At 32.4% G+C, this 144179-nt stretch overlaps 1 protein-coding gene across 1 annotated transcript; it reads right to left on the minus strand.

Moving 5' to 3' along the window:
- Window positions 1-31155: 31155 nt before the first annotated feature.
- Window positions 31156-85611, minus strand: LOC126892869 (uncharacterized). Its single transcript, XM_050662687.1, has 4 exons — window positions 85604-85611; window positions 82654-82741; window positions 76038-76049; window positions 31156-31437 (listed from the first exon to the last, which is right to left on the minus strand). The coding sequence occupies exons 1-4, from the start codon at window positions 85609-85611 to the stop codon at window positions 31156-31158; spliced, it is 390 nt and encodes a 129-aa protein (XP_050518644.1).
- Window positions 85612-144179: the final 58568 nt, after the last annotated feature.

Raw genomic sequence — 144179 nt, forward strand, 5'->3', positions numbered from 1 at the left:
AAATAAAATATATAAATCGTAAAATCAAAACCAAACTCTTAAATATAAATAGGAAACAATAGTTGAAATACTAGGTATTTCAATTAAAATATAATTAGCAGGTAATATACTTATCTCAGCAAAAAGTAAAAATACCAGCACACGAATTTATGTCCGCACTATTAGACTGATGAATTCGAACTGCCATTGCAACTGACCTAATAAAAATATTTGTAAAATAAAATATTTTTAAAAGATTTTTAATTGAAAAACTTATTAGTCCATTTTCCTGGTGACACCTCTAAGGCTTCTACAATATGCAAGCCAAATGGATGCTGCAGTGAAGACAAAAGGGAAGGAATTCTACACTATGCAACTCACAACCCCCGTCTGCAGCTTGGTAAAGTTCCAACGGAAAATGGACCTAGTTACTCTGTAGCAGTAATACTAATATAAAAATAAAAATGTATACCATTTTTATTCAGTTGCAATGCGAAGCCAAAACCGTCTTAATTTTTACTCAGATTAGAGAGTGCAACCAGCACTCTTATCGACGATTTCACCTATTGTTAGAGGCTCTTCAGAGAATGCATAGGCTGCTTTCTCTAATCCTGGTAAAAATTTTGGTACCCCATTGCATGGGGGAATAATATGTCGAAAAATTTTTACCAGGATTAGAGAAAGCAGCCTATGCATTCTCTGAAGAGCCTCTAACAAGAGGTGAAATCGTCGATAAGAGTGCTGGTTGCACTCTCTAATCTGATTAAAAATTAAGACGGTTTTGGCTTCGCATTGCAACTGAATAAAAATGGTATAAATTTTTATTTTTATATTAGTATTACTCCTATAGAGTAACTAGGTCCATTTTCCGCTGGAACTTTACCACGCTGCAGACGGGGGTTGTGAGTTGCATAGTGTAGAATTCCTTCCCTTTTGTCTTCACTGCAGCATCCATTTGGCTTGCATATTGTAGAAGCCTTGGAGGTGTCATCAAGAAAATGGACTAATAAGTTTTTCAATTAAAAATCTTTTAAAAATATTTTATTTTACAAATATTTTTATTAGGTTGAAAAACTTAGTCTTTACTTATAATTTCTTAATTTATAAGAAGTGGAGCAGTAGGCGGTAATGTACCTGATGTCCCAATAAGAATGGCTCTCGGCCATATCTCAGGAAACGTTTATAGTACAATTTTGAGGAAAACATATCTACAACAAAAGTTGCCTCGGGAAAAGCCTGGAAATTATTTTCATAATTGTGGGTCCACCGCTAGAGACCGTAATTGAATATCATAAATTAAATAATCAAAATTTTTTAAATTTACCTAATAAAAGGGCACTGGAAATCCAATCATCGTATTTTTCATAAAATTCTGCGCATATTTGATTTCACAAGTTTAAGTCTACCTTTGCAAATAAGAGGTGGGAGTGAGTGGGAACCTTCTTATGAAACAATGGCTGTAAGTCCGGTTCTGTGTAATCGAATTTTGCATACTTTTTCTTGTTAAAAACAGCTCTTTTTCGTTAATGTAAGAGATATAATTTAGAAACAGCTTATTAATTAATGTGCCAGCTAGTAGGCGTTATTTAATTATTTTCAGAAATCTAATTTTCTTTGAAAAATATCAAATGGAAGTATGCATTTTTAATCCTGCATTACAAAATTAGATCAAATTAGCAACAGACTAGCGAATACCGCATGTCGATATCTTTTTTCTATCTAACACCATAGTGCTGAAACAACATGGACCTACGAACTGCTAGCGGTACATCTTCCAGAATAAGAGACAATTCATTCCTTAAAAAAATTAGATAGCGTTCACCAATAATAGCATTATTGGAAAGAAAGGTTCCAATTATCTGACTATCACCAGATTTAACTGTTTGGTTTGGGGACGGTTTGGTATTTCACTTTTATTTAGGTATGGGGACGGATTAAAGACCTTGTTTTTGCAGCTAGGCCTACTCGAGAAAAAATGATCCAGAAAATACGAAACACCATTCAAAGCATTTCGAGAGCAGAAATTATAGTCTAAGAGCTAGTGAACCCTCCGACTAACGGTCGTCCTGTAAGGCTAGAAATTTGTATAGTGATAATTCATAGCACACCAAGGCTAAAAACCATGACCTGGCAGGCATCAGACGTGCACGTGTATCTACCAGGTGAATCTAAAACTGCATAGTTTAGGGGAAAAATAAACTTTCTCCTGTAAGGTTTAAATTTAAGTATGTGTTTGAGTAAGTCATTTAGAAGAAATGTGTACAATGACAGGCGATTCTGAAGAACAAAAGACCTTACCAGGCGAGGGGAAAGATTAGGGGTTTTTCTTTGCGTCGAAAAAAGTTTTTTTAGGTTTTTTGAATCATTCCAAACAGAAAAGGTCTCTAGTGATTTTTCTCTTAGGTTAATAGTTTTTGTTATACATGTATAAGCGATTAAAAATTTTGAAAATTGCGAAATCGGATATTTTTAACCCTAAATCGGACATTTAACTAAAAATTTCAATGTTGCTAAGGTAGGTAGATATTCTTTAAACAATGATTAACTCTTAAACGCCCAACCTTTTATAGGTTCCATGTACGCCCAAGGGTGGATAAAAAATGTCCACCTCGAAAATAGCTAATATATTTATTGAGAGTTGTTAGAAATGGATTAAACTTAAGAATCTTGTGCTTAATAAACACAGCATCTTCTAAAATATTAATATAAACAATTTACAAACCTTACAACAAAATTACAATGTACATCAAAATTAACATACCAGTAAAAGCCAGCAATTCAGATTTGTCGATTTTCACCACATTCTTCCTTTCAACCTCCTCATTGGCGGATAATTATGTAGATTATGTAATTATACGTCAAAATTATATGAATTATCTTCCTGCCAACGATAAATTATAGAGAAACCTTTAGTAACAAGTTTTACCAAGGGTGTATTTTTATGCCCACCCATATTTAACTCAAGATGCTACTTTTATTTTCAAAAATATCGGTAGAACCAAATTAACATTCGATAAAGGGCTGTCTTTTTAACAATAAATAATTTTTTAAAAATTTTTAAACACGTAATAAATATGTTACAAGGAAATACGCATTAGGTGGACATTTTTTACCCACCCTTGGGCGTATAAGGGTTAATGAAATCCCGAACAGTTTTTTGCAATATAATATCGAAAACCCGTTTGTTTTTAATTGCTAATTAAGCTGGCGCGACACTGTAGTATAAGTGAGGACGTTTGAGTTTGCATAAATTCATTATCTCGAGAAAGGGCAAATTTGAAGAGAAATCCTCAGACAGGTCGATTTTTATTTTTGAATTAGAACTGTTTGACATATATATAATACTAGTGACTTCATCCATCTGGACGTGATGACGTAATCGATGATTTTTTTAAATAAGAGTAGGGGTTGCGTGATAGCTCATTTGAAAGTTTATTTAATTCTCTATTCAGTAATATAAACATTAACATAATTATTTATACAGGGTGTACAAAAAATGTTTTCTTCTTTTTGTCTAAATTAACTTAATATAAAAAAAAATTTTGTACACCCTGTATAAATAATTATGTTAGTGTTTATATTACTGAATAGAGAATTAAATAGCCTTTTAAATGAGCTATCACACAACCCCTACTCTTATCTAAAAAAATCATCGATTACGCCATCACGCCCAGATGGATGACGTCACTAGTATTATATATATGCCAAAAAGTCCTAATTTAAGAATAAAAATCGACCTGTCTGAGGATTTCTTTTCAAATTTGCCCTTTCTCGAGATAATGAATTTATGCAAACTCAAACGTCCTCACTTATACTACAGTGTTGCGCCCGCTTGATTAGCAATTATAAAACAAACGGGTTTTCGATATTGTACAGCAAAAAACTATTCGGGATTTTATCAATCATTGTTTAAAGAATATCTACCTACCTTAGCAACATTGAAATTTTAAGATAAATGTCCGATTTAGGGTTAAAAAAGGCCGATTTCTCAATTTTCAAAATTTTTAATTGCTTATATTACACAAACTATTAACCTAAGAGAAAAACCACTAGACCTTTTCTGTTTGGAATGATTCAAGAAACCTAAAAAACTGTTTTCGATGGAAAAAAAATAATTTTAGGAAAAACCCCTAATCTTTCCCCTCACCTGGCAAGGTCTTGTGCTCTTCAGAATCGCCTGTCATTGTACACATTTCTGGGATTCTGGGCTGTACACTGTTAGATACACGTGCAGGGCTGATGCCTGCCAGGTCATGGTTTTTAGCCTTGGTGTGCTATGAATTATCACTATACAAATTTCTAGCCTTACATTACGACCGTTAGTCGGAGGGTTCACTAGCTCTTAGACTATTAAGACTGCTGCTCAATTTACTTTTGAAAGAGTAAATAAATGCTTAAATCAAAAATGATGGGCAATAATTGAAGTATTTAAGTCGTCACTAAATAATTGTTTTTATTTATTTGTTATATTATAGTGTTGTTTATCTTATTGTTGTTTTAAATAATTATATACGTTGAGATCTTGAAAATGATTCTTTGTTTTTTCCATAGCACACTAACTTTCCTTGACTTCGCGTACCGGTGACAGTAACGGTTAGGTTTAAAATTTACACGTTTCTTAAGATATCTCGAGACGGAAAAAAGGTGTCGACATGCGGTTTTCGCTATTCTGTTGCTAATTTGAACTTATTCTGTAATACAGGATAAAAATGCATACACTTAACGAAAGAGGTACGTAATATTAATAAAAATGTTAATTCAGACAACAAAAGCAATACTTACTTAAAATTTGTCAAATTCTTGGTTTTATTGGAAAAACAAAACGATGTTCATCAATTCATTATGTTCGTTAGTTGATCCAAAGTATTACGTTTATTGAATGGATGAACATCCATTTATTAATATTACGAACACTGTTCACTGAGACAACGAACAATATTCATTGAAACAACAACGTCGTTAATTTACCGACGAAGACTATTCGTTGTGTCAATAACAGTGTTATTTCTCCTAACGTATTTCGTTTATTTCTACATTTATTTCCGTTTATTCTTAAAATTAATTCCGTTCATTCCCACAATAAATACAGTTATCCTTACAAGCAATTCCATTCTTCCCTACAATCAGTTTAGTTCATTCCTACTAGTAGTCCAGAAAGCCACTGCGCATTCGCTAGGAAAAATATTCCGATTCGGATTTTTTGCACAATCTTACTCAAAAAGGACCCCTTTTAACAAATTTGGATGTTGCCAGGACCAAAAGTGGGTCAAAAATTTTTTAAACGTTTTTTTTTTGTTTTTTGCCTAAAATTATTTTTCTTGGATGGAACAAAGTTTTTTTAGGTTTTTTGGATCATTCCAAACAGAAAAGGTCTTTAGTGATTTTCTCTAAAGTTAATAGTTTTTGACATATATAAGCGATTAAAAATTGAAAAATTGCGAAATCGGCTATTTTTAACCTTCAAAAACTATGTGAAAAACTGAAAATTTGAATGTTGACAAGGTAGGTAGATATTCTTTAAACATCGATGGATGAAATCCCGAAGAGTTTTTTGATATACGATATTCAAAATTCCTTTGTTTTTTAATTGCTAATCAAGAGTGCGCGACACTATTTTCCACCGTTACATGACATGTATATGTATGACATGTAGGGTAGGTGGGGGCAAAGGTACGCATTTTCTAAATTTTCATCTCTAGTGAATCTCCTAATGCTTGAATTGGCACGGAGTATAGATGAAAGTGAAATTGATACATTTTGTAATCATATTAGGCAAGTGGAAATTCTTCAATATCATTTTTGTAGTGTTGATAACTTTTTGAAAAAAAAATGTAAATGCGTACCTTTGCCCCACTCAATGGGGCAAAAGTACGCATGTGCGTACTTTTGCGGATTTGGGACATTTTGCAATTAAGATAAAAGTAGCTGATAGATTATCAAGCTCAACTTGATATTCACTTTGAAGATTGACTTGAAACATGCATTTGGCAAGTCTACCTCACTGGGGGCAAAGGTACGCACTGCGGACGTTTGCCTCGTTTGTGTGCATTTTGAGGGAGTACTTTTGCCCCATCCGGCAACCAATAATATATCTAACCTCAATATCAAACTATGCACATGTGAACTTCAAACTGTCATGTGGAAGAAGTCTTCTAACAATAAACTTTCAACATGCCTAACCAATAATAATCCGAGTTTGAAAGATTAAGAATTGGACTCAATTTTTAAGAAAAATTAGATCAAAAGGTACAAAAATCATTTTTACCTCATTTTTGTTGTTATATTCGCCCTGATTGCGCCAAAGTTTCTCATCCAATGCTACTGAGTAGTACACACATATGCAACAAGATGCTGTCGCCAACATATAAGAAGTTACTGAAAAATGTAAGTGCGTACCTTTGCCCCGTGCGTACCTTTGCCCCCACCTACCCTATGTGTATACATACAGTATGGTGCAAATGAAAGGAATAAATTCGTTATTTCGTAAACCGGCGACTATAAGGAAAAATCCCGAAACAGGTCCATTTTTATTTTTAAGTTATGATATTATGGCATATATGGTATACTAGCGACGTCATCCATCTGGGCGTGATGACGTGATCGATGATTTTTTTACATGCGAATAGGGGCGGGTGCTAGCTCATTTGAAAGGTTCTTCAATTATGTATTCAGTAATATAAACATGTACATAATTATTTATACAGGGTGTCCAAAAAATTTTTATTAAATTAAATTATTTGACAAAAAAAGAAGTAGAAGGACACCCTGTATAAATAATAATGTAAATGCTTATATTACTGAATAGAGAATTGAAGAAACTTTCAAATGAGCTAGCACACGACCCCTATTCTCATTTAAAAAAATCATCGATTACGTCATCACGCTCAGATGGATGACGTCACTAGTATCCCATATATGCCACAATATCATAACTTAAAAATAAAAATCGACCTATTTCGGGATTTTTTCTTAAATTTGCCGGTTTACGAAATAACGAATTTATTCCTTTCATTTGCACCATACTGTCGGTATAAAATAGTGTCGCGCACGCTTGATTAGCAATTAAAAAACAAAGGAGTTTTGAATACTGAATTGCAAAAAACTCTTCAGTATTTCATCAATCGATGTTTAAAGAATATCTACCTACCTTGGCAACATTCAAATTTTCAGTTTTTCACATAGTTTTTGAGGGTTAAATATGGCCGATTTGGCAATTTTTCAATTTTTAAACGCTTATATGTCAAAAACTATCAACTTTAGAGAAATGTCACTAAAGACCTTTTCTGTTTGGAATAATCCAAAAAACCTAAAAAAACTTTGTTCCATGCAAAAAAAATAATTTTAGGAAAAAAAACAAAAAAAAAACGTTTAAAAAAATTTTGACCCACTTTTGGTCCTGGCAACATGCGAATTTGTTAAAAAGAGTCCTTTTTGAGTAAGATTGAGCAAAAAATCCAAATCAGAATATTTTTACTAGCGGATGCGCAGTGGCTTTCTGGACTATAGGAACGTATTTTATATTGATAATTACTGAATGCATTAGCTCAATGTAGGATATTAATTGATTAATAATAATTTTGCAAATCCCCCTTTTTTTCTCCTAAGCCTAATGGACTTTACACTGTGTGATTTCTCATATCACTTCACTTATACAGTGCGCTGGAAACAGGGTAGCCCCCTTATTAACTTATTTATTTTTAGCACATAAGCAAAACGCTTGGACAGGTCCAATTTTAAAATAATCGAAGTATATTATAACATCAATGTTTCGAAATTTACGCGATCCTTCTTCAGGTGACAGCCACAACTTTGGTTTTTTAAATGGGAATGTACATCATGTGACAACTCATTTAAAAGCGTTTGAAATAGTGATTCCAAAAATGTATAACACTTTAATCCTTTTGGAGAGCGCAGGTGCAAAATTTCGATCGATTTCTTTCCAAACGCATTCATTTTTTTTTGGAATCTTGAGAAAACTAATAAGTATTTTTGAAAAGTTTAAACGCAGAATAAAAGGCTATATTATTACCGAGGGCTGAAAGTCCCTTAGAATAAACAAAAAGTTTCTTTTGAAGGGTATATTTGAAATTAAAAATCATACTCAATTTTCCTTTTTCATCCCTGTGACTTATTAAAATAATTATTGTAGAAGTTCTCAGGGACTCAGACTCTCGATAATACTGTAATATTTTATTCTGCGTTTAAATTTTTCAAAAATATTAATTAGTTTTCCCAGGATTCGAAAAAAATGAATACGATAATAGACACACGAAAACTTCCTTTCAGTACGGACTACACTTGGAAACGAAATGAAATTATTCGGCACTTCGGCAGAGGTAACAGCATTGTTTAACAAAGAACGATAAGGAAAAGCCGTTACATTTCAAATGGTCAAGCAAAACATTTATTGTTTTAACAACTTTTTTTATTGTTACCATGAACGCATTGATTGTGGTTATTAAACGCAGTAGTAGATTGATTAGTACATTCGTTGTCACAACAATCAGTTTACATCTATGGAATAATCAAATATTACTCTATATTAACAACATTAGTACATTGTTTTAATGAAATTTTTACGTTGTCACGATAAACCAATGTAATTACTTATCATCTACGAAATCAAGAAAAGTGCTTTGCTGTCAAAATTACCATTATTTATTAAATATACGAAACTAACTTATCGTCTTAATAAATTGAGTGTTATTAATTAATGTACTCTAGTTATTTTCACAATTATTATTCAATAATTGTGACAGTAACCAAATACATTGATCAATGTCTAAAAGTTTATTGAAACAAAAAATTAAATTGTTGTTACAACGAAATACTATTCAATAATCACTGTTAATCAATATTACGAACTAAATTTTTTGAGTGTACTTTTATTTAATATTTTCCAAAGAAAACCAGATTTCTGAAAATAACTAAATAACGCCTTCTAGGTGGCATATTACTTAATAGGCTGTTTCAAAATTATAACTCTTACATCGACGAAAAAGAGCTGTTTTCAACAAGAACAAGTTTGCAAAATTGTATATTAGCCCAAGGCTTGCAAGTTCTGTTAGACTTTTTTAAATAAATATTTGCTTTTAGTTACTTACCATGTTGTAATAAATAGCCCAATAAATGACCGTTTTGGAGTGTAATTTTCAAGGGCAACTTCGAATTGCATTTAAATTTGGATTTTGGTTCTACTTACCCCCCACTTCAAAGTTGAATTTGTACCGTTGGTTGCTTTTACTTGGGGGTGACAGTCACCCCTTCTCGGGGGGTGAAAAACGCGTGTTTAAAATAAGCCCGGAAATGGATAAATTGACAGATTATAAGCAATTTTCGTTCTATAAAGTTTTTTACGTAAGTCAATACAATTCGAGTTATTCGCGTTGATTTTTACGTTATTTTTCGAGTTATTCGCGTTGAAATGTTGATTTTTCGACAAAAAAAACTACGTTTTCAGACCGCTTTTCGCAGATAACTCAAAAATGAAATATTTTATCAAAAAAATATTCTTAGCAAAAGTGTAGCTTATAAAATAAAACGAAAAAAATGGTTATCAGTAAAGTCTACATATTGAGTAAAAACAAAGTTGTAGCTCATAAAAAATACCTTCCTGTTCGTCTAATTCCAAATCGAATAATACAACGCGAAATCACTGAAAAATTAAGCACTTTTCGGGAAAAGCTTATTAACATTTTTAAAATATCTAGAAAAATCTTTATATTTGTTTTTGACAAAATTTTCTAGCATCAAAAGTAAACGAGTTACATTGAGAAAAAAGTTATCCCATTTTTTTGGTAAAAAAAGATCGTGAAAACCTCCCTCTATTTAGCGCCCTAAGTAAAACTAATCGCTACCGCTTTACCATTTATTGTAACTGTATGTGTATTGTTTATATTATGATCTGTAAGTTTGATTGGTTTGAAGTGCTTATTTTTGAAAAAATTTGGTTTTATAGTAAAAACAATGTTTCTAGAAATTGTTGGAAAATTTCCTTTTTTCAAAATAACTTATAAAGTATTAGTGATAAGAAAAATCTTAAAGAGTAAAAAAATGTAGGTTTTGCTATTATAAATATGCTAGCTTCATTTTGTTTTCCGTAAGAAAAAAATTAGTTAAGATATAGCCATAAGACAAAATTTGCATACACTCGTGATTAGTGACCCGTTCAAGCTTTTTCAACTATAACCCTTTTAAAAATAAGCACTTTATAAATGTGAGACTGACAGATCATATAAAAAATAGATACGTAAGTAATTGTTTGTGAAGCGGATTAATTTCATTTAGGGAGATAAACACGAGGAGATTTTCATGATATTTTTCCCAAAAAAAGAGGGCCAACTTTATTTTGAGCGCACCTCGCTTATTTTTAATGCTAGAAACTTTTATAAACAATTAAAATAAAGATTTTTATAAACACTTTAAAAAAGCTTGAATGGGGTTTTCCCGAAAAGTGCTTAATTTTTCGGTGATTTCACCTTGAAATATTCGATTTGGAAATAGACCAATAAGAACGTATTTTTCATGAGCTACAACTTTGTTTTTACTCGACTGATAGGCTTTACTGATACACCATTTTTTTGGTTTTTTATAAGCTACGCTTCTGCGAAGGATACTTTTTTCGATCAAATATTTACTTTTTGAGTTATTTGCGAAAAAACGTCTGAAAACGTAGTTTTTTTGACAAAAAATAAGCATTATCAATCGCAAATAATTCAAAAAGTATTGACTTACATAAAAAACTCTATAGAACAAAAGTTGCTTAAAATTAGTCGATTTATCCATTTCCGGTCTTATCTTAAACGTATGTTTTTTCACCCCCGAGAAGGGGTGACTATCACCCTCCAAGTAAATGGCACAATTTCAGCTTTGAAGTCGAGGGTAAGTAGAACCTAAATTCGAATTTTCATGCAATTCGGAGTTGCCCCTGAAAATTACACGGTATCGCCGTATTTCCCGGTAATTTACTGGGCTAAAAGTAGTAAGATGTTTCTTAGAACTACAGTTGTATCTTTTTTCCTTTTGATTAACTTAAAAACAAGTACAATCATGGCAAAAAAATTCGTCAGTTTACAGAAACAAATTGAAGGTCCAAGAAAACAATATTGTCAGCAAAACGACCTGATCTTTTTACAAAATCTGTTAAAGAAGTGTAAACGTTACGTGTCATTTTTTCTTTAACTCTTCAAATGTTTTTTAAAATATGTTCCTCTTTTCTGTAGTATATGGATTGTTGTTAAATACATAATAATTATTCCGACACAGAATATATTAAATAAAACGAAAAAAATAAAAAAATATGAAAAAATATTTTTAAGAAATTCTTTTCTTTAGTTACCAGTGACTAAAATTAAAAATATTATAAAAAAATCCACTAAAAAGCAAAAAATAAAAAAAAGAATGTGTGTGTAGGTGTGTACTTTGTACGCACGTAAGAAGTTATACTTCTACTATGGGCCATTCCACGAACATACGCCTGTTTTGGATTACTTCGACAACGAATATTTTACTGTGCAACATAAGAAGTACGAAAGTAAATGGCGCTAATAATTATTCCAATAAACAACAATGTAATTTGCAATTTACTTTCGTTCTTCTTATTTTGCACAGTAAAATATTCGTTGTCGAAATAATCCAAAACAGGCGTATGTTCGTGGAATAGGGTATACATATTATGTGATTTTTAAGACAATACCAAAAATTAAAAAAAAAATAAAAGAATAAAACGCACACAAACACATTGAAAAATGCCTCAAAGAAAAAATGATTTCTGAACGTTAATAATTGTTGGCAAAAATTTTAAATACGCATTTTCGGAAAAACAATCATAAAATGCATAAAAAAATAAAAAAATAAAAACTTGCATCGGGAATCGAACCCGTGATTTTCGGGGCGCTTTGATTCGTAATCGAAGCCTAGACTCACTCGTACAATTCCACATTATTTGTCATGTGGAAAAATAGGGTAACTGAACGTTTTACTGTTTGACAGTTGTTTTGAATATAATTAAATTATGTAGTTTAAATTTTGTTGAAGAAAATATTAAAATATAGCAAAACAGTAAGAAAACAATATATTAGATGAAGATTGGTAGAACTTTTGTTGGTAATCAAATTAAGTATGTAAATCAAAGCATTACATACCTACTAGATAAATAAATCTACGCCAAAAAATCATAATGTAAAAATAAAAATCGGACCTAATTTGGGATTTCTCTCTAAAATCCCCATTCTTCAGAAAATAAATGTACATTAGAGCGTCGATTATCCGAACGTCGATCAACCGAACGACCGCTTATTAGAACTATCGACTCCCACGTCCCGCACTCGAATACCGAGCAAGCGTTAGTAATATGACGCTTAAAATATCTTCAGTTTTCTTCAATATTGTATCCAAAAATAATTATGTTGTTGCAAAAACTGCACTTTTTTGTTTAGTTGCTAGTTGTCATTATCAAGACATAAATAAATATGTAGGTATATAAATATGGCTTTGATTCACTTGTGGATAAATATGTATGAATATAAATATGTATCAATATATTGTAGTGCGATTATCCGAACAAATCGGTTTTCCGAACACCTATGTCCCCCAATTAGTTCGGATAATCGACGCTCTACTGTATTTCAACCTAATGCAAATGAATAATTACAATATGATTATAATAAAAACTACTTACCAAATTAGAATGAGTTTTCCTTGTCCAAAATAGTCCAAAATCCAAAAATATAGTATACGAAAACTATTTAAAAAGGCAGTATAACTATTAACTAACTTTTATTTGTTGTTTCTTTTCACACAAATTTTAAAACGCAACAACCATAAATAATCTAACTACATCTGTGCCACAGCCGTCATATTGAATAATTTTTGACATGTCATTTGAACATCCAATCAGAACAAAGTTATAATGCGCATGCGCCGGGATCATAGGTTTTAACATATAAAAATTCACCCTCATATCGCCGGTAAAGAAGTATAACTTCAAAAATTGAAACAATCTAACACATTCGTCAAAGAAAAGCGTGTCGCGTCTTCATAGAATAAACGGTTTTCGCCAAACGCGGTTCTTCAACGAATTTGTTAGAATTTTTCAATTTTTTTTTTGCTTTTTAGTTGATTTTTTTACAATATTTTTAATTTTAGTCACTCGTAATTAAAAACAGGGTTTCTTAAAAAAAATTTCATTTTTTTTTATTTTTGACTTTTTAGTCTTACACTTTTAAAACATTAAAATATATAATCGTCATGTTTATTAATATTTAAACAATTAATAAACATAAAAATTTTTATTGACTATTAGTGTATTGTTTCCGCGAATGCATATGTCTGCAAATTTTTAGTCATTTGCATTGAAGAAAAGGCAGTCAAATTAACCTCCAAAAATTTGACCCAAACGATTGAACTAAAGAAAAGCGTTTAATTAATCAACACGCCAATACGAATTGTAATGTTAATTGTAGCACAAAACGTCTCTACCTACTACCGTCTTAGACTACGCTAAAAACAGCATTTTTAGCGTAAAAGCTCAAGCTTTTTTTGTTTAGCACAAAAAAGTTAAGCATTTTAAACAAATTTGAGAGTAAGAAACTCATAAATCGTATAAAAAACTTCAATATGGCGTTCGCTGAATATAATATTATCTATCCTTATTGGTTGTTTGAAAAATTGAAAAATAAATCATAAATTTTGAGTTTTTATAAATCTTCATAACTTATGTAAAAATTAATTTAGAACCTTCTTATTACACGGAATTCTAAGACTTCTGGTGCTTTAATCATACCCTAAATTTCAAAGCAATTCGTCAAATAGTTTAAAAGTTATTTAATTTGTATATCCCAAAATAATTTTTTTTTCAACACTAAAGTCAGAAAATGGTGCAGTTACAGTAATACTTTGGATAGTTTATGGAAGAAGAAGATTTACACTATTAATTTATTTTATAATTTTAATTTAAAAATAATTCTAAATATTGCAAAATTATTTTGCAAGAAAAATGAAGGGGCTAATTGCCCTAATTCGTCCCTAATTGCCCTAGGACAATTGTTTTTCTTTTTAATGTGTATAAAACTTCAGTCTTTTTTAATATGAAAAAATAATTTTTTTACGGGTAACGGTTAAACAGTTATTCTAATTGTTTATAAGAAAGCAAAAAATCGACATGTTTGTGCAAAATAATTTTACACTGTTTAAAATTACTTTTTGTCATTTTTATTAATTAAGTTAATAGTATAAATGTTCTTCTTTCATAGGCTGTCCGAAATATTACTAAGAAAAGGCAGTCAAATTAACGTCTAATCAACAATAACATTTGACCCAAACTACTGAACTAAAAAAAAGCGTTTAGTAATAACAATAACATTATTTGATGGAACAAATACGTCGACAGTGGTAGATAGCGCAAGTCCAATACTCATCAAGCTGGAAGAGCCAATAAGAGCTATCTCACAGCATATTCTAAACGGAAACTTAGAGATGTCCAAAACGTTTGGCTATTAAGTCAAACTGCTTCATACTGTATAAATAGTTGAACCAATGTTGTCTGCAAAAGACATTGTACACAAAATTAAAACCATCTTGTAAACTACTAGATTTAACCTCAATAGCGACAACACAAAGAGCATATAGCTAGAACAGTTAACCTCTGAAATTGCATTTGCCATAAACCATATTGCCAATGTTGCTACAACTATAGCCTCGAAGACATTTAGTATCTTTCTTTTAAAAGTATGATTCCCAATAATGGTAGACACTTCCTTTGGTCAAAAAAGCTTTTTTGTAGCTCTCATAGTTTTCAACAAGAATCATTTTATATAGTACTAATAAAAAATATGAAAAAATAAAACGGGATAATACCCGAAGGTTGGCTGTATACCATCTAGTTAAATAAAATTAACATGAAGTAAAACTCCCTAGTGTAGTTGGTATATTTAATAAAAATTATAAAAATTTTTAAAAATCCAAACGGATTACGTTCAAAACGTTTTCGGACTTATCAGTCCATCATCAGTGAACCTAAAAGTAAGTAATCTCACTTAGTAAAATTGAAAAGGGTGAAATTTTGAATGTTAAAAATTGAAAAGTGTGGTTACGATTACTTACTCTCTGTCCTTGCCATAGATATATTATACTCTAGATTGCGCCTTACGATCTTAAAATGGGTGACGGTTGCGACAGAGATAAATGAGCCTATTTGGTCGGTAGTCTCTTTCTAATTCAAGGGGAGTATCGACGACGTCACTATCCTACTCTATCGACGAGTATTTTAGATGATTTGACAGTTCGAGCGGATGGCGACGAGAACTGGTCGTTTGTCTTCGGAAGTGGATAATCCTGGTTCGAATCCCATACCAATCTTTACTTTTTTTATTTTTTATTTAATCAATATTGCGTTTATTAGATATTATTATATCTCTAAAATAAATCTAAGCAAAGAAATATATAACAAATAAGAAAAACTGTGTAGGTACCTATAGATTTTTAAAAATATAAAAGCCAATGTTATTTTTTTAATAAGTTAATGGTACAATAGTATAAAGTAATTGTTAAAAATATTCGTACAAATTACCAATAATTAATATCAACATAATGTACCATCATCGATTTATTAATGGAATCGGTCATTTCAAAAACAACACGAGACACGAGTCACATATTCCTAATTTTACAGAAGAGCAAAGAAAACTACCTATATAGTCGAAAGATGGATGAAATGGATGACATCAAAATTCAGAGTTATATTGTAGTTTTGTTCCTAATGTTTTTACTGGACTGGTGTCGTTTTTGCACACAACGTTTATCTTAAAGGAGTCTATTCCTCTCAAAAAGTTAGTTTCTGAAAATTGTGGACTTTGCTGTTTTTGAAATGACCGATTCAATTATAAGTAATTAGACATTATTTTTATTTATGAAACTATTATTACAATTTTTTAAAAAGCTAGAAGCAATACAAACATTATTCACGTCATTCGAATAAGGCCGAATTTATATTAATAACGAATGACTTATTTTACAAATAATTATGTATTCCAATATTAACTTACTATACATACATTTATTATCTGCTACATTTACTTAGGTCCATTTTTCAGATGTAAAAATATCTAATAAACGCAATATTGATTAAATTAAAAATAAAAAAGGTAAAGTTGGTATGGGATTCGAACCACGATTATCCATGTCCGAAGACCAAAGACCATTTCTCGTCACCACCCGCTCGAATTGTCAATACATAATACTCGATAAAGTGGGATAGTCACGTCGTCGATATTCCCCTTAAATTAAAAAGAGACTACCGACCAAATAGGCTCATTTATCTCTGTCGCAACCGTCACCCATTTTAAGATCGTAAGGCGCAATCTAGAGTATTATAAATCTATGGTCCTTGCTAATTTAACAATCAAATAATTCCATTTTCTTTTATATGCATAATGTTATAATACTTCCTATATTTTTGACTATAACTAACACATTTTCACATCCCGTCAATTATTTATATTTTTCACTTAACAATCTTATATCAGTTACCTCAATTCTCACCAAATTTTTTAATTGGTTAATTTCATACAGAATCAATATCTTACTAGACTTATACAACCAACATTACAGTTAACAAATTTATATTTCTATACACACTAAACAACGGTTGTATCACTTCAACGTTTTAACTTTCACCCACAAGGCTATTTTAGGCCAAAAAAATTATTAACTTTCATTAACCAATAATTCTATCCTACATTTTTTTCATTACAATATTATGACAATAAGTTCGATCAAATTTAATTTTATAGTCAAGTTTATGGTAATGGTTGTAATATTTTTATAAAAATAGTAAATTTTAAATTCTAATATTAAAAATTAAAATTCCAACACAGTCTTAAACTTAAAGTTCCGTAACCACATTGGATCTTGACCTTGGTTAATACCTTAAAAATTCCCTTTCCTGGATGTCAATGTTACTGACATTTGAAGTATTTCAACTTCCTTCTAAATCATTGACAGACTAAACGTAGTTCAATGTAGACCTAATTATAAATAAAAAAAAAATCTCTTAATTAATGGAGTAGAGCATCATGTTCCTAGTACTAATCCGTTGGCATCCAATGTAAGCCAAATTGTAGATCAGATTTCACCATGTAGTTAGAACATACATCTTGACCAGTGTTTGGCATTGTGGCTATTTAGCAAGGACAGAGAGTAAGTAATCGTAACCACACTTTTCAATTTTTAACATTCAAAATTTCACCCTTTTCAATTTTACTAAGTGAGATTACTTACTTTTAGGTTCACTGATGATGGACTGATAAGTCCGAAAACGTTTTGAACGTAATCCGTTTGGATTTTTAAAAATTTTTATAATTTTTATTAAATATACCAACTACACTAGGGAGTTTTACTTCATGTTAATTTTAAAAAATATGAACTGTTTTCTATTTAAGATTCTCATAAATTTTAAATCAATTTAACTGTGTTACCTTTAACATTTATAGTTCAGAGAAATAAGGAAAAAAAAATATCCTGTTGGTGACACAACCCTCTCCAGGCCAAAACCAAATTTTTTGAGTAGTATGGGCATCTATATTAATAACCTATATGTTTCTGCAGGCGATTTTGATGATATACATAGTTATAAACAAATGAAAATCAAAAAACGGCAAATTTTCGACTTTTTCGTCTATAACCAAAAAGTTAAGTAGTTTAAACAAATTTGAGAGTGAGAAACTAATAAATCGTATAAAAAACTTCAATATGGCGTTAGCTGAATATGTCTATCCTTATTGGTTGTTAGAAATTTGCAAAATAAATAATAAATTTTCAGTTTTTGTAAATATTCATAACTTATGTAAAAATTAACTTAGAACGTTCTTGTTTCAAGGAATGCTGGGACTTCTGGTGCTTAAATCATACCCTAAATTTCAAAGCAATCAGTCAAATAATTTAAAAGGTATTTAATTTCTTTATCCAAAATTAATTTTTTCTGCAACGCTGTAAGTCAGAAAATAATTAAGTTGCACTAGTACTTTGAAAAACTCAAAATTTATGATTTATTTTGCAATTTTCTAAGCAACCAATAAGGATAGATATATTCAGCGAAAGGCATATTGAAATTTTTTAGACGATTTATGAGATTCTTACTCTCAAATTTCTTTAAAATGCTTAACTTTTTGCTTATAGACGAAAAAAGCTAAAATTTACCATTTTTTGACCTTCATTTGTTTATAACTATGTATATCATCAAAATCAGCTGCAGGAAACATAAAGGTAATATAAGTGAATAATGAGTGTTATGTATAATCCGAGAGTAGTTAGTAATACCATTGTTTATTTACACAGGTCTAGTTATACAATGGTAATACGTCTGATTTTTGACAAAAAAAGTTAGTGATTTTTTCCAAATAATAAACAGAGCTCATATGCTAGTAATGATTTATTAAAAATAAAGACAATATTATTATTATATTTATTATAACATAGTTATAACAAGTTAAAATGAGTTGTTATTCTGAGAAGGTTTCTTCATCAACGGCTGGTTCCTGTGTTAAATCCGGTACATTCGCTGTTGGTAAGGAAGCATATTAGGCATGAAGTTTCTGAGGTATTACTTCTTTCTTGCAAAGATGTAACAAATCCTTTTTTTAATGAACTGATCGGAATAGTGTGCTGATATGCTTTCTAAATTTCGGTAACATAGGGTTGACGACCTTTTCCCACTTACATTGAGTTTGACGTAATGTCCAGTGTACCCATATTTAAACTTTATAACTGTATAAATTGTAAATACACAGTTTACAGCTGTAATATAATAAAGATACATTTCCTGAGGGTATCTGAAGAACAGCTTGCATATTAAATGTTGCCGTCATAAATGTAGCATCTTCTTGCGACCTAATTTTGTCATTGGTTTTTGCCTCATAGGCTGCTTCTTTTCGTTGAATATGCTCACTAAAGCGCTGTTCCAGCTCTTCTGTTACTTCTCCTGCTAATTTAGCCTCAGAAACTTTATTACACAAAGGGCACTGGTCTTTCTTTGGTACAAAAAATTGCAAGTTGTACGATTCACAAAAAAACTTTTCGGTATACTGAATGACCTACTGGAACTTTATTTTTTTCTTCACATAATGTAGTATAGAGTGAGTACATTTTGCGAATAGATAACTTGGAGTCCAAGTAGTGTCTCTTTGTACTTTTCCTACAGTAGTGCGACTCCATTGAAGGAAACATATTAATATGTTCTTTGACAAAGTCAATATCAGCGAGTTTGGTTTTATCGTTTTGTAGAGAACACTATTGTGGAAAAAGTCACTAACTGCCATTAGTGATTTTTTAACATACAATATTCCCTATAATATATTATATTCTATAACACATTGATCTTATTGGAAAAAGTCGTTAACTCCGTTAGTGAATTTTACCAGTTTTATATTTTTGTTACATGTCATATAATGATTAATACCAATTTTAAATTATTATGTTCCGTTCAGTTTTGCAGTTAGTGACCTCTACAGATGAACAAACTGCCCGCAGTAGACCACTAGATGTAGTTAACTAAATTTCACACAAAATGTCAGTTAGTGACTATTCGCAGGGATACGGATTAAAAATTTAAAAATTGCGAAATCGGCCATTTTTAACCCTCAAAATCTATGTGAAAAATTGAAAATTTCAATGTTTCCAAGGTAAGTAAATATTCTTTAAACATGGATTGATGAAATTCTGAAGAGTTTTTTGCAATACAATATCGAATACCACTTTGTTTTTTAATTGCTAATCAAGCGGCCGCTACACTTTCAACCGTTGAATGTTTAAACATTGTGTAATATGCGTAGATTATACGGAAAAATATTCTGATTCAATTTTTTTTTTTCACCATATTGCTTGAAAAGTTTCCCTATTAACAAATTTACATGTTGCCAGGGTCAAAAATAGGTCAAAAAATTGTTTAAACAATTTTTTTAACCTAAAATATTTTCCAATTACGTATACAGTGGAACCTCGATAACTCTGATTAATTGGGACTGCGGCCGATCCGAGTTATCGAAAATCCGGGTTAGCCGGAGAATATCGTAAAAATTAATAAAATGCGGTATACTTATAGATAAACTCCGTTATAATTGAAATAACATGAAATATACGCACAATACCTACACATCTAAATTACTAAAAACAAAAAAACACAAACCTAAGCAAACGGAAGCGAACAATACAAGACTGTACTACACATAATGGAAAAGTGAAAACTAAGACCATTGTTTAAAAAAGAATTTTTTAAATAGTCTTTAATTCCTTTTTAAACAATGCTAAGACAGTTTGAAATAAATACATAAAGGAATACTACAACAGGTGCCTGTTTGTTGTTTACGATAATCCGAGAATGAACGCTTTACAGCCGGCGCCGTGTGCCATGAGTCATTTTTACTGTCGTATAGATCAAATTCCACAAATAAACCTTATCTCTTAAATATTGTATTACATACATTTTTATTGTTGAAATGTTTGTCTGATGAAAATGGGTCCGGATTAGCCGGACTTTCGAGTTATCGGGAGCCGACTTATCGGGGTTCCACTGTACATGCAACGGTTGAAAATAGTGTCGCGCCCGCTTGATTAGCAATTAAAAAACAAAGGGGTTCTTGATATTGTATTGCAAAAAGCTCTTCAGTATTTCCTCAATCGATGTTTATAGAATGTCTACGTACCTTGGTAGTATTGAAATTTTTGGTTTTTCACATAGTTTTTGAGGTTTAAAAATGGCCGATTTTACGATTTTTTAAATTTTCAATCGCTTATATCTCGAAAATGATCACATTGAGAGAAAAGTCACTTAAGATTTTTTCTATTTGGAATGATCCGAAAAGCCTAAAAAAAATTAGTCCAGCGCAAAAAAATTAGTTCAAAACAAAAAAAAAACGTTTAGAAAAATTTTTGACTGCTTTTTTATCCCGGAAATATGCAAAGGGCCTAGCCGGGTAAGATGATAAAAAGTGCCCCAACTCGATTCGAATTCCATATAGGTCGCCGTTTAAAATATATAGCGAAAGTCACTTTCTAAAATTTTTAGCCCCCTAAGTTGTCATGTGACCCACCTAGAGCCTAATTCGGGATTTTATGTTTTTATTTTTTATCTCAGCCGCATCGAGAACTAACGAAAAACTTTAAATAAAAAAATTGTAAGCTTTAAAAAGATCTGTCCGAAAATTTTTTTTTTAATTTTTGGCGGGAAATTTAAATTTTAGAACGATTTTAAAATTTTAAATGAGTATAAAAAAATAACTAAGACATTCGTTTTTACGAAAAAAAAAATATCTAACGTGTATTTTTGCATAGTGTTTCACCCTGAATTTTTTCAAATTTTTAAAATTGGTGAAACGCAGCTTTAAAAATAAAAAAAAGAATGTGTGTACTTTGTACGCACGTAAGAAGTTATACTTCTATTATATGATTTAAACGAAATTAATATACTTTTTATTTATATTTTGTTTAAATATTAAACTAATTTATACTTACTACTTCTCAAACATTTTTATTCGAACAGTGCCAAAAATTAAAATAATAAAAGAATAAAACACACACAAACACATTAAACAAGCCACAAATGATGTCTGAACATTAATTGTCGAAATTTTTTTTAACTACATACGTATTTTCTGAAAATACAATTATATAATAAATATACTTACAATCATAAAATGTATTAAAAAAAAACAAAAAAGAAAGTTTCTATTGGGACTCGAACCAGCGCTGATAAGAGCGGTTGGTATTGGAATTCATTGGCCTTCTCCGCTTAGCCACGGACACTATGTGTCATTATTTACGAAGATCGACTAACTAAACGGATTAAACTTGTGATATTTTGATATTTTGAAAATTGATCAAATTATTTTAATTTTGAATTGAAATGATTTAGAATTGAAAAAATACAACAAAACAAGGAGTAAAAAAACAATATATTAGGTGAATATTGATAGAAATTTTGATGGTAATCAAATTATATAAAATAAAAGTATTACATACTATGTATTTTGGCAGATCAAATAGGTAGGTTTATACCCATGATACATTAACAATTATTACGTACCGGTTGCTTTTAAAACCTATTTAAAAGTCACTACAATATTATAAACTTTTTTGTTTCTGTCCTCACAACAATAAAACTAATATATTATACATTTGTTTACCTTTACCTTTACCTCCAAACCACAGCTGCCATATCGGATAATTTTTGACATGTCATTTGAACATCCAATCAGAACAAAGTTATAATGCGAATGCGCCGGGCTGATAGGTTTTAACATATAAAAAAATCACCCTCTATCGCCGGTAAAGAAGTATAACTTCAAAAACCGCATTTTCTCGGTTTTTTTTTGGTTTTTTGATACAATTTTATACATGTTTTTCAAAAAAGGTAACACCGTCACTAGAATAGGTAAGACACTGAAAAATAATTGGGGTTTGCTTAATAAAAATTTTCTGTAACGCCATGCGTTTTCAAGATACAGGGCGTTGAAGAAAACAAAATTTTACACATTTTTTACGATTTTGCCGAAACTACTGGCAACATTGTAATAAAACTTAGCGGTTTTAAGGTGGTATTATAGGTTTTTGGGTCGGTAAATCCAATGAAAGCGGTCTGGAAGCCCAAATGTGGTGCGTTTAAGTGGATAAACTGATTAATTCTAAGCAACTTTTTTTCTATACAGTTTTTTCACTAAGTCAATACTTTTGGAGTTATTTGGTTTTTTTGTTGAAAAATAATCATATTCACTCGCAAATAACTGTAAAAGTATTGACTTAGTGAAAAAACTGTATAGAACAAACGTTGCTTAGAATTAATCAGTTTATCCAATTCCGGATTTATTTTAAAGGTTTCTTCTTTCACTCCCGAAACGGGGTGAAACTCATCCCCAGGGTAAAAGCACACATCGGCACAATATCACTTGTTTTGTTTGACATGTTAGTTACGTACATACCAAATTTCATGTCATTCCAAGTGGTTTTTTAAAATTTAGAGCAAAAACCGTGAGTAAACGTACTCTAAACCGTTATTTTTGCAATAATTTATTAATAACAAAGTCGGAACGTAGTTTAAGTTATCACGACTAGTGACAATCGATTTAGCGTATAAAAATACTACGAAAAAGACTACAAGCCTTCTGTAGATAACGCATTAGAGCTTTTCGGCGAATAAACAATTATTTTGTTGTAGCAATGAAACACAGACTTACTCACAATCATTTAATTATACTTTGACGACCGGTTTCGATCATCTTGTTTTGACATTATACAGATCATCTTCTTATACAGATCAAAGAATTAATATGATAACAACTAAATGGCAACGCATTCCTTGTAACGGCATGTAAGTAGGTTTGAACAATATTACTATCTATTTGTTATTACTATTTTAAATTTGGATGCATATTTAAGTTTGCTTAATGGTTTATTTTATTTTGTTTTAATGGTTTAATTTGTTTTTTAATGGTTAATAATTTAAATTTCAACACATACTCACAAACTACTTGCACCGATTTGCTCATACATGCTAATGAGCATTTTAACTCATAGGTGTGCATTTGTAGGTGTCAATAATCTGAAATGTCAACAGTTGAAAACCTTTATTTCAAAAATTGTTTCGAATTTGGCTTTCTGTTAACACTTGTGCAACCAGATAATGTTCTAACTCTGGTTTTCTTTATTGTAGCATTTAACTACTTGCAACGCCGATCTGAAGATGATCTGTATAATGTAGAGATCGAAACCGGTCGTCAAAGTATAATTAAACGATTGTGAGTAAGTCTGTGTTTCATTGCTACATTTAATATGGACTCACATATGCAACCCATTCAATATTTGAATTATTTTGTTATTAACAAAATAAGAACACATTTTGAGTAATCGTGACTAGTCGCATTCGATTCAGCGCCCAAAAATACAGCAGAGAAGACCTAACACTATCAATTTATTTACAGGGCTTCGAATAATTCCTGAAAAATATCTAATTTTACAATAATTTGTTAATAATTAAACGCACCACATTTGGGCTTCCAGACCACTTCCGTTGGATTCAGCGACCCAAAAAACCTATAACACCACCATCAAATCGCGGCGAACTAAAAGTGTCCACGTGACCCCCTATGTTGCGACTAGACTAATCTATACTTTAAGAATTCATTATCTGTTGTATGTATATCTTTTTTTCACTTTTCTTATGACTTCATTTGATATTGTGCTAATGGTCATTATTTTTTGTATGAGAAGTTGAAATTGTTGTACAAGTTAACTACATCTATACTTTAAGAATAAATTTTCTGTTTGATTTTTATTATTTTATTATCAATATCTTGTTTTAGGTCTTTTTGAGATATTTCTGTGTTTTCGTCAGCTATTATATTGGGCGTTTCTGGCATGGATTCTGTATTTCGTTTTTAAACAGTTGTGGAAGGAAGGTCGGCCATGGTTCCTCTTTTAAATGTGTTATTTTCACCAGACATTTGATTTAATTTCTTTGATGTCTTATGAAGCGCCATCGTTGTTTCTGTTTTGGAAGATGGCATATCAACTATTTTTCTCTTATCCTGCCCAGAAGTAAAAAAAGGTTGAATGAAAGTAATTTGTTAATGCTTAAATATTAGTTTATTTAACAACAATAATTTTTAATCACACATTTTTTAAATTTAACTTAAGTGTTAAGTTACTTACTAATTACGTAATAAAGTAGGTACTTGGTTCAATAAGTAAATTTTTAACCCGTGTAATATATAAAATCGTGGAAATGGAATTTGATTACCTGAATTTTAAATTCATCTTTGTTGCAAAAGAGAATTGAAATTCAAGCTGTCGCATTAAAATGTATAAATTTCAATGCTTTATTATATTACCAACACGTGCCATATTTATAATAAATTAAATGGTCTTTTTCTACAACCACTATTCAAAGTGCACTTTTCTGCACGGTTTTATGTTAGCAAACTTGATATTTTCTCACAGTATAAGATATATTTGACATTAGTGTGCAGAAAAGTGTCGTTTCTGTGCCGCAAAGTGACGTTTCTGTGCCGCAAAGTTCTTTTCATAGAGGTATATATTAACATAGAGGGAGCGTACCTTCCGCGCTTCCTGACGACAAGATCTCATGGACTGGTTTGCGGCATCTCTTTCTAACACATTGTATCGAAAATCTATGATTACATTCAGTGTGAATATAGGCACGGAAGAGGAGGACAACTGTAGCAGATTTACTATGCGTAAGAGTGAAACAGCACTAATCCAAATAAAAAAGATGGTGTCGTCACTTCGCTCTGAATAACACTCTCTCTATGCTAATATATAACTCTATGGTTCTTTTCTGCACAGTTGACTACCTCATTCTGAGTAACGTTATATTCTGTTTACATCCGTGGTTAAACTTTAGACAAATATATAACCTATAAGACAATTATTATATTTAACTATAGCATAGAAACTAAATTATGGATGTTACAACTGTTTTATTTTACAATTTTATTCTTATTAAACATTTTATAATTATCAAATAACCAATAAGGATTTAGCAACCTGTGCAAGAGACGTCGAATGAAGTAGGTTTTGTGTAAATCCGTGACTGCATAAATATAACGTCAATAATGTGTAATAATTGTTTAAATTTAAACAAATTAAGGCAGTGTATTAATTTTTTAACTGATTTCTGTGCAATTTATTTAGGTATAAGGAATTTAAATTGATTAGTAGGTATTAATTAAATACAGTTTAAAATTTATCACATAGGTACCTATTATACAGGGTGTAACAAAAATACAGGTCATAAATTAAATCACATATTCTGGGATCAAAAATAGTTCGAATGAACCTAACTTATCTTAGTACAAATATGCACATAAAAAAAGTTATAGCCCTTTGAAGTAACAAAATGAAAATCGATTTTTTCGAATATATCGAAAACTATTAAAGATTTTTTATTGAAAATGGATATGTGGCATTCTTATGGCAGGTAAATCTTAAAAAAAATTTATAGTGAAATTTGTGCACCCCATAAATATTTTATGGGGGTTTTGTTCCCTTAACCCCCCCCCCCAAACTTTTGTGTACGTCTCAATTAAATTATTATTGTGGTAAGGTTAGTTAAACTTAATATTCATAAAACTTTTTCGCCTCTTAGTATTTTTTCGATAAGGCAGTTTTTATCGAGTTGAGGCTTATTTTTTAATATGTTTACATACAAATTTTATGGGGGTTTTGTTCTTTAAACCCCCCAAATCTTTGTGTACGTTCCAATTAAAATATTGCTGCGGTACCATTAGTTAAACACAATGTTTTTAAAACTTTTTTGCCTCTTTGTATTTTTTCGAGAAGGCACCTTTTATCGAGATATGTCTTCTTTTTTAATAAAGTTCAAAATATACCTAAAAATGTAAATCATACATAAATTTTCATATTATATTACCAAGTCTCCATAATCGTACTTAACCACATATACAAATATGTGGTGGATTTGTCAAATATTCAAAATATCTCGATAAAAACTGACTTTTTGAAAAAGTAATAAGAGCCAAAAAAGTTTTTAAAATATTGTGTTTAAGTAATGGTACTACACTAATAATTTAATTGGAACGTACACAAAAGTTTGGGGGGGTTTAAAAGAACTAAACCCCCATAAAAATTTTATAGGGCGTCCAAATTTCACTATAATTTTTTCTTAAGATGCTACTGTTATTAGAATGCCATATGTCTATTTTCAATAAAAAATCTTTAATAGTTTTCGATATATTGGAAAAAATCGATTTTCATTTTGTAAGTTCAAAGGGTTGTAACTTTTTTTATATGCACATTTGTACTAAGGTAAGTTAGGTTCAATCAAACTATTTTTGGTCCCAGAATATGTGATTAAATTTATGATCTGTATTTTCGTTACACCCTGTAATTAATCGTCGTTTGGAAATTGTGATTTTTATTTTTAGGAAAAACTGTGCTTGTAGAAAAAGTATAGTGTGAAACACGTGCAGAAAGGTAATTTCTCACTCGTTTGAATTGCGGCACTCGCTTGCGCTCGTACCGCAACTTTTCAAACTCGTAAGAAATTAGTACCTTTCTGCACTTGTTGCACAATATACTATTATAGTCCGTCAGATTCGTGCAAATATTATAAGAATTGCACATTTAATGATACAAGCATATAATTTGGTCCACATATACTGCACATATAAAGGTACAAATTTAGATACGAGGCCATCTCAGATTTTGCCTTTTACAAAAATGGCGGTAACTCAAAATGGGCGACTATACATATGTGACTAACAGCACGATATCTTTTAAATCAGGGGTGGGCAAAAGGCGGCCCGCGGGCCGGATCCGGCTCTTTTGCTTAGTTTATCCGGCCCGTTGAAAAATCCTCCAAGATTTTTTCTAAGAGAATACATAGGCGCATTGCTTTTTAAATGCATTAATTTTTTTCGAATCCTGAGAAAATTATACTGCCGAGGACCGAAAGTCCCTGAAAACTTCTACAATGCTGATTTTAGTAAGTCGCAGGGGTGAACAAAAAAGAAACAAACTTAGTGTGATTTTTAATTTCAAATATCTCATTCCAAAGAAACTTTTTGTTTATTCTAAGGGATTTTTGGCCCTCGGTAACAATGTAATCCTTCATTCTGCGTTTAAATTTTTCAAAAATATTTATTAGTTTTCTCACGATTCGAAAAAAAAGGAATGCATTTAGAAAGTACTGGTCCAAAATTTTACGCTTACGCTCTTAATCTCTTTTATGAGATTTTGTTGAAATCAACAGTATTAGTGTTTGTAGTGTTCATATTATAAATAATGAATCTCTATCTTCTGCTTTTCTTAAAAGCGTCTCTATGTTTAACCCGGTCCAGGCGCGAATATTTTTCGGCCAGGGTATTTTTCGTCTACCAAGATCCTTCTCCTTCCCATTTTACCTTTCATAATCAGCTGCTGCAACAACTTACAACAACGTACTTATCATTTATTAGTATGTGCCGTTTCTAGTTGCTGTCCTTCTCCCTTTAATGATGGTCAAAGTTCTCTGTTCCTTTTCCATTCTGTGCAACACCATTTCGTTCGTAATATGATCGGTCCATGGTTTTTTCAAAATTCTCCTAAAAAGCCACATTTCAAAAGCTTCCAGCTTTCTCACTAAGTCAGCATTAACAATCCAATAAATAAGAATAGAGTGGACATAACATTTTTATTATCATCCCGGTTTTTTATAGGGTTTTCCTCCTTCCTGTTCCCAGTTTCCAGCTTCGTCCGTCGTTGCATTCGCCAGTGTGAACGTTCCTTTCCGACATTGTCTTCTGAGTGCCAACCAGCCAGGATTGTTTCGGCTTTCCTCTCTTCCTTCTTTCCTTGGCGTTCATTTTAAAATTTGTTTTGGCATCCTGTCGTCGTCCATTTTTTCTACATGATCATACTAGATCAGTTGACACCTTTGAATTTCGACTATGATGGTTGACTTGACCTAACATTTTACCATCCGATATCAGATTTGCATATTGAATTTTTGGTTGCTCAGAAATTTCCTCATCTTCAAAAAGGCTGCTCTTAAATTTCTTAATTTCATTTTTTATCTGGATCCCTGTTTTGGCTTAATATAATGAACCATATCAAAAATTTCTTAATTTAACTGAGAACAAATTGTTCGCATGTACACACAAGTAGGACAATTAATTATTACTATTATTTATTATTAACAGTCAAATGTATTTATCCAAATGCTTTAAAATGATACTTGTAGTATTTATTTCAAAAAACTTTCTTAGATGAGGAAAAACCTCCACCAAAAACATTAGCGTGTGCGCAGCGTACATACTGGGTATAGGTCTCCGGCCCGGGAGACATTTTGAAAATTTCATTTTGGCCCGCTCTTAAAAGTAATTGCCCACCCCTGTTTTAAATGAAAAGTCCGATCTCAACCAAATTTGCTACATAGGTTCCTTTTGTGATTTACATGATCGATATCGTGAACTGGAAGAATCGGTTTACCAGAAGCTATGTTTGATCTGGTTATTTATATAAAAATATTTTATATTATGTAAATAATTTATTTATATAAATAAATTTATTTTCAATTTTTTTACCCTGTATATATTAATTTTTCAAAATGGTAATACCACCATTAAAAATAGCGTAAGAATATGTTTTAGGAAATATTTTGAACTTTTTAGTTATGTTAATTACCATTTAATAAATGCATAACGTATCTTCACATGTACCTATGTGTGGTAGATTCGTGCAAATATTATAAGAATTATTGTGAATTTAACGTTAGAAGCATATAATTTGGACCACATATACTATGTACACATACAAAAGTTCAAATTTAGATATGAGGCCATCTCAGATTTTGCGTTTTACAAAAATGGTGAGCATTCAAACGGGCGGCTCTTGATATGTGACTAATAGCACGATAACTTTTGAACGAAAAGTCGGATTTCAGCCAAATTTGGCACCAAGGTTCTTTTTTTGATGTGTAAGACCAAGGTCTTGGAACAGAAAGAATTGATTGAGTAAGATCTAGGTTTTGAACCGAAGAATCAGTTTACCAGAAGTTGTGTTTTTACTGTTTGTTATGTAAAAATATGTTGTTTTTTTTTTCAATTCTTCCACTCTGTATATATTAAATTTCAAAAAGGTAATGCCGCCTTTGAAAAGAGTGTAAAAATATTTTTTAGGAGAGATTTTGAACTTTTTAGTTATGTTAATTAGCTTTTAATAAATGCATAACGAATCTTCACATGTGGCTATCTATGTGCGGCAGATTCATTTTGAATGCCCGCCATTTTTGTTAAAGACAAAAACTGAGATGGCCTCATATCTAAATTTGAATCTTTTTATGTGTAGTGTATGTGGTCCAAATTATATGCTTTTAGCGTTAAGTGCACAATAATTCTTATATTATTTGCACTAATCTGCCTCAAAGAGGTTCATAGGTACATGTGAAGGTACGTTATGCATTTATTAATTGGTAATTAACATAACTAAAGAGTTCAAAATATTTGCTAAAAAATATTTTTACGCTCTTCTCAACGCCGGTATTACCTTTTTGAGAAATTAATATATACAGGGAGAAAGAATTGGTAAAAGGACAACATGTTTTTACATACAAATTAGGAAAAACACAACTTCTGGTCAATCAATTTTTTCTGTTCATGACCTTGGTTTTACATATCAAAAAGAGAACCTTGGTGCCAAATTTGGCTGAAATCGGACTTTTCGTTCAAAAGTTATCGTGCTATTATTCACATATGTATAGTCGCCATTTTGAATGCCCGGCATTTTTGTAAAAGGTGAAATCTGAGATGCCCTTATATCTAAATTTGAACCTTGATCTGTGTAGTATATGTGGTCCAAATTATATGATTCTACCATTAAACTAACAATAATTCTTATAATATTTGCACGAATCTGCCACACATAGGTACATGTGAAGATACGTTATGCATTTATTAAATGGTAATTAACATAACTAAAAAGTTTAAAATATTTTACACAAAATATTTTTACGCTCTTTTCAATTACGGTATTACCTTTTTGAAAAATTAATATATACAGAGGGAAAAAATTGAAAAAAAAACATATTTTTACATAAACAACCAGTAAAACTGTGTAAAAGCACAACTTTTGGTAAACCGATTCTTCTGGTTCACAACATCCATCTTGTAAATCAAAAAAAGAACCTATATACCAAATTGGTTGAAATGGGACTTTTCGTTCAAGAGTTATGGTAATATTAAACACATATTTATAGTCGCCATTTTGAATGCGCGCCATTTTTGTAAAAGGCAAAATCGGAGATGGCCTCATATCTAAATTTGTACCTTTGTATGTGTAGTGTATGTGGTCCACATTATATGCTTGTATCATTAAATGTGCAATTGTTTCACATATCGACCGCACTATATAAATTGTATTCTCTAATCTATATTAATATTTATGAATCCCTACTTCCTTGGTCAGGGCAGAACCTATGAACGATTTTGCTGGCGATTTAATTCGCCTTTGTTAGGTTTCCCAATAATCTGTAGATGTTATTTAGTACATACTTACGCAGGAAAAGAACTTGCGAAGAAAACTGAAAAATTTAGAAAACTTATTTAAAATGTTCTCAAAGTGAATATACTACCATTTAGTTTTTTTTTACCATTGCTATATATATTTAGTACTTCAATGAGCATTTTGTTTTATCGTTATATCAAACTGCAAAATAATAACCAAATAATTGATAAGTGAGGAAAAAATAACATTAAGACATCTTTGGTTGAAGTCAAAAAACCCTGCAGCAGAAAAGGTGGGTTTCCATTGTTCCGTATAAATAGCTAGATCCAACAATTGCTGCTTCATTTCAACATCCTGTTCTTTTTCTCGCAGTTGGTAACATGTGTTTACTATTTCCTTGCCAATTCGTTCTACAGATTCGCAGGACATTGCCAAGAAGATAAGTATCGTCTAAAAAGAAAACATTGATAATTAGAAAACTGAAAAAATTAATAATGTCCGACTGGTCTATTATTTGACAAATAATGACATTATTTCGAAGTCTATTAAGTACGATATAACGCCCAAGGGCGTGTTATTGAAAAATAACGCCCTAGGGCCTATTAAATTTAAATAAGGATTCAAATACTGTCAATTTGACAAATAAAACTCTAAGTAAAACTATGGTTACCACAATTACGTTACGACTATTTCTGGTAAATGTATTTATTTGAAAACTAATTAATTCAAAATTCATTCAAATTATTTGCATATATGTAAAGAAAAATTTAGTCAGACATTAAACATTGAAGGTAGCATGGGTATTATAATAATAACGCTTTCGGTCAACGTATATACCTCGGGCCAAAGGCCCTCGGTCTATACACAATTGACATTAAGCGTTATTATTCTTATAATACCCTTGGTACCTTAATAATTATAATTTGATATACAAATCAGTAAAGTTAGCGAAGATATTACAAGATAATTAAAAGTAAAATCATTAAAGGAAAAAATTAATGAAAAGAAATTAAAATGAACTGGGCACTTATTTAGAATGAACGACGGCAAACAGGTTAAAATGACATGGGAAGAGAGGCCGATAGGAAAAAACAGGAGAGGCCGACCAAGGAAAACGTGGAATACCAGTGTGATGGAAATATTGCAGAATAGAAGAAAATCGTGGTAGGAACCCAAAGAATTGGCTAGGGACCGAAAAAAGTGGCGTAAGTTCCCAGAGAATAACGAGTAAAGAAGACACCTCGACACCTTGCGGTATAAGAGGATCGTCGATTATGTTATGTATGATGAATCAGTAAACTAAATATTGGTCTAATTAGAGAAGCCACTTTACAGTAAACATTATTGTTCTTGCTCGGAGTGATATAGTAGCATGATTGGACTTTTAGAGCCAGCAGCTGTAACCATTAATAATGGCGTATTATTTAAAGTCCGTCCGCTATAACTTTTCCCATGGGGTACGATTCATTTTCAATCAAATTAAGTCAAAACATAAATTGAAACGAACGTCGATGTGTATATACATTTTGTATACTGTATACGATATAATGGTCTGAATCCCGACAAAGACAAATACTATGCCAGCTAAACTTTTGAATATTAAAGATTGTAAAGAAATATTAAGGAAAGGTACCATAAATCGGCGTTATCTAACTGCCCCACGAGATACCTGGGCCCATTAATCCCAAGTACCTGTAAAGTTGGGGATTAAGTCTCAATGACCGGAAATTCCAAATTTGATTATAGTTGAAAGTAAGAATATAAATATTTTCAGTTATTCACTTCAGTTGAAAGTATTACGGTATAGTGTCCGGTTTTGTCCGTTAGTGTAACTTTTAAATGGCGAATCCGACGACTATGTAGTCAAAGGGGAGAACTTCGAAAATCGTGTTTTTTTCAATTTTTGCTCTATAACTCCAAAGATTTTAACTTTAGACCAAAAACAACCAAATAAAAATTCACCGCAATTAAATTCTGCATAGAGACGTGTTTTTTTTGTTTACTTAGACGAAAAGTTTCCGCGGAAAAAGCGGGTTTTCCAACAAAATCTTTAATTTCCAACTAAACTTTTAGATAAAAGTAGTTGTTAATCAATAATTAAATAACTTAGTAACGTAAAAGCCCTTTCCGTATATATTATAATTCCAGAAGCCGATGGACATTGAATGAACAGTTTAGCAACAATTGAAATGTTAATTAAAAATTTACGGTCGCTATAATAACGACAATAATTACGATGGATAAGAATAACTATGATTTTTTAATAAAAAGACACTATACCTATCTAATGTACTTTACATAATTGAAATTGGACTATTTAAGCGGCCTCAGAAATATCTTAAAATTATAAACAATTTTTTGGCTTATAAGCAAATAGAATATCTCGGGAAATATTAAACTAAATTAAATAGTGAAAACGGTATTCGAAAGACAGCGGCAGGACGCTTCTTTTAAAAGAAAAAAGTTTTAATTATGACGAGTAGTTCCTGAGATACAACCGGTCAAAATTGACCAAAATTTACGGCAAAGATATAAATAATAGGATCATAATTTTCAAACCATCGCCTTTTTATTTTTATCCTATTTCTTCAAACCAATTTTCATATCTTTAAAATCCTCATAACATACATTATTATAATAAAAACTATCGATAATACGTGTGAAAATGGCCAAAAATAGCGAAATTCCAATAAAAAATTAGGTTGGAGAAAATGTAACCCTCAAAGTTCAAAATCGGTATACGTTAAAAAAATGCATTTTCTCGGCTTCCCATGGAGCAATTTCCTTTATTCTTTTTTTGTTCCCAACTAACTCTATTATTAAATGTCAAACTTGCTTTTCTTTTGTTATAATAAATTAATTTATTTATTATAACACAATATTTTAATTTGTTTAAATAAAAATTGTTTAAATAATTATACAGCTTTCAAATGAGAATATTTATGTTTTTAACTTTAAAAGGTACACTTGTAGTAAGTTTATCTAAAAAAAGCCTACAACTGGAAAAAATATGTAATTTTCTGTTCTTATAAATAAATTAATCTATTATAACAAAACAAAAGCAAGTTTGACATTTAATAATGCGTTAGTTCGATGGCTCCACTCGAATTATTAGGGAACAAAAAAGGAATGAAGGAAATTGCTCCATGGGAAGCCGAGAAAATGTATTTTGTTAACGTATACCGATTTTGAACTTTGAGGGTTACATTTTCTTCAACCTAATTTTTGAGTTGAATTTTGCTATTTTTGGCAATTTTCACACGTATTATCGATAGTTTTTATTATAATAATATATGTTATGATGATTTTAAAGATATGAAAATTGGTGTGGAGAAAGAGGACAAAAATAAAAAGGTCTTTTAAAAAAAAGCGTCCTTCCACTGTCTTTTGAATGCCGTTTTCACAATTTAATTTAGTTTAATATTTCCCGAGTTATTCTATTTCTTTATAAACCAAAAAATTGTTTATAATTTTAAAATATTCCTGAGGCCGCTTAAATAGTCCAATTTCAATTCTGTAAAGTGCATTAGATAGGTGTAGTGCCTTTTTATAAAAAAATCATAGTTATTCTTATGCATCATAATTATTGTCGTTATTATAGCCACCGTAAATTTTTAATTTACATTTTAATTGTTGCTAAACTGTTCATTCAATTTCCATATACTTCTGGAATTATAATATATACGGAAAGGGCTTTTACGTTACCAAGTTATTTAATTATTGATTAACAACTACTTATCTAAAAGTTTAGTTAAAAATTAAAGATTTTGTTGGAAAAACCCGCTTTTTCCGGGGAAAGTTTTCGTCGAAGTAAATCGGAAAAAACACGTCTCTATGCAGAATTTAATTGCGGTGAATTTTTATTTGGGTGTTTTTGGTCTAAAGTTAAAATCTTTGGAGTTATAGAGCAAAAATTGAAAAAAACACGATTTCCGGGCGCCATTTTGTTTATAAAAAAAGTAGCACACTATCTGCGGACTTTGCATATCTATATTATTAATACATACAATAATAAGATTCGATTCCAGCAATAAAATTGCTGGTAAATAACTTTTCCTTGTATTGTGCTAATTAGCCCAGAGTAAAAGCTAAATAGTCGGAGAGATAGAAGCGGATTTTGTGCGTGATAAGTAATATGGAAAAACTATACGTGGATATGTTGAATTAGTTGTGTACATGACTTTCACCAACGGCCGGAAACCAGAGTTGGGGCCGAGGGTAGTTATAAGGGGTCAAAGTCGCAGATTTTATTATTTTTTTTATGACGCTCATGATCGAGATAGTGCACCAAAATTTGGGAATAAGTAGGTCATGAGGTAACTAAGTACAATATCCACGGGTGGAACGCTGCGTGGTCGATAAAGGGGTGGGGGTAGGTGTGAATATAAAAAATATAAGGGGTTTTTTGCGACGTGCTAGATTGAGATAGTGCACCAAAATTTGGGAATAAGTAGACCATGACTTAGCTAAGTAAAATCCCCAGAGCCGGAAACCAGAGTTGGGGATGAGGGTAGTTTTAAGGGGTCAAAGTCGCAGTGTGTATTATTTTTTTTGTGACCCGGCACAACATTTGTCCTCCACGCAGCGTTCCGCCCCTGAAGATTTTACTTAGTAATGTCATGATCTACTTATTCCCAAATTTTGGTGCACTATCTCGATCACGAACGGCAAAAAAACCCCCATATATTTTTATACTCACCCCTGCCTACCACCCCTTTGTACCCCAAGCAGCGTTCCGCCACTAAAGATTTTACTTAGCTACGTCATCACCTACTTACTCCCAAATTTTTTTGCACTATCTCCATCATGAGCGCCACAAAAAAAATAATAAAAACCGCGACTTTTACCCCTTATAACTACCCTCGTCCGCCACTCTGGTTTCCGCCTCTGGGGATATTACTTAGTTATGTCATGGTCTACTTATTCCCAAATTTTGGTGCACTATCTCAATCACAAACGTCGCAAAAAATCCCTTACATTTTTTTATATTCACCCCTGTCCCACCCCTTTGTCGATCACGCAGCGTTCCACTCCTGGAGATTTTACTTAGTTACGTTATGACCTACTTATTCCCAAATTTTGGCGCGCTATCTCGATCATGAGCGTCACAAAAAAAATAATAAAAAACGGAACTTTGACCCCTTATATCTACCTTTCTTCCCCACTCTGGTTTCCGGCTCTGGGGATTTTAATTATTTATGTCATGGTCTACTTATACTCAAATTTTGGTGCATTATCTCAATCACAAACGTCGCAAAAAACCCGTTATATTTTTTATATTCACCCCTACCCCCTCCCCTTTCATTCCTTTCATTTCCTTTCATTCATTATCCCATGCGTGTTGACATATTTGAGATCTATCAAATTCTCTATTTTATCTGAACATAGAGTTCAGTGGAGAGATTCAAGTATAGTCCTAAAAGAAGCAGATAGTAAAAAGAGAAAAATCAAAGAAGCGGCTCTAATTATGCTAAATGAAACCAATTGTGTCGCAAATTCCTCGGTAGAATGCAGTAGGATGTGGTTACCCATATTAAAGGAGGAAGTCAATAGAAAGAAAATACCACAATTAGTAAATCAGTAACATATCGAGTTAGTACATATTTAGTATTTTAGTATTATTTAAAATTTAAAATATCAAGTCAGAATTTGGTATTAGTTTTGAGAGTAAACTAAATGTAAACCCAAATACTTACGATGTCGGGATAGTATCACGAGGTTTTTTCCTGGTTTTCCCTCGTGATTTACTATGGAATCTCTAACGCGAGAATTTCAGTGCCACCGTTGCATTTGGTTGTCTTTTTAAAGACAGAGCACATGCTATGATTTTTTGTGGCGGATATTCTTGAGTTGGGATTGATTTCATGTAATCGAATGAACTATCTTTTAGTAAAGTCGTCCCAGGAACGCAACTCATCAATATTGGCAATATCATTTTAAAGTCGTCTATACCTCGTCCAATTTACTTACCGTTGCACGTCATCCGCGCCATAGCCTGTAACACGATACCAACACGAAATATTTAGGCGGTGGGTGTGTTCTTTTTTGGAATCAAAGTGATTCTAAAGGGGAACGCACCTACCGCCTAGATATTTCGTGTTGGTATCGTGTCACAGGCTATGGCGCTGATGACGTGCAACGGTAAGTAAATTGGACGAGGTATACTTTAAAATGTATAATACGTGTCTGAATTGCCGATATAAATGAGTCAGATTAAATAAATTATTAGAAGAATTTTTTACTAAGCAACAAAATTTTCGTTTATTTAGTATTATTTTGTATTTTGACAACGACACCCGACTTGGGCGTCGAAACGTTAATAAAATCATTTTTAGGTAAAATTGTGGCTTATTTCCCATTTGAATATACTTGATTATAAAAATGCCACAAGAAAATAACTTCAGAACAACACATAGAATTATTGTAAAATGTTGTTACCCCAGACCGATTTTCAAAGTTGACAAGTTTTCTATTGATAAAAACTCCAAACCAGAGATTTTAGCATGTAATTGGTTAAAATCATGTTTAAATTTTATATTGGTGAATCACCTCATATTGTTAAGAAAGATCTATCATTAAGAGAACCCCCACTCAAAAAAAATTAGTTCGTAATATTGATTAACAATGATTATTGAATAGTATTTCGTTGTAACAACAATTTAATTTTTTGTTTCAACGAAATTTTAGACATTGATGAATGTATTTGGTTTTTGTCACAATGATTGAATAATACTTGTGAAAATAACTAGGGTACATTAATCAATAACACTTAATTTATGCAGCCAAAAACTTAGTTTCGTATATTTAATAAATAATGTTAATTCTGGCAGCAACTCACATTCTTGATTTCGTAGATGACAAGCAATTACCTTGTACAAATGTTGTTAATATAGAGTAATATAAAATATGAGTATTGTATAGATGTAAACTGACCGTTGTGACAACGAATGCATTAATCAATCTACTGCTGCGTTTAATAACCACAATCAATGCGTTCATGGTGACAATAAACGTAGTTGTTGAGACAATAAATGTTTTGCTTGACCATTTGAAATGTAACGTCTTTTCCTTATCGTGATCCCCCTAACTTCTCTGTGTTACCATTGTTTAAAAAATAATTCTTTGTTAAACAATGCTGTTACCTCTGCCGATGTGCCGAATAATAATTTCATTTCGTTTCCAAGTGTAGTCCGTAGTAAAAGGAAGTTTTCGTGTGTCTATTATAGTGAAATTTCCGTCGAATTCTGTTTAAATTTTTTTCGAATCCGTAGAAAACTAATTAGTATTTTTGAGAATAAAATATTACAGTATAAAATATTACGCAGAATAAAATATTACAGTATTATCGAGGGTCTGAAGTTCCTGAGAACTTCTATAATGATTATTTTAATAAGTCGCAGGGGAGAAAAAAGAAAATATAGTATGATTTTTAATTTTAAATATGCCATTCAAAAGAAACTTTTTCTTTATTCTAAGGGACTCTCAGCCCTCGCTAATAATGAATCTTTTATTCTGCGTTTAAATTTTTTAAAAATACCTATTAGTTTTCTCAGGATTCCAAAAAAAATGAATGCGTTTAAAAAGAATTCGATCGAAATTTTGCACCTGCGCTGTCAAAAAGGATTAAAGTGTTATACATTTTTGGAGTCACTATTTCAAACGCTTTTAAATGAGCTGTCACATGATGTACTTTCCTATTTAAAAAAATCAAAGTTATGCCTGTCACCTGAAGAGGGATCGTGTAAAGTTCGAAACATTGATGTTATAATATACTTTGATTATTTTAAAAATCGACCTTTCCGAGCGTTTTGCTTATGTGCTAAAAATAAATAAGTTAATAAGGGGGGGGGGGTGTAAAACTTATTCCAGCGCACTGTATAAGTGAAATCATAATATGATTTCTCATATTTATTAGAAATAGATTCCTTATTCGCTGGCTCTCAAAAATTTTGTAGGTGTTACTCAAAAATAGTAAATAGTACAAAAATAGTGAACTTTTTTATTTATATATTAATTACTGCTCCTGTAATATCGTTGATCTCGATAAAAAAATTAAAGTAAAAAACTTTCTTCCCAACATCGTAAAAACCATCAAAATTAATCATTGAATTAAAAAAATGAAAGCAATGCGAGCAAGGTTAAAAAATATCAAAAGTCCTAGCAATTAAAAAATACTGTTCAGAAAATTTGAAAGCGAATAATTTTAACTTAAATGAATTAACAAACCCGTTAACTATATTTAGGTGGTATTTATTTGATTTAAAACACTATCTAAATATTAATTGACGTGCAATTTAAACGGAGAAGAACCACTAATTGGAGGAAGCAAAAATTATGGCATGAATAAAATTTCATTTATTACTCTTAACTAAAACAAACACACACTAAAGGGAAACCCAATCGTTAACTTTTAATTATAGCTCCACATAATTTTTAAAAAAGCACACCCACATTCGAGTCTTTTTAAGCCTAATGTATAATATGTAGATTTATATTTAAATAGCTGTGCGCTTACTAAAAACAAGGAGATACAAAATAATTTTATAACTCACATTGAAAAATTGGAATTTTAGACTATTTAAAGGACTGTAAAATATCATAGATACAAGGCCTTATAGAATGTTTGCCTCTCTTAGATATATAGATACATAGTTAGATTTAAAGAGGTGCCCATTTGGCATTTTCCACTGAGACCTTTTCACATAATATATTGTGGTCCTTTAGTCCTAGATTTGATTCTCTAGCCTGACCCTGTTTAAACTTCTAGTGACTAAGGGGGGGGGTAAATTTTGACCCCAGCGTAGGTTTTTCTTTAATAAATTCAAAAGTATTTTCAATTTTTAACTCATTATTTTTTTATTTGACTTTAATATGATTCTAGATATCCTCATATTTTGAAATAAAAAAAATTCCCTATATTTTACGAATAAAAAATATACTCTGAAGTTGATGTTTAGTAAAATACCGTCTATTATGTAGAATTCCAAGTAGTTTTACACTGCGCGTTATCAAAATCTATTTTTAGACGGTGGTGCCTGTTATGTACGAATCATGACATTCCTGTCTGCTACAGTTAGTCATTATTATTATTATTTCCTGGCGTATATTATTATAGTTTCTTAGTCGTTTGTGTACAAATAAGATATGGTCCGCAAATATCTTACTGAGGCCGAGTTACAGGAAATTGTTACTGCTAGCGATTTGTATGATGATATAGAAGATGAAATAGAATCAGAAAACGAGGATGTATTGTTAGATGAAGATTTAAATGCTGAAAACATTCATTCCAGATCATTTTTGACCTGGGGTCATTTTTTACCACCGTTGGTCATCCGTGCAACAAAAAAACGTTGGTCATCGAAAGGTTAAAAGATCTAGTAGCTTCGAGACTGGACCTTCCCTGTAAAGAACCGCACATTTGCTAGACTGTCACAATGACATAAAATGTGCTCTGCTGTTTCTTCTTCCAGGTGACAGAATTTGCGTAGGCCATCATCTGAAAAGCCCATCAGCTTCAAGTGCTTATTTAGCTTACAGCGCCCTTTTAGCAGAACCACTATGGCTTTGAATCTTTTTCTATATTTGCTTATTAGGTATGCCGTAAATTTTGGCAATTGTTCTGTAATGAACTGTTTCGCCTGTTCTGGTGAATTCCTCCACCATTCCAAATATTTGTGAGCTACTTACATTCTTGTAGCCATTCTTTTTACTGCTTTTGCAACGCACATAAGGGTTCCGGTCCAACGAATCGAATTGGTGAGCCTTGTTTGGCTATTTTATCTGCTTTTTCATTGCCCTTACGAGCCTAGAGCTCCGGTACCCAGGCTACCGTAACCTTGCCACAGTCTCACAGCTTATTTAGGACACACAGACAATCCCATACTAGCTTAGAATTGACTTCTACAGAATTGAAAGCTTTAAGCGCTGCCTGAATATCTGTGAAGATAGCAATCAATTGAACGGAACGTTATTTCCTACCTTTCTATTTCTTCTACACAGTGATTTATTGCTATTGTTTCCACCTGGAAAACTGTGACATCCTTAGATAGACTTACCGGGAAATTTGTCCCTTCATTTGTACCTACTATGCCGGGTCCCACATGTTCCGATGTTTTTGAGCCATCCGTGTACTAGGTAGTAACAACTTGTATGGTTCATCTTCCTTTCAGTCTTCCCTGCGCGGTATATTAATAATTGTGAACTTATTGTCAAAGCTATATCTCGTAACTGTTGTATCGATAGGCTGCTCCATCACAATATTTGCTCTTAGCTTCTAAATTAGCTTTCTATTTTTTTTTTGTTTATATTGGCATGGACGTTATGTCATTCGGCCAGTCACAACATGAGTATTAGTGTCATGTGTAGTGTGTATGTTGAGTAAGCGTCTTGTTACTTTGCAAAGTCGACGTCATTGTCTTTGCAAAGAGACGCTAATTGTATCCGAACGTCTGCGGTCCCTCCGGTGAGTACCGGAGATAAAAATTTCGGACCCTGGTGAGATTCGAACCCACAACCTTTCGGATTTTTTTGATTCAAAGGCAGGCGCTCTTACCACTGAGCCACGGAGGGGTCAGCTTTCTATTGTAAGCACAATTCATCTGGCTTATAGCGGCTTCCCACGATCGGCAATATCGCGGACGGACACGGACCAGCTCGCCCCACGCACCGTGGGAAGAGTATCGTCCGTGGTAGCACAGACAGACACGTCTGTGCTGGTCCGTAGTGACAACGGCTTCCCAGGATCGGCAATTTAGCGGACGGACGCAGACCAGCCCGCACCACGCACCGTGGGAAGTGGCCGTCCGTGGTAGCACAGAGACATCTGGGGTGATCCGTCGAAAATCGGTAAAGATGAAAGGTGCGTTATGGGACCGCGCGAACACTGTCATGATTTTTTAACACGTTAAACGCCAGTTGTATCATTTACATCCACAGATACAAATAACTTTAATCATTTAGGCCACCTGCGTCCAAAGGGATGCAAAGGAACACTTTCACTTTGGGCTAGCTGAATTCAAAAGAATTCAGCGTTTGTATTTAATTGAATGTGGGACTTATAGCACCGGAGGTACTGTCAAATTTCAACGGAGCATTTTAGCATGACTGTTTTTCTTTATTTAGTTAGGTGTTCCAAAGCTTATTAACAAATGATGTGTCAGCTGGTCCAAAACCGGAGAGTTTAGGCAAAAAAAGATAAAATATAAAACTAGATGGAAAAATCATACAACTAATATGTCAAATATTTATCTCCGCGACTTACGTCCATCATGGACTAAAATACCTAGGTCCTGGCTTTCACCCAGGCGAGTCGGGTTCGACTGCCCGCGTTGGAGTTTTCTTTGTTTTTAAAATTGACATTTTGATTTGAAAAATAATTATTTTTATAATATCACGTTCTTATTATTTATACGACACAAATCGTAAACTATGCATTTGATCATATATTAGGATGACCTTAAGCAAAGTTGTGCATGAACCCCTGAAGGCTGCTGAGTTGGTACGACCAATCTGGGGGTTGCCCCCCACCCTCCCCGACATTCTTTTTTATTTTGTTGAATAAACTGTTTTTTCTTAATTTTATATGATATAGAACCAAAAGATACATACAACTCAAACAACCCTTCTCCTAATAAACAATAGTTTTTTGTGGTGTCTGCGTAAATAATGATTACTTAGGTTGGTCGTATTAACTTAGAAACCTTCCCGTTCCTGTACAAAAACTTTGCTTGAAGTCATCATATTATCATCAAATGCATAGTTTACGATTCTATAAAGGACATACAGATTTTTTATATTGGGTCGTATACCTAAATAATAAAAACGTGAAATCGTGGATCGCCTGGGTGAAAGCCAAGAGCCTAGGTATTTTAGGCCATGATGGATGTAAGCCACGGAGATAAATATTTGACATATTTTTCATCTAGTTTCATCCAGGGTTTTTCCATCTAGTTTCATAATTTATCCGGTTTTGGGCCAGCTGACACCTCACTTGTTAATGGAACACATAACTAAATAAAGAAAAAAACACCCATGCTAAAATGCTCCGGTCAACTTTGATACTACCTCCCGGGCTATTATAAAGCATATCCAAAGCTGGTCCAAAAATTTTTTTTTGGCCAACGATTTTTTTTATAAGTTGATAATTTAACATATTTTGTTAAAAATAAAACGCATAATATTACGTGTATAATTATTGATTTACATGGAATGTGCATACTACACATTATGCTATTAACGAAAACATTGTTAGAGATAATATTATAAGAAACATGAGAAACGCAATGTAATCAATACCCAAATTAAATTACAAATTAAATTAGTCACATGAGTGACACCGTCAGTCGTTTCGCTAGCGAGGAATAAAGTTAAATAGTTCAATCTCAATCAAAAACACAGACTCTCGCGGACCGCGGACCATGAGAAGAGCTCTGTCCGCGATGCGTTCCTGTCCGTAGTCGTCGGTTGTGCGTGATGATCCGTAGAATCGCAGATCGTGGGAAGGAGCTATATATGTCGCTACTATGTATTAATCTGTGCATCATTGATCTAGCTTCGCCATGTATAAAGATGTCAAGTTATGGTGGATTCAGCAGAACTTCCAACGTTGCTATAGGCGTTGTTTTTATGGCCTTCATAATACACAGGGACGCTGTTTCTTGGCTCTCTTACTTGAAACTCTTTGATCCACTTATTGTGGTCATTCCCTCCGCATTATTCTTGTGTATTGTAAAATTTGTTGTATGAATTGGCTAGTTTTTATTCACAATTTTCTTCCATTAATTTCGTTCTGTGCATAGGTTCCTCCAATTTCTCACTTTCATGATTTTTAAGTTTTTCATCATCCGATCCTCCCATCTCTTTCTAGGACTTCCCCTTAGTCTTTCAGTTTCTGGCTTCCATCTGCTGACCTTCTTAATAAGTACGTCGTTTTGTAACGGTTCGATACGTTACGAAATTATTTTTGAACTTTTTAATTATTTTTATAATTATTTCTCTTGATCTCTTAATTAATTTCTCTAAATTTCTCGTAATTATCTATTTACGTGACGTCATACTTCTGTGTACGGAACGCACTATACGCCACCTAGTGGTATTGACAGTTCGTTGGTTCTGAGTCTTAATTTTGAGGAAGAGAGAAATTTCTGGTCACTTTTGGTTGGAACTTCAAAGTGGCATGTGACAAATTTGGGTCAAAATTTACAGGTGAAGACCTAGTTTTGTAATTAAAAGTAATTGAATTCCGCAATGTGGATCAATAAAATGTATTAAGGACTGTTTAGAAGAACTCAAGAAGTAGATCTATCGAGTTTTTGCATAGAATTATCGCAGTCACATGATAACTACATATTTCTTTTTATATTATTTTTTTTTAACAACCTGTTGTCACTCTGTTTCATGGTGACATATATAATCTTTCCAAATTAAATCTTATGTAAATTTATTCAGTGAATTTAGTATCTTTAAATCATTCCAATATAAATAATTAATATTCATTTAGAGAAAATCCTAACCATTTTTTTTATCATACAAAAGTCAAAATTTCTTTTGAATTATTCCAACATCATTATTAAGTCAGTATCCTATAAGTATTTTAAAGAAATCATATTTATTCTCTATTTAAATCCCAAATCCACATGTCTGTAATTAGAAATTATCACATAAATTTTTGTCAAGGTTAAATTTTGTCAAGACTTCAATAATTCAGTTATTTTTTTTGTGTGTAGTTAATGGTTTTTTTACATTATGATTTATCTTAAAAAACTCTTTCCTCGTTTTTCTTCTTCTTTCCTTTGACTACACTTAAGAAATTGAAGTAAACTGAAATTCTGTTTTTTAGCCACTCCCGTGAAAACTTAGACCTCTCAATACCATCTGAGAGGTAGGAAAATTTCCAACCATTAGTCACTTGGGGGACCAAGCAAGCTGGAGCGCTCCAGCTCCATTTTTCGTCGTCTTCACACCTGCACCTACGGATAGGACAGGTTAGCACTCTCCTTGTGCTCATTTTATGGATTCTAAAACTGTTCTGTGTTTATTTTTTGAAAACTCAATACTTTTTGAGTTATTCGTGGTTGAAAATTGGCCATTTTCATTGAAAAATGACACCTTTACGGACGGATTTTTGCGAATACCTTAAAAACTATGCCTCTAACAAAAAAACTATATCAAATATTTCTGTAGGTTATAAAAAAACAAAGAGATTCGTTCCTTCATAAATCTTCTAGTTAAAATACAAAGAGGGATATGGTAGATAAGAAGAGTTTGTTTCTTTGCTGCATGCTCAAATCGGTGTATTCAACTTGAAATAACAGAGAAACTGTTGATTTTAGGTGTATAATGATACTAATAACTTTTGTAGTGCGATATATTCTAAAAACTAAGCGAGATATTCTGCAAAAAAGTTAATGACTAATGTATTTTAAGAAAAAATGAGAAGTATATTTAACCCCTCATTGATCAGAATTTAAATAAATACATCGTTTTCCTTCTACAACACTTTTTATTATAATAAATTACATAATATATTCTTTTTTTTTGTCAAATAATTAAATTAAAAAAAATTGTACACCCTGTATAAATAATTATGTAAATGTTTACATCACTAAATAGAGAATTGAATAAACTTTCAAATGAGCTAGCACGCGACCCCTACTACCCTTAAAAAAATCATCGATTACGTCATCACGCCCCGATGGAAACATCACTAGTATGACATACTCGTATATGCCAAAATATCATAATTTAAAAACGAAAAATCAACCTCTTTTAAGATTTTTCCTTATTATCGCCGGTTTACGAAACAACTAATTTACTCCTTTCATTTGCACCATACTGTATATTAATATATTAATACAAATTTCGTGTAAAAACTTAGTCGTTAAAAACAACAGCCCACTTTCTGCGCATTATCTTGTCTCTGTCTTACATAGAACAGTAGCTCATAACTTTTTTTGGAGTCGTTCGATGAAGGGATTTGTTTGGGAACATTTAAGTTTGGTGACAGTTAGTAACTTTCTTTATACAGGGTGATTGATTAGTAGGGTAAAGCTCAATGGCTCCGCTATAGTAATAGCAATGAAACAGCAATATAATAGCAATAAAAGTCAATAACAATAAGCCACCTTTGAGCTTAACATTACAAAATTAGTTAGAATGTTACAGGGTGTTTGATAACACAGTGGCAGACCTAACTTTTGTTTTTTTAAATGGAGCACTATATTTTATTTTATATTCGAAATCCTGTTAACTTCTCCATCACAAAAATTTAAAGGTTTGTAATGTTATACAGGGTATTTACAAAGTTATAACCAATTTTGTATGAAAATCGTAACAAGTTCAACTCCCTGTATAAATAAAAACAAGCACAATAGCAATGGTTTATTAATAATAATAATAATAATAATAATAAAAAAATTGGTCACATCCTGTGTAACCCGGCGTATCTACCAACACTGTGCTCTAAACAATATCATAGAGCCTCAACAGAAAGGATGCGCTAAGGGTTCCATGGGTTGCAAAGAACAGCTTATCATCGACTCAGTCATTTCTAACCAGGCATTCACTAAAAAAAGGAACCTTTTTACTGCTTTTATTAACTATAAAAAGGCCTTTGATTCAGTACCGCATGAATGGCTAATAGATATATTGAAAATATACAAAGTAGATGATAACATAGTGACCTTTTTAAGGCATATAATGAGAGATTGGAAGACTAAAATTCACCTCCAAATACCTGGTGAAAACAATATCGAAACCGAAAATATCGCAATCAACCGGGGCCTATTTCAAGGAGACTCGTTGAGTCCATTGTGGTTCTGTTTAGCTTTGAACCCCCTTTCCCAACTATTAAACTCCACTGACTCAGGTTTTAGCATTAAAAGCAATAATACTGTGGTAGCGAAGCTCAATCATCTGTTGTATATGGATGATTTGAAATTAATGGCTTCCACTCGAGAACACCTAGAAGAGATGCTAAAAACTGTAGAAACATTTTCTAATGATATTAGTATGCAGTTTGGTCTAGACAAGTGCCGTGTTTTGAATATAGTCAGAGGAAAGGTACAGCCCGGTGGATTCGATATGCAAAATGGCCAGAACATCGAGGCCATGGGCGACAACGATATGTACAAATATCTTGGAGTAAAGCAGGCGCGGAAAATTGACCATAAGCAAATGAAAACTGAGATAATTACTGAGTTTATAAGAAGGGTAAAACAGCTGCTTCGTTCACAGCTTAACAGTAAAAATTTGTTTAAGGCACTAAACACCTACGCTTGTTCCGCGCTTAGCTATTCATTTGGTATTGTTAAGTGGACAAAAACGGATATAGAAAATCTTCAGCGAAAAGTACGAACACACCTCACAAAGGCACAAAAACACCACCCTAAAAGTGCAGTAGAACGAACGACATTACCCCGGTATTTAGGAGGAAGAGGACTTATGGATATAGGTGAGCAATTAGATAAACAAATTGCTAATTTAAGAACTTATTTTCAGATGCAGGCTGAGACATCTACTCTACATCGCGCTATCTGCGCAGTAGATGACACAACACCGATCAAACTGAGGGAAGCAGAACTGCGCATAAACCACCTTACTAAGGACGAAAAAGTGCGCGCCTGGATGGGTAAACCTTTGCACGGGCGACATCCCAATGAGGTCAGCCAAGATTATGTCGACAATATAGCGTCGAACTACTGGTTGACATCAGGAAAGATGTTCCCTGAAACGGAGGGTTCATTACTGGCCATTCAGGATCAGGTTATACCAACCAGAAACTACCTGAAATATATCATCAAAGACCCTCAAGTTCAAAACGACAGATGCCGATATGGATGTCAAGCCCAAGAAACCATCCAACATCTTACAGGGGGCTGCCAGGCATTTGCTGCAACTGAATACAAGGAACGGCATGACGCAGTGGGAAAAATCCTTCATCAAGAGATAGCTATCAAGCTGGGACTTCTCCAAACGGACCATCTCCCGTATTATCAATACGTCCCTGAGAGTATGCTTGAGGATGGCAACTACAAGCTATACTGGGACCGCACTGTGCTCACAGACCAAACAGTGGCACACAATAGACCAGATCTCGTACTAGTTAATAAATTAACAAGACAAACAACACTAATTGATGTGGCGATACCTAACAACAATAATCTACGTAGTAAATTCACTGAAAAGATCGCCAAGTACAGAGATCTAGAAATTCAAATACGAAGGCAATGGAGAATGCAAAGTACCCAGACGATACCTATTGTTATATCTACTACTGGAGTCATTCCGAAGAACCTCCTCGAAAGCATAAAAAGGCTGGGTCTAAATGAACATCTTTACAAGACCATGCAGAAAGCTGTACTACTCGCAACGGCCAGATGTGTACGAAAATTTTTGGGAGATACACCTGCATACCAAGTCACCTAGGGCTCGATAACACGGAAAGAGTCCCACCAGAGCTCAATCCTTTTGATACCGTAGGTATCTGGGATGAGTCAATTTTCCCCTTAGAGGGAGTGTGAGCCGTATGGCTAAATCTGGATAATAATAATAAATGTCTTTATTAGTATTCCAAAAATTATACAACAAAACAAAAATATTAATTGGTCTGTAGGGCGAGGTTCAGCTTGTACATCATTGAAGGACAGCAATGTACAGCTGCTCTTCCACCTAACCCCCATTTCCTAATAGAAGGGCGAAAAACTATATTTTGTATATAAATATACCTACATATACTGATACTACTAGATAGTATGCAAATTAGGTACTCTAAAAATCGTAGGCTTGGTATTACTGCTCAGATAACAAATATTTAAACATTTTTTCCTTAAAACTATGTCCGGATAATGTACGAATATCATAATCAAAATTATTCAAATGACTCGCAATTGAAAAAGAATTAATGCCATATTTTTTTATTTATTGTCAAAATTTTTAAGAATTATTGATATTGCTAATTTTCTTTATATCAAATACAGGGTGAGTCAAAACGCAAGTGTAATGTTAAATGGAACACCCTCTATTTTATATCATTATTGAAAAGAAACATTAACGTACTTTAATTTTTATATAACATTCCCTATGCACAAATTTATTAGTTTTCGAGAAATTTTCATTTTTCAGGGCAAATTATTTTAGGTGTGTAAATTTATCTAAATTTTAAGTAAGCCATGACTGAATTGACAATTGAAGATTACCGATTATCAATCCGGTAATCAAGGTAACACTGTAGCAAATAAAGAAATAAAAATAATTTATTAGTAATACATTTTACAAACAAAAACACAACCACTATATGCAACATTTTTTAAACAATTAAAAACTATCTTTTTATGTAAATGCAACAAATAAACAAAGAAAATTAGTAATAAATTTTACAAAAAAACACACAAACACAAAATACAATATTTTGGGAAGACAATTAAACACTACTTTTGTATGTAAATGTAACAATGTAACAAATAAAGAAAGAAACATAATTTATCAGTAATACATTTTGCAAAAAACATGTTTGAAAAAATTAGAAGCTACTTTTAATAAAATATTTTTAATATTTAATTACATAAGCTGTTCAAAATTATCTCATAACACATTTATGTACGCCTAAAAACGATCATTGAATGATCTACTTACTCTACGGAGCATTTGTAAATTAACATATCGAAATACACTTTGTATTTTATTTTTAATCTCATCCCTTGTTGTTGGAGGTATTTTATAAACTTCATTATTAACGTAACCCCAAAAAAATCAGTCCAGTTTATTAAATTCTGGTGATTTGGGTGGCCCCGCTACTGGTCCATTGAAAAATGAAAATATCTCGAAAACTAATAAATTTAGACATAGGAAATGTTATCTAAAAATTAAAGTAAGGTAATATCACTTTTCAACAGTGATATAAAATACAGGGTGTTCCATTTAAAATTACTGAGAAAATAATGTACTTGCGTTTTGACTCACCCTGTATTTGATATAAAGAAAATTAGCAATATCGAGCATTCTTGAAATTTTTGACAATAGTCTAAAAAATATGGCATTAATAAACCATTGTTGTTTTGCTTACTTTTATTTATACAGGGAGTTGAATTGTTACGATTTTCATATAAAATTGGTTATAACTTTGTAAATACCCTGTATAACATAACAAACCTTTATATTTTTGTGATGGAGAAGTTAACAGGATTTCGAATTTAAAATAAAATATAGGGTGTTCCATTAAAAAAAATAAGTTTGGTCTGCCACTGTGTTATGGAACACCCTGTAACATTCTAACTAATTTTGTAATGTGAAACTCAAAGGTGGCTAAAATTTTTGTTATTAACTTTTATTACTATCTATTACAATAGCGGAGCTATTGAGCTTTACCCTACTAATCAATCACCCTGTATGATGTCCCACATCACAGACAATTATGTATTTACTATGTTATTAATTACTTTTCAGATTTAGCTTACCTTATTTTTATAGAATAGATTTGTATATTAATGTATTAGGTTCCCAAACTTATTTACGATCTAGGGTACGTTACTTTTGCACAAGGAATAAGCCCAGAAAATTAGGTTTTATACTTTATTATTAACTTAATTGGTTTGTAAATTTAGGTTGTAATATTAATTGCTTGTTTTCCAGATATTTTTGTCGTTCATTAGCTTTTTACTTCATTTGTTCGGTCAATTCAAGTCGTTTGTATAAGTATTTATCTTAACTTCATTTCTTTAATTTGTTCATTATTTTGCTTAATTCATTATTGCATTTTGCTTAGTCAGGCTTGTGCCTATTTATTTATATTATTTTATATATTTGTTTTTTATTTAGTTGTACGTGGCAAGCGTACTATAACCATTTGGTAATAGTCTCATGTGAGTTGTACCCTATATACATATATGTAAGAGGTATTAAATTTTTAACAGATAACATTACTGTTGTTATATTGTAGAATATGTTTAACTATAACTCTTGTCATGTTAGAGCAACTGTATATGCATTGGTTAACTCAGAGATTGTTAGAAATCTAGTAGTTATCTTTAATAAATGTTTATTTATTTTGCATATCATTTCTTATTATTCCTTCATATTTAAATATATTTATTTATTTAATATATTTAATATTTGACAGCAGTGTAAGATACCTGGAAGATTGGTTGATTTCACCTTCTGGCACCAGTAATTTAGTCTATTTTATTTATCTCTTATATTCTTCTATTGTTACTGTATTGTTATATTTATTCTATCTATTTTCTGAACAGCTATTTTTCTTATTATTTCCATTTCTTAGTTATCATCACTATCTACTTTGAGCTACAGTCTTCGACAGGCATGCACATTGGCCGTATCCATCCTTGAGTGTCAAGTTGCCGTTTAAGTGCATCTCTTGCTAGCCTACTTTATTCAGTTTGCCTCTGTATCTCACTTTCTTTGACTTTCTTCATCTTATACTTTTCCTTCATACAAGTACTACTGCAAAAAGTAGTATTTTCATTACATCGGCTTCTCAAAGTAGAAGCTCCCCTTACTTTTTATCATTTTTGTTCCATTAGCTTACATTTAGATTTTTTATGTTTTCTACTTCTGTTGGAGTATATTATCTTTCACTTTACTTTCACTCCAACAGAAGTTTCTCTATTTTGTTACAGTTTTTCCTTGTCTCTATATCCCAGCCATCTCAGTGTCTTTATTGAATATGCATCTTCTTCCTTCATTATGTCTTTAACTTCAAGGTTTATTTTTGTTTATATTTATTTCTCCGTTTTCCATTGTTATCGGGCCCATAACTCTTTTGAGGATTTTCCTTTCCATTATATTTAATCTTTCTTTATTTGTATCTGTGAGGCACATTGGCAAGTTATATTCATGGATAAGAAACACAAGAGATAGAAGTTTGCGACTCTTCTTCTTCTTCTTTAAGTACCGTGCCCAAATTTTTAGGCGTGGGTAGCTTCCGTAACAATTTGCCGATATCGTTCTCGATCTTGTGCGGCATGTAACAATTATTAACCTGCTGATAAGCCAGTCCAGTGACGAAGGTTTCGGAGCCATGAATATTTCTTTCGACCAATTCCCCTTTTTGCGTAGATCTTTACATTGAGTATTAACTGCAGCATCCTGTATCTGCTACCTCTCATTATATGCCCCAGATATTCAAGTTTTCTCTTTTTTATCATCTTCATTAAGTCACCTTCGCCTTGACCTACTCTGTTTAAGACTGCTCTGTTTGAAATGCGTTGAACCCAAGATATTCTGAGCATTCTACGATAAGACCACATCTCAAAGGCTTCTAATTTGTTCATCATGTTAACCTTCATGATCCAGGTTTCACATCCATATAGTAATAGAGGATACACATAACATTTTAGGAACTTGATTCTTAGTTGTAAATTCAGCTGAGAGTTGCTCAGAATAGATCTAAGTTTCATAAATGCTCCTCTTGCAATTTCTATACGAGTTTTAATTTATTCATCCGGATTTAGTGTCTCGTTTATCCAGCATCCTAGGTATTTAAAATGGTTAAATTTTGTTATTGATTCATCATTGACAATTAGTTGCATAGGGCCGACATCTTGTTTACTAACCACAAGTAACTTTGTCTTTGTTGCATTTATGTTAAGTCCGTTATTGGAGCATTCTCTAGTGACTCGATCTATAAGGAATTGAAGATCTTCGATATTTTCAGCCATGATCGCGGTGTCGTCTGCAAATCTGATGTTGTTAATTGTTTCTCCCCCGATTCGAACTCCACATTGCCCTTCCAAGGCTTCATCAAAATTTATTTCAGAGTGTACGTTAAACAAAGTTGGGGATAACAAACAACCCTATCTGACACCTCTTTGAATGCAAATTTTGTCTGTTTCTTTGACGTCTACCAGAATAGAAGCTTCTTGATTCCAATATAGATGTTGTAAAAGTCTCAGATCTTTATCATATATTCCAATCATTTCTAGATATTCAAACAACCTATCATGTTGACCTCTATCAAACGCCTTCCCAAAATCTATAAAGCAGACGTAAATTGATTTCTGTACTTCCCATGATCGTTGAAGTAATGTTAACATTAAGAACAAAGCTTCCCTTGTTCCAAATCCTTCTTTGAAACCGAATTGTTTGTTTTCCATTGTCTCTTCACATTTCTCCTTGATTGTATTAAGAATTATCTTAAGAAGTAGCTTGAGTGAGTGGCTCATGAGACTAATTAGTCTAAAGTCTTTACATGATGATGTATTAGGTTTTTTTGGGAGTGGAATAAATGTAGACTCTAACCATATCTGTGGCATCATTCCAGTCTCGTATATATGGTTATAAATGTTTGTTAGTTGTGAGAAATTCTCGTCATCCAGAAGTTTGAGCCAGTCTGATGGTATTTGGTCAGGGCCTGGAGATTTCCCATTTTTGCTCTGTTTGATGGCTTTCTCTTCTTCCGCTTTTAAAGTACTAGGACCAGTATTCGTACACTTTGTGGTGTTAAGTGGTGGCCTCGTATCCAGGAAGAGCTCTTTTATCTAGTTAGTCCATTCTTCCTCTTTTTCATCCAAGTCGAGAATTATTTTACCTTTGGAGTTTCTCAAAAAGTGAGGAGTTCTTTTTCTCTGAGTGTAGGTAATTTCTTTAAGCTTTTTATGTACACTAAACTCGTCATGTTTTCTTTGTAGTTCTTTCATTTCACGACATCTTTTTTTCATCCAGTCCTCTTTTGCTCGCTTAACCTCGTATCTTATTTGTCGATATATCTCTCTATACCGAATATCGTCTTTGTTTTTCCAATTTCTTCTTTGTTGAATAAGGTCTAGTATTTTATCGGTCATCCAATCCTTTTTCTTTGTTGGGTCTTTTTCTGGTTTCAAGACTTCGTTTGCTATGGTGACCATGGCGGAATTCATGATATCTAGATTTTGACCGATATTTTCTTGTTCAGATCTTTCTAACTATTTTTTAATCTCACAATTTTTCTTATTTCCGAACTCATCTGCTATTACGGCATTTCTTAGGAGTCGAGTATTAGGTTTCTTCTTCGTTGTGGGGGCTTTTACTCTTTTTAGTTTTAGTTTGAATCCAGCACAGAGCAGATTATGGTTAGTTGCTGCGTCGGCACTTGGGTATGTTTTTGCAGATGTAATACTGTTTCTAAACCTTCTATTAATGATAATGTAGTCAATTTCATTTCTAACCATCTTTTCCTCTTGGTCAGCTGGAGATTTCCAGGTATATAGTCGTCTTTTAGGTTGCTGAAACAAGGTATTTGCTATAATGCATTTCTCTTCTTGGCAGAACTGTATTAGACTTTGCCCTCTTTCGTTCCGTTCTCCAAGTCCATACTTTCCGGTTATATCTTGTGTGATTTCGACACCAACTTTTGAGTTGAAGTCTCCCATAATAATTGTAGCTTCATGTTTCTTTGTGTTCCGGAAAATTTGTTTAATTTGGCTGTAGAATTGCTCAATTTCTTCATCTGGTTTGTTAGCTGTTGGTGCATAGACTTGTATTATATTAATATTCAGTAGGTTATTTTGCAGCATATTTTAGAATCATCATGATACGGTCATTGAAGGGGACGAAATTTCGGATACAGTTACGAATTTCTTGTTTGACAATGATTGCGACTCCATTACGTCTGGGTCCTTCTGCATTCTTCGTGGTATACAATGTATCCACTACTCTCAAATATGTTTAACCCTAGCCATTTCGTCTCGCATATACCTAGGATAGGAATGTCTAGTCTTGGCATTTCTAGCTGAATATTTTGTAATTTCGCACCTTCAAACATAGTTGTTACGTTCCACGTAGCTATCTTGTGGATTTCTACGACACGGGGTTTTCGTGTGTTGACGACCTGAGACGCCCCGTGGTCTGGTTGTGATCTTCCTCCCCTGCCGGATCTTGGATTTCGAAGTACATGATCATTAAATGTATGTATAGTTTCCTTATATGTCATGGGAAGCTGTACTAGAGATATCCACAAGGATCTTTAATGTAGTGGTTTCTCCTGGCCTTCTACATCCTGATGCCGTTGACCATTTCCTGGTTCCTCCGCCTTTGCGACTCTATGTTACTTAATTCATAAATAGAATAAATACAAATTCGGATAAGATTGGCAAAGCAAATTTTGTATTTGCTAAAACGTGTCGTGTGTCCATCTGTTGTTAGAGCTGACTCACTGTATAGGACCGCATCTTACCCTTTAAAATTTAGGAAAGCTATCAAAATATTGTAGGTACAATGATAATGTTATTGTAATTTTGTTATTAGTAAGTATATAGTTGATTTGCAACTGGTTCAGTTAGTACATCATGTTACATTTTTGAGTTACCCTCTCCGTCATTTTGTCATATGATAAATATTAATCAAAAACAAAATATTGAACCACCTACCGTATTAAATATTGAAGATGCACTATCTAGTAAATTTTCACTCCAGGTATTATTAGATTTATACAATATTAAAATGGAACAGATATCATAGAGTATTGATACCCAGATATGCATAAAAATTTGACATCCAAATGTAGTATTAAATTCATTGATAGCTTTTCCAATTAGTTGTATACAAACATGAACTTGTCTTACGCTAAAAAATATTTAGGAAGATACAATGCATGAAAAGAATTGTTTTGATACGGCCCTACTTTTTATATAGGACTAATTACTTTATAATTTCATCAATCTGGCAATAAACCAATACGAACCAATATTCCGGCATCCCCATCACTCCCTCATATCCTCCCCCCAAAAGAAGAAAACTTTGGATATCAGGAATAAAATGATGATGCCAGTAACTGGGCTAGGAATGATAAAGACAACTCTGATATATTTGGCAAGAACATTCAAATTCATATCCTTAGAAAGAAACAGACTAATATAAATTCCGAACAGCACCGTTTCAAATGGATTTACCCCACACAAAATTTACTACCAACCAAGCAAAACAAAGAATAATAAAAAAATCAACATCAAAAAGGCTCCAGGTTTTGACTTAATCTCTGCTAAGTTTCGAAATAAGGTCTGGGATAAGTGCATAAAACCAGCTTTTATAAACAATGCAATTCGTTTAAAACACTCCCTGGTACCTGTAAAGTGGTGAAAATCCTAATGATTCTTAAACCCGGAAATGATCTACTTGATAATGTACTAGATCTATTATATGGCTATAAAAGAGCCATAAAACCGGCTACGATTTACGGAACTAAAGGCTAGGCAGTTAAAAAAAAGAGGAACAGCGATTGGCGGAAATTCTTGGATGGATGAGTGGAGTAACAAGAAAGGATAAAATGAGGAATGAGGAATCGTTTAGCTGGATATAGGGAATATACATTAAGAGAATTGTGGCAACAGCGCTAACCTGTATTAGTTGAAGTTTCTGTTCGAGTACGAGTTTTTGGTGCGATAGAGCTGTTGGAACGAATAGAATGAGTTGGATTAGAAGCAAGGCTGTCCATAAATAAATCAAAAACAAAGTTTACTTTAGCTAATTTTTAAAAAAAATTTTATTTAAAAACTAATTTCAAAACTATACAGTTTTCCTTAGGCCAAAAATATTTAGCTACTAAATTGTCATATTTTGACGTTTATCAGTCGCAATGAGTTGCCAATTTTGAGGTTAATTCCCCTTAATGCTAACAACTAATATTGTCATCGAGAGAGCTCAGTTGCCACAATGATCTCAATATAATACAATGTATGTATTTATGTATCTAAATATACAGGGTATCCAGAAACTCTACCGACAAACGAAGACAGGAGATTACTCAGATAATTTAAAGACAATTTAACCCAATTCACCTAGTCCGAAAATGCTTCCTAAGGGAGCTAGAGCTCTTTGAAGATGGCGTCATGTAATTAGTTTTTCTTAAATACCTCCAGAACTCTTCTATTTAGAAAAACGAAAATTGGTATACGTATTTACTTTCCAGAAATGAATCGATTCCATCCATTGCGAATTTCTAGTACAGGCCATAGGCGTCCGTTTTGGGTAGGGCAACGGTTATTTTATCGCCTAACTTTTTTGTTTTTAATTTTTAAACGTTTTTGACTCTGAATTATTTAATAGTGAGTTATTCTAGTACTAAAAAGTACTCTTAATTTAAGTCGATAGGATGCACCGTTTTCTAGAAAAATCGATTTGAAAATTTTTCGTTCATTGAATTTAAAAAAAAAAGATTAAAAAAAAACTATTTAGAAAGATGAAAACTGGTACATTTATTTATATTCCAGAGATTAATCGATTTCATTAATGGCGAATTTCTAGTACCGGTCACAGGCTTCCGTTTTGGGTAGGTCAACAGTTATTTTTTAGCATACCATTATTGTCTTTAATGTTTAAGTATTTTTGACACTAGATTATTCAATTATGAGATATTCGAGTACTAAAAGTTACTCTTGCTTTAAGTTAGTAAAATACATCGTTTTTTTTTAATTTTTTTAACTATTTTTTTAAATTCCCAAAACTAAAAACTTTCAAATCGATTTTTCTAGAAAACGGTGTATCCTATCGACTTAAAGTAAGAGTACCTTTTAGTGCTAGAATACCTCACAATTTAATAATCCAGTATCAGAAATGCTTAGTAGTTGAAGACAAAAAAGTTATGCGATAAAATAACCGTTGCCCTACCCAAAACGTACGCCTATGACCGGTACTAGAAATTCGCAATGGATGGAATCGATTCATTTGAGGAAAGTAAATATGTATACCAATTTTCGTTTTTCTAAATAGAAGCGTTCTGAAGGTATTTAAGAAAAACTAATTACATGGCGCCATTTTCAAAGAGCTCTAGCTCCCTTAGGAAGCATTTTCGGACTAGGTGAATTGGGTTAAATTGTCATAAAATTATCTGAGGAATCTCCTGTCTTCGTTTGTCGGTAGAGTTTCTGGACACCCTGTATACAATGTATGTTCCCTATGTCCAGCAGAATCATTTACGTACAGTATGAATCAGAAAATTACAGACCTATACGCCTTCTTAGTCACTTATACAAACTCCTTACAAGAACAGTAACGAATCGCCTTGAGAAAAAACTTGATTTCTACCATCCAATGTTGCAAGCGGGTTTCGCACCGGATTTGGAACGAATGATCACCTGCAGAGCACTAAAACGGTAACAGAAAAGACTATCGAATACAATCGACCGCTTGTCTTGGATTTTGTAGATTTCCATAAAGCTTTCGACACGGTAGAATTTGACAAAATCCTGGAAGCACTACAAGCATGCACAAAAACTAAGAGTAGCACAGAGAAGAATGGAGCGATCAATGATAGGGGCCACTCTGCGAGACAGGATTAGAAACGAAGATCTAAGAGCTAAGAACAAAGTTATAGACGTCATTGAAAGGAGCTGTAACATAAAATGGAAATGGGCTGAACGCCAGAATATGGGCCAGAATAAATAACGGAAGATTATCTCACAAACTAGTTGCATGGAGATAAGAGCCGATAAACGTAGCAGAGGAAAACCACCAACACGATCGCAAGACGACTTACGAAAGACAACAGAAAACTGGATATAAGAAGAACAAGAACACTTTGGAGACAAACAGGGGTGGCCTATGTCTAGCAGTGGATTGATGGAGGCTGATGATGATGTTTACGATAAAATGGACAGAAATAAATTAATAGAAACGATAAAAGAGTTCCAAGTAAGTACCAACAAAAATAATCAGATTAGTAAAAATGACACTTCGAAAAACCTTTTGTGCTGTGAAATGCAATGATACAGTTTCAGAAGAATTTGAAGTGAAAGGGGGATTCGTCTAGGAGACCCATTTTCCACTTTGTTATTTAATACAGCTCTTGGAAAATTTGCTAGTGATAGTGGGATAAATAGGTCTGGAACCCTCTTAATATTCGTCCACCCTCTTAAATTCTATCTCTAATCTATCCTCCACCTCTAACTGAAAGTGTCGCATGCTGTTTTGTTCTTTTCCCCCCAATTTCCATGTACTTCAGTGTTAAAACATATCAGTGTTAAAACAGGTTGGATTCCAGCTGAGCCACCAAAGAAATATTAGGGTAAAAACCCTTTAAATGTTATATAGTTGCATTAAAGGTGCATACTTAATTAAAACTCCATAGGATGGAACAACTTCCCAGCTTCCCAACACGTGGAACACGTGTTGAGAAGGTCCATACCTTAACTAAGGGCATTATTCTGTTTCATCAATATTCATCCTATGGAGTTTTAATTAAGTATGCACCTTTAGTATAACTAAATAATATTTAAATGGTTTTTACCCTAATATTTCTTTGGTAGCTCAGCTGGCATCCAACCTGTTTTAACACTGATATGTTTTAACACTAAAGTACATGGAAATTGCGAGGAAAAAAGAAGGAAACAGCATGGGAGACTTTAAGTTAGAGGTGGAGGATAGATTAGAGATAGAATTTAAGAGGGTGGACGAATATATATGTATTTGGATACACTTATTGATCAGACAAATAAGGGGAAAACAGATATTCAGTTAAGGCTGACGAAGAGTAATAGATGTGATGAAACAAAATAATTAAGGCTAAGGAAATATCACGTAATACAAAACGATAATAATTAGACCCACAAATGCTACACGTAGTCCAATCAACAGCCATTTTCTGGTGGAATTTTGAGAACCAAAGTCGATTTCCTTGAAAATTTGGATTTATTGGTGCAACTTGTTGGGACAACTTAAGGGCCGGTTGTTCGAACGCTAATCAGCAATGATCATTATCAAATATTTAATTACTGTCACCAACTGTCAATGTCAACTTTGATTGGGTTGTTAAAAACATAATTGATTATAATTATGAGATTAGTTAATCAATTAACATAACAATTATTAACATAATTGATTAACTAATTTCATAATTGTAATCCATAATTATGTTTTCAGCAACCCAAACAAAGTTGACATTGACAGATGGTGACAGTACTTAAGTATTTAATAATGATCATTTTTGATTAGCGTTCGAACAACCGGCCCTAAGGGATATATTTTAAAGTTCAGTAAAAAACCTTTCAAAGAAGCTCTGAAAAAAGTTTATTGCATAAGAACTGACTCACTTATCACGAAAATAAAGTCGCTCTCTACTTTATTGTTTTTGAAATATAAAAACTAAACCTTCGTCGTTACAATCCTAATAGAAATGAATAGCTTCTCACTTGAAATTAACTTTAATTAGATATAATTGATACGATCCATGTGATTTGAGCGGTTTGAAATGCTCAGTTTAGACAAAATAGTTGATTAAATCAAAAATGACATTTTTAAAAGTTAAAATAAGTGCATTTTTCTTAAATAAATCTAAAAGTTAAAAATTATGAAAAAATGTTTCAAATATTAATTGTAGAATATCTATTACTGAAAATTTTGATTGATTTTGTTTTTGTATCATGAATACTTTTAGTTTTGTTAAAAAAAATGCACTTTTCTTAAATTATAATATTGTCATTTTCGATGTAATCAACTATTTTTCCTAAACTTAGCACTCCAAACCGGTCATCTCACATGGATCGTATCAATTATATCTGAATAAAGTTAATTTCAAGTGGGAAGCTATTAATTTCTATTAGAATTGTAACGACGAGGGTTTAATTTTTACATTCCAAAAAGAAAAAAGCAGAGAGCGACTTGATTTTCGTCATAACTCAGTCAGTTCTTATGCAAAAAACTTCTGTCAAAGCTTATTTGAAATATTTTTTAATGAACTTTACAAGACGTTTGTTAATTTTTCCCAAAAAATTGCACCACATTCGAATTATTTGAGATTGAAAGTTATCCATTTCGAGGTTCTTCGAAAATAACCATCCTTTAAAGAGCAATAATTCAGTCGTTATTGGGTTTAACTGGGTCTTTCTGAGGCGAATCTCTTTGTTTTTTTATTAGCCACAATTTTGTTTTTAATAATTTTTTCTATAAAATTAAATTTTTATAAGTTATTCATGCAAAACCGTTATAAAACTTGGGTTTTTCAATAAAAAATACATAGGTTTAATCGCAAATAACTTGGAAAGTGTCAATTTTGCAAAAAAATTTTATAAAACAAAATTTACTTAGAATTGGTCACTCTATCGATGTCCATAGTTGTTTTAATTAAAAAAATTAATCCACTAGATGGGATTTTTTTCACCCCGAGGTCAAAAGCGCAGTTCGGCATAGGGTAGATTTTGAGGAGGAGTGTCAACAGAGCTTAAACCCAAATTTTCATTAAAGTCGGTGTTGATTCTTAAAATTCCACGGTTTTACAGTTTTTTTACCGCTGATGAGTAGTCTAACAGGGCCGAGATGTGGATTATAAATAAAACTATAGAAAATAGACTGGAAGCCTAGGAAAGAAAGATATTTGGGATATCCTTCGCAGGATGTTTGGCGAAAAAGTAGTTGAGGGAGAACGGAGAAGACGAACGAACGAACAAGTATACCAACTGTATGCTACAGTCCCTGGCCATATTATTATGACCACCCATTAGTGCAGTCACTGAAGGTTTTCACCTCCGATTTCGTTGAATCTCCATCGATTATCATGAAAATTGGTAAGTAATTAGAGGATATCTCAAGAAACAAAGGTGACATGATGCCAACTTGCGCTTTTACCCTGGGGGTGGATGCCATCCCTTCTCGTGGGTGAAAATTATTTTATTAAAAATAATACCATAAGTCGATGGAGGGACAAATTATAAGCAAAATTTGTTATATAAAGTTAATAAAATAAATCAACACTTTTTGAGTTATTAAAGACTAAAGATTTTATTTTTTCGTAAAAAATGCATGTTTTAAATCGGTTTTTCACTTATAAATCAAAAACTATAAGCTTTTACAAAAAAGGTAATATTACTGAAATTAAAGATAATAAAAAATTGAATACATTGCCTACATAAATAACTAAAATAATGTTAGTTCAAAGTGAGTTATTGGCAATTGAATGTGTATTTTTTTCGACGAGTACTCAAATCTCGTACTCGAAGCTCGAATACTCAAAGTATTCAAGCTTAAATAACGGGAAAACGATGCAATGTATAAAATATTCCTGCTAAAAATTTGCCAAAGTACTTCGGAATACCTATCAAATGAGCTTCAGAACAAGGTAATAGCGTCAAAATTAAGCAAGTTATAATGAAAATAAAAGAACCGTTTCGAATTTTTTAGGAAAAAGTGAAAAATAAAACATACGCCATTTCCACAAAAATTAAAATTTATGGTAATCCTTACAAGAACTTCTTTACAATAGCATAAGTAATGTTTTCGATAATTTTTACCGGTTTAGAATGCATATTTTTGAAAAAAAGATATAATTTAAAAAATCATAATTTTTAAAATTATTGTAATTCTCATATTATTTTGATAATTACTCCAAAAATACTCAATATACGTAAAAAATTATATATAACCAAATTTGAGTTTTTTTGTGCCAAATATTTTACCTGTGTTACTATTTCTATAGGGTAAAAAATAACCGAGATAGAAACGTTTAAATCTTAAATTTTGCTGTGAAAACCATGCAACCGGAGTCATTTAACCTTTTATTTTTAAAAAAGTAAGGGGTTTAAAAGATTAGGTTCAAAGTGCTTAAATAGCACTTAGAATTAACTTTCAAACAGTTTTTAGATAAACGTGATATCTTAAACACGAACGGAGTTATTAAAAAAAAAATAACATTTTTTGGAAAAATTTTTAAAAGCTAAATTTTGAAAATATTTTGGAGCATAAATTTTAACGCTATCAACATGTTCGGGCTCATTTAATAGATATTTTTAAGTACTTTGACAAATGTTTAATAAGTTTATGTTATAAAATGCATCAGTCTCCCGTTATTTCAGCTTGAATACTTAGAGTTTTTTACTCGCTGAAAAAAATATATATTCAATTACCTATAACGCACTTTTAGTTAACATTAAAAGGTTTTTGTAGTAAGGGGTTTATTTCATCTTCATCTTATTAGCTTCAATTTTGATAATTTTAACTTTTTTGTAAAAACTTACACTTTTTGAGTTATTGATGAAAAATTGGTTAAAAACATGCATTTTTCTCAAGAAAAATTAAAATCTTTGATCTTTAATAACTCAAAAAGTTTTGATTTATTTTAATAACTTTATATAACAAATTTTCCTTGAAATTTGTCCTTCTATCGAATTATGGGGTTATTTTTAATAAAATAATTTTCACCCCCGAAAAGGGGTGGCATCCACCCCCAGGGTAAAAGCGCAAGTTGGCACCATGTCACCTTTGTTCCTTGAGATATCCTCTAACCACTCACCAATTTTCATGCAAATCGATGGAGGTTCAACGAAATTGGAGGTAATAGCTCATATCCACCTTCAGTGACTCCACTACATGAATTTTTGCAAAAACCAACTATTCCACTAGTAGTCCAGGAACCGAAGCTTTTCACCTCGCAATTTTTACAGAATGGATCGATTTGCTTGAAAATTTGAGAATAAGTAGTGGATAGTCCAAGGATCAAAATCTATATGATGCCGAAAGGCGCTTTTACCATGGGGGTGGTTTCCACCCTATCTCGGGGTTGGAAATTTTTTATTATATTTTGACTGCAAAAGTTGATAAAAACATTCATACTAAGCAAAAAATGTTCTATACATTTTTTTGATGAAAATAATAGTTTTCGATTTATTCGCTATCGAAAGTGTTAGTTTTATACCGAAAAATCAATGTTTTTCGGTATTATACTCATTTACTATTCCCTCAATTTTTGCCGTAGAAAAAAGTTTTCCAATCCAAGTTCTTGGGAATTAAATAAGCTACAATTTTATGTTTAAATATTTTTTCGTATCTCTGATGCTAATCTTTCTATTCTGAAGGAAAGGGCATTTTTTACCAAACTACAAAAATTCGTTATTCGTTTTTAACTCCATTTTTTTTTAAATAATCATTTTAAGCCAGTCAAACTTCTGGAATATATTATTAATACATAAATAAAGAAGAATGAATAAGGCCGTTCACTAAGAACACCGCTAACTTACATTATTATGCTTCCAATTGAATATCTCCTTTTTTTTCAAAAAAATATATTAATTTTTTAACAGTAACTTTTTTATTTTTTATCCTAGAAGGTTTGTTAAAAAAGAATTTTGTAGGTTTTTACAGGACCTATAATGCTATCCATATTAAATCCTTTTAAAATCCTCATTCGCAAAAAGAGGTGACTTTGAAGGGGTTGGTAAAGGTGGTTTTTGCATGTTATTACAAGTTTTAATTTTCAATAGCTCACTCAATTTTTGCCGTAGAAAAAATTTTTGCAGTCCAAGTTCTTGGGAATTAAATAAGCTACAATTTTTTATTTAAATATTTTTCGTAACTCTGATGCTAATCTATCTATTCTGAAGAAAAGGGTATTTTTTACCAAATTACAAAAATTCGTTATTCGCTTTTAACTTAATTCTTTTTAAAAACTAATCATTCTAAGCCGGTCAAACCTCTAGAACCTATTAATAAGACATAAATTAAGAAGACCAAATAAGGTTAATGACCAATTTTAATTAGGGTGGAGAGTAGGGGGAAGTTTCCGATCATTTTTTCGCTGAAAAAAATAGGGACTGACAATCTTTTTACTATAAGTCACTTAATTTTTGAGCTAGGGACTATTTTTTTCTGGAGATAGATATTTTTAAATACTTTAAATTAGCTTGAACAAGTTATCCTCGAAAAATGCATAGTTTTCTCGTCTTTTGACTTTGAAAAAACAATATTTAGCATTTTACGAAGAAGAGCTAACATATAATAAAGTATAGCTCGATTACTATTGGTCTTAAAGCAAATTATAAAAAACGGTTTTGTTTATTTTTTCAAAAGGTACATTTTTGTTAAGCAAACTTGTTTTGATAGAACGAAAACTTTTTGAGTTATTAGCAGAAAACTGATTAAAAACAATGATGCTTTCGATTTAAACCAACACTTTCGATAGCGAATAAATCGAAAACTATTACCTTTATCAAAAAAATGTATAGAACGTTTTTTGCTTAGAATGAATGTGTTTACCAACTTTTGTGGTCAAATTAAAATAAAAAATTTCCACCCCCGAGATGGGGTGGCAACCACCCCCATGGTAAAAGCGCCTTTCGGCCTCATATAGATTTTGATCCTTGGACTATCCACTACTTATTCTCAAATTTTCAAGCAAATCGATCCATTCTGTAAAAATTGCGAGGTTTTGTCGTATTTTAAGCTTCATTATTTGGACTATAGGTAGGTTTTATTTAAAATATGATTTTTACATTTAATTTTCTTATGTAATGTTAATGTTATACATTAATTATATTATATTTAATAATAAACATCAATAAAACATTTGAAAATATTACATATTTATATACTTTTTATTATGGTATAGTTAGACCCAAACCCAGACATCCAAAGTGAAAGTTATCCTCCAACACCAAATTGTTCTATATGGTCCACATAATATTCAGAAAAAAGTCACACCATTTTGAGCGTCGGGTTCGGGGGGGGGGAGAGGGGGGGAGAAATCTGCAAATTCTTAGTTTTTTAGGTTTTTCGTCAATATTTCTAAAACTAAGCGGTTTAACATGAACAACCCTCTACATAAAATTGTTCTACATTAAATTTGAAATAAAAAAGGCCCTATGCATAACCCTTCTAAAATGAACGGTTCCAAAGTTACGGAGGTAGTATAGTATAATTGGTCCAAAAAAAAGGCCTAACCCAGACATCCAAAGTAAAGTTTTCCTTCAATACCAAATTGTTCTATATGGTCCACATATTGTTCAGTAAAAAGTTACACCATTTTGAGCGTCCGGTTTGGGGGGAGATGGGGGAGAAGTCGGTAAATTAGTAGTTTTAAGTTTTTCGTTAATATTTCTAAAACTATGCTTTAGCGTAAGGAATGTTCTGTAGAAAAATATTCTACATAAAATTTAAAACAAAAAAGGTTCTATACAAAATTGTTATAAAATCAACGGTTCCACAGTTACGGAGGGTGAAAAGTGTAGGTTTTCGATACTTTTTATATTTACCGAATTCTCCCCCCTCTCCCCCCCCCAAACCCGACGCTTAAAATGGTGTGACTTTTTTCTGAACATTATGTGGACCATATAGAACAATTTGGTGTTGGAGGATAACTTTCACTTTGGATGTCTGGGTTTTCGGTATAGTTGTATCATAAATATTGCCCAAAAAATATAAAAAGTATCGAAAACCACGACTTTTACCCTCCGTAACTCTGGAACTGTTGATTTTATAACAATTACGTATCGAAGATTTTTTGTTTTAAATTTCATGTAGAACATTTTTGTATATAACATTGTTTACGCTAAAGCATAGTTTTAGAAATATTGACGAAAAACGTAAAAAAACTACTAATTTTCCGGCTTCTCTCGCATCTCCCTCCCAAACCGGACGCTCAAAATGGTGTAACTTTTTACTGAACAATATGTGGACCATACTGAACATTTTGGTGTTGGAGGAAAACTTTTACTTTGGATGTTTAGGTTAAGCCTTTTTTTGGACCAGTTATACTATACTACCTCCGTAACTTTGGAATCATTCATTTTAGAAAGATTATGCATTGGGCCTGTTTTATTTCAAATTTAATGTAGAACAATTTTGTATAGAAGGTTGTTCATGCTAAACCGCATAGTTTTAGAAATATTGGCGAAAAACTTAAAATACTACGAATTTACCGATTTCTCCCCCCTCTCCCCCCAAACCCGACGCTCAAAATGATGTGACTTTTTTCTGGACATTGTGTGGACCATATAGAACAATTTGATGTTGAAGGATAACTTTCACTTTGGATGTCTGGCTTATGCCATCTTTTGGATCAACTGACTATACTATTTAATAATTTGTTGAACTTAATCAGATGGAAATTATTTAGGAGCTTTTAAAACGAGAAATTTCCGAAGAAAAGGTCACTAACGAAATTGCTTTGATTAAAGGACTAACATATCATTGAAACCACCATGACAAATTGAAGCAAAAAAAATTAACTGCATTCAAAATATGCCAAGACATATACAAGCGCTATTTAAAGTTAAACGTGGCTCAACAAATATTGAAAAAATAAAAATATGTGATATTTTAAATGTTTTATTGGTGTTTATTATTAAATATAATATATTTAATAATAAACAGCAATAAACAATTTGAAAATATTACATATTTGTATTTTTTAATGTTTTGCTGAGCCCCCTCTAACTTTGATTGCCGCTAGTACCCGTCTTGGCATACTTTGAATGCAGTTAAATTTTTTTTTGCTTTAATTTGTCATGGTGGTTTCAACGAGATATTAGTTCTTTAATCAAAACAATTTCGTTAGTGACCTTTTCATCGGGAATTTCTCGTTTTAAAGGCTCCCAAATATTTTCCATCTGATTAAGGTCAGAAGTTCAACAAAATATTAAAAAAATATAAATATGTAATATTTTCAAATATTTTATTGCTGTTTATTATTAAATATATTATAGTTAATGTTTAATGTACCTAGTAGAATAGTTGATTTTTGTAAAATTTCATAGGTGGTCATAATAATATGGCCAGGGACAGAGCCTATTTTACTTCAAATCAGGCTCGAGGCACTACACACATTTCGGGCCCCTAAATATAATTTAATAATAATAATAATAACTTTTTTAAATGTATAAATTATTTAATAGAAATATAGTTGCACAAGAAAATAAAAGTTTTATTAACAATAAATAAAATTTATATTTAAACAATAAAACATTCTTTAAGGGGATAGGCGCAAACTTTCGGCTTCAATGCTATGTAAATGCATTCGTTTTTTTCGAAGCTTGAGAAAACTAATAAGTATTTTTGAAAAATTTAAACGCAGAATGAAAGATTACGTTACTGCCGAGGGCCGAAAGTCCCTGAAATCTTCGATAATGTTTATTTTAATAAGTTACAGGGGTGAAAAAAAAAAAGAGAAAATTAAGTGTGATTTTTAATTTTAAATACTTATCGTATTCAAAAGAAACTTTTTATTTATTCTAAGGGATATTCGGCCCTCGGTAATAATGTAATCTTTCATTGTGCGTCTAAATTTTTTAAAAATATTTATTAGTTTTATGAGGATTCCAAAAAAATGAATGCATTTAAAGAGCTTTCAAGCTGAAAGTTTGCGCCTATCCTCTTAATTATAACTCTTATGGTTATCATTTATCATTGCCTGTTCGTAAACTGAAAGAATTTTGAAAAGTTGTTTCGTTATTGTAATAAACATGTTTTGTTTGGTGATCTTTCCGGACCCCATTCAAATACGGGCCCGAGGCAGGTGTCTCACGTGCCTAGTGGTAGAATAGGCCCTGGCCAGGGACTGTACTTGCTCATATCAAAATAGTGATAAAAAGGCAGACTACATAGAATGGCTCGATCGTCTATAAAGAATCCACGAAGGCAGGCAAGTCAAGAATATTAGTTGGAGAGCACCGGAGGGCAAAAAAGAGGAAGTTTAGGAAGAATTTGTAGAGAGGCAGTAATGTAAAAAGTCAGGTAGTTCGGAATCAGATATTGCAAGCAGAATACTCTGGACTAATTAGCAAAATACAAGGAAAAGTTATTTACCAGTAATTTTATTGATGGAATCGAATCTTATTATTGTATGTATTAATAATATGGGTATGCAAAGTCCGCGGATAGTGTGCTACTTTTTTTTTAAACAAAATGGCGCCTGAAAATCGTGTTTTTTTCAATTTTTGCTCTATAACTCCAAAGATTGTAACTTAACACCAAAAACACCCAAATAAAAATTCACCGCAATTAAATTCTGCATAGAGATGTGTTTTTGCCGATTTATTTTGACAAAACCTTTCCCTGGAAAATGCGGGTTTTTCCAACAAAATCTTTAATTTTCTACTAAAATTTTAGATAAGTAATTGGTAATCAATAATTAAATAACTTGGTAATGTAAAAGCTCTTTTCATATAGAATACAATTCCAGAAGCCGATGGAAATTAAATGGACAGTTTAGCAACAATTGAATTGTTAATTAAAAATTTACGGTCGCTATAATAACCACAATAATTACGATGCATAAGAATAGCTATGATATTTTTATAAAAAGATACTATACTTAGATATAATGTACTTTGCAGAATTGAAATTCGACTATTTAAGCGGCCTCAAGAATATTTTAAAATTATAAACAATTTTTTGGCTTATAAACAAATAAAATATCTCCGGAAATATTAAACTAAATTAAATCGTGAAAACAATGTTGGAAAAGCAGCGGCATGACGCTTCTTATAAAAGAAAAAAAAACGATTCATAACTATGAGTGTTTCCTGAGATACAGCCGGTCAAATTTGACCTAAATTTACGGCAAAGATATAAACAATTGGATCATACTTTTTAAACCGTCACCTTTTTATTTTTGTTCTCTTTCTCCACACCAATTTTGATATCTTTAGAATACTCATAACATATATTATTACAATAAAAACTATCGATAATACGTGTGAAAATTGCCAAAAATACTAAAATTCCAATCAAAAATTAGGTTAGAGAAAATGTAATCTCAAAATTTAAAATCGGTATACGTTAAAAAAATGCTTTTTCTCGGCTTCCCCTGGAGCGATTTCCTTCATTCTTTTTTTGTTTCCAAGTAGAGCCATCTAACTATCGTATTATTAAATGTCAAACATGCTTTTGTTTTGTTATAATAGATTAATTTATTTATACGGAAAGAAAACTACATATTTTTTCAGTTGTCGACTTTTTTTATATAAACTTACTTCAAGTGTACCTTTTAATGTTAAAAATACAAATATTTTCATTTTAAAGCCGTATAATTATTTAAACAATCTTTATTTAAACAAATTAAAAAATTTTGTTATAATAAATAAATTAATTAATTATAACAAAACAAAAGCAAGTTTGACATTTAATAATGCGTTAGTTCGATGGCTCTACTCGAGTTACTTGGGAACAAAAAAATAATGAAGAAAATTGCTCCATGGGAAGCCGAGAAAATGCATTTTTTTACCGTGTATCGATTTTGAACTTTGAGGGTTACATTTTCTCCAATCTAATTTTTGATTGGAATTTTGCTATTGTTGGCAATTTTTACTCGTAATATCGATAGTTTTTATTATAATAATATATGTTATGATTATTTTAGAGATATGAAAATTGGTGTGGAGAAAGAGAACGAAAACGAAAAGGTGATGGTTTAAAAATTATGATCGTACTTTTTATATCTTTGCCGTAAATGCCGGTCAACTTTGACCAGTTGTATGTCAAAAACCACTCATCACAATTAAACGATTTTTCTTTTAAGAGGATCGGTACGTATTTTCGGCTGCAATTCTATTCAAATGGGGATTCATTTTTTTCGAATCCTAAGAAAACTAATAAGTATTTTTGAAAAATTTAAACGCAGAATGAAAGATTACGTTATTAGCAAGGGCCGAAAGTCCCTGAGAACTTTTATAATGTTTATTTTAATAAGTTACAGGGGTGAAAAACTAAGAGAAAATTTAGTGTGATTTTTAATTTCAAATATCTCATTCAAAATAAACTTTTTATTTATTCTAAGGGACTTTCGGCCCTCGGTAATAATTTAGTCTTTCATTCTGCGTTTAAATTTTTCAAAAATATTTATTGGTTTTTTCAGGATTCGAAAAAAATGAACACAATGCCGTGGTAATATTTTCCAAATCTATCTTTGTCTTACAACGCACTCAGCCGAATATAATATTATCAGCATAATATATTATCAGTCAGACACTGACAATCAGTGACAATTTTAAATATTTGACATTGCATCGGGAATATTTTGAGTTATTGATTAAATATTATTGATATATAGTGTATTTGAGAAATAATTGATTTAAGACGTGAACTTAATAAAAAGTTATTTATTGTGTATTATTTGTGGAAGATCCAAGCAGAGAATACATCAGGATAATATATTCTGCGATCCAAGTATTTTGTTGTTAAAGATGTTCAAAATTGTAAGCGTTCCATAAGAACAATATATTATTAAAAAATCACTTTATCACTTTTCCTCTTTTCTCGATTGAGTATTAGTTTTTGTTGTACAAATAAATTATTACAATCAGTGAATACATAGTTAGTGAAAAAATTATCACATTTATTAACTAAATTAATAATTTGCAATTATAAAAATAACAGTTATCCAAGAACATTCAAAAGCCATCTCTTTAAATTATACCAGTGTGAATTTTACTACACGTAATTTGCCGTGTAAAGACAGAAAAAGTAGGGATACACTTAAAATATTTGCGAATTATGTACCCATAGCCTTAAAGGAAGCGTCCTGCCGCTTTTTTTCCAGTACCGTTTGCATAATATAATTTAGTTTAATATTTCCCGAGATTATCTATTTGCTTATAAGCCAAAAAATTTTTTATAATTTTAAAATATTCCTGAGGCCGCATAAATAGTCCAATTTCAATTATGTAAAGTACATTATATAGATACAGTGTCTTTTGATATAAAAATCATAGTTATTCTTATGTATCATAATTATTGTGGTTACTATAGCGACCGTAAATTTTTAATTAACAATTCAATTGTTGCTAAACTGTCTATTCAATATCCATCGGCTTCTGGAATTGTAATCTATACGAAAAGAGCTTTTATGTTACCAAGTTATTTAATTATTGATTAACAATTACTTATCTAAAACTTTAGTAGAAAATTAAAGATTTTGTTGGAAAAACCCGCATTTTCCGGGGAAAGTTTTTGTCGAAGTTAATCGTGAGAAACATGTCTCTATTCAGAATTTAGTTGCGGTGAATTTTTATTGGGGTGTTTTTGTGTAAAGTTAAAATCTTTGGAGTTATAGAGCAAAAATTGAAAAAAACACGATTTTCAGGCGCCATTTTATTTATAAAAAAAGTATCACACTATCTGCGGACTGCATACCTATATTATTAATACATACAATAATAAGATTCGATCCCAGCAATCAAATTGCTGGTAAATAACTTTTCCCAAAAATGGCCTATTCTCCGATAATCAGCCCAGACTACAAAGCTAAGAACAATAAACGATGGATACTATCCATCCAGCAATGGGCTTAAAAGGCCTGTTAACGCTATACACATACATACATACAGTATATGTACTTATAAATTATAAAATTTTCAAACTTACTCTAATTTATGAATACCATTTTTTTGCTTATCTTGCAAAATCAACTTAATGTTCAACAATCTGTTTCGAATGTATTTGACTGTATGTAAGTATATCAAAAACGTTCCTATACATAAATAGAAAGATAATGACCATAGAACTCCCATTGTAACATTTTGTCCCAAATGGTACTTAACATACATAAATATCGAAAAAACTTCGTGTGCTAAGGAGATTGTTACAACCACACAAACATTTAAAATCATATTTGTCCAATTTGTAGGTTTTGGTAATTTCAAGCTTCTTAAATGCTCCTCAAGTTGACTCAAGTACTTATTAAATCTTATCCAGTGTTTGCGAAAAATTAAATTTGGACATAGTATACAGGAAACTCTGAAGAGTAGTTGAAATGCCTTTATAATACTGAACAAAACGTCAACAGTGTCATCTTTCCCATTGAAGGAAGGGATGAAATATCCATGAAGAATTATCAAAGCAGAAAACAATATTAAGCACATTGATGAAATGACTCCAGGTTTATTTTCATAATTAGGGAGTAATCCTACATATTTTAGAGATTTGTAAATGTGGAGGAGAAACCTGTAGTCTCTTGGCATGATGAATTACTTATAACCAATAAGTAATAATTACTTTTAAGTTAGTTGTTAAACACAAACATATAATACAGGATATTAAAAAAAGGGATTTAAATGCAATGTTGGTTGTGTTAAATTAATTTTTGGCTTCTATTGTTGATATTTATGTAATTAATTTTTTCGAGCCATATGGGTGGTTCTCAAATTTATAATCTGATCACAATTTTTGGTTAATTAATAATACCATGATTAATTAATTTCTAGTGTCCGTCAACTTAATTATTGATTGATTAATATATCTCTATATATAAGTTTAGGGTGTGTGCCTTTGTGCAAGTCCCAGATAAGTTTGATTTTCGAACATCTAATCTTTGTGTAAGTCCAAATAGATTCTTTGGCATCATTGAATTTTATTTTCGAGAATTTTTTTGTAAGTCCTAGATGAAAGACTTCATGGCACCATTATACATAGATGATCTCATTAGAATCGGAGTTATTTTATTTACTTTGTTAGTTTAATATTTTATTTGGGAATAAATTATAAATTTAAGTTTGAAATTAATTTATTTGACGTTCCGACTTCGGAAAATTCGGAAATTGTTATAAAAATACAAGACATTAATAAATTAAACAAATGTTGTTTTTGTTACTAAGTGAAAAAATTTTTCTAATAATTTAATTTTAGCTGACTCATTCATATTGAAAATTTAGATATACTATAATGTATATATTTTCAAAAAACCTTTTTACCACATAGTGGAATAAGGCGACAATACATTACATTATGTTACATTATAATACAATAAAAAAACAACTTAATCTTAAATTTAACTAATAACTGCTTCTTCTTCTTCTTAACGTGCCCTATCAAGTCCCCTTGACGTTGGCGATTAACATGGCGAAACTGTCTCTGTCTCGAGCTATTCTAAATAGGTGTTCTGCTTTCTTTATTCCTGTCCACTCCCGGATATTCTTCAACCACGAGGCCTACTTTCTACCAATTCCTCTGCGTCCTTCGATTTTACCCATCATAATAAGTTGAAGAATATTATACCGGTCTCCCCTTACTACGTGTCCAAAATAGGCCATCTTTCTATATTTGATGTTATCAAGCAGCTCGCGGGTAGCATTTGCTCTCTTAAGGACTGCCACATTTGTCAGCATAGCCGTCCATGGTATTTTTAGAATACGTCTGTGCAGCCACATTTCAAAGGCCTCCAAACGGTTAATGGTGGATATTTTTAATGTCCATGCTTCGTCACCATACAAGAGGACTGACCAAATGTAGCATTTAATCATGCGCTTTCGAAGTTGAAGTTGCAAGGTATCATTACAGAAGAATGACCTCATTTTTAAAAATGTCGTGCGGGCTACCTCGATTCTACATTTTATCTCTTTATCTGGATCTAGTTGTTCAGTAATATGGCAACCAAGATATTTAAAACTGGGTACTCTTTGAATCATATGACCATCAACATATAACCGTGAATCTTGATGGGCCAAACGGCTAAATACCATGTACTTTGTTTTTGAACAGTTTATATTTAGGCCAAAATCTCTTCCCACTCTGTCAATGGCATTTAAAAGGTGTTGTAATCCATTCATATCATCACTTAAAATAACTGTATCGTCTGCATATCTGATTGTATTTATCAGAATTCCATTAACCTTCACACCCCATTCCAAATTATGCAGCGCTTCCTTAAATATTCTATCTGAATACAAATTGAACAACAGTGGGGACAGTATACAACCCTGTCTGACGCCTCTTTGTATTTTGCATATTTCTGTTGATTTTCCATTTATGCAAGCTGTCGCTGTTTGACGCCAGTATAATTTTTCTATGATTCGTACATCTTGACTATCAACTCCTTTATCCTTTAGTATTTTAATTAATTTGTGATGTTGTACTCGATCAAAGGCCTTCTCATAGTTAATAAATACAGCAAAGACGTCTTTCCTTTGATCTCGGCATTTCTGCAATAACACATTTAGTGCAAAGAGTGCGTCCCGGGTTCCCAGTCCATTTCTGAAGCCAAATTGTGTTTCATCCTGGTCTTCTTCACATTTATCTCTGATTCTACTGTGGATGATACGTAGAAAGATTTTCAAGGTGTGGCTCATAAGGCTTATCATTCTATAGTCGCTACAGTTTTTCGGACGTTTTTTTTTTTGGTAGGGTTATGAATTCGGACTTTAACCAATCTTCAGGGATATCACCAGTCGAATAAACATCATTGAAAAGTTTGACTAGTATTCCAATGTTTTCCTCATTTATGAGCTTTAACATTTCTGTAGGTATGTTGTCGGGACCAACGGCTTTCTTGTTTTTTGCCAATTTTATAGCATGTTGTATTTCTGATTTTAGTATTTCTGGTCCTTCACCTTCATCTAAAGTGTCCAGTTGTTCGGGTCTATCATCATTATACAGTTCATTTATATAATTATACCAGGTAGTTCGGATTTCGTGTTCGTCTATTATCATTTTTCCCGACGAATCGGTTATAGTATGTGGAGTTTTCTTATAATAAAGACCAGCTACTTCTCTAACTTTTTTAAACATATTAAACGTATCATGTTTTTCATGCTATAACTGCTATACATTTATATTATGTACAAATTTGACCCATTACTTCTTATTTTTAGCCATCGTCCTTGCTTCTATCTACGTTGTTCCCCTTTTCTCAATTATTTTACCTAGTGTTCTATCCCATGTTTGTCGTGGTCTACCTTTCTTTTTTCTCCTTTGCGTTTTTACCTGCCAAATCTCTTTCACCGGTTTTGTCTGATCCATCCTCTGAAGATGACCCCACCAACTGAGTTGCCTTCTCTGTATAAATTCTAACGTTGACGCGATTTCCAAATCTTCTCTTATTTGAGTGTTCCGTAGTGTATCTCTTTTGGTAACTCCTCGAACTCGTCTAAGGTATTTCATTTCTACTGCCTGTATTTTACTCTTTTGTCGTTCTGTTACTACCCATGACTCGCAACCAAAGATTAATACAGGTCTATATATCGACTTGAACACATTAATTTTTTTTATTTAAATTTAAGGCGCATCAACCTATATGGTTATTAGCGCCGCTCGGTATTACAAAGTTTTTGATACATTGATAGATACATAAATTAACATTAGGTAATACATATACATAGATTTTCATATACATACATTGATTTTCACAGTGTTGATGTTTATATTTGGTTGTAGATCCCTATTGATTTCAAAAAGCTTAAAACTGACGAAAAGTCACAGTCCTCTTCTAAACACTTACGCAGCGTTATCGATAGTTTACACTTTTTCCGGTTATTTGCATATGCCGGGCATTCAACGAATATATGTTTTACACTTAAGCTGTTACCGCACTTACCACACATTGGATTAACACTTAGTGAATATTACAAGCGCAAGCGCCGTAAAACACAGAAAACTAAGTGCACAATCTCGTGAAATGATGCACAATGCTTTAAATTTTACGCAAGACGAAGTAGAAAAAAAATTTTACTGCGTACCAGGTTGCAAATAAAATTCGAAAAACTTGTAAAATCCAATTAAGCAGGAAACCCATTATGAACGACCGGCACGGCACGGCACCGGAAAATGATAATTTGCCATGGAGACCTCGACAGAAGAAGAGGTTATAACAGTAAGTGAATCTTTTGCTAAGATTGAAACAGACGAAAATGCAAAATTACTACAGAAACATCGGTTTTGGGTTCACGAAATATTAAAAAAAGAAGAGAATATGGCGATTCTCATCATCTTTTCCCGCATAAAGATGATCCAAAATTTCCCAAATATTTTCGAATGTCTCAAACTAAATTTTATATTTCCATAGTTCAAAACAAACAACGCGCTTTCAATTAAAAAATCAACAATATATCTGCTTACTACCAACAATTATGACGCACTGGCGCCGACTGGCCGTTCAGGCCGTTCGACTTCAACGGATTTTATTTTCCTCAGAGAATTTTGGCCGTTCCGTTTGCGTGCTGGACTGTGCTGGGCCGAGCTGGCCGCTCACAATGGGTTACGTTGCATTTAAAACTATTCAAATGAATTTGGACTGTCCTGTGCCGTGCCGGGCTGTGCCGTGTTGGGTATTCATAATGGGTTTCCTAGTTAAGGTTCACACGCACCGAATCGGCATAAAGCGATCGGCTCGGCTAAGAGTAATCGGCAGATTTTGCTATGCATGTAAATAAATGACCCACCGCGCACCGCTCGACAGTCGAACGTTCTTAAGCGGTGCGCGGTGGGTCATTTATTTACATGCATAGCAAAATCTGCCAATTACTCTTAGCCGAGCCGATCGCTCTATGCCGATTCGGTGCGTGGCCTGCATTAACCAAAATTTTCGATCGGATTGACCTTGGCGCTTTCAGATGATATTTCTGTCGACCAGTAGTACAAAAACTTACCACGTAACTCACTGGGCTGAAAACAGTAGGCATTACTAACTTCACGCGTGCTGTCGTCGACAACTGCCACATAACAAACGTCGTAATAATGTATATAACTGAACTAAACACATAAAAAGCAAGCTGGTATCCGAAAATTACATTAAACTCCCATATGAGATTCCTTAGATGCGAAACAGCTTTTTTAATGGTTTTAATGTCTTTGTCAAAACCATTCCTAGTAGATTTTCCCAGTTTTTTGTATAGAAAAATATTGAGGCACTGATATCTTCTATAGAAGTATCTAACTGAGTACTGGTATATTATCAAAAAGAGAAATGAATAGAATTGTTTGGTAATTTTAAGAATAGGTACAGTGACTCTATTAGTTACTTCGAATGCACTTAAAATACTGTAGATATAATAAAGAGTAAACAAAAAGACGATGAAACAGGGACAATGGTTCTCAAAAAACACTAATCTTGTATGTTTTCTTAAATTAACGTACCGACAATTTAATCTATTTTGGAAATCTTCAGTCTTTTCCAAAGAGAGAACATACGAAATATACTTTTGTTTATAAAAAAAATTTGGAACAAGGACACAGCTACAAACGTAGACTGAGATAGATATATAAAATATATTCTTGATAAGGTAAGGTAGATTTATATGATGGTTTAGAGATATGAAGATGCTGGTCACATAGAACAAAATAAAGCTGAAGATGTAGAGCCGTTGCAGGAAGATGTATTTCTGGGATTTTGCTGGTAAGAGTCCAAATATGGTTGCTATTGTAAATGCAGTTTTTAGGAGTTTGTATTCATTTAAAAAACATTTATATCGTGTACCTGTAGACGAAAACATTGTGAAACTAAGTCCGAAAAATATTTTACTGACTTAGAAATTCATCTTTTAGAGGAAATTAATATTCGAATGTTTATCTCCAAAATTAATTTCTTATTTAATGAGTAAAATAAATAATTATATTTTTATTTCTACCTTTTATCAGTAGGTCAAATCGTCCTTAATCTTTGTGAACGTGATGGATTTAATTTACAAGTGATTTAATTAATTTTCTGTTCCATAGTAACTTACTTTTTGCTTTTTTTTGTTTTTATTATACCTAAAATTAATATGGTTCATACATGTTATCATGGTTCAACACTATCGGCAAGTCAACTTCTTTGATATCGTTCTTCTTTCTTTTCTCAAACGGAATTTTTTTTATTACTCCAATTTATTTCACAATCTGTTCAGTTAGGAACAATCAGTTAAAGTTATGACTTTCTTATGCTATGACATGTAGGTAAGAATTCCAATGAAAACTTTCCTTTCCAACTTATCAACAAATGTATGGATAGTACTACTAGCAAAATAAAGTAACACTTAGAATAGTTCTAATTTATCTAAAATCTATTTGGTAAGTCAGTTGGTTTATAACGCTTCAGTCTGCGAACTTCACCCTCCCTGTTTATTAATTCACTCGCGAAATCATTTAGATGCGCACTAAGTCTTTCTTCATACTTTTCATTGTATTTGCTGATTTCTTCTTTGATGCTGGGAACTTTCAAGTCTCTCTCTATTATTGCCTTGGGACGTACCATGGAGGGTTTACTATGGTTCTTAATGCCTTATTTTGGAAACGTTGTATGATTTCCAAGTTAGAGTTGCTGGCTGAGCCCCATAGCTGTATCCCATAGGTCCATATGGGTTTAGGTATGGCTTTGTATGTATACCACTAATTTATTTTCAATTGGCAGTCTTAAATGTCTGCCCAGAAACCAGTACATTTGTTGAAGTTTGAGTCCAACTTGCTTTCTTTTGGTGAAGATGTGTTTTCTCGATATGTTTCTGAGACTAAAGAAGATGAGGGAATTTTACAATTTATAATTCACGTCCCATCTGCTCAGCGCGGTAAAGCTCCATCGTGAATGGTTATATATATCCAACATAAATTAATATTTATTTATCCTTTAAACTTGTTTCCTAAAACTTCTTCTGGAACCTCTTTCATAGCCTATTCGTATGCTCATACAGTCGTCGTAGATTTCTTGTGTTCGTTTGATTTTTGCGTTAGTCTTCAGGAAAATAGTAGACGTATGTTATCCTTGTCTTAACTATCTAGGTGGAAAATTAGTTTCATTAAATAGTTGTTTTTATTCAACGAAAGGGGAAGGATACTGATTAATCCAGTTTGCTCCCTCATAATGGTTTGAATACCATTTACGCCCACTTTATACTTGGAAGAATTTGTTACTGATTCTTAGATTCGTAGATATTTATTTTTTTCTAAAACCTTACATTTTCATAAAAATCGAAATAAATCAAAACACCCTGTATCTAGGTATAGAGAACTCTTATGAAAGTATAGCTTATTTTTTAAGATCAATTCAGTAATGCCATCAGATATAGGGCATTCCATAAGAAAAAATATAACTTTGATATACCACTCTTTTTTGGAGCACCCTGTATAATTTTTTTAAAATATCAAGTGGTTTTATGTACGGAGACCGAGGCGATTAAGATGAACCATCCTGTATAAGAATAAACACATCTGTCTTGTCAAACACTGCTTCTCGAGGGTGGTCGGCGATACAAGGACGCTTGCACTATGAAAACATTCGAGTTTAAGATACATCCTGTTTCCCAGGGTTTCGGTCGAAACTAAGAACAATTCCTATATCTCTAACTTGACAATGTGTGATTTAAACTGTCTCTCTGTTCAGATTTATGTTTCCTAAAATCAATAAGGAGCTTTGTCCCTGCCGGACAAAATTAAAGCTTCTGTTTCTTCCTGAAACGTAAATGAGACACGCTTAGGACTTGATAAATGAGTTCCCCTTCTTTTTGCTTTGAACCCGAAGGAAAGAGAAATCCTTATGCTTAGTAGTTTTTACTTCCTCAGTAACTATTTAGCCACTCTAATGGCTAGACGCTCGCGTTATTAGCTCTACTCAGAATTTCTCTTGAATGGTTATATTCTCACTTCACGGCTCGCATTTTCTCATTATCATTACTCGGTTTTTCACGCGAATTAGTTCACTCACTCTTTATTAATCACATACTCGGCTCGTAAATCGCGGTTTACTTTACTATCAATTCTATGTACATAGCAAATGTATGTATGCTGTATGTTTTTTGTTGTAGTAAACCCAATAATAATTATATTGTATAGTACTTGTAAATAATAGTGATTGTGTTAAATAAACTAATTATCCCATACGTATTTGAATAATTTCAACACCGATTTACACCTTGCTTCGACTCGACAAAGATTATCAGAGTCTAATTATATCAACCACTAAAGAAGCTGGTTCCCCTCTTGTGTGAAGGACAAGAAATATTCACCAGGTCCTTTTACCACTGGTGAAGCGTCCTGCACACCAGTAGTATAAATTCTTTGGAAATAGTTTTTTTGCGATTTATCGTATCCAAACTCTAGATCTAGTAATGTATCTTCCAGATTTTGTAGATGGTACGAAAATCTATCAAATCTTTTTAAATATCCAATTTGGCAACACGATACATCAAATTATGTAAAGCGTTGCAATTATCATCGAAATAGTGTCTAGTATATCTCCTAATGACGTAATTTCTAAAGTCGATGCATAACTGACAGTTAAAGTACAACTGAACAATAGGAAAATGTAGAACTTGATTGTCCCTTTGCGCAGGGACAATGCCAAAAATTTTCACAAACTGCATCAGTTTTTTGAAAACTTTTAGATCTAGCTGCTCTAAATTGGAAGTAATTTCTGCAGCAGTCACCGCTTCGGCGAAATAAATTTTTGGAGTGAAAACTTCTTTAGGGACGTTGTGCACTTTTTGGATGGGGAAAAAGTATTAAATTAGCGACCGTCATCGCGACCGTCATCGCTTTGACGAAATAAATTTTTGAAGTGAAAACTTCTTTAGGGATGTTATGCACTTTTTGGAAGCGGCAAAAGTATTAAATTAGCGACCGTCATCGCCTAGCCGAAATAAATTTTTGAAGTGAAAACTTCCTTAGGGACGTTGTGAATGGATGGGGAAAAAGTATTAAATTAGCGACCGTAATCGCTTCGAAGAAATAAATTTTTGAAGTGATAACTTATTTAGGGACGTTGTACAATTTTTGGATCGGAAAAAAGTATTAAATTAGCGAAATAACATTTTTGAAATGAAAACTTGTTTAGAAACGTTGTGCACTTTTTGGATGGCGAAAAGGTATTAAATTAGAGACCGTCATCGCTTCACAGAAATTAATTTTTGAAGTGAAAACTTTTTTTAGGGATGTTGTGCACTTTTTGGATGGGGAAAAAGTATTAAATTAGCGAATGTCATCGCTTCGACGAAATAAAATTTTTGAAATGAGAACTTCTTTAGGGACGTTGTGCACTTTTTGGATGGGGAAACAGTATTAAATTAACGACCGACATCGCTTCGGCGAAATAAATGTTGAAGTGAAAACTTCTTCAGGAACGTCGTGCTCTTTTTGGATGGCAAAAAAGTATTAAATTAGCGACCGTCATCGCTTCGACGAAATACATTTTTGAAGTGAAAATTTCATCAGGAACGTTGTGCACTTTTTGGATTGGGAAAAAGTATTAAATTAGCGACCGTCATCGCTTCGACAAAATACATTTTTGAAGTGAAATAGCTATTTGTATAACAAGGGAGGAAAGTGCTACTTTTCCTCCCGAGAATGAAGTTTACTGCCCGACGCGTAGCGGAGGGCAGTAATCATTCAAGGGAGGAAAAGGCACTTTACTCCCATGTTATACACATGGTTTTTCCACCTTCCTCAAATTAATAACAAGTCATTTTTTATTTTTACTTAATTTATTTATGTAACTAACCAACAAAATTTAGTAAAATTAAAACTAACAAGTAGGTACAATATAACTGTCAACTGTCAAATATAAGTCAAATTATTAATGTAAACATTGTTAAATCAAAATAAAAATTTACTGTTTTTTACCATTCTGCAAAATATTGGGTGTTTTATAAATAAACGTTAAAATGTATAGATACTTACGTAATAGAAAATAGATATTGTACAGGGCGTCAATAAGTTATATTTCATGAATGACGTCACTTTTACTTTTCCTCCCTAGGGAGGAAAAATATTTTCCTCCCTAGGGAGGAAAAGTACAACTTTGCTCCCTACAATCAGGTCCGGAAAAGTTTACTTTCGGTAGAGGTAGGTGGAAAACTTCTTTACTTACGTTGTGCACTTTTAGGATGGGGAAAAGTATTAAATTATTAACTGTCATCGCTTTGACGAAATAAATTTTTGGAGTGAAAACTTCTTTAGGGACGTTGTGCACTTTTTATATGGGGAAAAATATTGAATTTGCGACCGTCATCACCTCGCCGAAATAAATTTTTTACGTATATATTTTTATATCATATTATGTATGTATATATAAATAGCATAGGACGTACGCAACGCGTATGTAATAGGTATAGGTATATCACTTCTTTTTGGATGGGGAAAAAGCATTGAGCTCGTAATTGATAGGTATACTATAAGAAGTTTTCACTTCTGTCGGCACTCCCAAGAGTGCTCTATTTTTTTTGTATCTGTATACATACTTACCACAAACACAGTAGGAAATACTAAACCAAATGCTCGATCTTTCGTTTGTGAATTAAGAAAATACACGATATTATTAACCATATATATTGATGTCCTCCACAAAAACAAAAATATCGGCCATCCAAAAACAGCATTAAATTGCCTTAATAGTTTCCTGGATATATTAAAAATGATTGCAATTTTTATAATCTTATTTTCTATTTTACCTCTAGAACCATCTGCTAGTTTTTCCTTGATGAACCAAAGTAAGAATTGGTAACGCGTTTTGACAAATTTAATAAAGTAAGCGAAGAAGATCGAGAATAGATATAGGTAAATAGCGCTAGCTATTCTGGTCGGGTTCCATCTTTGTAAATATGGTTGAAATATATCTGGTAGTATTGCAATTAGAATCAAAATGGCGCTCAAAACTTGTAGCGCCAACCATAATATTTCTGTGTTAATAGTTTTTTGCGATTTGTCGTATCCAAATTCTAGATCTACTAGTGTATCTTCCAGATTCTTTAGATGGTGCAAAAATCTGTCAAACCTTTTTTTAAATACCCAGTTTGGCAACACAATACAAGAAATTATATAGAGCGTTGCAATTGTCAGCGAAATAGTGTTAAGTATATCTCCTATTGACGTAATTTTTAAAATCGTCGCATAACTGACAGTTAAAGTACAACTGAACAATAGGAAAATGTAGATATTTTGTAGAACTTTATTGTCCCATTGGACAGGGACGATACCAAAAATTTTCATAAGCTGTATCAGTTTTTTGAAAACTTTTAAATCTAGCTGCTCTAAATTGGAAGTAATTTCTGCAACACCACGCGCCATTTTGGTTTTGATGAAATATAGTAATGAAATACATGATGTTGATAAACGGAAATTAAATTTTTGGTAAATATAATTAATTACTGTTCGTTTTGTATGATATAATTATGTCTACTTGTGTCACAGAATGTTTAATTTTATTAATTTTTTAGACGAGTGGCACGACACCAAAAAAAAACTCTTATTTCTCGAGATACTGGCCACGGAGGGGTGAATGGCCAATTTTAGTCATACTTTACGTTTCTGATGGTGCTGAAAACGAAAATGAGATTTATTTTGAATTTTATGTGGAGGCACATTGTTAAAATCGCAATTTTACCCTAAAAATAAAAAAAATTAATCTTGTTTTTTACGTTTATTTCGCTAAAACTCTGTTCCATTTTAACATTTTTTTTGAAGTTTAAAGAATATTTAACCGGGTCCCCTGGCCCTTAAAAATTTTTTCTTTGGGTCGAATTTTTTTTTAATTCTTGTACAAGGCTAGTTGCTAAAAGTTGTAACTAGTATTTATATAATTCTATACCAAATTTGGGACGATTTAGAAAGTAATTAACCTTTAACTACCCGCGCATCAAGTTATAACATAACAACACGCGTGGCGTACTTTGTACGCCACAAGAAAATACACTTAAAAACAGCGGATTTGTTTAATTTTTTTTTTGAAAAAATACACTTAGTTGTTTGTTATAAACCTTATTCGGCATCAGTGAATATTTGGAGTTCCTTTTCAGTAAGTCAATTGGGATTTATAACTGGAATCATGGAATAACTGGATTCCATGATAAATAAAATTACTAATAAAAAAATTGTTTAACCTTTATTTACACGCGCTGGCGTACTTTGTACGCCAGATATAAAAATTCTACTGGAAATAATTTAAAAATTTAATTTTTGACCTTGCTTATTTTTCTAACCTATCACTGGAATGTGCTTTACAATTTGGTTTTAGTTTCGTTATAATCGGCGTTCTGGAAAGATCGTAATTTACATTTTATTATTTGTTGTTTTCGGTGGTGGACAATATACCCCTATATTACTATAAGTCGTAATATAAGTACATATTTTAATTGTTTTTTAGTCATTATGGCAAAAAATATATTTTTCTTTGTAAACAATCTTTTTCTCCTGTAAAAAAATCACATTTAAAAAAATGTTTTATTAGTAATTTTATTTATCATGGAATCCAGTTATTCCATGATTCAAGTTATAAATCCCAATTGGCTTACTGAAAAGGAACTCCAAGTATTCACTGATGCCGAATAAGGTTTATAACAAACAACTAAGTGTATTTTTTCAAAAAAAAATTAAACAAATCCACTGTTTTTAAGTGTATTTTCTTGTGGCGTACAAAGTACGTCACGCGTGTAGTTATGTTATAACTTGATGCGCGGGTAGTTAAAGGTTAAATGTGATTTTTTACAGGAGAAAAATATTGTTTACAAAAAAAATATATTTTTTGCCATAATGCCTAAAAAACAATTAAAATATGTACTTATATTACGACTTATAGTAATATAATCCTGGGGTATATTGTCCACCACCGGAAACAACAAATAATAAAATGTAAAATACGATCTTTCCAGAACGACGATTATAACGAAACTAAAACCAATTTGTAAAGCACATTCCAGTGATAGGTTAGAAAAAAAGCAAGGTCAAAAATTAAATTTTTAAATATATTTCCAGTAGAATTCTTATATCTGGCGTACAAAGTACGCCAGCGTGTGTAGTTAAAGGTTAACCGGGCCCCCGGCCTTTAAAGAATTTTTATATTGTTAAAAAAATGTTTGGGGCTATTAAAAAGCTTATGTTATCATATTCTATTATTAAGCAAAAGAAAGATAATACAGTAGATAGGAAAAATACTTAAGGTTTTAAATGCCGTTTTAGAAGATATAAACTAAATCTTCAAAGATAATACAGTGCTGGTCATCGACAAAAATAAAATTCGGAGAGGAGTTAAGGGAAACACACGGCAACCCCATCATGGGAATAAAAATTTAAACAAGTCAATATTTAAGTGCTACACTTTGATGAAAGGAAGATCAAGCCATGGTATTCTGAAAGGCGAGACGTATTATGAAAACTAAAGACCATATAGCTTTAATTGAAGGACCCGGTAGTTTATATTTTGGGTACTTGGATCTTAGCCAGTCTCGTGTCATAGATATTGTAGAAGGAATATTAGACTACTTACCAAGACATAATATAGATATAAGCAAATTAGGTGTTATGGGATGTGATGGTTCAAATGTCAATACGGGCTGGAAGGTGGAATCATACGAATTATAGAAAGGCGAGTAAATAAACCATTACAGTGGAGTGTATGCCCGTTGCACGCTAATGAACTTCCCTTGCGATATTTGCTGCAAAAACTAGATGACCACACAAAAGGTCTCTATTCATATTCTGAGCGAATTGGATCCCTTCTTTCCAATTACGAAAAAATGCCTGTTATTAAATTTAACACCATAGAAGCTGTCCTGTATCTTGTAAATGAAAATGATCCAAGTTCAGATCAATAGTATTTGTTCAAACTATCCTAAGCAATAATTGGAGATGGAATATGTTTTCAAAATTTGGCAGAGAAAAGTCCAGGGAAGATGGCACAAACATATTGGTTCACGACAGCTAACCGCGTTCTTAGAGTTTTTGTAGCTACAACTGATCCTTGAGAAAGCTTAAAGATTTTAGCTGAGTTTGTAATACAAGTATATTCACATATGAGGTTTGAGATAAAAACACAGCCAAAATTGGAATATGGTGCCAGGCATCTATGGAAATCAATGCAGCCCTCGAGAGATTTTCCGAATAATGTCTCATCAATTTATCAATAAAGTTATTTAAGACAATGCTTAATTTGCGCACCCGGAAATCATTCAAATTTGTATGTTAACAGATTAACGTCAACGTATTAGATAGGATGCTCTCAGAAGGATTTTAAAATGTAGGAAGGCCGGTATAAAAATTGTGCTTTCATAGTATCCCAAATCCCTAAATCAATTTCGATGCAGAAGATAATATAGATATCATAGACTGGATGAGTAGTACTGTAACAGATCCTCCTCTAATACAGCATTTAGCAGACGAAGAATAATTGTGGGACATGGTGAAACAAGTTCCAAAGTTTGACAATTTTCCTTGCCATACTCAAGCGGTGGAGATGTGTGTGAAGATAATTACTGATGCATCAATAAAAGTGTGTGGTGAAGAATCTAGAGATGGTTATATTCGAGCTAAACTTGATGCCAGAAAGAATTAGCCAATACTTGAAAGTAAATGTCTACACTATACCTATACTTCAAGGAATGAGCAATGAACAAAAATGTCGAGCAAAGGAGGGTGGGCGAGTGGAACTCACCGTGCAGCAACATCATCGTGGTAAGTTCTGGGTTAAATTAATATACGAAATAATGTTACACATGTGCATAATAGTTCAATATAAAAACCTTTTGTGCCGAATATTGATTCAAGCAAAAACCTGCACAGTTCACAGCGCAAAAATAGTAATTAAATATGCATTGGTTACCCCTCTTTTTTATTTTTAGTCCTGGGGGCCGGTTAAATCTTTTTAGATCATGATGAAAATTTTTTAACAAGATAGTAGCATTGATATTAATATCTTAGACACTAGCCCGCCCCAAAAATAAAGCAAAAAAAATAATTTTTTTTAGGCCCCCGGGGGCCCGGTCAAAAATAATTAAATTCGGCCTATGTTTGGTACACAGTATTAGGATTACCATACACAACTTTTTTTTACTAGACCGTTTAAAATTTCCCAAAAAAAAATTTTTTTGCCCTTTTTCGGCCCGACCTACTCGACAACCCTTTTTGGGTCCTGGCTTGTTCTAGGATTTTCCGCCATTCTGTTCTGTTCCTTGCTTTGTTCTTCCAGTGGGTAATCTCAAGTGTTTTCAGATCTTGTTCCACTTGTTCCATGTATCTACGTTTGGGTCTTCCCTTTGACCTTCTCCCCACTGGTGTTTGCTTCATTATGTGTTTTGGTGTTTCGGTCTCCAACATTCGTTCAACATGGCCCATCCAGCGCAGACGTCCGATCTTTATGGATGTTATGACGTCGGGTTCGTTGTATGCTGCGTATAGTTCAAAATTATATCTTCTGCGCCATACGTCATTTTCTTTCACCCCCTTATATATATGTCTAAGGATTTTTCGTTCAAACGTACCTAATAAGTTCTCATCGCTTTTCGTCAGTGTCCATGTCTCTGATCCATATATAAGGACCGGTTTTATCAGGGTTTTGTATATTTTGCATTTGGTTTTTCTCGTGATGTTGTTAGATCTTAGATGTTTAATGAGTCCATTATATGTTTTATTAGAAATATGTATTCTTCTCTTAACTTCTTCGCTGACATTGTTATCTGCGGTAACTAGTGAACCTAGATATGTAAAATATTTTACGCTTTCGATGTTATAGTCTCCTATTGTCAGATTCTGTAGGTTTCTTTGGCCTGTCGATTTGCTGGCCTTCATGTATTTGGTTTTTATTTCATTCATATTTAGGCCACTGTTTTGTGCCGCTCTTTCTATAGCACTGTTGAGTTACTATATCTCCTTCTTTGTCTCTGCACATTATTGTTCTTGGTTTAAAGTTATGTATGCATCAGCGCAAATAAGGTTTGAAAAGAATATGTTAGTGTTTTTAGTAAATACATATATTTATTATAATTTTTGTGTCTTTGGATTTGTCTTTCTCGTGAGTAAGATAATAAGTATTAAACATTTTTATACTTTTTTACATCACTTGATCTATTTTTTACCGTGGTTTTTAATTACGTCCGAGAAATCGTGTACACAAAGCCCTGATGGCTTATTGGTAGAGCATTCGACTGCGCATCGAGGAGGTCCCGGGTTTGAAACCGAACACGGACGATTAATTTTTTTTTAATTTTTGATACTGTTCTAATAAAAATTTTTTGAAAGTGGTAATATCAAAATTAGTTTAATAATTAAATAAAATAAAAATAAACTGTTTTAAGTAGATATATTTATTTCGTTGAAATCATATAATAGAAGTATAAATTATTACGTGCGTACAAGGTACACACACATTCTATTTTTTCTGAAATTTTTACTGTACATAGTTCTACCATTTTAGAAGACAACGGTAACTGTTTTAAGCTTTCAGTCTCATACTGATAAAGGTTATGAATTTTTTAAGATAAAAGGTGCATTGCAAAGTTTAATCGCAAAAGTTGAGTGACGAAATTTGAAACTTAGCTTTTTAATCACGTCTATGTTAAAATATAGAGTACAAAGAAGTTTTCTGGAAAGTTTTAGATCAAAATGTTTTACAGAAAAAAAAAATAGTAGGTACAACTTTTAATATCGACATTAGAAATCCCCAAAATAACGCTTAGTTTTCGAGATACTGACCATGGGTGGTGAATGGCTAATTTTAGTCTTACACTATGTTTTTGATGGAGTTGAAAACGAAAATGAAATTTATTTTAAATTTTAGCTGGGGAAATTCTGTCAAAATTGGAATTTTACTCTAAAAATAAAAATAAGAGAAATCAGGTTTTTTGCATGTAACTCGCTACAACTCTGGTCCATTTTAATATTTTGTTCTAAAATTTGTACATTATATTATATTGCTCACTTTTCTGAAGATAAAAGTATCTGTTTTAAGCTTTTAGTCTTATTTTAGTAAAAGTTATAAGTTTTTTAAAGTTTAGGTAATCAAGCCTTCAGGATCTATTCCAATTCACTGTGTTTTGACCTACGAAGCATGTCCGCTTACCCAGTCCCTCACATAGATATCCTATTGGCATAATCTGGACGTTTAAATATGTTATCGATGAACTTACAAAGCATCCCTTGTAACGGCATGTCATCATCATCATCATTCTCTTTGCCTTATCCCTATGCGGGGTCGGCTTCCCTAATTGCATTTCTCCACACAACTCTATCTTGGGTCATAGCAATGTTAATCCCCTTTACCAACATGTCCTGCCTTATCGTCTCCCCCCAGGTCTTTTTTGGTCTTCCTCTCCTACTCTTTCCAGGAATCTGCACTTCAGCTATTCTTCGTATTGGGTGATTAACGTCTCGACGTTGAACATGACCAAACCATCTTAACATATGCTCTCTCATTTTGGCATCAATTGGTGCCACACCTAGACTTCCCCTAATATACTCATTTCTAATTTTATCCTTCTTTGTCACTCCACTCATCCATCTAAGCATTCTCATTTCCGCCACATGCATTCGTTGTTCCTCTTTCTTTTTCACTGCCCAACATTCAGTTCCGTGCATCATAGCCGGTCTTATGGCTGTTTTATAGAATTTTCCCTTCAGCTTCATTGGAATTTTTCTGTCACACAACACACCACTCGCTTCTTTCCACTTCATCCATCCAGCCCTAATTCTACTGCATGCATCTCCATCTATTTCTCCATTACTCTGTAATACCGATCCTACGCACTTAAAACTATTGCTTTTCACATTGATTTCACCATCCAAAGATACCATTTTATTTGTAGTAACTCCATCTTTAAATGAACATTGCAAATACTTCTTTTTGTCCTACTAAGTTTTAAACCTTTTTCCTCCAGAGCTTGTCTCCACTGTTCCAGTTTTTGTTCTAAGTCTCTTTCACTATTTCCTATTAACACTACATCATCAGCATACATTAGGCACCATGGAATACTACCCTGTAGTTTCGCTGTTATCTGGTCCAAAACTAATGAGAATAAATAAGGACTAAGCACCGAGCCTTGGTGCAATCCTACTTTTACCTGAAATTTATCAGTCTCTCCCACACCTGTCCTAACACTAGTCGTTACTCCCTTATACATATCTCCCACAATATTTACATATTCGCCAGGGACTCCTTTCTTATTGAGTGCCCACCACAGAATCTCTCGAGGAACTCTATCATATGCTTTCTCAAGATCAATGAATACCATATGAGCGTTGGTCTCTTTATTCCTGTATTTTTCCATCAGTTGCCTTACTGATGGAAAAATACAATCCCTTGTAACGGCATGTAATTAGATCAAAATTATATAGTTTTTTAGTAAATTTTTAATAATTTTAAAATTTAACTTAATTTAACAAATAGTCATAAACCGCATGCATCTATGTGCGTATGCGTGCTTATGAGTACCTGTTTCTCATATGTGTGCATACGTATGTACCAGTTTGTTGTTCAGAAATGTCAACAGTTACATACCTTTTAAAATTTTTGGCTTTCTACTTGCATTCTGATACAACCAGACAATGATCTAACTCTGGCTTTCTTTAATTGTAGCATTTAACTACTTGTAACGCCGACCTGAAGATGATCTGAGTATTGTAGAGATCGAAACCGGTCGTCGAAGTATAATTAAATGATTGTGAGTAGGTCTGTGTTTCTTTACTTCATTTAAAAATAACACTTTTCGTCCCTGTTCATTTTGGGATGGTGTTAAAGATATTCAAGAGGATTATTTATAGTCCACCGTCAAGTTTTTATGAAAGTATGAGGAAATGAATTAAACTATATAAATGCTAATTATGCTATCTAATAGGGCAGTTAGTAGTACGCCGAAAACTACTAATTATTTGAGATTTTTAGGAACAAAGGTATTTAGAAAATCGGATGTAATACAATGTAGTGGATACTTTTTAACCCTCCTTGGTCCTTTTAGGATTAAGAGTGAAGAAAATATTTGTATGTAATAATAATATTTTATATATTTTGTTTTTATTAATAAATAATGATTTTACCTTAACACAATGATTTATTTCGCCGTATGTAATATCACTTTATTTTCAAGAAATATTAACTTAATTCTAAATATACGATTATATTTGCGAAATATATTTCTTAACATTAAATACATCAATTATTAATAATAAGATAATAATATTCCTTACTAAGAAATATTATTGCTCAGAAAGAATAGTTTTGTAATGTCAAGAAAATATATTCTTATGACTAATAAAATCAATTAACCAGAAAGTGATAATTCAATCATGTTTAAGATATTTATATTTCTTTGTCTATAGTAAAATTTATTTGAAATATTTTAGAAAATTATATATTACATACAAAGATGTATTTCTTGGGCAATATGCCAAGTCGATCTTTCTTAAATATAAATAAAGATTCTTTATGTCAAGAATTTTTCTCTCTCGGTGTGGGTGTATAATCATGTAGATAGATTGATTCCGTGTAGAGTGATTGCTATTGTATACAGAGAGGGGCTAAATTATGGAATAAATTAATTTTATCTAAAATGGACGAGTTTGGAGAAAAATCGCGAAACAGGTCGATTTTTATTTTTAAATTACAATTTTTTGGCATATATTTCATACTAGTGACGTCATCCATCTGGGCGTGATGACGTAATCAATGATTTTTTTAAATGGGAATAGGCATTTGAAACGGTGTTCAATTCTCTATTCAGTAATATAAATAATAATATCAATATTTATACAGGGTGGCCAAAAAAATAATTTTTGAATTAAATTAATTGACGCAAAAAGAAGAATGTATGTAATTTATTTAACTAAAAATACATTGTATTGCTGTCAGTAAATAGAAAAAAATGCTTATTTCACAAATAAACATTTCTTTTCGCTTAAATTAAATCACAAACAGCCTCCCACCTACCACTTGGCAGTGTGAACATTTAATTTAGGCGAAGAGCAATGTTTATTTGCCAAATAAACATTTTTTTCTATTTTCTGACAGTAATAGAATGTATTTTGAGTTAAATAAATTGCATACATTCTTCTTTTTTCGTCAAGTAATTTAATTCAAAAATTTGTTTTTTGGCCACCCTGTACAAATAATGATATTAATGTTTATATTATTGAATAGAGAATTGAACACCCTTTCAAATGAGGTGCCACACGGCACCTATTATTCTCATTTAAAAAAATCATCGATTACGTCATCACGCCCAGATGAATGACGTCACTAGTATGAAATATATGCCAAAAAATTGTAATTTAAAAATCAAAATCGACCTGTTTCGGAATTTTTCTCCAAAGTCGTCCATTTTAGAGAAAATTAATTTATTCCATAATTTAGCCCTTCTCTGTATACTGGGTTGGGTATTGTATTATTCTAATATTGTTTTTTTTTGTTTTGATGATATTATCTAATAAATTCGTTTGCCTAAAGAGCTTGTTTCGGAACGGGGCGAAGATAGAATGCTATTTTATTATTTTAAGTTGACACTTATATTTTAAAATGTAAATTAATTATGCATCCTGGATATGTTATTGACTTACTAATCGTGATATTTTCTTTCTATCGATTTCCTCTTTTTTAGAAGTCAAAACGTCAAATAAATTAATTTCAAACTTAAATTGTAGCTTTATTCTTAAATAAATAGTAAATTATGTACTTAAGATGTCATAAGGAAATACATATATTATCAGAACCAAAGTTTGTCAATGCTGTACACACTGTAACAAAAGGGATATTAAAAAGAGAAATTTAAATAAAATCTGGTTTATAACAAATTATTAGTTTGGCTTCTGTTATTGAAATTCCTGTAGTGAATAAGAAATAATTTTTTTCGATCGAAAAGGGTGGTTTCCGTATTTATAATCCGATCACAATTTTTGGTTAATCAATAATTCTGTGCGAAATTCACTTTTAGTGCCCATCAACTTAAATATTTATTGAATAAATGTTTCTTGTGTGGCATTAAAGATTCCTGGCATCTGCTAATACCGCATAAAATTCTCAAAATAATTCTCTTTAACTATTGATTTCTTTTTATTTAACAGTATCCGCATTAGTCGAGTATTCATTTAACTTATACAGACAAAAATACAGCTTATAAACTAAATCACATATTCTGGGACCAAAAATAGTTCGAATGAAGCTAACTTACCTAAGTACAAATATGCACGTAAAAAAAGTTACAGCCCTTTGAAGTTACAAAATGAAAATCGATTTTTTCGAATTAATCGAAAACTATTAGAAATTTTTTATTGAAAATATACATGTGGCATTTTTATTGCAGGAATATCTTAAAGAAAAATTATAGTGAAATTTGTGCACCCCATAAAAATTTTATGGAAGTATTGTTCCCTTAAACCCCACCAACCTTTTGTGTACGTTTCAGTTAAATTATTATTGTGGTACCATTAGTTAAATCAAATATTTCTAAAACTTATTTGCCTCATTGTATTTTTTCGATAAGGCAGTTTTTATCGAGTGGCGGCTTCTTTACATAAAAAATGTATGGGGGTTTTGTTCCTCTAAACCCCCCAAATATTTGTGTACGTTCCAATTAAACTATTACTGCGACACTAATAGTTAAACACAGCGTTTTTAAAACTTTTTCGCCTTTTTGTATTTTTTCGATAAGGCACCTTTTATCGAGATGTTACTTTTCGAAAAAGTACTGAGAGGAAAGAAGTTTTTAAAACATTGTGTTTAACTCATGGTACTACAATATATATATTATAATCATCTTTATCCCTTCTATCCTGAGGTGCAGGGATCTGTTTCAGATTCTTTCATTCTTTTTTGTTCTTCTCAAATTTCTTCCATATCTTTCTGTTCGCTGTTAGTTTTTTGGCATCGTTCCATGTTGTTCCTCTCTTTTCGAAAATATCTCTTATTACTGCTTTCCATTGTTTTCTTGGTCTACCACGCTTTTTCCTTTCTATATTTCTACTTTCCCAGATTCTTTTTCCAGGTATATTATCACTCATTCTTTGAATGTGTCCCCTCCAACCCAGCTCTCTTTCTTCTATATAAGTTTCTAATGGTTCTATTTCTAATTCTTCTCTTATTTTTATATTCTTAACTCTATCTCTTCTTGTCACTCCCATTACTCTTCTTAGATATTTCATTTCTATTGCCTGCAGTTTACTTTTATCCCTTTTTGACGTAGTAGTATCTCTTTCTATATTCCATTCTTCATCTTTCATTTCATTATCTTGATTTTCTGCTTTCTGTTCTGTGTTTAGTAGATTCTTGAAGTATTCTTTCCATCTTTCAATTATCTCTTCCTCTTCTATCAGTATCTCTCCAACTTGGTTTTTTATTGCAGTTGTATTTATATCTACTTTTTATTATCTACATAAGTAATTTGTGGAATAGCTTCTGATTACTTTTATTATCTCTTTCCATTTTTTCTCCAAATTCAGTCCAACTTCTCTGTTTCCCGCTCATTACCATTTGTTTTACTATGTTTCTCTGTTCCTTGTAACTTGAATTATTGGCTTCTGTTCCATTATTTAAGTATTATTTCCATATTTTCTTATTTTTCCTTACTTGTTCTTTAACTTCATTCGTCCACCAAGATGTTTGTTTCTTATTGTTGTCTTTATTGTATGTCCCACAGGCGTCCTTTGCTGCTTGTGTTACAATATTTTTAAATGTTTCCCATTTTGTTTCTAGCGGCCTCTGTATGATTTCTTCTTGATATTTATTTATTTCTCTCGATACTATCTGTTGATATTTTTCTGCTATTTCTTTATTTTTTAGTTTGTAATTCCTTATTCTTATATGTCCTTTTTTATTTTCTTTGCATGTCTCTAATTTACTTTCTTCTCTTCAGAAATTAGCTATCAGCAAGTAATGATCATTATTTATCTCATAGCTTCTCTTGACTCTAGCATACCTTACTAAGTATCTATTATTTATTTCTACCAATATATAGTCTATTATTGACTTTTCTCCTCTGCTCGGTTCTTCTCTAGTAATCTTATGAATCTCTTTATGTTCAAAATAAGTATTTGTTATTATTAAATCATTGTTAATACAAAATTCCAGTAGTCTTTTCCGATTATTTTTCTTGTAATTTCACCGTGTTTTCCGATTACTGCTCCATATATCTCATCCTTTATTCCAACTCTTCCATTGAAGTCTCCGGCAATATATATTTTTCCTCTACACTCTTCTATAGTCTCTTGCAGTTCATTCCAATATTTATCTTTCTCTTCCGTTTTTTCATTTTCATCTGGTCCATAAGTTGTTATTATTGTCTTGATGTGTGTCTTGCTTTTTGATTATATCATCAGTATTCTTTCACTTATTGCTTCCCATTTGTTAAGTGTATTTTTGTGTTCTTTCTTTATTAAACATCCCACTCCTGCTGCCGCTCGTGCATTCTTTTCAACTCCACTCCATATGAAAATGTGGTCATTGTCGGTTTCTACTATTCCTTTATTCTTTTTCTTTGTTTCCGTTATTATCAATATATCTAAGTTCGCTTTTTCAAATTCTTTGTTTAATTCTATTTATTTTCCATTAATACTTCTTACGTTCCACGTTCCTATTTTAAAATCTTTTACTACTACTTTCTTTCTTTTATTAATCCCTTCAACTTTTTCTTCAATTTTATTCGTTTGTCCTATTCCACTCCAGTCCATTTTCCGTTTTTCCTTTCCCGTATGTTGTTTACTTAGTTTTTTTAACCATCGGCTTTTATTTCTTTCTTATCTCGTTTTGGAGCCCTTTCTCTTATTTCCTTATCCTTATTCCATTTCCATTCTTCACCTTCAATCCATATTTTTTGATAACCCACTTTGACTCTCTTTCCCTTATTCTTCTCCTCAATAGCTATTTCCTTCATTTTTCTTTGTATCCGTTTTTCACTTAGAGTCAACTCGTTATTAATATATACATATATTTCTGTTGGTTATGTTCCTTAATTTGTTTTTGTTTGTCATTCATTACTTTGATTTTATCGTCTATTTTATTGAATTCCACTAAACAGGTCTTATATCCTATATTTTTTGCTGCTTTTATCTCTACTTCAATTTCCAGATTATTTTGTATAAAGGTTTTCATTTCACATTCTAAAATATTCGATTTTTCCGTGTCTATTTTAATTCCTTGTATTACAATATTATTTCGCCTTTTTTCTGTGTCTATTTCGTCCAACTTTTCATTGATTGCTTTTATTTCTTCTTTTAAATGCACATTTTTTTTCTTTATCGCCTCATTATCTTCTTTAACCTTTGTATTACTTTAATATATTCTTTTTGCCCCTCTCTTATCATTTTTATCTCTTGTGCAATACTAATAACGTTTCCATTATTTTATCTATCTTCTCTTCTTCTTCAGGTTTATAATTCTCTTGTTCTTCCATCTTTTTTCCTTTTTTAATTTGTTCGATTGTCTATTTCAAATCTACTTAACACTATACCTAAATTATATTTTTTTATGAATTATAATTACCCTATATTCTCTTTTAATATTACCCAACCACCAGTATAAAATTAAAATTATAATTTCTGTATTAACTTATTATTGTTATTTTTTGTAAATGCACCGCGGAAAAGATCACAGACCAGCTCTTCCGTCGGATCTGTGCCCTTTATCGGTGCAATATTTTATTTTAAAACAATTTCCCTAATTAATTAAATTCAACTTTTGCCCACCAATTACTATTTTAAATATTTACTTACTTACAGATCTGACAACGGTGTTTTTAAGCCATCCAAGTTCTTACCATCAGCTGTTTTTGTTTTGGTGTTTTATCAGTAGACCTCGTTATCACTTCATTACTGTTGTCAACAATAACCTGTATATTTCCTGTACTTTATTCAATTTGGTAGCAGTTATATATATTTTTGTCTTTTCACGTAACCACTTGTTTATTATCACCTATTTTAATATTTCGACGAATTATTTTTCGTTATAACTCCCGATTTTTCGAGTTTATTATAGGCGTAAGATAACACGATGTTTTCTTAATCAATCCAACGTTGCCACCAATGGTACTACAATAATAATTAAATTGGAACGTACACAAAAGCTTGGGGGGGGGGGGGGGGTTAAAGGAACAAAAGCCCCATAAAATTTTTATGGGGTGTCCAAATTTCACTTTAATTTTTTCTTTAGATACTACTGCCATAAGAATGCTACGTGTCCAGTTTCAATAAAAAATCTCCAATAGTTTCCGATATATTGGAAAAAATCGATTTTCATTTTGTAACTTCAAAGGGCTGTAACTTTTTTTATGTGCACATTTGTATTTAGGTAAGTTAGGTTTAATCGAACTATTTTTGGTCCCAGAATATGTGATTAAATTTATGACCCGTATTTTTGTTACACCCTGTATATTTCGTATAGTAACGACAGCAAATAAATACGTTCATCATAATGGTGGGAATTCAAAACTTTTTGTGTTTAAAAACTGTTTAAACTTTAGAACTGTTTATGGTTACCAATACTACAAGAGAGCGTCAATAACAAGAACATACCAACAATAGTGGAATGAAAACCAGATCATCGAAAATCTCGTAAGCAATACATAACGCTGCTTCGCAATAACGTAGGCTTAAGGTGATACAGTAGCGATCAACAGGTAGCCAAAACGTGTTCCAAGATTGCGGCTGTGATTTTGAATATTATTTCGAGATATTTGGCACACGTATTCGTAATATAATAAGAATGGCGGTACAGAGCCCAATTTGAAAAATATATAAATATGTGGAAATTACTCTGTAATTAAATACAATATTAAAAAACGAGCCTGTACCGCCATTAAGAAGAACAAAAAAATAAACTTTCTTCAAATAAACTTTTTTATCCGATGCCTAGATTTTGTGTCATTTTGGAATTACTAATGAAATAAAAAATTTTATTAGTTCCAAAATGACACAAAATCTAGGCATCGGATACAAAAGTTTATTTGAAGAAAGTGTATTTTCTTGTTCTTCTTAATGGCGGTACAGGCTCGTTTTTTTAATATTGTATTTAATTACAGAATAATTTCCACATATTAATATATTTTTCAAATTGGGCTCTGTACCGCCCTTCTTTATTATATTACGAATACGTGTGCCAAATATCTCGAAAAAATATTCAAAATTACAGCCGCAATCTTGGAACGCGTTTTCGCTACCTGTTGATCGCTACTGTTTCCTCTTAAGTCAAAAAAGACGGTTTTAGAGGAGAGATATGATCATAGGCATAACTCCGAATAAGTTGTTACTTTAAAGACATTACCTATAAAAATAATAACATTACCTATGTTAGAAATATATCTAAATACAAACAGGGCCGTAACTACGATGTTGGGGCCCCGGGGCAAATGTGATCTGGGGGGCCCCTACCGGGAGGTCTGGGGAATTTACCCCCAGCGCAAGGGGTCCGGAAAAATGTTTGATATTTAACCCCTTGAAAGCGCATTTTCCCTCCTATGTGAACACCACACCCTCTTCTTTCTTTTTTTCCAGTATGTCCTGCAATAACTATAAAATTAGCAGCTCTAATGATTACAGCTTCATCTGTATCTGACATTGCGAACGGATTATCAACGAATGCGTTCATTCGCTACAATGTAAATGGTCTTACTTTATACCGAACGAATAACCAAGCGAACTCCTACGAATTCGTTCCTTCGTTCGTGTTCACTTTGATTTAAAAGCACCTTAAGGTGCCTTAAGCTATTGCAGTGTGAGCCAAGCATACACAGTGAAGCTGGTCAGTGTACTGGTGAGACTGATCCTAATGTGCTCATTTTATCTTATATGTATACCTTTCTTTTCAATATGTGGTTCCTTTCACGTACCAAGGTGTGGTCTGGGGTAAATTAATTAAGACAAAGTAGCTGGGACCTGGGGTCCCTATTCCGGTTGCATTTTAGTTTTTATTTCGCCAAAATAGCTAATTTCCTCAGTCACAATTTATATCTTTACGAAAGGTCTCGGGGCCCCAGCTTAGCCCGGGCCCCCTCTTTCAATGGCATTTTAGGTTTTATTACGCCGAAATAACTAATTTCTTAAGGATATACATAGGTCTTGCGGGTAAAAAAGTGACTTTTTAAAAAAATTGTATCTCGAAAACTAAAAATTATTTTTATTTATAATTGGAACATGTAAAACTATAGTACTTAAGGTACTCTCAAAAATTTCAGCCAAAAATATTCATTTTTTTAGAGTTGACTGCACTTTTTCGACAACAGCCCTTTTTTGCAATGGGCAGCATAACAAGTCCAGTCTCATCTGAAATCAAAAAATCAAAAAGTTTCTTGTAGTTTATATACCTGCGGATAGTGAATGAATGAATAAATTAAAAAAAATGAAATTTGAAGATTTTACATAAGTTTAAACCCATTTTCGACCGCAATTTTTGTCATTTTTTCAAAAATCACCATTTTTAAAGTAGGTTTTTTTATAAAACAAAAACAACTTCACCCAATAAAAATTTCTTCATTCGTTCACTAGCCAGAGGTATAAACAAGAAACTTTTTGATTTTTTGATTTCAGATTAGACTGGACTTAGTTATGCTGTTCACCGCAAAAAAAGGTCTGTCACCGAAAAATTGCAGTCAACTCTACAAAAATGAATATTTTTGGCTGAAACTTTTTTAAGTACCTTAAGTACTATGCTTTTACATGCTTCAATTATAAATAAAAATATTTTTTAGTTTTCGAGATATAATTTTTTAAAAAGTCACTTTTTTTACCCGCAAGACCTATGTAACCCCTTAAGCGCTGTTTTCCTCGAAAGCGGCATTGACAAATTGCGACCGTAGCACTGCGATGGATTACGTCAGAGTACGGTGAAAAATTCAAGGTTCTTCACTGCGGCAATGGAATGTGCAAACTCAGCAAGCGGTGGCTTCCAACGCATCCTTGGAAACCAACGCTATTATTTAGCATGGTACAGTTTTTTATGACGTCATTCATCGCAGTGTTACGGTCGCAGTTTGTCGGTACCGCTTTCGAGGAAAACAGCGCTTTAAGTAATAATTTAAATTGTTATGTTAAGGTCTCGGGGCCCCAGCTTAGCTCAGGCCTCAGGGGCCCTGTTCTGTTCCAATTGCATTTTAGTCTAAAAGACTAATTTCCCCAGTGAAAAATTAAAACTATGTTGCAGTCTTATTAAAATTGTGTCATTTGAAAATATTTCGTTGGGATCGGGGCCCCTCTTGGTCGGGGGCCCCGGGGCACTGGCCCGGTCGCCCCAATGGTAGTTACGGCCCTGAGTACAAACTGTGATAACTAGATAAATTTATAAAGTGTTAAAGTGGTTAAATTTTATTATTTTGGTACCCCCATTGGAGTTTCCTGAGAAACATTTACTTCAATTTTGTTAAAACGCTGACCTAACTCCAAAAAAGGTCCTTATTTTAGAGGTAATTTTCACAAAACTAATCGTAAATAAAAAAACAGTCGTTCTTGACGAGAAGTAAACACACAAATTGCTTCATTTTCTTCGGCGTAACTAACTTGAGTCTGTATTCATACGAAAATGTTAAGTATTTAACTACTTTCGCGCCAAACAAATATTGACACTTGGTGCCTTCTCTTAGCAACTATTGTTATTAACGTCATAGGTATTTATTCACGCGAGAGATACTTTTGTTTTTAGTAGATCAGCAGCGGGATTATGAACACTCGATGCGAGATCGCAAAACGAACCGTAGGCAAACTCGATGCGAGTACGCATCGAAGCCAAAAAGTGATTACGAACTGGGTTCGAGTAGACTGTCAGAAAATCATCGGCAATTTTCGTATTTTTGAACCTACGGGATAATATTTCGAACAAATGGAATGATGTGCACGTTATAATTATATGCCAAGGAATTTCTCTGATTAACCTCAATAATTATTACAATAGAATATAAAATAAAGTTTTTATTACATATTTAATTGTTATAAACGTTTATTTTATATTCTAAGGATGATACAGTCATAACGTGTACCTAGATATATAAATATATGATTTTAGAACTTGAGTATAATTTGAGATTAATTATGATTTTTTACCGTTATTAAAGATTAAATGGCCAGGGAAAGATGGGAGACGTTATATAAAAATATTACTAAGGGCCAATTTCTCATATCGAGTTCAACTCCAGTTTAACCTGAACTTCTAGTAAACGTCAGTTTAAAGTCAAAATCGTCTTTATCAATCATAGATATAACAGAATAGATTAGGCCAGTTCGAAAAATAGCGTAACGCGGGACAGTTCGGGTCGGTGGTCTATCTATCTCTCTCTACCGGCGCTTAGCTTTCTCTCTCTAGCATATGATGGCCGCCGCCTGTGTGTCACTGTCGTTCCGTTATTCCCACCTCTTGGTAGATACGCTCACACTCGCACGACAGACAAAGATAGCTAGACCACCGTACTTGATATCGGCGTTACACCCCGATGCATTGAGTGGCATATGACTAGCCTGATCTATTTTCTTTACATATCTCTGTTCTCAATTCGCACGTTCAACCGATGGCAGTTTAAACTTGAACGATGCTTGAACGGTGGAATTCGGCCGTTCAAAGATTTCATAAGTCAGTTCAGATGATTTCATGGACTACGCATGCGTTGTATTAACACGAAACGCTGTCATAATATAAATATATCCTATTTTTTATATTAAGCCTAACGATAAACGATAACATTATTTTTGTTTTTATAATATTTATTTATAATTATTAAAATGACTATTTGACTATAAATACTTAAATTTAACTTTATTCAAAAACAGCATAAAAAAGGTAGTTCAAAATGGCGACAGTTTTTTACCTTTTGCCATCTATTGGCATTTCTCGAAAGCTGTAGAACGAGCATTGACATGAACGTGCAATGAGAAATGCATTCCAAACAAAACCGAAGATCACCGGTGATCTGGTTCAACTGAACCATAGATTACCGCAGGTATGAGAAATCGACCATAAAGGTCGTAATGGTCACTGCTAACTACCTATTCACTTCATCAAATTCTGTCCCAGAGCTTTTCTTCACCTATTTTTAAAATAGGAATAAGTATTAGAGAACTTCTGTCCGTGTAATGAGTGTAATAACACCTCACTGGGAGATTTAAACAATATATTTTTTTAATGTTCAAAACATGAGAATTATTATCAAAACCGTATAATCTAAATATCGTTTGATTAACGATTTACATTATTTTTCGATTACAAAGTACATTAGTTTACATTTGATTTACAAAGTATGAAGTAAGTAGGTTATGTCATTATGTATTCACTTTTCTTAATTTTTATACTTGGACCGGCAAGAAAGAAAGCGTTATAGGAGATCAGCGATCTATCAGAGAGAGATAGATAGTTCGAGTTAGCAACTCGACAGGGTCGTAGGTATCGAGCAGTGCCTTCGAGTTGACTCGCATCGACAACGTAGAGAAAGAGGTTTCGTAATCACTCCCTACGGTAAAACATGGCGGATACGATGCGTATCGAGTGTACGTAATCCGGGCCCTGCATTAATAAGTCAATCTTGTCAAATTTTGATATAAGCCTACGTTCTTGCGAAGCGGCGATATATGCAACACACATCATATCTACGATAAACATAAACATTAATTACACAAATAAATTGACACAAATAACACAAAAAAATAAGAATTTGATACCCTTAGAGCACTTACACCATTTTTAAACAATTTATTCAGCCAAAATATTCCAACCAAATTTCTTTGTTCCAAAAAGGATTAAATACATAACCTAAAAAAATCAGGTTATACAATCATTCCAGAACTTTTTTTTCAGAATATTTTCTTTTCCTTTTGGGAACAATTTCACATTGTATTTACAATATTGAGACAATTCCTTAAGGGGATGGGTACGTAGTTTCTGCTCCAATGATATTCAAATGGGATTCATTTTTTTTATTCCTGAGAAAACTGATAAGTATTTTTGAAAAATTTAAACAAATAATGAAAGATTACGTTATTAGTGAGGGCAGAAAGTCCCTGTGAACTTCTATAATTTTTATTTTAATAAGTTACAGGGCTGAAAAACTAAGAGAAAATTTAGTGTGATTTTTAGTTTCAAATGTCTCATTCAAAATAAACGTTTTATTTATCCTAAGGGACTTTCGGCCCTCGGTAATAATTTAGTCTTTCATTCTGTCTTTAAATTTTTCAAAATTATTTATTGGTTTTTTCAGAATTCGAAAAAAATGAACACAATGTCCGTGGTAGTATTTTCCAAATCTGTCTTTGTCATACAACGCACTCAGTAGAATAGAATATGGTCAGCATATTGTCAGTCAGACTGTGACAATTTTAAATATTTGACATGGCATCGGGAATATTTTGAGTTGTTGATTAAATGATATTGATAGTGTATTTTTGATAAATAATTGATTTAAGACGTGAACTTAAAAGTATTAAAAAGTTTTTTATTGTTTATTATTTATGAAAGATCCAAGCAGAGAATACACAAGGATAATTCAGTGATCCAAATATTTTTTTTGTTGAAGATCTTCAAAATTGCAAGCGTTTCATAGTAACAATATATTATTAAAAAATCACTTGTATCACTTTTCCTCTTTTCTTGATTGGTTATTAGCTTTTGTTGTACAGTAGATAAATTATTACAATCACTGAATACATAGTTAGTGAAAAAATTATCATATTAATTACCTGAATTAAAAATTGAGGCATTAATTGTACAAGTAACAGTTATTCAGGAACATTCAAAAGCCATCTTTAAAGTTAATGATGGCATTGTCAGGTAAAGTTTACATATCCATACTAGTGAGAATTATACTGCACGTAATTTGCCGTGCAAAGACAGAAAAAATAGGGACAGCCGTAAAATAATTGTGAATTATGTACCGATGGCACTAAGTACCTAAACTTGACCAAAATAGTATTAAGGTCATCTAGCCTACTTGAAAATATAATTTAATTAAGTCATTAAAATAAATAATCATAGAGAGTTGAGGATAATATATCATATAAAATTTACATATAATATTACAACCAAACTGCCAACATTAAAGTGAATGAGCAGTTAACAGAGGCAATCTCCATAGATGGAGGAGTGGAACAAGGATGCATTCTGTCCCTGTTGTTATTTAATATGTACTTTGAACACATCTTCCAGCAAGCACTGGGAGATTTACTGGTTATCCCGAACTCTCGTTTTCAGCAGCTAATGTACTAAAATATATGTAATTGTACAAAAATATCTGAAACCATTAAGGTCATTCAAGTAGGAGATCAAGAAGAGAAGACTTCAGTTGAACGCGTTGGTGCAAAAATAAACATGCATTTAAAATACATTGTACACCAAATCAGTGATTTTGCAACATTGCCAGACAAAAACGTCGAATTGTTGATCCGTGTTGAGCTGCCCCCCCCCACTTGCAAAAATTAAAAAACAAATACCCCTGATTTATGAGTTATTTATGAGCTTTCTTATTCCGCAAATTAAAAATTTTTTGCATTTTGATTATCGAGCTACAACCCCTTCGCAAGAAAACCACCCTATCTTTCCGGCTTAAGAGAAAGTTGTACTTAAAATGCATTAAATTAATTGTTTGGCGACTAAATATCACTTAATAATTTCCCTCCTCCTCTATCTGTCATCCTTCGTAAGGATGTAGTGGCGTCATCTAAGTCGTTTGACTATTTCTATCCAATCCTCTCTCTCCTGTGCGTGTTGTTTTGCTTCGGAGAACGAGTGACCAGTCATGTCCCTTATTTGGTCCGACCATCGTAATGGAGATCTTCCTCTGGATCTTCTGCCCTCTACGTTGCCTTCAAGTATCATTCGTTCCATGCCTTCCCTTCTTCTAGTTATATGTCCAAAATATCTCAGTATATTTTGGTTGATAGTTCGGCTAACATTGAATTATTTGTGCGATGTGCGGTCCATGGTATGCGCAACATTCTCCGGTAGACCCACATTTCAAATGCCATTATACGTTTTGCATCTGCTTTTTTGATGGTCTAAGTCTCTGAAGCGTAGGTGGCGATAGGAAATATTAACGTTCGAACAAGGCGTAATTTTGTGTTTTTTGTAATGTCACTATTCTTCCATATTTTTGTGATGCGCCTACGGATCTCGTCTTCGCATCCTCTACTGTTAGTAATAACGGAGCCTAAGTAATTAAATTGTCTGACCACTTCGTAACCTGCCTTATCAAGTCTCTTATCTCCGGTTGGTTGTTTCTGATTCTATCGCTGATCATTACTTTGATTTTCTGTATATTTATTTTCAAACCATATTCTGTACTCAGCGTTCCTAGCCTATTTATAATTTTTTCCAGTTCTTCTGGTGAAGACGCCAATATAACAGTGTCATCAGCATAACGCAGGTTTTTATCTTTCTTCCTCCTATCGTTGCTCCACCTTGCCATTCCCCAAAAACTTGACGCAGAATGTGCTCACTATATATTATTGTGTTTGCATTTTATCAATCAAAAGCAAAATAAAAAAATTAAATTAAATTTTTTTTAAATAACGCGGGCACATAAATTTGATACACCCTGTATATTGAGCTGTTTTAAAATTTATTAGAATTTAGTGAATGTAAATAGGCTTCTCTTTTAACGAGCTTTCCGGGGCACCATTAAAGACTTTTGTGAATAATTAAAGTGAAAAGAACTATGTATTTAGATTTAAAATGGAAAAAAATTGTTTACTGTATAGGTAATTATCAATATTTCTCGAAATTGATAATTGAAAAGAAAGTTGGAATTTTAATATCTTCATTTCAATACGACTATATGTGGGAGAGTTTCTCCGAAAGTAATTAGGATTGTCGGAACAAATTTGAGGGTGACTGTTGTTTGTCAAATGGAAAAGTCAATGTTCTGATTCTTGGAATGTGGAAGGGGAAAAGATAGATTGAATGATTGAGAGAGGTTGAAAAATTATTCATTGTGTTGTTGGCAGCGAGAAGAAGCGGTTTTCGACGTGTTAAGTGGAGTAGATAGTTAGCATATATCAGTGGCTGGTTGATAGTGGAGAATAGTGTTGAAAAGTGGAACGAGCGACAGATCAAATCGAGACGAAATACCTCTTTGATTCTGTAGTATTGTGAGAAGGAGAGCAGAGAATTTTTGGAGTTTTGTTTGAATCGAGAACGTGTCAAAGAAACACGGTTTGTTGGAGAATTAGTGCTGGTATGCTGACAGTTTTGAAGCTGGACAACGGAGAGAGGCTTTGATGAGTAGCCTTTAACATAATCAACGAGGGAGAGCTGTTTGGGGTCACGAGAAGACATCCGAGTGAGGGAAGCAAAAGGTCAGTCAATTTATGTGAAAGAGATTTTTATGTTCGGGAAATAAATTTTTGAGTAAAAAGCATATGAATTGAAGTTCTAATATTTCAAAATATAAATAGTAAATATAGGTAACCTTGCGAAGACATAAATTTGTTTGGTTTAGTTTGTTTTACCAAAGTCATCGGGAACAAACCGATAAATTGTTTTTTTGTAAAGATAATAATTTTAAGTGGTATAAATTTCAGTCGGACATCTGTGTCCACAGGTTTTTTAGATTCGACAGTTTTCAGAGTATTAATTTGATAAATAAAAGACAATTCTGTATTTTTATTTTAATAGTTTGCTTTATTTCTTTTCCCTATTTTATCCCGATTAGCATCAACTCAGAGATACTGAACCCACGAGAGAAGATAAATATAACGTAAGATAATTTGGTTTTTTTTTTATATATTAAAAGGCACCCTGAGATTTTTTATTCAATTTTGATATATGATTTGCGACAATTAAATGATTAATTAAATAAATAATAATCAATATAAATTAAATAAGAAGCAGATCACAACAATATATTAAATAGAATGGGGGATATTATACATCCCTCCCGCACTCCAGATTTTAATTTAAAGTTTTTCGAAACCATATTATTAACTCTTACATTAGCGGTGTTATTTACATAAAGTGCTTGTAATAGATAGATTAGATGTTCTGGCGTACCCATTTCTCTAAATATATGCCACATTTTATCCCATTTTACGTTATCGAAGGCCTTGAAGTAGTCAACAAAGCACAAATATGTTTCTATGTTAAACTCTCCAGATTTTTCGATAATTTGACGAATATTAAGAATGTGTTCTCTTGTTCCCCTACCTGGGACGAATCCGCATTGTTCTTGTGGAATTTGCGGTAAGAGAATGGATTTTAATCTTTCATTGATTATTGTTAGAAGTACTTTGCTCGCGTGAGATATCAACGCTACTGTACGGTAATTACTGCAATCTGTTGGAGAACCTTTTTGTATATGGGGATAAACGTGAGTTTACCCCAGTCATTTGGCCACTTTCCGGCATCCCAGATCTCGTTTCTCCCATTTCTTTGAGTATTTCAGCTGTTATTCCATCCTCTCCTTGTAATTTTCTACATTTTAGCTTTTTTATTGCCGACTCAATTTCAGATTTCAATATTTGAGGTTCTTTTTCATAACTTTTTTTCTCATTATTATGTTCTGGGTTGTTGTTAGAGAATAGTATTTCACAATATTGTTTCCAAACCTCTGAGATACCGTCTGGGTTTGTTATGGTATTTCCACTATTATTTTTGATGATCTGTGTCTGTGGTTTGAATTCTCTCGCTAGATATTTGAGGCACTCAGAGCAACACTGGCCTAACCCACCTCCCACAATTTTACCAACACGCTTTTATTACATTAAAGTTATCCCTTATTTAAGTATTTTCAGGTACAGAGTTGCTCAAGCAATTTTTGCTTAAACCACATTGCATTTTAAAATACTTAAATAATGGATAACTTTAATGTAATAAAAGCATTTTGGTAAAATTAAGGGATGTGGGTTAGGCCACTGTTGCTCTGAGCGCCTCATTTGACTTTGGAGAAAAGTTCTCTAGATTCTTGGCGGTCAGCATGTTCCTCTAGTTGTTCACATATGCTTTTTATATAATTATTTCTGTCCCTTCTGCACAAGTGTTTTATAGTTGTATTTATGGTGCTTATATCTATTTCTTTTTGTATTGAATTTGACGTGTCCTTTCTAAGTTTTCGTCTTTCTTCTACAAGGTTGAGAGTTTCTTCGGTCATCCAATGTTTTTTCCTATCTATTTTTTCTTTGGGATTTGTGTTGTTGATGGCTTCGGTGATCAACTTCTTTGTGTATTCCCACGTTTTCTCAAGGTCTCCGGTAGTAGCTGGTAGGTCAGCTTTTGCTAGTGCCTCTCTAAACTTTTCCGGGTGTTTTGGAACCAATTTTTGTTTTTTTTTGCAATTGTTTTACTGTGCAATTTAATGCGAAATTCTGCTTGTAGCATTTTATGGTCCGAACCACAGTCTGCAGCTGATTTTGTCTTCACATTGGTTACAGAGCTCCTCCATCGTTTAGTGATCAGAATATAATCTATTTGGTTCTTGTATCGTCCTCCAGGCGAAGACCATGTTGATAATCTTCGCGGATGACGTTTAAACATTGTGTTTACTATACTGAGATCCATATCGATGGCAAATTGAAGTAGCCGTTCACCTCTGTCATTTCGCTCGCCTAAGCCATGCTCACCTATCGTTCCTTTTAAATGTTCGTCTACTTTCGTTATTCTTATTTTTGCGTTCCAATCTCCTATTATCATCATTGGTTCTTTCTTAGGTATGTTAGAGATGGTTTCATGTATCAGATGGTATGTTTCTTCTACTATATCTTCTGTCGCTTCGGATGTTGGCATATATACCTGTATAATGTGCATTTTGACTGGTTTAGCGTTTAGGGTTATTTTTATTATACTATCATTTACTGGATGGTATTCATGTACATATTTTGCCCAATGTTTTTGAATTAATATTGCTACGCCTTTTTGTCCTGATTTGTTAGCTCCTGACATGAAAACTTTATAGCAAGTGGCTTCCCAATGTCCTTGGCCTTCCCAGTGTGTCTTAGATATCCCGCAGATATCTATCTTCTCCTTGATCAGTTCATTTTCTAGTATACACAATTTACCTGGCTCTAGCAGCCCCCTAACATTCCATGTTGCGATGCGGTGTTTTTTACGTAATGCTAAGTTTGATCTTTCAGTATCCCATTTCGCAGATATTGCCTGGTCGTCCACAATCATCTGCCCGGTCGCCTATTTCACACCATTCCACCCGGAATCGATACGTCGCCGGTTGCTAGCCGGATTGCAAAGCACATAATTTCCTTGCCTAGTCGTCATTTCATAACGCTCTCTAGAAAGATAATCAGGTTATTTCCCGTTGCCTGCCTGATCGCAGTATTACAGCCGGTTGAACTAAGATGTAGTTGCCGCCTGTGAGTATTTTACACCAGACCTGTATGAATCACACAGCCCCAGTGCAATAATGACGTAGCTCCCAAGTAGCAATTTTACGACCTGCAACCAATTTTGTCCTAATGGGACGTTAAATTTAAGGACAAAATTGGTTCACAATAAGCCTTAACCAAGGACAACGTCTGTTTTTCCTATGGACCAACGTTTCTGCTAATAAGTAATATAATCTGATGACCAACCGACATCGGGAATAACGACGTCAATTATTAGGATAAGGTTTGACGTTAAGCTGACGTCGGTCTTAACCTATCTGTAGTTTAAGTGCAATTAAGTGGCATACATCAACGACTACTCAACGTCGGGAATTACAACGTATTTTTTAGGATAGATGCCAACGTTCAGAGGACGTTGGTGTTTTATCGAGTATCGTAGACGTATTTTTCGGGAAGACGACAACGACAATCCAACGTTGAGAATACCAACGTTAATTATTAGGTTAAGGTTTAACGTTAAGCTGACGTCGGGTACAACCTCTATATACTACAATGTAATTTACTGGAAGACATTTAACGACTGCTCAACGTCGGGGATTACAGAGTATTTATTAGTATCGAACCCAACGTTCAGGAGACGTCGGGTGTTTTCTCAGTAGGTATATGGTAGATTGCTGCGTGTACTTGCGGGAAGGTGAGAATGACAATACAACGTAGGTAATAACAACGTAGTACTTAAGAGGAAACAGTAGCGATCAACAGGTAGCGAAAACGCGTTCTAAGATTGCGGCTGTAATTTTTAATATTTTTTCGAGATATTTGGCACACTTATTCGTAATATAATAAAGAATGGCAGTACAGAGCCCAATTTGAAAAATATATTAATATGTGGAAATTACTCTGTAATTAAATACAATATTAAAAAAACGAGCCTGTACCGCCATTAAGAAGATCAAAAAAATACACTTTCTTCAAATAAACTTTTTATCCGATGCCTAAATTTTGGGCCTTTTTGGAACTACTATAATTTTTTATTTCATTAGTAGTTCCAAAATGACACAAAATTTAGGCATCGGATAAAAAAGTTTATTTGAAGAAAGTGTATTTTTTTGTTCTTCTTAATGGCGGTACAGGCTCGGTTTTTTAATATTGTATTTAATTACAGAGTAATTTCCACATATTAATATATTTTTCAAATTGGGCTCTGTACCGCCATTCTTTATTATATTACGAATACGTGTGCCAAATATCTCGAAAAAATATTCAAAATTACAGCCGCAATCTTGGAACGCGTTTTGGCTACCTGTTGATTGCTACTGTATCACCTTAAGTAAAGTTGTATACGTTAACCTGACGTCAAAGTTTTTTTTTATAAGATACCTGTAATTTACTAAAAAACGTCGACGACTATCCAACGTCGTAAAGTAAATTTTCGACAATTGGTTGTTTAGTTTCCAACTACAAAACGACTGGACTCATCTTGACTTATATGACTATAATAATATGAGAGATATTACATTGCATAACATAACCTTACTTTTTTACACTTGGTTTTTCTAGATTTTCTATAAACAGTATATTAACAATAACAATTTATTGAATGAAAAACCTATATAGTTAAAAAATATATAGTTGTTCTTTGAGAAAAACAATGTCTCAAAATGAAGGGGAAATGCATGGAAAAAAGAAATCAAAAGCTTTTAGACATTCAACATCTTTTTACAGACAAAAAGCTAAACTTTTGAAAATGGCACATACAGAACCTGAAGAGCTAATTATGTACTCAAAATGGGACTAAAGATTTTCATGAGATAAACATATATGCAACAAATAAAAATGTCAATCTCAAATCGTCCACCAGATTAAGGCGTGTTCACGACGACGACCGGTCGTCGGGAGTCTGACGACGACCGGTCGTCGGGAGTCTGTCGTCAAGACCAGGTTGTTTGCGCGTGTTTGCGCTTACTTTAGGACGTATTAGGTATACCAATAGGTAAATTCGAGGTGTGCAAGGTAAAAATAGGTTATACTAAAGGTCGGCAGGGGGTGTCCTTGTCCAAATCAGTTAAAATGTAGTGCAATTTAGGTCGCGAGTCAAATCCGCCATTAATGAAAGATCGCCATGGTTCAGCCATTTTTTGAAACAATGTTTGGCAATTTTTTTGCTAGATTTTAATGAATATTTGATTTTAATTAACAAATTTTGTTTATATATAAATAAAGGATAATTTTGTATGGGTCTAGATATAATAATATGTTTTTTAATTACGATGGTTATTTCTATTTTTACCGTTTTGTTCGATTTACCTGTAAATTTCTGAGGCGCTTTCAGTTTTTAGAAATTTTTATACCTAGTTTAACAGTACACTTCCTTGCGTTTGTAAATTTTCGACCGCATTATGCAATGAGGCAGATGATTAATAAAATAAATTATACAAGTCACTTAGGTTATATTCTGAATAGAGTAGGAACCTACTTAAATAAGTATCAACAGGCCGTCATGCATCTTAGTTTCTGATGATTTAATATCCTCCAAGATTATTAACCTATTTGGTAAAAATGAAGTGTGTCGGCCGTACTTCTGTGGTAGAGAATTTTATACAATTACTTTACAAGACCAAAGTCCTAAAAACTAACGTAATTTGACGATAAAATATCTCGAGCTGAGAAGTCGAGAGGGGGACGTCGAGGCAACCCGTATTTCTATTCCCCACTTAGGTGCAAATAGCGGTTTTCTGACCGTCGCGTCGTCGCAACGTCGCGTATTAACGTTGGGGCATTTAATCCAACGTTAAGACGTCGTAATATTACGTCCAATTGCTTCTTGGGATGCTGCCCTGTGCCATGCCCTCAGTTGATCCGCGGGTACTTATTCGGTTTAACCTTATTCGTACCTGACCTGCGTATCTACAGGAACGTTCCCTATCAGCCATTGTGACGCGCCGTGTCGGGGTTGAGGACATCCTCCTCCCAGTCCGTCTTCTGTGAAGTACTGAAGAGCCCCTACTCAATTCAGAGCTCCCCCCACGCAAGATAGGACCGGCACGGATAATAATTTATAAGCTCCCAAATTACGCGCATTTAGATCAGTAAATTGCAATTTATTTTATATAGTGCAGTCACTGAAGGTAAAAATCAACGATTACCTTCAATTTCGGTGAACCTTCATCGATTTTCACGAAAATTGGTCAGTGGTTAGAGGATACCTCAAGAAACAAAGGTGACATGGTACCACCTTGCGCCTTTACCCTGAGGGTTGATACCGCCCCTTTTCACGGGTAAAAATTATTTGATAAAAAATAACTGAACAAATCAATAAAAGAACAAATTATAACTAAAATTTATTATATAAAGTTATTAAAATAAGTCAATACTTTTTAAGTTATTAAAGATCAAAGATTTTAATTATTCGTGAAAAAAATGCATGTTTGGAAGCGGTTTTTCGTAAATCACTGAAAAACTGTAAGTTTTTACAAAAAAGTTACTAGTAGTTTAATTCGTATAGCTTATATTCTAAGAATAAACTCTTAAATCACGCACCTTTCGATTATTGAACTACAACCCCTTCGTAAGAAAACCATCCCATATTCCCGGCTTAAGAAAAATTTGTACTTAAAATAATTTAAATAAATTATTTGGCGACTATATATCGTTTAGTAATTTATGAGCTCGCAAAATATACGTATCTCAATTATTGAATTGAAATTTTCTTTCTATAGTGCAGTCACTGAAGGTAAAAATCAACTTTGACCTTCGATTTCGGTAAATCTCCATTCATTTTCACGAATTGACAATAACAACTTGCAGTTTTAGCCTGGAGTATATGTTACCCCTTCTCGGGGTTGAAAATTACTTTATTAAAAATAAACCCACAAATCGAGAGAGGGACAAATTCAAAGCAAAATTTGTTATATAATGTTATTAAAATAAATCATTACTTTTTGAGTTATTAAAGATCAAATATTTTAATTTTTGTGAAAGAAAATGAATGCTTTCAAGCGATTTTTCATAAATAACTCAAAAACTAAGTTTTAAAAAAGTTTTCATCACTAAAATTGAAGCTAATAAAAAATATAATAAATTGCTTACTTGAGAAACCCTTTAATGTTAATTCAAAGTAAGTTATTGGTAACTAAATCTATATTTTTTTCTGTAACTGTTCAAATCTAAGGATTCAAGCTTAAATAACGGGAAAGATGCATTTTAGAACACTTAGGTACTAAATACTTGTCAAAGTACTTAGAAATACCTATCAAAAATGAGCTCCAGAAAAAGTTGATAGCATCAAAATTTATACTTATAAAGTATAGAGCTATAAAACTGTATTACATTTAATCTTTCAAATACTTTATTTTTTTAGATCATATTTAAAATAATAACTCCAACAATTCTCGATTGACGTAAAAAATGATAGATAACGAAATTTGATTTTTTTTTTCATTAGCAAAGATTTTACTTTGATTTATGTATGATTTATGTATGAATTCTTTTGATTTATGTATGAATCAAAATAACGAAGATAGAAACGTTTAAGCCTAAATTTTACTACGAGAACAATGTAACTGGAGCCCTTTAACCAATTATCCTAAAAAATAAAGTATTTGAAAGATTAAGCCGGTAATTTATGTCTCGGTTGACAGCCGGTTAGTTAACCGGAGTTTAATCAGGACCATTTTAGGGTCTATTGCGTTGTAATAAATGCAATTAAAAGTATTATTATGATTATAAATAATAATAATAATAATTATAGTTGCATTTATTACAACGCAAGAGACCCTAAAGGGGTCACGATTAAACCCCGGTGAACTAACCGGCTGTTAATCGAGATATAAAGTATCGGGCCTAAATATAGTACAGTTTTATAGCTCTTGAAATTACCTTTCAAATAGTTGGATGTGCCTGATACCATAAAAATTAACAGAGTGATTTAAAAAAATTTATTTTTTTTTGTAAACAATTTTGGAGTATAAATTTTGATACTATCAACTTTTTCTGAAGCTCATTTGATAGGTACTTCTAAGTACTTTGACAAGTATTTAGTAAGTGTTATAAAATGCATTTCTTTCCCGTTATTTAAGCTTGAATCCTTAGATTTGAATAGTCGCGGAAAGAACTATACACTTAATTACCTATGATTTACTTTAAATTCACATTAAAAGGTTTTTCAAGTCAGCAATTTATTATATTTTTTATTAGCTCCAATTTTAGTGATGAAAACTTTTTTGTAAAAACTTACACAGTTTTTAAGTTATCTATGAAAAATCGCTTTAAAGCATGCATTTTCTTTCACAAAAATTAAAATATTTGATCTTTAATAACTCAAAAATGTTGATTTATTTTAATAACATGATATAACAAATTTTGCTTTGAATTTGTCCCTCTCTTGATTTGTTGGGTTATTTTTAATAAAGTAATTTTCACCCCCGAGAAGGGGTGGCATATACCCCCGGCTAAGTTGTTAATGTTAATTTTGTTTCTTGAGGTATCCTCTATCCGCTCACCAATTTTCGTGAAAATGAATACCGAAATCGAAGGTCATAGTTGATTTTTACCTGCAGTGACTGCACTATAGAAAGAAAATGGCAATTCAGTAATTGAGATGCGTATATTTTGTCAGCTCATAAATTATTAAACGATATGTAGTCGCCAAATAATTAATTTAATGTTCAATAATCGAAATGCGCGTGATTTAAGAGTTTATTCTTAGAATATAAGCTATACGAATTAAACTACTATTAACTTTTTTGTAAAAACTTACAGCTTTTCAGTGATTTACGAAAAACCGCTTTAAAACATGCATTTTTTTCACGAATAATTAAAATATTTTATCTTTAATAACTTAAAAAGTATTGACTTATTTTAATAACTTTATATAACAAATGTTGCTTATAATTAGTCCTTTTATTGATTTGTGCAATTATTTTTTATAAAATAATTTTCACCCCCGAGAAGGGGCGCTATCCACCCTCAGGGTAAAGGCGCAAGGTGGCACCATGTCACCTTTGTTTCTTGAGGTATCCTCTAAGCACTGACCAATTTTCGTGAAAATCGATGAAGGTTCACCGAAATTGAAGGTAATCGTTGATTTTTACCTTCAGTGGCTGCACTATACAAAATAAATTGCAATTTACTGACCTAATGGCCGTAATTAGGGAGCTCATAAATTATTAAATGATATGTAGTCGCCAAATAATTAATTTAATGCATTTTAAGTATACTCTCTCTTAAGCCGGGAAGATGGGGTAGTTTCCTTGCGAATGGGTTGTAGCTCAAAAATCGAAATGCACGTGAGTTAATAGTTTATTCTTAGAATATATAAGCCATAATAATTATATCCGCAATACGATATATTTTAAGTTTTCTCAGCATTTTTCTCTTAAGTTAAATCAATTAAAGGGTTGTTTGGGGGTGAAGGGGATGAGCTCAAAAATCGAAGCTATATCATTTCAAGAGCTCATAAATAGCTCGTAATTCTGCCGCAAAAATCGATTCAATATTCCTACTTTTAAGTAGTGGTGGGACTCCCCCCCCCCGCATTAAAATATTAGATTCCTGCTCAGTGGAACGAGCTCAAAATTTTTAATTTGCGGAATATGAGAACTCATAAATAGCTCATAAATCAGGGCTATTTGTTTTTTAATTTTTGCAAGGTTGTTTATTTTAAGCATGAATATTACAAGCGCCGTAAAACATAGGAAACTAAGTGCACAATTTCGTGAAATTATATACAATGCCTTAAATTTTACGCAAGAGGAAGTAGAAAAAAATTTTACTGCGGAACAAGTAACAAATAAAATCTGAAAAACCTTAAATCCCGATTGATATGTCAACAATTGACAACCTCAAATGTCAATAATTGTCAATAATGTTGACAATTTGTCAACGACCCGATTGACAGCGTCGCCTAACTAAAATTTTCGATCGGATTGATCTTAGCTCTTTCAGATATTTCTGTCGACCGGTACGTAGGGATGGGAAAAACCTACCGGTTTTAACGTAAAACCGGTTTTTTTACTTTGCAATAACCGGTTTTACCGGTTGTTTTTTTTTGTCCCGGTTATAATCGGTTTTTTCTTTTTAAAGTAAAAACCGGTTATTAGGTTTCTACGGTGATTAGGATTAGATTAGGTATTATTTTGGAACCCAATCATAATTATTATTATTCTCAAGTAATCATTCCAAAGAAAATCATAATGCCAATTTTATTTTATAAATACAGAAGCAAACTGAAAGTGGAAACATCAGCCAGAGACAATTAAGTTTATTATAATATTTGTAATCATAATATTTACATAAGAAGTGATCTGGTTGAAGTAGACGCAAACATCATCTATGTATTTTTCACACTTGACTCTTTACATTTAAAGTGGGTGAATGACTTTTTCTGATTACCAAAATAATGTTCTGACTATGAATATTGAATTACCGATTATGAATACGAATCTCCAAGGATTTCCCTACGTTTTCAAAACGATACACCCATACAGGAACTATTAAATTAAGTTAGTTAATTAGTTAAAATGTACCTATTATTTCTTCTTCTTTGAGTGCATCTCCTATCGGAGATTGGATATCATTAGGGCGATTCTAATTTTATTTACTGCTGTTTTGAACAATTCGTTAGTGGTACAGCCAAACCACTCTCTCAAATTTCTCATCCAGGACATTCTTCTACGGCCTGGATTTCTTCGTCCTTGGATTTTTCCTTGCATTATGTTTTGTAGGAATGTGTACTTTTGTCCCCTCATCAGGTGGCCTAAGTATTCAAGTTTTCTCTTTTTTATATTCAGTAGAACTTCTGGCTTGTTATTTATTCTGCGTATTACTTCTTCATTTTTAATTTTATCCACCCAACTTATTAAAGTTAAATATACCTATTACACAAATATTCAAACGTGTTAAAAGAAATACATGATAAATTTTTTTTGATGGTAGTCGAAATAATAGATAAATTGCATTATCCAATTTAATTTTAAGTAAAATATTTATGTTATTATTTTTTTTAAATCCCAGTTGAAAGAATCTGGGAAATTTTTTATAAGTTGAAATGGTCGGGTTAAATTGTATATTATTGCAATATGTATATATTAATCTTACGCTATATTATATTTAATAATAATCAATAAATATATAATAAAATTAAATTAATAAATAAATAAAATAATTAATAGAATGGGTCCCGGTGAATTCGTAACTATTTTAATCCCCCATCCTAATTACAGGCCAACTGGTAACTCTTACGCGCAGGTAATTTTGCGGTAACCCATCAAGTACCGGTGAATTTGTAACTTTCTTTTCTAAGTAATTACTAACGATGTTGATAATCTAATACCGGTATTCCAGATATGTACTTGCATAAATTACCCTCTTTGAAGGTGGTGTAAAAGTTATTCATCATTTATGTATTATCTCTTGGACGAGTTACATGAGAAAGTCGAAATAAATTTTGTTAAAATGGCTGAAATACGTAGCAGATTTCGTAATGAGTGAACGTGGATAAAGTTAGGTAAAAATATGCTCGGAACATTAATAAAAAAATTAAAATATTAAAAATTTTTTAAAAACATCGATTTGGTTCTACTTTCATTGCTTATAACTTTAAAACGATTCATTTTGGAACAAAGTCGTAGTGAAATAAAATAAAGATAATTGAATTTTGTATGATATACGGCTGGTTAAAAATGTCTTAAATTATTACCCTTCCTGCAAAATAGCAATAAATACAAAATAAGGTAATAAAGTAAAATAAACCTGTTTTTATTCAGTGTTTTTCAACCACTTTGGTTGCATTTAGAACCTTCTTAATTCTATTATAAAATCCTTACAATATACTTAAATTGTTCACCAAATTTAATTAAAATGGACCTGATAGATTTTGCATAATAATTTTGCAATCTATTTTTTTTTAATTTAAAATTTTTTAAAACTTTCTGGACAAAAAGTAGACCATTTAGAGGTTTGCTAATTTTTTTACATAGGGAGCGTTCAAGTATTACGTAACGCGATTTTTGACCCCCTTCCCCCCTACGTAACGCACTGTAATGGGCGTTTAACTATTACGCAACGCAATTTTTGTAGATTTTTGACCCCCTTCCCCCAACCAGCGTTACGTCATACTTGAACGGTCCCAAATAAAGAGACACTCTACCTATCTAATACACTTTAATAATTAACATCGGATTATCTAAGCGGCCTCAGCACTGTTTTAAAGTTATAAACAATTCTTTGGCTTATAAACAAATACAGTGAGGACGTTTGAGTTGACATAAATTCATTTTCTCGAGAATGGGCAACTCTGCAGATAAATTCGAAACAGGTCGATTTTTCTTTTTTAATTATAAATTTTTTGGCTTATACATCAAACTAGTTACGTCATCCATCTGGGTATGGTGACGTAATCCAGTGGTTCCCAACCTTTTATGTCTGGCGACCACCTTTTGAGGTTTTTTCATATCACTCACCCATGATGATATATAATATACGCTACTCAGGTTCTCAGCTACTGTAAGAGCCACGCCGGGACCCAACTGAAATCTGCCCGCGACCCACTAGTGGGTCACGACCACAACCCACCGGTTGGGAAACGCTGACGTAATCAATGATTTTTTTTTAATGAGAATAGGGGTCGTATGATAGCACATTCGAAAGGATATGCAATTCTCTATTTCCTAATATAAACCTTGACATATAATTGTTTATACAGGGTGCCCATTTTTTTTAATTAAATTGAGACAAAAGAAGAATGTATGTATATAATTTATTTAATTCGAAATACATTTTACTGTTGTCCTAAAACAGAAAAAAAAATATTTTATTTGATAAACAACTATTGTTTTTCACTTAATTCAATATTAGTTGCCACTCTCCAGTCTCTTAGCAGTTTTAACATTTAATTTAAGCGAAAAACAATGTTTATTTTTCAAATTCACATTTTTTTCTGTTTTCTGACTGCAGTAAAATGTATTTTGCATTAAATAGATTACCTACATTCTTTTTTCGTCTTAATTAAATTGAATCAAAAAACTTTTTTTGGGCACCCTGTATAAATAATTATGTTAATGTTTATATCAGTGGATACAAAATTGAATAGCCTTTCGAATGAGCTATGACACGGCCCCTATTATCATTTAAAAAAATTATGGATTTCGTCATCACGCCCAGATAGATGACGTCACTAGTATGATATGTTTACCAAAAAATTAGAATTTAAAAATAAAAATCGACCTATTTCGGGATTTATCTCCAGAGACACCCATTCTCCAGAAAATGAATTTATTCCAACTCAAACGTCCTCACTGTATTTGTTTATAAGCCAAAAAATTGTTTATAACTTTAAAACAGTGCTGAGGCCGATTAGATAATCCGATTTTAATTCTGTAAAGTGTATTAGTGTATAAGTTTTTAAAAAATTTGATCTCTTTTTAAACAATTTAGATTTCAAAATTATTATGCAAAATCTATCAGGTCGATTTTAATGAAATTTGTTGGACGATTTAAGTATGTTATAAGGATTTTGTGTGCGAATTAAGAAGGTTCTAAGTGCAACCAAAGTTGTTGAAAAACACTGAATACAAAGAGGCTTATTTTGCCCCCTTATTTTGTATTTATTTTACAGAAAGCTATTTTTTGCTATTTTACAGAAACTACAGTATTGCCCATAATAAACAGTACTGAAACTGAAACACAGATGTATCTTTGTGCGCGCTGTCATATTCAAATTAACTAGTATAGACCTGTCGAGTAATCTTTAAATAATTACTTATTACGGCCTAATTGTTAAAAATGTTGTTAAATACAGAGGAGGAAGTGTTTCTCGTGGAGCATTATTTTCGCTAATACGGAATCGGCCGACGTAATGGTGCAAGTCTGCTATACGTGTGTGATCAATTCACACAATGTTTTAATAAACGTTGTCCAAGTAATGCTGTAATTTTGAAGGTTGTTGAAAATTACAGCATTACAACGTTTATTAAACCGTTGCGTTGTGTGAATTGATCACACACGTATTGCAGACTTGCACTATTACGTCAGCCGATTCCGTATGAGCGAAAATAATGCTCCACGAGAAACACTTTCTCCTCTGTATTTAACACCATTTTTAACAATTAGGCCTTATAAGTAATTATTTAAAGTTTACTCGACAGGTCTATACTAGTTAATTTGAATATGACAGCGCGCACAAAGATACATCTGTGTTTCAGTTTCAGTACTGTTTATTTTGGGCAATACTGTATTTTACCCTTTTTTACAGAAAGCTATTTTGTAAAATAGCTTTGCTATTTTACAGAAAGGGTAATAATTTAAGACATTTTTAACTAGTCGTATATCATACAAAATTCAATTATCTTTATTTTATTTTCCTACGACTTTGCTCCAAAATGAATCGTTTTAAAGTTATAAGCAAAGAAAGTAGAAAAACACAAAAGGGTTTACCCTTTTAAAGTTTTAAAGTAGAAAAAAATTAATGTTTTTCGAAATTTTTAAATATTTAAATTGTTTTAATAATGTTCCGGGCATATTTGAGAAGGAGCATAAGTGAATTATTATTATTGAAGTTGTCACCTAACTTTATCTGCAAAAATCCGAATGACACCTCGCACATCCTCAAATATACGTTTTTTTACAGATCCGCCCTTGTCTATACATATAATATTGTTTCAATTATTTTATTAAGAGATTTAAATTTTTATTTTTTTATAGGTACATATTATAATACACAACATGTTTTTAAGCAAACCAAGAACCATTCGCTTACATAATAATGCTATATGCCCCGTGTTGGCTTAATCCGTTACTGTTCAAATTTATTTCTTACCTTTTAAATTAACTACCTGTGGTATTAGAATTAAACAATAGTTTCGAATTCACCTGTATAAGTTGCGAGTTGGGAGGGTCAGGTAGTAAAAAAGTTACGAATTGGCCGGTCTACATTTTGATTTGAAAAAGTTTGTCATTAAGAGTTACGAGTTGGCGCGTGTCCAATAGAATAAAATGGTTTTCTTAAAAATTGTGTTATATTTATATTGATATTGATGTTCTTTCGATAGTACTAATTTTGATCATATTGATATCGAGTATCGAGTCGAATGGAGTATCGCAAACTAAAGTGCATTGTAAATGTAACATTGTAACCTATTGGATTAAAAAACCGAAAACCGGTTTTTGCAAAAACCGGTTTTTTTTGGCCGATTATAACAGCTAGGTTAAACCGTAAACAAAAAAAAAACCTGGTATAACCGAAAACCGGTGTTTTGTCAAAAACCGCCATCCCTAACCGGTAGTACAAAAACTTACCGCGTAGCTCACTGGACTGAATACAGTAGTCATTACCAACTTCACGCATGCTGTCGTCGACAACTGCCACATAACAAACGTCGCAATAAAGTATATAACTGAACTTATTACATAAAAAGCAAGCTGGTATCCGAAAATTACATTAAACTCCCATATGAGATTCCTTAGATGCAAAACAGCTTTTTTAATGGTTTTAATCTCTTTGTCAAAACCATCCCTAGTAGATTTTCCCAGTTTTTTGTATAGAAAAATATTGAGGCACTGATATCTTCTATTGAAGTATCTAATTGAGGAATGGTATATTATTAAAAACAGAAGTGAATAGAATTGGTTGATAATTTTCAAGAAAGGTACATTAGTTATTTCGAACGCACTTAAAATGCTGTATATATAATACAGGGTAAACAAAATACCGATGAGACAGGGACAATGGTTCTCAAAAAACACTCGCCTTGAACGTGTTTTTAAATTAACATACTGACAACTTAGTCGATTTTGGAAATTTTGAGACTTTTCCAAAGAGAGAACATACGAAACGTACTTTTTCTTATAAACAAAATTTGGAAGCAGTACACAACTACAAACATATACGTAGATAGAGATATAACATGTATTCCTAACAAAGTAAGTTATATTTACATTACGGTTTAAAGATATGAAGATGCTGGTCACATAGAACAAAATAAAGCTGAAGATGTAGAGCCGTTGCAGCAAGATGTATTTCTGGGATTTTGCTGGTAAGAGTCCAAATATGGTTGCTATTGTAAATGCGGTTTTTAGTAGTTCGAACTCATTTAGAAAACCTTTATAACGTTTACCTGTAGACGAAAGCATTGTTAAAGTAAGCGAGGAAAATATTTTACTGACGGAAAATTCATATTTATGTTAGAGGAAATTAATATTTGAAGGTTTTTCCCCAAAATTAATTTCGTGAATTAATTAATAAATAAATATGTAATTACATTTTCCAATTTTGGTTTTGTCACTAGGTTACTTACATCGTCTATAATCCATGTGAAAGAGATTGATTTAATTTACACATCACCTATTGTTTTTCATTGTTGTCTGCTGGTTAATTTTTTAATTGAATTTATTATATTTAGGGCCGGTTGTTCGAACGCTAATCAACAATGATCATTATCAAATATTTAATTACTGTCACCAAAACTGTCAATGTCAACTTTGTTTGGGTTGCTGAAAACATAATTAATTACAATTATGAGATTTATTATTAATTATGTTAATAATTATTATTATATTAATTGATTATAGACTCCACGGACTTTTTAACAACCCAAACAAAGTTGACATTGACAGTAACTAATTATTTGATAATGATCATTGTTGATTAGCGTTCGAACAACCGGCCCTATGTCTATTAAAATGTTACATTTTTGAGGCCATACCTTGCATTTGTTAGAGGAGTCAATTTTATTTTTTTAATGTGTAGAGGAAATCAGTAGAAGCTTTAGTTCAAGATTTTGGAGTCGCCACCCTTGTCCCCCGGCCGCCATCTTGGAAAAGGGGTGCAAAGGTGTTTCGCGCTATATCTCGTAAACTACCAACCCTACGGAAAATCTAATAAAACATAAAATGTAGCAAATTAAAGTTTATACAATTTTGTATTTATTACTTTTTATCATCAAGTGACCAACAAAAAAAAATAAGTGAAATTTTTTTAACAAGCTTCCTTTTGGAGGTTATAACTTTTTTTTCAGTTCATTTTACAATAAATTAACATTTTAGCAATCTTGTAGAGAATTTTTCACCGAACAATTTCCACTACAAAGTTGTTTAATTCTATTTATTTATCTAGGTTTTACAACACTCCAAGCTTGACCAGATTCTCGAATGCTAATAGGGACAAAATAAAAACAAAACGTCAGGCTTACTTTTCTATACAGGGTGGTTCATCTTATCCGCCTCGGTCTCTGTACAGAAAACCACTTGATATTTTAAAAAAATTTCTTCACAGAAATATACAGGGTCTTTAATGCTACAGTCAAAAAATTATGTGAATTATACAGGGTGCTCCAAAAAAGAGTGGTATATCAAAGTTATATTTTTTCTTATGGAATGCCCTATATCTGATGACATTACTGAATTGACCTTAATAAATAAGCTATACTTTCATAAGGGTTCCCTATACCTAAATACAGGGTGTTTCGATTTATTTCGATTTTTATGAAAATATAAAGTTTTAGAAAAAAATAAATATATACGAATCTAAGCATTAGTAACAAATTCTTGCTTGGGCCTTAATAACAGACTATTTAGCATACTTAAACAGATACTTACTGCAACAAAATTTCTTATAGGGTTGTCAAAATATGCGATTGTTCTATTAACAAATTCAAGCTGTAATAACTTACTTATTTTAAATAAAACACCCTGTATCCTACTAGTCTATCGCGTAGAAAGTTTACTTAGCTTTCAATGTATATTAGGGTTTTCTACACCTATCTTTTACAGGGTGGTCAAAATATTAGATTGTTGTATTAACAAGTTCAAGCTGTAATAACTTACTTATTTTTAATAGAACACCCTGTATCTTACTAATCTATCGCGTAGAAAATTTACTTAGCTTTTAATTCTTATTAGGGTTTTCTATACATACCTCCCTTATTTTTTTAAATATTTAAATTTTTCCTAATGTTTCCTAATTTGTAAGCTTTAAAAATTAGAATTAAGTGCCTATGTCGTGGTTATTTACAACACATCACCAACACCGGCAATATATTTAAATATATTATTCAAGATGCTTTCGCTAATAAAATGCATATTTTTATTATTTCATCACACATAGTGTTCTTATTTTAAATGACATACTCGATATTCTATTCTGTATAATGGAAGATATTTAAAATCTCTTCAATTCCATGTAAACATTCACAATACACATGTTATTCTGTAAATGTAAATTCCCATGTTATTCTGTAAATACCCATTTTTACATATTTTTGTACAATAGGCTCGTTTTCGTCATAGTAGCCATTGCATTTAATTGTTTGTAATTGCGATTCAAAGATTCCAACGAAAAGTGGTGTTCTTAAATTTACTTAATAACCGTTGATTTAAGATATGGAAAATACTTATACGGAATGAAATATAATTTAAATATCTTCCAGAATACGGCATCTAATATAGGGTATGCAGTTTAATATAAACATATTATTCAATGTCACATGTAGTCCAAAATCAACTAAAATAACACCACACTCAGTGTAATTACATGATAACAATGAAAATTTTATTAATGACAGTATCATGTCTAAGTATATTGCCGGTGTTGGTGATGTGTTGTACCGGGTGTCCCAATAAGAATGGCTCTCGGCCATATCTCAGGAACCGTTTATAGTAGAGCTTTGAAATAAAAAATTTTATAACAAAAGTTGCCTCAGGAAAAGCCTGGAAATTATTTTCATAATTGTGGGTCCACCGCCAGAGGGCGTAATTGAATATCAAAAATTAAAAAATCGAAATTTTACAAAATTTTCCTAATGAAGGGGCACTGGAAATCCAATTATTGTATTCTTCATCAAATTCTGCGCATATTTGATTTAACAAGTTTAACTCTACCTTTGCAAATAAGAGGTGGTGGCGAGTGGGAACCTTGTTATGAAAAAATGGCTGTAAGTCCGGTTCTGCTAAATCAAATTTTGAAAACTGGGTCTTGTTGAAGACAGATCATTTTCTTCAATTAAGCGTGATAATTTTGAACCATCCTAATAAGTAATAAGCCAGCTGGGAGGCGTTATTTGATTTTTTTCAGAAATCTAGTTTTCTTTGGAAAATATTAAATACAAGTATGCATTTTTAATCATACTTTATACAATTAGATTAAATTAGCAATAGAATAGCGAAAACCGCATGTCGATATCTTTTTTCTATCTCAAGATATCTCGAGAAACGTGTAAATCTTATACATAACTGTTACTATCACCGGTAAACTAAGTTAATGAAAAGTAGTGTGCTGTGGAAAAAAACAAAATAACATTTTCCAGATGTCACCGTATAAAAATATAATTAATTAAAACAACAATATAAAGAGAAAAAATACTATTAAAATTAAATATAACACAGAACAAAAAGAACTACTTAGTGACGACCTAAATATTCAAATTGTTGCCCATCATACACTACTCTAGAATACATTATCCAGAGAATACTAAACGCCATTCAAAGCATATCGAGAGCAGAAATTGAGACTGATGTTCAATCTACTCTTGAAAGAGTAAATGTTTGCAACGAAAATGATGGGCAAAAATTTAAACTTATGTCATCACTAAATAGTTGTTTTTATTTCTCTGTAATAGGGCTTTTCAACGCTTCTCATTTGTTTCGAGCCTCTGTCATGTGCCGTATAATCCGTGTATAATATTAATATACGAGATATGAACGAGGCTCGAAACAAATGAGAAGCGTCGAAAAGACCTAATATACGTTGACAGCTGGAAAATGTTTCTTTGTTGTTTCCATAGCACACTACTTTTAATGAATTTCGTTTACCGGTGACAGTGACAGTTATGTTTTTAAATTTACACGTTTTGTAAGATATCTCGAGATAGAAAAAAGGTATTAACATGCGGTTTTCAGTATTCTGTTGCTAATTTTGTCTAATTTTGTAATATGGTATTAAAAATGCATGTTTGTATTTAAAATTTTCCAAGGAACACAAGATTTCTGAAAAAAATTAAATAACGCCTTCTAGCTGGCATATTACTCAGTAAGTTGGTTCGAAATGATAACTTTTACATTGACGAAAAAGATCTGTCTTCAACACGACCAAGTTTGCAAAATTTTATTAATCAGAACCGGACTCACAGCCAGTTTTTCATAACAAGGTTCCCACTCACCCCCACCTCTTATTTCCAAAGGTAGACCTAAACTTGTCAAATCAAATATGCGTAGAATTTTATGAAGAATACGACGATCGGATTTCCAGTGCCCCTTCATTAGGAAAATTTTGTAAAATTTAGATTTTTTAATTTTTGATACTCAATTACGCCCTCTAGCGGTGGTCCCACAATTATGAAAATAATTTCCAGGCTTTTCCTGAGGCAACTTTTGTTATAAAAATTTTTATTTCAAAGTTCTACTATAAACGGTTCCTGAGATATGGCCGAGAGCCATTCTTATTGGGACACCCGGTACATATTATGTAACCACGACATATTTACTTAATTCTAATTTTTAAACCTTGCAAATTAGGAAATCTTTAAATATTTAACAAATGAAGGGTATAGGTATAGGAAACTCTAATAAGAATTGAAAGCTAAATAAATTTTCTACGCGATAGGCTAGTAAGATACAGGGTGTTCTATTTAAAATAAGTAAGTTATTACAGCAGCTTGAATTTGTTAATAGAACAATCTAATATTTTGACCACCCTGTAAAAAGATAGGTATAGGAAACTCTAATACAAATTGAAGGCTAAGTATATTTTCTACGCGATAGACTAGTAAGATATAGGGTGTTCCATTTATATTAAGTAAGTTATTACAGCTTGAATTTGTTAATAGAACAATCTCATATTTTGACCACCCTGTAAGAAACTTTGTTGCAATAAGCATCTGCTTAAGTATGCCAAATAGTCAGTTATTAAAATCCAAGAAATAATTGGTTACTGATTCTTAGATTCGTAGATAATTATTTTTTTCTAAAACCTTATATTTTTATAAAAATCGAAATAAATCAAAACACCCTGTATTTAGATATAGGGAACCCTTTTGAAAGTGTAGCTTATTTTTTAAGGTCAATTTAATAACGTCATCATATATAGGGCATTCCATAAGAAAAAATATAACTTTGATATACCACTCTTTTTTGGAGCACCCTGTATAATTCACATTATTTTTAGATTGTAGCATTAATGGCCCTGTATATTACTGTGAAGAAATTTTTTTTAAATATCAAGTGGTTTTCCGTACAGACACCGAGGCGGATAAGATGAACCACCCTGTATATATTTTTTTTATTCATACAATTTATTATGATTTTAACATTTCTATGCTATTATTAATATATTTTTGACCTTTTTCCCCACTACAAAACTCAGAACCTTAAGCATATTATATAGAAAAGGCACAAGAAGTTGTTTGAGGACAAATTCACCGCTCCAGAAGAAGAATGACGCAACCCCAAAATTCGAAATTCTTCAGAAGAGCAAAAAAAGGATTTTTAATTATTTAAAATAGGGATTAAATGAAGAGTAATCGTCCAGGAGCATCGGTATGTCGTTTGTTTTTTGACAACGATAGGTTTTATTTTCATCGATATTGGTTCGAATTTCATTATCTTAATTTAATCCCCCCATTTCAATCCCTATTTACAGTTGCGTCATTATGCATCTGAAACAAGGTTTAACATAGCGCGTATTTCAGTAACGACAACTACCCTATAGTGGCTCAGCACAATTTTACACTTCGGTCGTTTTTGTATCATCTGTACATAGTATCTTAGAAGTTAATTACGCAATAAACAGGAAATGACAACATTTGCAGTTACATTGTTCTTCTTCCATTATTTCCGTTTTATTAGTATAATAATATATCCTAGGTGGCACATCAGTCGGTTTCCCTCTACTTAATTTATTCTTACAGTTGTGCTACCTATTTGGCCGCGTGCAGTCGTATTAAAAATTGTGAAAAGTATTTTTAGTTTTATAGATAATACCATTGAGTGTTTTGTGGGCAAAATTTATATTTTTGTGATTAGATAAGCATTTTATGTTTTTTTGTAAGCGTGCATCTTGAGTGGGGGTTATTTTAATTTGTAAGAAACCTCTGGGGAAAATTATTTGTCAGTGGGAAAGTCGAGCCGTCTTTACTCACTGTTCTCGGCGAACGTTTTTCGTCTCTTTATATGGCGGAAATAAAGACATTCCTCGGGAAACCCTGAGATACAAACGATTCGCCAAAACAGCGACAAAAAATGCATTTAATCTGTTCTCACTTCCTCAAACACAAGATGCAGTCTGTTTCCACAGACCCCGAGTGTACCAACGGATTCAGTCATGGCTCGGAAAACATTGTGTTTCAGAAGATTGGGGCTGGAAAAAGCATGGAAAATTTTGGATACTTATCCAAACTTCCAAACCTCCAGTACACCCGAGCTTATCTTTTGCAGATGTAATGGAAACTGGAAATGTATGTGGTTGTCGAACATCAACCTGTTGTTCTCAAATGTTCAGCAGTGTGCCTCCATTGTGGTGGTGAAAGTTGCAGTAACATCGTGGACATATCAACAGTAATTATTGAAGAAAATGAATTGGAAGATGAATTACCGACAATGACGCCAACTCTAACTTTCATTATACCACAAATATTCACCTCGGATACTGATTCAGATCTTGACTCGCAGCCTGGACCATCGAAAAAATGAAAAAATAATAACTATGATAGATCTTTTTCAAGATAAATAATATTTTGTTTGGAAATTGTTCGTGGATTAGGCCTGTTGGGGATACCACACAAAAAACGCGCCTCCAGACTCTCCCTCAAAAGTGGCGGGGAAAATGGTCAAAAATAGCTTAATAGTAGCATAGGAATGTTAAAATCATAATAAATATATAGCTACATAGATAGAAAAGTAGGCCTAAGGTTTTTTTTATTGTATTCCTATGAGAATTCGAGAACCTAGTCAAGTTTGGAGCGCTGTAAAACCTAGATAAATAAATAAAATTACACAACTATAGTGGACACTGTTCGTTGAAAAATCCTCTACAAAATCGCTATGATGATATTTTATTGTGAAATGAACGGAAAAAAAGTTATAACCGCCAAGAGGAAACTTCTTACAAAATTTTCTCTTATTTTTGTCTTTTTTAACTTTTTTGTTGGTAACTTGACGAAAAAAAGGTAATAGATATAAAATTGTAGAAAACTTAATTTGCTACATTTTATGTGTAATTAAATTTTCTGTAGGGATGCTAATTTAGGAGATACAGCGCGAAAGCCCTTTACACCACTTTTTCCAAGATGGCGGCCGGGGGGCAAGGGAGGCGACCCCAAAAACTTGAACTTAAGCTTCTACTGAACCCCTCTACACATTAAAAAATAAATAAAATTGACTCCTCTAAGAAATGCAACCCTAAACGTAACATTTCAATGGACTAATTGGCCTAAAATTAATATATGGTTTATATCTGCTGGCATTTTTCATCGATATTGTCAAACCAACTTTGAGGACGTTCTCATATTTTTCTCAAAGGTAATCCATCCTCTAATATTCTTTTGGGTTTTTTTAAATTCTGGCATCCTCTTTATAAATTTGAACAACAATATCACTTTTCATCAATCATAAAAATTAATCCTTCCGCCTTTGATTGGTCGTTATCGTGGCGCATTAAAATTTTTGTCTCAGGAGTGGATTGCATAAATGGAACCGTCAAAATTCGAGAGAGAATTAATAAAATAATAAAAATGTGTACCATTTTTATTCGGCTGCAATACGAAGGAAAAACAATCTTACTTTTTAATTAGAATAAGGAGTGCAGCCAGTCCCTTTAACTGCAGTTTTCTGCTCTTATTGGAGCGTCATCAGAAGGAACGTAGGCACTATTCTCCTTAATCCAATCAAATCGCATCGAAAGGTTTTCCCAAATATTGCAGCCAAAGTGATGGTAATGGGTGGCTAGCGCCATCTGGCCGTAAAAATACGGAATTAATAGAGAATTAATAGTGCGGCAGATTCGTGCAAATATTATTAGTTCAGAGAAATAAGGAAAAAAAATAGCCCGTTGGTGACACAACCCCCTCCAGGCCGAAACGAAATTTTTTGAGTAATATGGACATCTATATTAATAACCTATATATTTCCTGCAACCGATTTTGATGATATACATAGTTAAATTTTCGCTTTTTTCGTCTACTACGAAGAAAATAGTCATTTTAAACAAATTTGAGAGTAAGAAACTCATAAATGGTATAAAAAACTTCAATATGGCGTTTGCTTAATATGTCTATTCTTATTGGTTGCTTAGAAAATTGCAAAATAAATAATAAATTTTGAGTTTTTATAAATATTTATAACTTATGTAAAAATTAACTTAGAACCTTCTTATTAAACGGAATGCTGAGACTTACGGTGCTTAATTCATACCCTAAATTTCGAAGAAATTGGTCAAATAGTTTAAAAGTTATTTAATTTGTTTTTCCCAAATTTATTTTTTTTGCAACACTGTAAGTCAGAAAATGATGAAGATACAGTAATACTTTGGATAGTTTATGGAAGAAAGAAATTTACAGTATTAATTTAATTAAAAAAAAATTACAAAAAATAATTATAAATATTGCAAAATTATTTTGCAAAAACATGTAAATTAAATAAATGGGGGGGGGGGGCAAACTTTGTCCCTAATTGTCCTAGGACAGTTGTTTTTCTTTCTAAATGTGTATAAAAATTCAGTCTTTCTAAATATGAAAAAATAATTTTTCTACAGGTAACGGTTAAAAAGTTATTCTAATTGATTATAAGTAAGCAAAATATCGACATGTTCTTTCAAAATAATTTTACACTGTTTAAAATTATTTTTTGTCATTTATTTTTAATAATGCTAATAGTATAAATGTTCTTCTTTCATAAACTGTCCGAAGTATGATTGTAGCCTCATAATTTTCTGACTTGTAGTGTTGCAAAAAAAATGAGTTTGGGATAAACAAATTAAATAACTTTTAAACTATTTGACCAATTGCTTTGAAATTTAAAATATAATTTAAGTACAAGAAGTATCAGCATTCTGTGTAATAAGAAGGTTCTAAGTTATTTTTTACATAAGTTATGAATACTTTTAAAAACTCAAAATTTATGATTTATTTTGCAATTTTCTAAGCAACCAATAAGGATGAACATATTCAGCGAACGCCATATTGAAGTTTTTTATACGATCTATGAGTTTCTTATACTCAAATTTGTTTAAAGTGCTTAACTTTTTGGTAATAGACGAAAAAAGCGAAAATTTAGTGTTTTTTGATCTTCGTTTGTTTATAACTATGTATATCATAAAAATCGGCTGCAGGAAACATATAGGTTAATAATATAGATGTCCATACTACTCAAAAAATTTGGTTTCGGCCTGGAGGGGGATGTGTCACGTGAAAAATCTTATTTCTCTGGACTATATAAGAATTGTGCATTTAATGATGCATTGAATAATGCATTGAACGAAACTTCAGAATTCAACCAAATTTGGTATATAGGTTATTTTTTTGATGTATAAGATCGAGGTCTTAAACTGGAAGAATCGTTTTACCAGAAGTTGTGTTTTTCCTGGTTTTTATTTAAAAATATGTTGTTTTGTTTTTCAATTATTTCACCCTGTATGTATTAATTTTTCAAATTGTTAATACGGCCATTAAAAAGAGCGTAAAAATATTTTTTAGGAAATATTTTTAACTTTTTAGTTGTGTTAATTACCATTTATTAATATAAGTGCAAAACGTATCTTCACATGTACCTATATATGCGGCAGATTCGTGCAAATATTATAAGAATTATTGTGCATGTAATGGTACAAGCATATAATTTGGACCACATATACTACACATATAGAGGTTCAAATTTAGATAGGAGGCCATCTCAGTTTTTGTTCCTTTTACAAAAATGGCGGGCATTCAAAATGGCGACTATACATATGTGACGAATAGCATGATAACTTTTGAACGAGATGTCAGATTTGAACCAAATTTGGTATATACGTTCTTTTTTTGATGAATAATATCATCGAGGTCTTAAAACGGAAGAATCGGTTTACCATAATTTGTGTTTTTACTGTTTTTTATGTAAAAATATGTTGTTTCTGTTTCAATTATTTCACCCTGTATATATTAATTTTTCAAAAATGTGATACCGGCGTTGAAAAGAGCGTAAAAATATTTTTTAGACAATATTTTGAACTCTTTAGTTATATTAATTACCATTTAATACATACATAACGTATCTTCACAGGTAGATATCTATGTGCGGCAGATTCGTGCAAATAATAATATAAGGATTATTGCGCATTTAATGGTAGAAGCATATAATTTTGATCACACATTCTACACATACAAAGATTCAAATTTAGATATGAGGCTATCTCAGATTTATTCTTTTACAAAAATGGCGAGGAATCAAAATGAATCTGCCGCCCATAGGTACATGTGAACATAGGTTATGCGTTTATTAAATGGTAATTAACACAACTGAAAAGTTGAAAATATTTCCTAAAAAATATATATTTACACTTTTTTCAATGGCGGTATTACCCTTTTGAAAAATTTATATATACAGGGCGAAAGAATTAAAAAAAGAACAACATATTATTACATACTCTAAGAACAATCGCTATACCCCTTGGTACATCCATAATGACGCAATACATAGAGATCTTCAGGTACTATCAGTCTCCGAAGAGTGCAAAAAATTTTCTGAACAATATCAAAATAGGTTGCGGGTACATCCAAACACCCTGGCACACAATCTTCTCAACAAGCAACAAGCGAAGAGATTGAAGCGATATGATCCCTTGGACCTACCTAACCGATCCTGACAGAGCCTACAGCAGAGGAAGCTACGCCTTCAGCAGCGTCCAGCCATTGTGTTCTGTGCCAGTTTTAGTTTTAGTTTTCGTGCTCGCGTATCAGTGTATGTGCGCATCTCACCGGTAAACAAGGTAATGTGTGTGTGTCGTGATGCTTTGGTCACTGGACCTTACATCTCTCTGCCATTGTAAAGACAAACAATTTTACTTATTGTTTTCATTGTAAAACAGATTGTAAAAAAACTTGGATGTTAATAAAAAAAAAAAAAAAAAATATTATTACATAAAAAACAATAAAAACACAAATTTTGGTAAACCGAATCTTCCGGTTCAAGACGTCGATATTACTCATCAAAAAAAAACCTACATACCAAATTTGGTTGAAAACTGACGTTTCGTTCAAAAGTTATCGTGCTGTTTGTCACATATGTATAGTCGCCATATTGAATGCCCGCCATTTTTGTAAAAGGAACAAAAACTGAGATGGCCTTGTATCTAAATTTGAATCCTTATATGTGTAGTATATGTGGTCCAAATTATATGCTTCTACCATTAAATGCACAATAATTCTTATAATATTTGCACGAATCTGCCGCAGATAGATACATGTGAAAATAGGTTTTGCATTTATTAAATGGTAATTAACATAACTAAAAAGTTAAAAATATTTCCTAAAAAATATTTTTACGCTCTTTTCAATGGTGGTATTAACTTTTTGAAAAATTAGTATATACAGGGTGAAAGAATTGAAAAGAAAACAATATATTATTACATAAAAAACAGCAAAAACACAAATTCTGGTAAACCGATTCTTCCGGTTCAAAACGTCGATATTATTCATCAAAAAAAGAACCTACTCTTTTTCTCATGATCACAATTCAGTGCGTCACAGTTTTTCGATTTCTTTCTAACGCTTTAAATTGTATGTGACAGAAAAAAAGGCACGTCCGTGATTACAGACATTTACAACATTTATTCTAGTTATTCTAGTTGTCGAAAAAAAATATTTTTTTTTAATTAGATAATAATATTAAAAATATAATCTGTATAATTTATAAGACTATACAAATCAAAGAAAATACCATTTTATAAATGCAAGAAACACATTTGATTTGTTTTTATTCCAAATTGAAAATAAAATGTGACAACTGTCAGATTTAACTAAAATGTCATGTTAGAATAAATGTCATAAATGTGTATTATCACGGACTTACCCTTTTTCCTATCATTTGTTACGCACTGAAAAATGCTCATGAAAAGGACAATACATACCAAATTTGGTTGAAATCTGACGTTTCGTTCAAAATTTATCGTGCTATTAGTCACAGTGTATAGTCGCCATTTTGAATCTCCGCCATTTTTGTAAAAGGCAAAATCTGAGATCATCAGATCATCATATCATCATATCATCAATCATATCTAAGTTTGAACCTTTACATGTGCAGTATATGTGGTCCAAATTATCTACTTCTATCATTTAATTCACAATTGTTTTACATATCGGCTGCACTATAACTGATTTTTTAGCAATAAACTCTGACCTAATTTTAATCATTGTTACCAACTAATATAATAATAAGCTTACTAAATACTAAAGGTACGTACAACCTTTAGAACTTAGTAAGGAAATAAATGCCGTGAGTTCATTTACTAATAATTGTGTTTAGGCTAAGTTCGACTATCTTTTGTCTCGGTTGGTGGCTCGCTCGAGTTCATGCCTGTACAAATTGGTCTTTAGTATCTTCTTCTTTATGTGCCGTCTTCTACCGAAGGTTGGCGACCATCAAACGATAGGTTTCTCTGTTTTGTGCCGCATGTATTATGTTCGCAGCTTCTGGTATTTGAAACCATTCTCTCAAGTTTCTCAGCAAGGATTTCTTCTTCCTGCCCAAACCTCTTCTACCTTCAATCTTGCCTTCGACGATAAGCTGTAGCAGACTGTACTTATCATTACGGATCACATGGCCCAGGTATGACGCTTTCCTCCTTTTAACAGTTGTTAACAATTCCAACTCTTTACCCATTCGTCTCAATACCTCTGTGTTGGTCACTCTGTCTGTCCAAGGAATTTTCAGTATGCGTCAATACAGCCACATTTCTAGAGCCGCTAACTTCTTTATAGTTGCTGCTGTTAACGTCCACCCTTCTACTCCGTAAAGTAGCGTAGAGGGTACATAGCATTTTGTGGCGCGCCATCGGAGGTTAACGCTTAGGTTGCGGTTGCTTAAGAGCTTTCTCATTTTTATGAATTTGGATCTTGCTATTTCAATTCGGATCCTAATCTCTACGTCTGGGTCCCACTTATCATTTACTGTATATCCCAGGTATTTAAATCGGTGTACTCTTTCAATACGTTCGGCTTCAATATTCAGGTCGATATGTTGAATGTTCTTTTTACTGATCACCATAAATTTAGTTTTCTTTCTATTGATCTTCAGTCCAAATTGGTTGCCAGTTGTATTTACTCTATTTAGCATCATCTGTAAATCTTCGATGTTATCGGCTAGTATAACAGTATCATCTGCATATCGAAAATTACTTATTGGTACGCCATTAATCTTGATGCCCTCATTGTACTCTTCTAGTGCCTCTAGAAATATTTGTTCCGTGTACACGTTGAAAAGCAGTGGCGAAAGAATACAGCCCTGTCTAACCCCTCTAGAAATGGTTATGTTTTCACTCACCATATGTCCATTCTTTATGTGGGCTGTTTGATTCCAATATAGATTTTTTATAATCTGGATGTCCTTAGTGTCAAGTCCTGAAAGATGTAATAGTTCTATGAGTTTGTCATGTTTGATAGTATCAAATGCTTTCTCATAGTCGATAAAACAGGCGTAAACATCTTTCTGTTGATCCAGGCATTTTTGAATCAAGACTTGTATTGCAAATAGGGGCTCTCGAGTTCCAAAACCGCATCTAAAACCGAACTGTGTTTTACTTATGCTGTGTTCTAATTTTGCTCGTATTCTGGAATGGATAATACGCAAGAATACTTTAAGGGTATGACTCATTAAACTTATAAGGCGATATTCGCTACACGTCTTAGAATTGGATTTCTTGGGAAGGGGCACAAATGTAGATTTCAGCCAGTCCGATGGAATTTGACCAGTATCGTATATCTTATTGAACAGTTTCAATACTACATTCATGTTGTTCTCGTTAAAAACTTTTAAAAATTCGACTGGTATTTCATCGCATCCTGTTGCTTTCCCATCTTTCGTTTGATCTATAGCTTTTATCACCTCACTTTTCAATATTTTTGGTCCATTCAGATCAAGAGAGTTCGTAGAAATATGACGATAATCCGTAAACAAATCTTTTATGTAAATTGCCCAAGTCTGTAACTGTTCTTCTTTATCTACAATAAGTTTGTTGTTCTCGTCTATTAACTTACCAAACTGTTTTTTCTTGTAAGTAGAAGAAAACTCCTTAATTTTTTTATGCATGTTAAAACTATCGTGTCTTCGTTCTAGCTCTTCTATCTCTTGACATTTTTCTTGTAACCATTTCTCTTTGGATTCTTTTATCTTTCTGCTGACAGTTCTATCCAGTTCTTTATATTGTTCGGGATTATTCTTATTTTCCCTCCTTCTGTCCATGAGGTGTAATATTTCATCTGTCATCCATTCGTTCTTCTTCTTCCGCTCGTAGTCACCAATTACTTCTTTCGCACCGTTGCATATAGCGTCCCTTAAGTTGATCCAGTCTCTTTCAATATCATCCGTATTTGTTGTTAAAGCAACATTACTATTAATGCTATTTGTAAGCTTGACTTTTATCTCGGGATTTCTAAGTTGATCCATATCTAATCTTTTGTTATTCTGTTTCTGGATTAAGGTTTTTAGTCTGACTCGTAATTGGGCTACAAGAGGATTATGGTCAGAGTTTATATCAGCTCCAGGATATGTTTTGGCTGATATTATTGCGTTACGGAATCGTTTGTTGATTGTTATAAAGTCTATCTGATTTCTAACGATGTACCCAGACTTGTCCTGTGGTGACCTCCAAGTGTACAATCTTCTTAATGGTAACTTAAACCAAGTATTAGTGATAATTAAGTTTTTCTCCTGGCAAAACTGTATTAGTCGATCACCTCGTTCATTTCTTGTTCCCAACCCATACTTGCCAACTACATCACTGACTTCGCCTTTTCCTATTTTGGAGTTAAAATCTCCCATTACCATGGTTATGTCTTGTTTCTTTAGGTTTTTTATGATTTCGTCTAATTGTTCGTAAAACTCTTCAATTTCTTCATCAGTACTCTCAGATGTGGGAGCATAAACCTGAATTATATTTATGTCTAGAGGGTGCGCACTTATCTGGATCAACATGCAGCGTTCTGAATATGGAATAAAATTTTTTATATGTTTTCTGATTTTATTATTTACTAGAACCGCTACTCCATGCCTACGGTTGACATCTTCTTCTCTGCTGCCTGAAAAAAATATTGTTGCATCCTCCTTCTCGCACTTACCATTACCTGGCCATCTTATTTCACTCATCCCCAGAATATCAATTTTGAGCCTCTTCATTTCATTAATTGCGTTGTTTAGTTTTCCAGTCTGATAAAGAGTTCTTACGTTCCATGTAGCTATCTTAATAGTATATTTTCTGACATTTTCATTTGTTTTATCCAGTCGCATATTTTCCACGCAAGGCCTGGTTCCCACCGTTGCGTGGCCGGTCTCTGATTTCACATCGTCCAGCCCGGAAACTCGACGACGCCGGTTGCTAATCGGGTCGCATGGCATATCATCTTTAAATCTCCTACTCGTCATGATGGTTTTACTAGGGATATATAATGTGGTAGTCATCCCGTGGCTTTCCACATCCTTATGCCGTTGACTACTTAATAGTTCCTCCGCCTTCGAAGCCGATTTCTCAACTCCAGGACAAAAGAGTGTCCTACCACTTACCAACTCATCCGCCCGAAGCCGTTGGTCAGCAAGTGGCAGATCGCTTATACCGGCAATCACTCGGTATTGAGGAATTTAGGAGTGTATGAATGGAGAGCGGCGCAAGTTACGCGGTTTGTGTGTAGGTTTAGTATCCCCAAAAATAAATATCTAGAGGAAATAAGTCTGGTAATCGAGGGAGCCACTTTACTGTACTTTGTGTGCTAATCACACGTTCAGAAAAATTAAATCTAAATAGCCTCTTACGGCCTATTCATTACATGAATGGCAACTGTTGTGTTGAAATAAAATTAAGTTTTTTAAGTTGATTCCAAGGTGTTGAAGTCCATAAATAGTAATTATTTAAGGTATTTTACTGAATTTAGATCTCCTTAGATGCAAAAAAGGACCAATAATATGATCTTCCAAAATTCCAGTACAAATATTAAAATTTTGTAGAAACTGAGCACTTACAAACACACTCAAATACTTATTTTTCCGAGAGAAATAAAGTACAAAGGATGGATTATGTTTATTTTGAATTACGAAGAAGGAGCTATCCAAAGACAACAAAGACCAAGCAAATAATGAAAACAACAGAGATGAAAAACCTAAGATCCATAAGAGGTATCAGACTCAGAGATAGAATACGAAACGAAGACACTTTGAGACAGCTAGGCGTTTAAGACTTAGTGGGATGGACAATAGCACGACGACGCATGTGTAGCGACCATATAGATCGGATGGACCCTGAACGTATGGCGAAATGGGCGAAGATACCGAAGTCCAGCACCAAGCGACCCATAGCAAGACCCAAGACAGCTTGAGTTCCGGATCACAGTAGAGACTGTAACGGAAGAAACAGGATATAGTCCTATTAAAAAAAGAAGAAGAAGGAGACTTATTTGTAAATTCTCACAATTTCATCCATTTAAAACTATTATCAGGAAATATTTATTGAGTGGTCTGCAGTTTATAACAACGGTAGCTATTTGTTTTCAAAATATTCCTCACTGTCTTCTCGTCTTGACTAATTTTCTATTCACGAGGTTGATCTAATAGACCAAGAGGCTGCGCTGAAAAATTTCTTTGAATTTACTAAAGCTAGATTTTTCACAGTTGATTAATGTGAGTGTGTAGAGAAACATACTGCGGTCGGTCAAGCGAAACGTAGAACAGGGGTTACTGAGAGGGTATCAAAGTTGCTTTCCTACGAAGGTAATTAAAATCATTTACTAAGGCTGGAAATAAGTACACACATTCTAAATTAAATATAAATAAAAGTTATTATAGTCGGTCAGCTGTATGACGGGACAGAGCCGGTCTTTCGGCCACAATAGTCGATTGAGGAAATGAAGCATTTTGGCTCGCAATTTTTCGTCCAGCATGGATTTACTTGAAATTTTCACATAGGAATAGTCCATGGATTCCAAGTCCAAGTTATTCGCGCTTGAAAATAACAATTTTTCGACGAAAACATCAACTTTTTTAGAGGGTTTTTTGAGAATACCTCGAAAAATATTCTATATATTTTTGGCGATAAAAAGTTTCTTTAAATATGATTTTGTAGGATCTTTAAAGAGCTATAAGACTGTGTACATTAAATTCCGTAAGACCACTTAGTTTTTAATTGGGGCGGGTTTAAATGGCTCGAATAAGGGGGTGTTTGCTGGTAAATAGAGGTTTTAAACAGCTATATCTGGCTAACTATTCACTTTCATGAAAATCTGTGCACAGTGTAAATTTAGTCATTAAAAAAGCTACAATTTAGTAGTTTATAATTTTTTTCGCATCTTCAGTATTTTCGGAGATATTTTGAAGTAAAAGGTGAAAAATACCAAATTGCAAAAAATCAATTTTTCTTTAAACTTAAATTTTTCCAAAATTAGGCATTTTAAATAGGTCAAACTACTTAAGCATATTGATAAGTATAAAAGGAACTACAGAAAAGTGAAGACCAATTATGAATTAGGAAGGTAGTTAGGGGGTTGTTTTTACTGATTCTTTCGTAGAGAAAAGCAGGTACCGAAATTTTTTTGTAAGTCGCTTAATTTTCATGCTAGAAACTTTTTATTATTATTTGAAAGGTATAATTATATACTTGAAAAAATATTATTTAGGTTTTTCTCGAAAAATGCAAATTGTTCCCATTATTGGCTTTGAATATTTCAAATTATACATTTGACGAAAAAAGCTAGCCTTTAACATGCCGTATCTCGGTGTGTATTGATCTTAAAGATACTATTGGAAAAGAATTTGGTTTGTGTTACTAAAAGATACAATTTTGATTTTAACAGTTTTTTTGATTAAATGCATATTTTTCGAGGTATTCTCAAAAACCCATTTAAAAGTCGATTTTTTCGTCGAAAAACTGTTATTTTCAAGCGCGAATAACTCGAAAAATATTAGTTTTACGAAGAAAATATAAAAAACATTTTTTTTCTTAGATTCACTTTTTCCATCGAATTACATGGTTAAAATGTAATAAAAAATTCCCACTCCCGAGATGGGGTGGCTACCACCCTCAAGGTTTTAGTGTATGATAGCGGCATGATATACAAAATGATCCTTGGACTATTCCCTACCTTTTTTGAAAATTTCAAAGTAAATCCATGCTGGATGAAAAAATTGCGAGCCAAAATGCTTCATTTCCTCAATCGACTATTGGGGCCGACCGACCGGCTCTGTCCCGTCATACAGCTGACCGGATTTAATTACCTTCGTAGGAATGTTTCTCTACACACTCACAGTAATCAACTGTGAAAATCTAGCTTTACTAAATTCAAAGAAATTTTTGAGCGCTGCCCCTCCGTCTATAATGGGCAGCAGTTATTACATCTTCCATGAATACAGTAATCTTTTTAGAATGGGCAATATAGTTTTTTTTCTACTTGTATTGACCTATTTTGAAAAGCTGTAATAAATAAATTGATAATTTAATAGTTTCGGCATATTGAAATTTTATTGTCGTACCTAGTAATTATATATAATATTAATTAAATATAACTAAACACTGTTAAATTGTTGTATATCACGCCGCCAATAACAGAAACTTCTTTAGTAACGTTGTGCACTTTCTGGATGGGGAAAAATTATTAAATTAGCGACCGTCATCGCTTCTGCGAAATAAATTTTTGAAATGAAACTTCTTTATGGACGTTGTGCACTTTTAGGATGGGGAAAAATATTAAATTAGTAACCGTCATCGCTTTAACGAAATAAATTTTTGAAGTGAAAACTTCTTTAGGGACGTTGTACACTTTTTATATGGGGAAAAAGTATTGAATTTGGGACCGTCATCGCCTCGCCGAAATAAATTTTGTACGTATATATTTATATCATGTGTGTGTATATATACAGTACGTAAATCGTTCAGCTGGACATAGGGAACATACATTGTATACAGGGTGTCCCGAAAAGATTGGTCATAAATAATTATACCACAGATTCTGGGGTCAAAAATAGGTTGATTGAACCTCACTTACCTATATACAATAGTGCACACAAAAAAAGTTACAGCCCTTTGAAGTTACAAAATGAAAATCGATTTTTTTTTCATATATCGAAAACTCTCAGAGATTTTTTATTGAAAATTGACATGTGGCATTTTTACGACAGGAATATCTTAAAAAAAAAATTAAGTAAAATTTGTGCACCCCATACAAATTTTATGGGGGTTTTGTTCCCTTAAACCCACCCCAAACTTTTGTGTACGTTCCAATTAAATTATTATTGTGGCACTATTAGTTAAACACATTATTTTTAAAACTTTTTTGCCTCTTAGTACGTTTTCGAGAAGCCAGTGTTTATCGAGATATTTTGAATATTTGTCGAATCCACCACATATTTGTATATGGTTAAGTAAGGTTATAGAGACCTGTTAATAATCTGAAAATTTATTTATAATTTAAATTTTTAGGTATATTTTGAAAAAGAAGCTACATCTCGATAAAAGGTGACTTATGAACAAAAGACTAAGAGACAAAAGTTTTAAAAACACTGTGTTTAACTAATGGTACCACAATAATAGTTTAATTGGAACGTACACAAACATTAGGGGGGTTTAAAGGAACAAAACCCCCATAAAATTTTTACGTAAATATATTGAAAAAGAAGCCGCATCTCAATAAAAACTGGCTTATCGAAAAAATACTAAGAGGCAAAAAAGTTTTAAAAACGTTGTGCTTAACTAATGGTACCACAATAATGAATTAATTGGAACGTACACAAAAGTTTGGGGGGGTTTAAGGGAACAAAATCCCCATAATTTTTTTATGGGGTGGACAAATTTCACTATAATTTTGTTTTAAGATGTTCCTGACATAAGAATTATACATCTTCATTTCCAATAAAAAATCTCTAATAGTTTTCGATATATTGAAAAAAATCGATTTTCATTTTGTAACTTCAAAGGGCTGTAACTTTTTTTGTGAGCACATTTGTACTAAGGTAAGTTAGGTTCAATCGAACTATTTTTGACCCCAGAATGTGTGGTATAATTTATGACCATTCTTTTCGGGACACCCTGTATATTTAGATACATAAATACATAGATTGTATTATATTGAGATAGGTACTTGTGGCAACTGAGCTCTCTCGATGACAATATGGTTATTAGCATTAAGGGGCATTAACCTTAAAACTCACTTCGACTGACACAAATAAACGTCAAAATATGATGTAGTAGCTGAATATTTTTGACCTAAGGGAATGAGAAAACTGTTTAGTTTTGAAATTAGTTTTTAAATAAAAAACATTTTAAAAATTAAGGTAAAATTATTAACTCATTAATCATAAACTTTGTTTTTGATTTATTTATGGACAGCCTTGCTTCAAAAGTCACTCATTCTATTCATTCTAACAGCTCTATTGCACCAAAAACTCGTACTCGGACAGAAGCTTCAACTAACACACGTTAGCACAGTTGCCACAATTCTTTCCATGTATATCCATGTATGCAACGCGTATTTAATAGGTATAGGTATATCACTTTTTTTGGATGGGGAAAAAACATTGAGTATCGTAATTGATAGGTACCTATACTATAAGAAGTTTTCACTTGTGTCGGCACTCCCACGAGTGCTCTAATTTTTTTTGTATCTGTATACATACTTACCACAAACACAGTAGGAAGTACTAAACCAAATTCTCGATCATTCGTTTGTGAATTAAGAAAATACGCGATATTATTTACCATAAATATTGATGTCCTCCACAAAAACAAAAATATCGCCCATCCAAAAACAGCATTAAATTGCCTTAATAGTTTCCTGGATATATTAAAAATTATTGCAATTTTTATAATCTTATTTTCTATTTTAGCTCTAGAACCATCTGCTAGTTTTTCCTTGATGAACCAAAGTAAGAATTGGTAACGCGTTTTGACAAATTTAATAAAGTAAGCGAAGAAGATCGAGAATATATATAGGTAAATAGCACTGGCTATTCTGGTCGGCTTCCATTTTTGTAAATATGGTTGAAATATATCTGGTAGTATTGCAATTAGAAACAAAATGACGCTCAAAACTTGTAGCGTCAACCATAAAAATTCTGTGTTAATAGTTTTTTGCGATTTGTCGCATCCAAATTCTAGATCTACTAGTGTATCTTCCAGATTTTTTAGATGGTGCAAAAATCTATCAAACCTTCTTTGAAATACCCAGTTTGGCAACACAATACAAGAAATTATATAGAGCGTTGCAATTATCATCGAAATAGTGTTAAGTATATCTCCTAATGACGTAATTTTTAAAGTCGACGCATAACTGACAGTTAAAGTACAACTGAACAATAGGAAAATGTACATATTTTGTAGAACTTTATTGTCCCATTGGGCAGGGACGATACCAAAAATTTTCATAAATTGCATCAGTTTTTTGAAAACTTTGAGATCTAGCTGATCTAAATTGGAAGTAATTTCAGCGACACGACGCGCCATTTTGGTTTTAATGAAATAGATTAATGAAATACACAAAAGGAAAGGAAAGGAGTTGACAAAAGGAAATGAAATTTTTGGTAAATATAATTAATTACTGTTCGTTGTGTATGATATAATTATGTCTACTTGTGTCACAGTAATTTATGGTCAAAGACTAATCAATTTTGCGATGGAAAAAATATGGTGTAGTAGAGCAACCAGTTAG

This window comes from Diabrotica virgifera, chromosome 9 (assembly GCF_917563875.1).
Source record: "Diabrotica virgifera virgifera chromosome 9, PGI_DIABVI_V3a".
Lineage (NCBI taxonomy): Eukaryota > Metazoa > Arthropoda > Insecta > Coleoptera > Chrysomelidae > Diabrotica > Diabrotica virgifera.